This window comes from Bos mutus, chromosome 2 (genome assembly GCF_027580195.1).
Source record: "Bos mutus isolate GX-2022 chromosome 2, NWIPB_WYAK_1.1, whole genome shotgun sequence".
Lineage (NCBI taxonomy): Eukaryota > Metazoa > Chordata > Mammalia > Artiodactyla > Bovidae > Bos > Bos mutus.
This window is the reverse complement of record NC_091618.1, coordinates 56905067-57049245: the sequence shown is the minus strand read 5'-3', so window position 1 is coordinate 57049245 and position 144179 is coordinate 56905067. Positions and strand designations below refer to the sequence as shown.

Sequence of the window (144179 nt, the reverse complement as noted above, 5' to 3'; positions counted from 1 at the left end):
TCCAGTGGTCATGTATGGATGTGAGAGTTGGACTGTGAAGAAAGCTGAGCACTGAAGAATTGATGCTTCTGAACTGTGGTGTTGGAAAAGGCTCTTGAGAGTCCCTTGGACTGCAAGGAGATCCAACCAGTCCATTCTAAAGGAGATCTGTCCTGGGTGTTCTTTGGAAGGAATGATACTAAAGCTGAAACTCCAGTACTTTGGCCACCTCATGCGAAGAGTTGACTCATTGGAAAAGACTCTGATGCTGGGAGGGATTGGGGGCAGGAGGAGAAGGGGAGGACAGAGGATGAGATGGCTGGATGGCATCACCAACTCGATGGACATGAGTTTGAGTGAACTCAGAAGTTGGTGATAGACAGGGAGGCCTGGTGTGCTGCAATTCATGGGGTCACAGAGAGTCAGACATGACTGAGAGACTGAACTGAACTGAACTGAAAGAGCCTCTTGCTCCATTTCCATTCCAGGTGAAGAGCAACTGATCACACTAGATGTGTTACTGCAAATTACTGTTGCGTTTCCTCATCAGGTTTAGAACACCCTACATCGTTTCTACTGCCAGGGTATCTGCAGGATGAGGGAGCTGCAGAAAGGGGCAGTTGAGGCAGCAGATTGCACTGGGACTCAAACACCTAGGACCTTGCCCCAGACTTGAGGCTGTGCCTGCCCCCAGGAAGAAACCAAGTCAGAATCACAGAGGGCTCAGGAGAAGGAATGCTCTGCAGGGAGCAGGAGCATTGCTGTGTGTGCTCCTCTTCTCCATTAGCCTGTGCTGGGGTTCCTCAGAATCCACAGAACCCCAAGGAGTCCCCAGCCCACCACACTCAGCCTTCTGCCCACCTCTATTTACTTGTAGTTGTTTAGTTGCTATGTCGTGTCTGAATTTTGTGACTCCATGGACTGTGGCCTGCTAGGCTCCTATGTCTTTGGAATTTCCCAGGCAAGAATACTGGAATGAGTTGCCCTTTCCTTCTTCAAGGTATCTTCCCAACCCAAGTATTGAATCCACCTCTCCTTCTGCTGCTGCTGCTAAGTTGCTTCAGTCATGTCCCACCCTGTGCAACCCCATAGACAGCAGCCCACCAGGCTCCCCCGTCCCTGGGATTCTCCAGGCAAGAACACTGGAGTGGGTTGCCATTTCCTTCTCCAATGCATGTAAGTGAAAAGTGAAAGTGAAGTCGCTCAATCATGTCTGACTCTTAGCAACCCCATGGACTGCAGCCCACCAGGCTCCACCATCCATGGGATTTTCCAGGCAAGAGTACTGGAGTGGGGTGCCATTGCCTTCTCTGAAGGAAAAAAGAACTAATTTAAAAAGATATATACATCCCTATGCTTATGGAACTTTATTGACAATAGCCAAGATATGGAAGCTACCCAGATGTGCACCAATAGGCAAATGGATAAAGAAAATTTCATATATGTATATATTTCATATACACATATACAACGGAATATGACTCAGCCACAAAAGAGAATGAACTCTTAAAACAGCATGGATGAACTGAGAGAGCATTATGCTAAGTGACATATGTCAAACAGAGAAAGAGAAATACTTTATGATGTCACTTATATATAGAATCTACAAAACAAAATAAATGAACACAACAAAACAGAAATTGACTCAAGGATTCCAAGAATAAGCTGGTGGTTGCCAAAGGGGAAGGGGAGTAGGGGATGAGATCAATAAGTGAAAAACATTGCTTCCTCAAGTTTCAAATTTACAGTTATAAAACAAATGTCATGGGAATGTAATGAAAGCATAGGGAATGGAGTTCCTAATACTATAATAACTTTGCATGGTGGTGAATGGTAACTAGACTTATATTCGTGATCATTCTATAATATATAAAAATATCAAATCACTATGTGACATAACAGAAAAATAATATAATATTGCCAGTCAATTATATTTCAAATTGAAAGAGTAAAGAGAGTATCTTAAAAAAGAAAGAGTGTAATGAGACTGAACTGAACTGAACTGAATGAGATAGAAAGTGGTTTGCAGATGAAACTTTGAAAGGATGTGTATTGAAAGGACAATGTCCACTGAAGTTTGACTCTCAAGCGGCCCAGACAAGATGAGGACTCAAAGAGGAGTAGCCATGTGATTTTACTGAAAGCTCTGCTTTTTCCTTTGTTTAAACAGGCTTCATAATATATTTTAAAGCAGTTTTGAGTTGACAGCAGAATGGAGCAGAGTAGAGAGAGGTCCCACATGGACCCTGCTCTGTTGTTGCTGTCTTCCTAACCCCTACTCTCAAAACACAGGTAGTCAGTTAAGTTCAGTTCAGCTCAGTCACTCAGTTGTGTCCAGCTTTTTACAACCCCAAGGACTGCAATATGCCAGGATTTCCTGTCGATCATCAACTCCCAGAGCTTACTCAAACTCATGTTCATTGACTTGGTGATGCCATCCAACCATCTCTGTCGTCCCCTTTTCCTCCTGCCTTTAATCTTTCCCAGCATCAGGGTCTTTCCCAATGAGTCAGTTCTTCGAATCAGGTGGCCAAAGTATTGGAGTTTCAGCTTCAACATCAGTCCTTCCAATGAATATTCAGGACTGATTTCCTTTAGGAGGGACTGCTTGGATCTCCTTGCAGTCCAAGTAACTCTCAAGGGTCTTCTCCAACACCACAGCTCAAAAGCATCAATTCTTCAGCACTCAGCTTTCTTTATACTCCAAATCTCACACCCATACATGACAACTGGAAAAACCATAGCTTTGACCAGACGGACCTTTGTTGGCAAAGTAATGTCTCTGCTTTTTAATATGCTGTCTAGGTTGGTCATAGCTTTTCTTCCAAGAAGCAAGCATCTTTTAATTTCATGGCTGCAGTCACCATCTGCAGTAATTTTGGAGCCCCAAAAAATAAAGTCTGTCACTGTTTCCATTGTTTCCCAACTATGTGCCATGAAGTGATGGGAATGGATACCATGACCTTAGTTTTCTGAATGTTGAGCTTTAAGCCAATTTTTTTACTTTCCTCTTTCACTTTCATCAAGAGGCTCTTTAGTTCTTCTTCACTTTATACCATAAGGGTGGTGTCATCTGCATATCTGAGGTTATTGGCATTTCTCCCAGCAATCTTGATTCCAGGTTGTGCTTCATCCAGCCCAGCATTTCCCATGATGTACTCTGGATATAAGTTAAATAAGCAAGTTGACAATATACATCCTTGACATACTCCTTTCCCAATTTGGAACCAGTCTGTTGTTACATGTCCAGTTCTAACTGTTGCTTCTTGACCAGCATACAGATTTCTCAGGAGGCAGGTCAGGTGGTCTGGTATTCCCATCTCTTGAAGAATTTTCCACAGTTTGTAATGATCCACACAGTCAAACGCTTTGGCGTAGCCAATAAAGCGAAAGTAGATGTTTTTCTGGAACTCTCTTGCTTTTTCGACGATCCAAGAGATGTTGAAAATTTGATTTCTGGTTCCTCTGTCTCCTCTAAATCCAACTTGAACATCTGGAAGTTCATTGTTCACGTACTATTGAAGCCTGGCTTGGAGAATTTCGAGTATTACTTTGCTAGCGCGTCAGATGAGTGCAGTTGTGTGGTAGTTTGAGCATTCTTTGGTATTGCCTTTCTTTGGGATTGGAATGAAAACTGACCGTTTCCATGATGAGTCTGGCTAATGGTTTGTCAATTTTATTTATCCTTTCAAAGAACCAGCTTTTGGTTTCCAGTCCTGTGGGCACTGCTGAGTTTTCCAGATTTGTTAGCATATGAATGAAGCACTTTCAGAACATCATCTTTTAGGATTTGAAATAGCTCAACTGGAATTCCATCACCTCCAGTAGATTTGTTCATAGTGATGCTTCCTAAGGCTCACTTGTTCATAGTGATGCTTCCTAAGGCCCATTCCAGAATGTCTGGCTCTAGGTGAGTGATCATGCCATCATGGTTATCTGGGTCATGAAGATCTTTTTTGTATAGTTCTTTTGTGTGTTGTTCCACCTCTTCTTAATATCTTCTGCTTCTGTTAGGTCCATAAAATTTACGTCCTTTATTGTGCTCATCTTTTCATGAAATGTTCCCTTGGTATTTCCAATTTTCTTGAAGAGATGTCTAGTCTTTCCCATTCTATTGCTTTCCTCTATTTCTTTGCATTGATCGCTGAGGAAGGCTTTCTTTTGTCTCCTTGTTACTCTTTGGAACTCTGCATTCAAATGGGTATAACTTTCCTTTACTCCTTTCACTTCTCTTCTTTTCACAGCTATTTGTAAGGCCTTGTCAGACAACCATTTTGCCTTTTTACATTTCTTTTTCTTGGAGATGGTCTTGATCCCTGTCTCCAATACAATGTCACGAACCTTGGTTCCTAGTTCTTCAGGCACTCTGTCTATCAGATCTAATCCCTTGAATCTATTTGTCACTTCCACTGTACAATCATAAGAGATTTGATTTAGGTGATACCCAAAAGGTTTAGTGGTTTTACTTACTTCAATTGAAGTCTGAATTTGGCAATAAGGAGTTCATGATCTGAGCCACAGTCAGCTCCTGGTTTTGTTTTTGTTGACTGTCTAGAGCTTCTCCATTTTCGGCTGCAAAGAATATAATCACTCTGATTTTGGTATTGACCATCTGGTGATGTCCATGTGTAGAGTCATCTCTTATGTTGTTGGAAGAGGGTGTTTGCTATAACCAGTGTGGTGTGTTCTCTTGGCAAAACTCTATTAGCCTTTGCCCTGCTTCATTTTGTACTCCAGGCCAAATTTGCCTGTTTGGCCTGTACTCCAGGTGTTTCTTGACTTCCTACTTTTTCATTCCCATCCCCTATATTGAAAAGGACATCTTTTGAGGGGTGTTAGTTCTAGAAGGTCTATCAGATCTTTAAATCAGACCTAATCCCTTGAACATATTTGCCACTTCCACTGTATCATCATAAGGGATTTGATTTAGGTAATACCTGAATTGTCTAATGTTTTTCCCTTCTTTCTTTAAGTCTGAAATTCATCCTCAGAGCCTCCCAAGTTCCCAACTGTCTTATCATCATTCTGTGTGTTGGTTAATACTGATGAATCTACATGGCCACATTGCTATCACCAGAGTTCAGAGTTTGCACTAGGATTCACTCCTAGTAGCGTACGTTCTATGGGTTTTGACAAATGAATCTCGTGTGTGCATCACACTAAACACTGTCATGGAAATTCATTGACACCAAGGAGTCCATCAATACCAAGGAGTTCTAGGACTGGTGTGTTTCATTTTGAAAGACACAGCCTGTGTTCACAGAGTTTCTGAAGAGTAACTGAGAGCATGTCAGCATACTGAGGAACCAAGCCAAGGAAGGAGGTAAAATTGAAGATGCCTTCAAGAAAGACGTTGCCAAGACAAAAGGTTAACTCTACCCTTTTAGGTTGTTGGCTGGTCATGAGAATTAAATGGACATGAGACAGATTCACAGGAGAGAAGCATGCACATTTATTTTCCCTGTTTTACATGACATGGAGAACCATCCTAAGAAATGAAGAAAGACCCAGAGAAGTGGCAAAATCTAAATGTTTTTCTATTGGGTTGAACAAAGAGAGGCAGTTGTGGAAAAGTAACTGCACTATGTGGGGAGGCGAAGAAGGATGAGAATTCTGTTGAAGAAGGTCTGTTCCTCCTCTCATTCTCCACTCTCTGCCCATGACAATAACAATGTCATTCTCCTTCCAGGAGAGGGAAGACATCTTTCATTGGGGGATGGAGAGGGGGCAGTTAGGGGGAGAGGGGACTGGGAGGAGGGGCTACGGGGTGGGGAACAGTGGTAGGGGGATGGATACGCCATCACCTGCTTCCAGGAAGAAAAAAGGGAAGAGTCAGCATGCTCTTCTTGCACCTACTGTTTTGCTGTTTGGTGGGGGGGGGGGTATTTGTTTTTGCTACTAGGGTTTTTTTGGTTTTGTTTTGTTTTTTAATGTATGTAGCTCAAAACAATATTCTGGTTTACTTTACATCTAAATCTTACCTGGTGTTTGGTTTCTGACGGGAGGAAAGTCACATTTTTTTGATATGATGGGGCTGGTCATGTGGAGAAGGATAAGATGGGTGTGGGCCCATGCCTGTTCTTTTCTTGTGTGTAGGGAAGATGATTTCTGTTCCTGCTGGATGGGATCTGCACTCAGGCCTCCCCACTGGTTTCATTGCACATGGACATGGGGTGGCAGCATGAGCAGTCAGCAGACCAGAGGGGTCCTTGGGGAGCTTTGTGAGAGGAGGAAGCCAGATAAAGGGACTCCAGGAAGCAACCTCATTTTCCTGGCAATAGAGGCCAACAGAACTTGGAACCCAGGAAACCAGGTACCACATTCTAGAGAAGATCCCTACCCCAGCTCACTTGGTAGGAGACACTCAAATGGACATGGTCTTCTCTGTCCTGATATCCCAAAACCCTGACCTCAGAAACCCTCCCACAGTGACCACCTTTTCTGACACTGCAGATATTTGGTCAGGTCTCATTCCTGATGCCGGAGAAGGCAATGACACCCCATTCCAGTATTCTTGCCTGGAAAATCCCATGGACGGAGAAGCCTGGTGGGCTGCAATCCATGGAGTCACGAAGAGTCAGACACAACTGAGCGACTTCACTTTCACTTTTCACTTTCATGCATTGGAGAAGGAAATGGCAACCCACTCCAGTGTTCTTGCCTGGAGAATCCCAGGGATGGGGGCCTGGTGGGTTGCCGTCTATGGGGTCGCACAGAATTGGACATGACTGAGGTGACTTAGCAGCAGCAGCAGCATTCCTGATGCCTTTGGCCATTTGCCTGGAGGGACCTAAAAGTAACACAGGGAGACCCAGGACAGCCAGTCCAGGCTGAGCCACCACTCTGATCCCACCTGAGTAGCCCCATATCCTCTCCCTATGTGTGTGGAAAGAGCAGGGGTCATGTGGAGTGGGTCTGCTTCCAGCAAGAGTAGGCTGATGAGGGGTCAGAGCATGGAAGGCTGGTCTTAGCCATGAGTCAGTGTTCTGCAGGCCCTGTTTCTTCCCCTTCCTCTGCATAAAAGGAGCCCAAAATCAGACCAGGACAAGATGGGTTTTTTGAGATACTAGTCTACCATTTTCTCAGTCTGCTAACATTTCAATTGAAGTCATTATTTCTTGCCCCCACAACTTGCCTCCTGATTTATTGGCCTGTCTTGTAGCTGACAGAGGCAGCCTGGGCTCAGTAACAGTCAAAGTTGGTTGGGTGGGATGTGGAGAGTCATCCTACATCCCAAGGTTTATCCCAAGCCCTCTATGTATGTCTCCTTCCCCCAAGGAGGATATCTGAGCAGGCACAGGTCTGTGCCGTCTGAGAGCAGAAGGTAGGGTAGGAAGAATAGGCAGCAATAATGGCCAGGCAGCGCTTTGATATCTCTGGGCCGGGCTGGCTGCTGGTCACTGTCATTGAAAAGCAGATCGGCAAGGAGCTCAGTGATGAGAACACAAAACCCATTTTGCTGAGTGAAGAATGGAGACACCACACTGCCAATGAGGGCCAGCACAGGCTGGTGAGTGTGGCCAAGGAAAGCTACCTCAGAATCAGGATCCAGAGATGAACAGGAAAATCTTCCTGCCAGACACCTCCCAGAGAACTCCCCAGGGTCCCATCCAGGGTTTATGTGCAGCTCAGCACACCTGGTTCTGACTTAGAGGCCCTGTGTCAACTTTCTCCTGAATTAGCTAGAGAACCTCAACCTACTAGAAAGAATTTAGCACTTTCAATTGGTTATATTTTTAAGTTTGAGATTTTCAAATATTATGAAGCTGAGAAATAAATTAGATGCTGAAGTTGATGTAAACCTTATTAAAAAAAAGGTTTAATTTTTTAAATGTTTGTGATTGTCAAGATACCTTAATTGTTCTCACTGATTAACTTTACTAGTAAAGGTTATAATACAGATTTATAAAATGAGTACATACTATGGTTACTTTTATCTGGTTTTTTACATATTGATGGTCTGGAACAAATTTAGCACATTTAAACAAATTGTGCTTTACTTTGCAGAATTGAGTGAAATCTAAGCCTTGTCACTTTCTGAGTTGGGGGATACCAGAAAAAGAAATACACTTGGACACTTTGGACAGCTTTTTCACTTCTGCAAGCATCACTGTAAAAGTGAAACAGTAAATCAGCTTCCACATTAGTCCTTCCAATGAACACTCAGGAGTGATCTCATTTAGGATGGACTGGTTGGATCTCCTTACAGTCCAAGGGTCTCTCAAGAGTCTTCTCCAACACCACACTTCAAAAGTATCAGTTCTTCGACACTCAGCTTCCTTTATAGTCCAACTCTCACATCCATACATGACCACTGGAAAGACCATAACCTTGACTAGAGGGACTTTTGTTGGCAAAGTAATGTCTTTGCATTTTAATATGCTCTCTAGGTTGGACATAAGTTTCCTTTCAAGGAGTAAGCATATTTTAATTTCATGGCTGCAGTCACCATCTGCAGTGATCTTGGAGCCGAAAAAATTAAAGTCTGACACTGTTTCCACTGTTTCCTCATCTACTTGCCATGAAGTGATGGGACTTGATGCCATGATCCTAGTTTTCTGAATGTTGAGCTTTAAGCCAACTTTTTCACTCTCCTTTTTCACTTTTATCAAGAGGCTCTTTTGTTCTTCACTTTCTGCATGTCTGGGTGGTGTCATCTGCATGTCTGAGGTTATTGATATTTCTTCCGCCAATCTTGATTCCAGCTTGTGCTTAATCCAGTCCAGCATTTCTCATGATGTACTCTGCATAGAAGTTAAATAAGCAAGATAACAATATACAGCCTTGACATACTCCTTTCCCCAACTGGAACCAGTCTGTTGTTCCATGTCCAGTTCTAACTGTTGCTTTCTGATCTGCATACATTGAAGCTGTAACTCCAATACCTTGGCCACCTCATTCAAAGAGCTGACTCATTTGAAAAGACCCTGATGCTGGGAACGATTGAAGGTGGGAGGAGAACGGGACGACAGCGGATAAGATGGTTAGATGGCATCACTGATTCAATAGACATGAATTTTGGTAAACTCCAGGAGTAGGTGATGGACAGGGAAGCCTGGCGTGCCGCATTCCATGGAGTTGCAAAGAGTAGGACATGACTGAGCGACTGAACTGAACTGAAAGCTTTCTTGTGTGGTGTTGTGAGCCTTGCCTGAAAAGACTGAGAGAGACCTGGCTCCCAGGGCAGCTCAGCCACATACTCTCTGCCTGATCCTGGACCCCTGAACTCACCCATGGAGTCTCACTCCTACTGGATCCACAACTGCACCACAGCCTCTCAGCATCGCATGATAAAAGGACACAGGACCCAGAACATGTGGTCCACGGCCTTATTCTTAGTGAAAGTGTTAGTTGCTCAGTTGTGTCTGACTCTTTGCAACCCCACATTCTGTAACCCATCAGGCTCCACTGTCCATGGGATTCTCCAGGCAAGAACACTGCAGTGGGTTGCCATTCCCTTCTCCAGGGGATCTTCTACACCCAGGGATGGAACCCAGGTCTCCTGCACTGCAAGCAGATTCTTTACCATCTGAGCTACCAGGGAAGTTCTGATATTCTTAGTCAGTACACAATAAATGATGCTCTGTGTTACCCTGTATGAGGAAATCTGCTTTCCTTTATTTCCTGCTCAATGTGTCCCCATGAAAAGACAATCCAGATCTCAATTATCCCTGTAGTGTGAACACACCTTGCCTCCATGAGCATCTGAAATCACAATGTGCAGATTCCATCTCTTCCATCCAGGTGCAAAATGGAGCCAGAAACATCAGGTTTCAGTTTGTCCATCTACCTCTTGGCACATCTTATGCAACAAGATCAGAGGGACAGAATATTGTTATCGCTATGATGATTATTATTCACCCTCAAGCAATAATGATTAATGAAACACAAACAAACCTCACTGATCAAATAGCAATACACAGAGCACCAAAAGTGTACCTTCAACTTTGTTCAGCAGAAAACTTTTTCTGATCCTTACTGAGAAATTACAGCCTTTCCAAGACATATTTGACAACCACAAAAAAATAGAACTCCATATTTTAAAAACCAGATGAACAATATGTAATTTAAGGCACACTTCTGTCAAGAAAGTCTTCCAACTCACTCATTATATAATCCACTTTTGGGTCCCAGCCCCTTGATATATATGAGTGATATATATGAGTGACAGATTAAAAGGAGTTGGGAATTCACACACTTGCTTTATTTCCAAATAGAATAAAAAATTTACATGACCCCACTGAATAAAAAGGCCTTTATTATTTTTTGAATCTCTTTAGTCCAAGGAGTTTTGCTGGCTTCTCTCAATAAACTTTTTAAAAATATATAAGGTCCTCAAGATCTTTAATCAATCTCACTCTTATACAAAGGTGCTCATGAAAGCTTTCTGCTTTCTATTTCCTGTTCCCTGGCCACACCAGAATTACCACTTTGTGTTGTAAGCAACCACAATTTGTTACATCTTGTGCAGGCATGTGGAAGGCAGGTCACTGGGGTTGCTAGTTGGCTTACCTGGGTGAAGGGTTGTCAGGGGGAGATGGGAGACACGGCTAGGTCTCTGGCATACAGTTGTGCCTGGGAGGTCAACCTGAATTCACCAAGCAAGCAACAGCAAATACCCACCATAGGGTCAGTGACCAAAGCAGGAAGGAACAGTTAGCACAAAGAGAAGTGTGCAAGAGCTCTAAGGAACTGCAAGCTGCCTCCCACCACCAGGAGCTCACAGTAAGCTCTTCCCACACAAAGAATCCCCCTCTCCAGGTAGAAAAAGGGCAGAGTGAATATTGGAGGTCTTAGCATTGACCTAAAGGGATACATTTAAACCAAAGGACACTCACCAAAAGAAATTTGGGTAACTTTTAAAGTGGCAAATTTAAGATTTCTTACCAGTAGGACAGGTTTAGAGCTCAAGGAGGAAAATTAGCTAGATTGTGGGTCAGAAGGGACATTTGTATTGTCCATCTAGGCAGTGGCATGTGTGAACATACAACCTCATTAAATTCACTTAGTATATATGTTAGTTAGTTAGTTCAGTCTCTCAGTATGTCCGACTCTTTGCAACCCCATTGACTGCAGCACACCAGGCTTCCCTGTCCATCACCAACTCCCGGAGCCTACTCAAACTAACGTTCATCCTGTCAGTGATGCCATCCAACCATCTCATCCTCTGTCGTACCCTTCTCCTCCTGCCTTCAATCTTTCCCAGCAGCAGTGTCTTTTTAAATGAGTCAGTTCTTCACATCAGGTGGCCAAAGTATTGGAGTTTCAGCTTCAGCATCAGTCCTTCCAATGAATATTCAGGACTGATTTCCTTTAGGATGGTCTGCTTGGATTGCCTTGCAGTCCAATGGACTCTAAAGAGTCTTCTCCAAAACCACAGTTCAAAAGCATCAATTTTTCAGCACTCAGCTTCTCTTATTTTTTTTTCTAATTTTATTTTATTTTTAAACTTAACATAATTGTATTAGTTTTGCCAAATTAATCCAACCCTCATATCTATAAAAGACTACTAGATAGCTTTGACTAGATGGACCTTTGTTGGTAAAGTAACGTCTCTGCTTTTTAATATGCTGTCTAGTTTGGTCATAGCTTTTCTTCCAAGGAGCAAACGTCTTTTAATTTCATGTATGCAGTCACCATCTGCGGTGATTTTGGAGCGCCCCCAAAAAAGGTCTCTCACTGTTTCCATTGTTTCCCCATCTTTTTGCCATGAAGTGATGGGACTGGATGCCATAAGCTTAGTTTTCTGAATATTGAGCTTTAAGGCAACTTTTAAACTCTCCTCTTTCACTTTCATCAAGAGGCTCTTTAGTTCTTTGCTTTTTGCCATCAGTGTGGCGTCATATGCGTATCTCAGTTTATTGATATTTCTCCTGCCAATCTTGATTCCAACTTGTGCTTCATCCAGTCCAGCATTTCTCATGATGTACTCTGCACATAATTTAAATAAGCAGGGTGACAATATACAGATTTGTCATACGTACTCCTTTCCCGATTTGGAACCAGTCTGTTGTTCCACGTCCAGTTCTAACTGTTCCTTACCGACCTGCATACAGATTTCTCAAGAGGCAGGTCAGGTGATCTGGTATTCCCATCTCTTGAAGAATTTCCCAGTTTGTAATAATCCACAAACGTTTCAGCATCCATAAATGATCCACAAACGCTTTGGCATAGTCAATAAAGCAAAAATAAATTTTTTCTGGAACTCTCTTGCTTTTTTGATGATCCAACAGATGTTGGCAATTTGATCTCTGGTTCCTCTGGCTTTTCTAAAACCAGCTTGAACATCTGGAAGTTCATAGTTCACATACTGCTGAAGCCTGGCTTGGAGAATTTTGAGTATTACTTTGCTAGTGTGTGAGATGAGTGCAGTTGTGTGGTAGTTTGAGCATTCTTTGGCATTGCCTTTCTTTGGGATTGGAATGAAAACTGACTTTTTCCAGTCCTGTGGCCACTGCTGACTTTTCTAAATTTGCTGGCATATTGAATGAAGCACTTTCACAGCATCATCTTTTAAGATTTGAAATAGCTCAACTGAAATTCCATCACCTCCACTAGCTTTGATTGTTGTGATGCTTCCTAAGACCCACTTTACTTCACATTCCAGGATGTCTGACTCTAGGTGAGCGATCACACCGTCATGGTTATCTGGATCACGAAGATCTTTTTTGTATAGTTCTTCTGTGTATTGTTCCACCTCCTCTTAATATCTTCTGGTTCTGTTAGGTCCATACCATTTCTGTCCTTTATTGTCCCCATCTTTGCATGAAATATTCTGTTGGTACCTCTAATTTTCTTGACGAGATCTCTAGTCTTTCCCATTCTACTGCTTTCTTCTATTTCTTTGCATTGATTGCTGAGAAAGGCTTTCTTATCTTTCCTTGCTATTCTTTGGAACTCTACATTCAAATGGGTATATCTTTCCTTTTCTCCTTTGCCTTTAGCTTCTCTTCTTTACACAGCTATTTGTAAGGACTGCTCAGGCAACCATTTTAACTTTTTGTATTTTTTTTTCTTGGGGATGGTCTTGATCACTGCCTCATGTACAAAGTCATGAACCTCCATCCACAGTTCTTCAGGCACTCTGTCTATCAGATCAAATCCCTTGAATCTATTTGTCACTCCTACTGCACTATCATAAGGGATTTGATTTAGGTCATACCTGAATGGTCCCGTGGTTTTCCCTACTTTCTTCAATTTAAATCTGAATTTGGCAGTAAGAGTTCATGATCTGAGCCATAGTCAGCTCCTGGTCTTGTTTTTGCTGACTGTATAGAGCTTCTCCATCTTTGGCTGCAAAAAATACAATCAGTCTGATTTCCGTATTGACCATCTGCTGAAGTCCATGTGTAGAGTCTTCCCTTGTGTTGTTGAAAGAAGGTGTTTGCTATGACCAGTGCATTCTCTTGGCAAAACTCTATTAGCCTTTGACTTTCTTCGTTTTGTATTCCAAGGCCATATTTGCCTGTTAGTCCAGGTGTCTCTTTACTTCCTACTTTTACATTCCAGTCCCCTGTAATGAAGAGGACATCTTTTGGGGTGTTAGTTCTAGAAGGTCTTGTATGTTTTCATAGAACTGTTCAGCTTCAGCTTCTTCAGCGTTACTGTTCAGGGCATAGACTTGGATTACTGTGATATTTAATGGTTTGCCTTTGTATCCATTTACATGTATATGTGAATGTATCTTTTCTGCATAGTAAATCATCGATAACAGTGGACTAAAAGACCTCCATTTCTACATTTTTGAACTAGCCACTTACACCAGAGACTCTGCACTGCCTTTAAGGAGATGTGACTCCCCATTTTTATGGATGCAGGGACTGAGACTGGAGAATTGAAATGATACGTACAAGGTCATACACCTGTTAAGTGACAAATTCGAAGACCCAACCCAAATCTGTCTGATCCCAAAGCATGTCTGTCCTCTTTTCCTGTGCTGTGCAGAATTTAAATGCAAAGCCACATAGTGGGAAGGAAATGGGACAATGGCAATGACAGAAAGAGAGAGAGTTGTACTTGAAGATAAACAAAACCAGGGTACCATGGCTGGAACTGGGGATGAAATTAGTGACAGGAGGAGGAAGGACCTGATAGTCCCAGCATAACAAAGCATGAAGCATGAAGGCACACGTTGGCAAGTTGCAGGGAATGAGGATACTCAGAAGTTGAACCCATGGGCAGTGGGGAGTGTAGGAGGCCCAACCCCTTCAGGTTAGGAAAATTGCCAGCTGCTCCCACAACACAATTCCCCTGCCTTGAACCTATGAAATATGTACTCCCCTAAGCATAGGGGTCTCTGGCTATGAAAATGACCACTGAGGGTTTCAGTCCAGCCTCCCCTCCCCTCTTAGGCAAACACCTATACATGCCAAGCTTGCAGGGCTGGCCCATCTCCCATGCTAACCATAAGGTACCCATGAATAAAAAGGAAGAAAGTGGAGTTCAATAACTAATGTGTACCTGGTTGGAAAAGTATATTTTTTGTGTTATCTTATTTTAAAAATAATTTAAGTATAGTTGGTTTATAATACAATGTTCATTTACGCTCTACAGCAAAATGTTCTATTATACATATATGAGTGTGTTCTAACTCACGTCAGTCATTGTCCAACTCTTTGCAACCCTATGGACTGTAGCTCACCAGACTCCTCTGTCCATGGGATTCTCCAGGCAAGAATACTGGAGTGGGTTGCCATTCCCTTCTCCAGGGGATCTTCCCAAATCAAGGATCAAACCCACTACTTCTATGGCTCCTGCCTTCTAGGTAGGTCCTTTACAAGTGAGCCACTGGGGAAGCTATATATACATTCTTTTTTGATATATTCATAAGGTATAACAGGGGCTTCTCAGGTGGCACTAATGGTAAAGAACCTGCCTGTCAATTCAGGAGATGTAAAAAACACAAGTTTGATCCCTGGATCAGGAAGATTCCTTGGAGGAGGGCAGAGCAACCCACTCCAGTATTCTTGCCTGGGAAATCCCATGGACAGAGAAGCATGGCAGGTTACAGTCCACGCAGTCAGACATGAGTTGGACAAACAGTCAGACAGGACTGAGTAACTGAGCATGCATGTAGTATTTCATTGTTTATACATACCACATCTCTCATCTGTTTTTCTGTCAATTGACATTAAGGTTGTTTCCACGTCTTGGTGGAAAACACATTTTGAATGAATTATCTGAGATTGTGTGGTAAGGTCAGGGTCATTTACCCAGTCTCAAATCCCTGCTCCACTTTCCCTGGTTAGGTGGCTTTGAAGGAAGTCTCCCCTCTCCAGCTCTCAATCCTCACTCTAAAATGGGAAAAGGCACATCTGCTCCACAGTGCCTTTTATATAGGGCTGTTTTCAAGTAAGCTAAATCCTGTAAGACATCAGTGCATGTTAGCTATTGTTAGTTAAGTTACTCCTTCCAATAAAACTTGACATTCTCAGGAGATGACAATGATTCCTTCATAAGCAAGAATGGACTTCCGGTGACAGAAGACATAATGTTTTGGGAGACCAGGGCTCTGACGCCAGGCAGACTAGAGCTCCCCCAAGCATTACTTATCTTGAGAACCCTGAGGCCCTTGGCAAGTACCCAGCTTCCCTTACTACTCATTTATAAATGAGTGGTCATAACAGACCTCTGGATTCACAGCCCAGCGTCAGCTTTTTCTTTAGCCTCGAGATGCCTCTGTTTCTCCTCTGGAAAATGGAAGGGGAACAATACCTATCTCACTTTCAGGGCAGAACACTTCAGAGGTGACAATGTACAATTTGCATTCCCTACCACAGCTTCCATAAAAGTGGGACCTTCTAGCAAAATAATGACTACAACCAGAAAGACATCAGTAAGCAAAAACCCCTGCTGTTATATTTTGGATCTGCAACACAAGCAAGAAACAGACCTTAGTTATAGACAGTAATGAAATTTCAACTTTTGTCTTGATACTGCAGAATCTAGGCTATCCTGATTGATTTGGCTTACCAAGTGTGGGGGTGATATTTAAAGCCATGGGCTTTGATTAGATTACCCAGGACATAAGTAGAAAGAGAAGAAAAATAAAGAAAATGGAAGGAAAAGAAGAGGGTAAAAGAGAAGGAAGAAAAGAGTAAGGATGGTGAGATGGGAAAGAGAAAATACAAAGGGAGAGGGTCAGAGAAGTGCTCTGGGAACATCTCAACATTAAGTTCAAAAGAGAAGAAGCTCAAAAAACAAGAGTGAGCAAACATATATGTGTGTGTGTGTCAAGGATGGTGTCATGGAAGGCAAAAGAAGAAAGAGTTCAGAGGAGGAGGACTGACTGCGGGATTCTGTTGGAAGTTAGATAAATTGAATGGAAAAAAAAGTATTCTTTAAGCTTATGAAATAGAATATGAGATCATTCTTATTCTTGGCAGGTAAGTCTCCACTGAAGTATAGACACAGAAGTCCCACTGGCATAACCTGAAAGAAAATCTGGTAGATGATGAAGGGCAGGACACTCCCCAGGTGATTGTCATATGTGGCCAGGATGCAGAGCCACCAGCTTAGATGGAGACTTCTCTGATGAACTCTTCATGTCTGCCTTCATCTTTGATGCATTTTCTTGGGTTTCCAGGCTTCTAGTCTGGTTTTCTGGTCCCTGCTTGCCCTCCTGGATTGTAACCCTCACCTATCTCATCTTCCTAGGTTTACAGATCGAGCTTCTTTCCTCTGCCATCACCACATTGTTCCTTTTAACTTGAAACTCTTCCCTTCCAGCCCCAGTTGGTCTTGATGCATCCTGGTCAAATCAGAACCAGGGCCATCCAAGTCTCAAAGGCAAGCTGGTGGGTCCATGGTGATCACCAGGGCTTTCATAGACCATTTCTACTTTCACTTTTTAGCTCCTAAAAACCAAAATCAATCAAATAACATTTGTAAATCAGAATTCATTTCTTTAAAATAAGTATGGCAAGAGCATGTAAATATTAGATTAGAATAATAACTCACTTTTTCTAATAATGTTTCTTTCTTACAAAGGTTTTCAAAAGCCAAATGCTATAATCAATAGAGCTCTCAAAGTGGGTTTTCCTGGGACCATATTTGTACATAAATCCTCCACTATTGTTAGAATGTGGACACTGTTGGCTCCAAAGTCACCATGATTTTAACTTCTGAGAATTGCCACCCATTACTACTCTTACTTTTAGGTTCTACGGTGTCTCTTCTGGGTTTGATTTTTTAGCTAGCAGGGATCTGAGGAGTACCCCACAGTAAGAATACTCAGTCTCTCCTATGACCATGCCCATCATCAATTCGGGCCAAGGTTTCAGCTTTCTGGACCATTTTCTTCTGACTTTTGGACTTCTTCAAACTCCTTTTAGTTCTCCTGCCCCTGAGAGGGCTAAGACTTCAAAACACACTTTTTAATGAGAAGCTCTGGTGCAATTCTCTTGATAACAGGAGCAAAATGTGAAGTCAAACCTTCCACTGAAGCCAATGGGCCCTGAATCTGATGACACTGTATAGACCGCACCATGACATCCATATTGCTCCCAATAGTCACTTTGGGCCCAGAAAGGGAGATTCTTCTCCTAGCCAGTGGAGAAAGAACAATAGAAGGTAGGGAGAAAACACACTGCACTCAGAGTGAAGAGAACTATTTGACAATAGTACCCACAAATTTTAAAAAAACCCTCTTCTAAGAGATGCAATTTGTGTTAAACACTTTCCAAGTGTACTGGCTGGTGTAAAACATATATATGTACACATAAACACACACACACACATATATATAAATAAATTATGAGATGAACATTGAGCAATTACAGACACAATCTAAGAAAATTTGCTACTGATTATTCCATGAAGACAGATCAGGGAAAAAAACAGAGCAGGAACATCAGAAGACATCAGACCCACATAGAATACAGGATGGGCTTTCAACTTTGAAAGAGTTGGATTCAATTCTCAATCCCTAGACTACTTGATTATTGCAGTAAAGATTCCAGTCCAGAATGGTCCATGATGACATGTGTTTTTTACTGTTTTGCTCTGTTTTAAAAGTAATCCTTAAATACCCAGAAACCAAGATTCTTTGCCCCCGGTCCTGGCTCTAGATAAAAGATCTTCATTCTTAATATATGTATTACATTGTTTCCTTCCACTGACATCTGACCGGTGCCAGAAACTCCTATTCTCAGCTTGGGACACTGAATAATGCTCACCACTTGCTTCTGGTAACTTTGGGATCAAAGGGTCTCTAGGCTTTGTCATTCTACTTTCTGTAGAAGTGTTAGTGTGGAGGGTGTGGGAAAGAAAGGAGTGCAGTCTGGATGGAATAATTTGCTATCCTCACTGCCTTCCATGTCTGCTCTGTAATCCACACTCCTTGTGAAGAGACTGGAATGTTTGGGGCTAGAATATTTGACTTTAGGAGCTCCCCTCAAACACATATGCTGGGAGTCTTTGGTTTTGATTTTAACCTGACTCCTTCTGAATGAGAATGTGCGGAGGAATGCAGCAGCATCATTCAACCCCAACTCTCCTCTAGCTTTAGCAATGGGTGGTTCTTTGGCCATTAGACCCTCTCACATCTGTTTAGGATTGGTAAGCACTTAGTGTCACTACTGTTGCCTCACCCCACTGCTTCCAAGAAAGTTAGTTCCCTTACATGGACTACAGAAAATCTACTTCATTAGTGTTTTTGTCTCTAGTCTTCTCCTTTCTATTCATTCTCCATTCAGCAGCCAGAATGATGAACAGACAACTTGGATAGGATCCTCTCAATCATCTGTTTAAAACTTTCCAAATTTCCACATTGAGGTTCTCAGGTGGCTCAGGAGATGCGAGTTTGATCCCTGGGTCAAGAAGATTGGCTGGAGGAGGAAATGGCAACCCACTCCAGTATTCTTGCCTGGGAAAGCCTATGGACAGAAGAGCCTGATGTGCTGTAGTTCACAAGGTCACAGAGAGTCAGACATGACTGAGTGACTAAGCATGCACGTGTCTGTGTCTAAGGAAGACCACTTTTGCCACTTTTGCTCATTATAGTATTAAAAGTTTTAGACAGAGCAAATAAGCAACAGAAAGAAATTTAAAGACATCCAAATTGGAAAGGAAAGAGTCAAACTATCAGTTTTAACAGACCTCATGATCTTATATGTAGAAAATTCTACAGATTACACACACACACACACACTGTTAGAACTCATGAAAGAATTCAGCAAAGTTCCTGAATACAAAATGAACAGACTTGTTTTCTATATACTAACAATAAATAATCCAAAAGAGATATTAAGAAAAACTTCCACTTAAAAAAGCATCAAAAAGAATAAAATATGTAGCAATAAACTTAAGGAGGCAAGAAATTTGTACAGTGAAAACTATAAATCACTGCCAGAAAAAAAAATTGAATAAGGCATTAGCAAATGAAAAGATATCCTATGTTTATGGATTAGAAGACTTAATATTGTTAAAATGTCAGTACTACCCAAACCTATCTACAAATTCAATGCAATCCTACAAAATCCCATTTTTTGCAGAAATAGAAAATTTCATCTTAAAATTTATATAGAATTTCAAGATCTGAAATCGTCAAAACAATCTCAAAAAAAGAATAATGTAAGATCTCAGATTTGCTGACTTCAAAACTTATTACAAACCTACAGTAATCAATGGAATACAACAGAGAGCCTAGAAATAAACCCTCACATACATAGTCAAATATATTTTGACAAGGGTACTGAGATCATCCTATGGGAAAAAGGACAATTCAATGAGGAAAGAGACCAGTCAATGGGGAAAGGACAGTCTTTTCAACAAATGATGTTGGAAAAACTGGTTATCCACATGAAAAAGAATGAAATTGAATGCTTATCTTAGCACAATATACAAAACTTAACTCAAAATGGATCCAATATCTACAGTAACACCTAAAATGATAAAACTCTTAGAAGAAAATGGGAAAAGCCTCATGACATTGACTTTGTCAATGATCCATTGGATATGACACCAAAAGCACAGGCAACCAAACAAAAAATAGACACATTTTATTCAAATGTTAAGCTGTCATACAGCAAAGAATACTACCAGCAGAGTGAAAAGACAACCCACAGAATGAGAGAAAATATTTGAAAATCATATATGTGATTAAGGATTAATATCCAGAATAAATAAAGGACTCCTACAACTTAACATCACAAAAGCAACCAATCTGACTTCAAAATTATCAAAAAACGTGAACAGACATTTCTTGAGAGGAGATATACAAATGGTTAATGAATGCATGAAAATATGTTTAACATCACTGATCATTAGAGAAATGCAAATCAAAACCAAAGTGGGATATACTACGTTCTACATATTAGGATGGCTGCTATACAAAAATTTAAATTAAGATTATTTAAAAGAGAAAATAACAAATTTTGGCAAGGATGTGAAAAGCCTAGAACTTAGCTGATGAGAATGTAAGTTGATGTGGCTACTGTCAAAAATGGTATTCCTTAAAAAATTAGAATTACCATCAGTTCAGTTCAGTTCATTTCAGTTTAGTTGCTCAGTTATGTCCGACTCTTTGCAACCCCATAAATCACAACACGCCAGGCCTCCCTGTCCATCACCAACTCCCGGAGTTCACTCAGACTCACGTCCATCGAGTCAGTGATGCCATCCAGCCATCTCATCCTCTGTCGTCCCCTTCTCCTCCTGCCCCCAATCCCTCCCAGCATCAGGGTCTTTTCCAATGAGTCAACTCTTCGATGAGGTGGCCAAAGTATTGGAGTTTCATCCTCAGCATCAGTCCTTCCAATGAACACCCAGGACTAGTCTCCTTTAGGATGGACTGGTTGGATCTCCTTGCAGTCCAAGGGACTCTCAAGAGTCTTCTCCAACACCACAGTGCAAAAGCATCAATTCTTCAGTGCTCATTTCTTCACAGTCCAACTTTCACATCCATACACGACCACTGGAAAAACCATAGCCTTGACTAGAAGGACTTTTGTTGGCAAAGTAATGTCTCTGCTTTTCAATATGCTATCTAGGTTGGTCATAACTTTTCTTCCAAGGACTAAGCGTCTTTTAATTTCATGGCTGCAGTCACCATGCAGTGATTTTGGAGCCCCAAAAAATAAAGTCTGACACTGTTTCCACTGTTTCCCCATCTATTTCCCATGAAGTGATGGGACCAGATGCCATGATCTTCATTTTCTGAATGCTGAGCTTTAAGCCAACTTTTTCACTCTCCACTTTCACTTTCATCAAGAGGCTTTTGAGTTTCTCTTCACTGTCTGCCATAAGGGTGGTATCATCTCATATCTGAGGTTATTGATATTTCTCCCGGCAATCTTGATTCCAGCTTGTGCTTCTTCCAGCCAGTGTTTCTCATGATATACTCTGCATATAAGTTAAATAAGCCGGGTGAGAATATATAGCCTTGACATACTCCTTTTCCTATTTGGAACCAGTCTGTTGTTCCATGTCCAGTTCTAACTCTTGCTTCCTGACCTGCATATAGGTTTCTCAAGAGGCAGGTCAGGTGGTCTGGTATTCCCATCTCTTTCAGAATTTTCCACAGTTTATTGTGATCCACACAGTCAAAGGCTTTGGTATAGTCAATAAAGCAAAGTAGATGTTTTTCTGGAACTCCCTTGTTTTTTCCATGATCCAGCGGATGTTGGCAATTTGATCTCTGGTTCCTCTGCCTTTTCTAAAACCAGCTTGAACATCTGGGAGTTCACAGTTCACATATTGCTGAAGCCTGGCTTGGAGAATTTTGAGTATTACTTTACTAGCATGTGAGATGAGTGCAATTGTGCAGTAGTTTGAGCATTCTTTGGCATTGCCTTTCTTTGGGATTGGAATGAAAACTGACCTTTTCCAGTCCTGTGACCACTGCTGAGTTTTCCAAATTTGCTGGCAATTTGCTGGAAGAAGCACATTTTCACAGCATCATCTTTCAGGATTTGAAATAGCTCAACTGGAATTCCATCACCTCCACTAGCTTTGTTTGTAGTGATGATTTCTAAGGCCCACTTGACTTCACATTCCAGGATGTCTGGTTCTAGGTGAGTGATCACACCATTGTGATTATCTGGATCGTGAAGATCTTTTTTGTACAGTTCTTCTGTGTATTCTTGCCACCTCTTCTTAATATCTTCTGCTTCTGTTAGGTCCATACCATTTCTGTCCTTTATCGAGCCCATCTTTGCATGAAATGTTCCCTTGGTATCTCTAATTTTCTTGAAGAGATCTCTAGTCTTTCCCATTCTGTTGTTTTCCTCTATTTCTTTGCATTGATTGCTGAGGAAGGCTTTCTTATCTCTCCTTGCTATTCTTTGGAACTCTGCATTCAGATGTTTATATCTTTCTTTTTCTCCTTTGCTTTTTGCTTTTCTTCTTTTCACAGCTATTTGTAAGGCCTCCTCAGACAGCCATTTTGCTTTTTTGCATTTCTTTTCCATGGGGATGGTCTTGATCCCTGTCTCCTGTACAATGTCGTGAACCTCAGTCCATAGTTCATCAGGCACTCTATCTATCAGATCTAGTCCCTTAAATCTATTTCTCACTTCTACTGCATAATCATAAGGGATTTGATTTAGGTCATACCTGAATGGTCTAGGTGTTTTCCCTACTTTCTTCAATTTCAGTCTGAATTTGGCAATAAGGAGTTCATGATCTGAGCCACAGTCAGCTCCTGGTCTTGTTTTTGCTGACTGTATAGAGCTTCTCCATCTTTGACTGCAATGAATATAATCAATCTGATTTCGGTGTTGACCATCTGGTGATGTCCATGTGTAGAGTCTTCTCTTCTGTTGTTGGAAGAGAGTGTTTGCTATGACCAGTGCATTTTTTTGGCAAAACTCTATTAGTCTTTGCCCTGCTTCATTCTGTACTCCAAGGCCAAATTTGCCTGTTACTCCAGATGTTTCTTGACTTCCTACTTTTGCATTCCAGTCCCCTATAATGAGAAGGACATCTTTTTTGGGGTGTTAGTTCTAAAAGGTCTTGTAGGTCTTCATAGAACTGTTCAACTTCATCTTCTTCAGCATTACTGGTTGGGGCATAAACTTGGATTACTGTGATATTGAATGGTTTGCCTTGGAAACGAACAGAGATCATTCTGTCGTTTTTGAGATTGCATCCAAGTACTGCATTTAAGACTGTTTTGTTGACCATGATGGCTACTCCATTTCTTCTAAGGGATTCCTGCCCACAGTAGTAGACATAATGGACATCTGAGTTAAATTCACCCATTCCAGTCCATTTTAGTTCGCTGATTCCTAGAATGTTGACATTCACTCTTGCCATCTCTTGTTTGACCACTTCCAATTTGCCTTGATTCATGGACCTGACATTCCAGGTTCCTATGCAATATTGCTCTTTACAGCATCAGACCTTGCTTCTATCACCAGTCACATCCACAGCTGGGTATTCTTTTTGCTATGGCTCCGTCCCTTCATTCTTTCCAGAATTATATCTCCACTGATCTCCAGTAGCATATTGGGTACCTACCAACCTGGGGAGTTCCTCTATCAGTATCCTATCATTTTGCCTTTTCAATACTGTTCATGGGGTTCTCAAGGCAAGAATACTTAAGTGGTTTGCCATTCCCTTCTCCAGTCGACCACATTCTGTCAGACCTCTCCACCATGACCCGCCCGTTTTGGGTTGCCCCACAGGCATGGCTTAGTTTCATTGAGTTAGACAAGGCTGTGGTCCTAGTGTGATTAGATTGACTAGTTTTCTGTGATTATGATTTCACTGTGTCTGCCCTGAATTACCATAGAATCCAGCAATTCCACTTCCAGTTATATACCCAAAACAGTTGAAAGCATGAACTCTAACACAGCATTTGTGCACCCATGTTCATAACAACATTAGTCACAGTTGTCAAAAGGTGAAAGCAACTCAATATTTATCAACCTATGAATGGATAAACAACATGTGATATACATTCAGTGGAATAAAAATGTGATTTAAAAGGAGGGAAATTCTGACACCTGCTACAACCTGGAAAAATCTTGAAGACATTATGCTAAGTGAAACAAATCAATCACAAAAAGACAAATAGTGTGTGAATCCAATTACATGAGATACTTAGAATTCATAGAACCAGAAGCTAGCCTTAAGGTTGCTGGGGGCTGAGGGTTGGGAGGAATGGGGAGTCATCGTTTACAATGGTTACCATGGTTACAGAGTTTCAGTTAGGAAGGTTAAAATTTTCTGAAGATAGATGTTGGTGATGGTTGCACAACAATGTAAATGTACTCAATGCTTCTGAACTGTATACTTGAAAGTGGTTAAGCTACTGCACTTTATGGTTAATATATTTTATCACAATTTTTAAAGATTTCCAAAGCATTGCTATGCAGATAAATCTCAAGTTCTTCAGCCAAGCACAGGTCCCACCACATGCTGGCTCCACGTACTAGTCTACTGTTTCCCCTCTCCACTCTGTCCATAATTCAGCCACAGGGAACTCCCTGAGATTCCTTTCACGTATCCATTTCTCATTTCTGTGCTTTGGCATATGTGCTTTATCCACAGGAACTTCCTTTGCCTCCGTTCCCCAGTCTTGCCAATACTTACTTTTAGTCAGTAACTGAGTTGAGGTGTTTTTGTTAATCTGGAAAATCTTGAGCTTCCTGATGAGCAGTCTGCATTCCCCTTGTGTTTCCACTGCTCTTTGATTAATAGATCACTGATAACACTGCAATTTAATCTTCCTGTAAAAGTACAGTGGGGGACAGCAAATAAACAGATTTCATGTTCATGGACTATTGAGGGGCATGGAATTCCCAAAATAGACCCAGAAGTGGCACAAATTATGTAATTAGTAGACAAGGATATTAAATTGTTGATTATAACTTTACTGTATATGATTTTTAGAAGAAAGAGAGAAAGGGTGAATGTTAAGCAAAGAACATGTATAATGACCCAAATCAAACTAGATATGAAAAATAAAAAATGTTGGTGAAGAAAAATATTATGAATGGAATTAAAAACAGAGTACACACTACAGAAAAAAGATTGATGAGCTTTAAAAAAAGCATAAATATAGAAACTATAAAAAAATTTTAAAACAGAGGAAAAGGGCTGAAAATGAAATCAAATGTGCATCAGTGAGCTGTGAAACAATTTAAAGCAGCCTAAGTGATGTTGCTCAGTCATGTCCGACTCTTTGTGACCCCATGGACTGTAGCCTACCAGGCTTCTCCATCCATGGGATTTTCCAGGCAAGAGTACTGGAGTGGGTTGCCATTTCCTTCTCCAGGGGATCTTCCTGAGCCTGGGGTCGAACCCTGGGGTCTCCTGCATTGTAGGCAGATGCTTTACCCTTTGAGCTACATGCCTTCTGCTAAAGCAGCCTGATATATGCTTAATTCTATCTTTGAATAAAAGGGGAGAGAACAGAGATAAAAAATATATTTGAAGAAATAATTGCTCTCAAATATCCAAATTCCCACAGATCTTAGAAGTTCAAGGAGCCACAGCATAAGAAATATGAAATGAAAACTGCAGTAGAGTAACCATAATTGAATTTTTAAAAGCCAGTGGTAGAAGGGAAATCTTAGCATCCAGAGGAAAAACGTTTCTTTAAATACAGAAGAACAAAGGCAAAAACGACAGAAGTCTCCTCATTGGTAAAGAGGAACACCAGTAGACAGTGGAGCAGTATCTTTAAAGTATAGAAAAAACAAAAAATCAACCACTATACTAAACTCAGCAGAAATATCTTTAAACAACAAAAGTTATATAAAGACTTTTTAAAGCATACAAAAACTAAAAGAATTCATCATTAGCTAACCTGTATTACAAAAAATATTCAAGGAAATCCTTCAGGCAGAAGGAAATTAATACCAGATGTAATACTTACAGAAAGCAATAAAAAGCTTCAGAGATAATAAACATGTAGGTTTTTAAAAAGCGAGATCACTTTTCTCTTTTAAAAAAATCTATTTAAAGCATAATTAATTGCTTAAAGAAAAGTGTTAGTTGCTCAGCTGTGTCTGACTCTTTGAGATCCCATGGACTTTAGCCTATCAGGCTCCTTTGTCCATGGGATTGCCCAGGCAAGAATACTGGAGTGGGTAGCCATTTCCTTCTCCAGGGTATCTTCCCAACCCAAGGATCAAGCCAGGGTCTCCTGAATTGCAGGCAGATTCTTTAGTGTCTGAGTCAGTTTAAAGAATTGCAAAGTATTGAGGGATTTATAAAATATGTAAAAATAAAATTTATGACAGCAATGGCACAAAAGCTGAAGAGGAACACAGAACTATACTGTTATAAGTTTCTTATACTATATTTGAAATAATATATTACTTGTAGGTAGATTGTTATAAGTAAAAAATGCTAACTATAATCCCCAAAGCAACTGCAGCTGCTACAGCAGAAATGCTCATAAAATAAACTTCTGTTCCTATCTCCTATTATTCATATCTTTGTGGGATACAGTAGTTTTCTCTTGAGTGTGGACGGAATCTATGACTTTCTTATAACCAATAAAATATTTCAACAATAATAGGATGTATATGATTATACGACATTATATTATAGCACTCATCTTACTGGAATCTCGATCTTCCTTACTGGCATTGAAGAAACAAAAAATAGTGAAATGAATGCTTTTCAGGTAATATCATGAACAAGGTAACAATATCTGCCTATAACTTCTAATCAGCACAATAACTGATACTTATGAAGTAACTTATGACAAGAAAATAAACAGCATAAGTTGTAAACAAATAAATAAAACATTTATAAATTATTGTCACATAAAAAATGGCAAAGAATTTTCTAAATAATACTAGAAGTAATAAGAGAATTTAGATAAGTTTCTGTATACAAGATCAATATGCAAAAAATGTATTTCTAAGTCCTATCAATGAAAAATTGGAAATATAATTTTTAAGATTTAAATTATTTAATCTTGATAAGATTAAGATATATATATATAGTACTTCCAAGAATAACCAATTATTTATAACACTGCCAAAAGTAGTGAATACTTGAAATAGAAATACTTGAAATAGAACATGCTTATAGATATGAAAAAGTGCAATATCTTTGTAGTAAAAACTGCAAAATTCTAATAAAACAAATCAGTTACCTTAATTAAATGGTGATATAGATCTTGCTTATGGATTAGAAGACTGAATATTGTTACAAAGACAAATATCTTCAAACTGAGCTACATATACAATTCAACTCCAATCAAAATTCTAGCATTCTATTTTAGAAATTTTTAGAAAGTGATTCTATAATGTATATGAAAAAGTAAAGGAACTAGAGTGGTCAAAACAATTTGTAAAAAGAAGAACCAATTTGGAGCACTTTCAGTACTTGATTCAAGACTGTACATGAAGCTGCATTAAGGCAGTGGGATGGAAACTCCCTGGTGAGCCAATGTTAGGGCTCTGCACTTCCACTGCAGAGCACACCAGTTCAGTCCCCGAGGGAACTAAGATCCTGTATGCCATGTGGCACAGCCAGAAAAGTTAAAAACAAAAAGCATTGAGATATTGCAAACAAGACAGAGTTATAGTTCAACTGAACAGAATAAAGAGTCTATTATTAGACCCACACATATGATATCAATTGATTTTTTACAAAGATACAAAACTGTTTCTTTGAAAAAAAAGTATTCTATGTTTTTATAAATAGTGCTGAATCAATGAAGTATCTATAGGCAGAAAAAAATAACAATATTAATCCTTTCTTCAAACCACACACAAAATTGACAAATTGGACTTTATCTTCACTTTGAAAAATAACATAAGCCAAAGAGTGCTAGAAAATATTTGCAAATCATATATCTAATAAAGTACTTATATACAGAATATATAACAGATCTCAAACTCAAAAAAATGAAAACAAATAATCTAATTTTTCAAACTGTCATTAGATGTGAGTAGAAACTACACCCCCCCAAAAAAAGTATGACTGCCAAAATACTTATGTGAAAAGATGTTCAACATTATTAGTTATCAGAGAAAAACAAATTAAAACTGTAATAAGATACAACTATGTATCATTAAGGGAGAAGGCAATGGCACCCCACTCCAGTACTCTTGCCTGGAAAATCCCATGGATGGAGGAGCCTGGTGGGCTGCAGTCCATGGGGTCACTAAGAGTCAGACATGACTGAGCGACTTCACTTTTCACTTTCAAGCACTGGAGAAGGAAATGGCAACCCACTCCAGTGTTCTTGCCTGGAGAATTCCAGGGATGGGGGAGCCTGGTGGGCTGCCGTCTGTGGGGTCGCACAGAGTCGGATACGACTGAAGTGACTTAGTTTTTAGTTTAGTTTATATATCATTAAAATAGACAAAATAATTGAAAGTTTTTTTCAAAATAATTATAACTAAAAATCTGACAATTTCATGTTCTGGTAATTATGTAGTATCACTGTAACGCTTATACTTTGTTGGTAGGAATGCAAAATGGTAGACACATTTTGGAAAATAACTTGGCAGTATTTTACAAAGTTAAACATAAGTTTGCCATATGGCCTAGCAATTCTGCTCTTTTGCATTTATCTTATTAAAATGGAAACTTATGTTTGTATGAAAACTTGTACAATCATGTTTATAGGCTTTATTTGTAATCTCCTCAAACAGGCAAAACCCAAATTTCCTCTAACTAGAGAACTAACAAATAAACTTTGATACCATGTAATGAAATACTACTCATCAATTAAATGCTAAACACAAAACATAGATGAATTACATATATATCATATAAAGTGAAAGAAGCCAGATTGAAAAGCAAAACATCATATGATTTCACTTATATGACCTTCTGGTAAAAGCAAAAATATGTAATGAGAAAAATAGATCAATGGCTGCCAGAAGTAGGTATTGAGACTAAGAATGTTTACAAAAAAGCATAGGAAAATTTGGAAACAGTTGAGCTATTTTACATTATTATTGTCATGATGTCTATGTAGCTGCATGCTTTTGACAATCTTAGAATTATGCACATTTAAACAAGCATAATTTTACTTTGTATAAAATCCACATTAAGAAAAAATACTGGGGAAAAGCAATATAATCTAGACTATATAGTGCATAATGTACAATTTTCATCATGCAATAAAGAAATACTACACATTTAAATAATAGGAAAATACGAGCCAAGTTAAATGTAATAAAGTGTAATTAATAAAAACTGAAATGAAGATAAAGACATTGAAATTAGCAGAAATTTTATTTAAATCAGCCAATATAAATTTGTTTAAAGATTTAAGGAAAGAACAATAATCAACAATAATAATATTGTAATAATAAATAATAATAAACAACAATAAAAGATATAGAACTTCATTGGAGAAATGTAAACTACAAAACAAAACCAAGTGAAAATTCTAAAACCAAAACGAACAATATGTGAAGGAAAAAAACTCACTGGTTGTGTTTAACATCATCTCCCATGATAGCAAAGTAATGCTCAAAATTCTCCAAGCCAGGCTTCAGTAGTACATGAACCATGAACTTCCAGATGTTCAAACTGGATTTAGAAAAGTCAGAGGAATGAAAAATCAAATTGACAACATCTGCTGGATCATCAAAAAATTCAAGAGAGTTCCAGAAAAACATCTACTTCTGCTTTATTGACTATGCCAAAGCCTTTGACTGTATGCATCACAACAAACTGTGGAAAATTCTTCAAGAGATGGGAATACCAGGCCATCTGACCTGCCTCCTGAGAAATCTGTATTCCAGTCAAGAAGCAACAGCTACAACTGAACATGGAAAAACAGACTGATTCCAAATCAGGAAAGGAGTACGTCAAGGCTGGATATTGTCACCCTGCTTATTTAACTTGTATGCAGAGTACATCATGAGAAATGTTGGGCTGGATGAAGCACAAACTGGAATCAAGATTTCTGGGAGAAATATCAACAACCTCAGATATGCAGATGACACCACCCTTATGGCAGAAAGTGAAGAAGAACAAAAGAGCCTCTTGATGAAAGTGAAAGAGGAGAGTGAAAAAGTTGGCTCAAAACTCAATATTCAGAAAACTAAGACCATGAATCCAGTCCCATCAATTCAGTTCAGTTGAGTCGCTCAGTGGTGTCCGACTCTTTGCGACCCCATGAATCGCAGCACACCAGGCCTCCCTGTCCGTCACCAACTCCCAGAGTTCACCCAAACTCATGTGCATCGAGTTGGTGATGGCATCCAGCCATCTCATCCTCTGTTGTCCCCTTCTCCTCCTGCCCCCAATCCCTCCCAGCATCAGGGTCTTTTCCAATGGGTCAACTCTTCGCATGAGGTGGCCAAAGTATTGGAGTTTCATCCTCAGCATCAGTCCTTCCAATGAACACCCTGGACTAGTCTCCTCTAGAATGGACTGGTTGGATCTCCTTGCAGTCCAAGAGACTCTGAAGAGTCTTCTCCAACACCACAGTTCAAAAGCATCAATTCTTCGGCACTCAGCCTTCTTCACAGTCCAACTCTCACATTCATATATGACCACTGCAAAAACCATAGCTTTGACTAGATGGACCTTTGTTGGCAAAGTAATGTCTCTGCTTTTCAATATGCTATCTAGGTTGGTCATAACTTTTCTTCCAAGGAGTAAGCATCTTTTAATTTCATGGCTCCAGTCACCATCTGCAGTGATTTTTACACTATGTCAAACTAGCTAAGTTGGTTAGAGTGGCCACAAGAGAATTCTGATACTTTGAAGATGGAAGTGAAAGAGTATCCCTTTTACAGACTGAAATATAACATAGGGCAGGGGTTCTTACAGCTCACACATTGCTATTTATTTGCTGGCTTTTCTCACTGCAAGGAGCAGCAGCTGGGTGTGCAACTCCTCCTGCTCTTGCCCAGTACCTTTATTAAAATTCTACACATCTTAGGCCAATTGGGTGAGCAGCTGCATGGTAAAGGACAACAGTTTATCCAGCAAGTCACTTGCATCATGAAGATTGGAGGTTGTCCTGGAATGCTGGCAATGCCATAACAAAATACCATAGACTGGGTGGCTTCACCAACAGAAATTTATTTCTCACAGTTTCAAAGCCTAAGAAGTTTAGTGTCAGGGTGCCAGAAAGATCAGTTCCTGGTAAGGACTCTCTGGTTGTTGTAAACAGCTGCCTTCTCATTGTGTTCTTACATGATAGAGAGAAAGACATCTCTCTTCCTGTTTTTATAAGGCCACCAATCATATCAAATTAGAACCCCCACACTTTATGACCTCACTTAACCTTGATTGTCCTGTGAAAGCCCTATCTTCAAATACAGTCACATTGGGAGTGAGGGCTTTAATGTATGAATTTGAGGTGAAGATGCAATTCGGTTCATAGCAGAAGTGACGAGACAGACCCTGCTCCATTTTGTTATTACAGGTTCTGGTTTATCCTAAGTTTCCCTCATTTATGTTCATCTTCCTTTCACAACCGCCTTGCCCATACCTGAAGCCCTGAATCAGACATAGCAGTAGCAGTTCAACAGACTGCTTCACAACTACCACAACTGCATAAGATCTAATAACTTTAGCTAATATCTCTTTCTACACTACTTTCTTTTTAAAGATTTTTTTACATGGACCATTTTAAAGTCTTTATTGAATTTGTTAGAATATTATTTCTGCTATTTATGTTTTATTTTTTTGTCTGTGAGACATGGGGGATCTTAGCTCCCTGACCAGGTATTGAACCCACACCCCCTTCATTGGAAGGTCAAGTCTCAAACACTGGACTGCCAGGGAAGTCTGCACACTACTTCTTAGACTGAACTGGCTGCTCTATATTTTTACATGATGGAAAATAAAACTTTAAGATATGGCATTTACACTGGCATCAAAAACACAAACTATTTATGAATAAATTTAGTAAAACAAGTATAAGAGCTCTACACTGCAAAAACAACTACAACAACAACAAAAAAAAACCATAGCATTGATGAGAAATGTTAAAGATCTAAATAAATGAAAGGCATGGAATGGTCATGGGTTAGAAGACTGAATATTGTGAAGATGTTGATTCTCCACAAGATTTGGTGGAATCCCAACTGAAATCCCTATATGCTAAAAGGCCTATAAGATAAACAATTTTGAAAAAACAACAAAGTAGGAGAAAACACACTTCGTGAATTCAAAACTCTCTTTAAAACGCTTCCCTGGTGGCTCAGATGGTAAAGAATCTGCCTGCAATGTGGGAGTCCTGGGTTTGATCCCTGGGTTGGGAAGAATCCCTGGAGAAGGGAACAGCTACCCACTTCAGTATTCTTGCCTGGAGAATTCCATGGACAGAGGAGCCGGGCAGTCTACATACTGTCCGTGGGATTGCAAACGGTGGGACACAACTAAATGACTTTCACTGATACAAGGATAGCCAAAAATATCAATGGAATAAAAAAGAGCATGAAACACACACATATATGATTAATCAGTGTTCAACAAAGGCGCCAAAATACTGGAACAACTATATATGCATATACAGAAAATTAATCTTAACCCCAACCTCATACTATCCACAAACATTTATTCAAGAAGTATCATAGGCCAAAATGCAAATATTAAAACTCAAAAGCATCTAAAAAACACAGGAAAATACCTTCTTGGAGCAAACAAGAAATTTTTAGAGATAACACTAAGACAAAAGCACAAAAGAAAAAAATTGATATATTGAACTTCATCAAAGCTAAAAAAAAAATTGTTATTCAGAAGATATAGTTAAGGAAAGTAAAAGGCAGGTCACAAATTCACAGGGAGTATTTGTAAAACACATAATTGACAATGGGCTTGAATACAGAATATATGAAAATGCTTAACAATAATAGAAAGAGAAACAACCTAACAAAAATGAGCAAAAGACTTGAACAGATGCTTAAGAAAATAAAATACTCTAATATCCAGTAAGCACATATCATTAGTCATCAGGGAAATGTAAATTAAAGCCACAGGAAGATTCTTTCAAAAGCTTTAGACTTTGAACAAAATTATTGTAGAGATGAAAAGAAATGAACTTTGTATAGAGCTCTGGGCAGTGATCTGCACTCAGTAGGTGATCAACAGTGTAAATTTCCTTCCTCCTCCTGTTCCTTGCCAGCTAAGGTTGAGAGTGTTTCCTTAGCTCTGGTAAAGGTGAAGATAGCCAGTCCCAGTAGTCACAGGAAGTGCCGGATTTTCCAGTTCTACCTGAGAACGTGGAATAAAGAGTGTGACATTAGAAACTGAATAAACAGGAGACATTTTAGTTGCACTTGTCTTATGAGCCTCTGGAAGAATTCATCTTCCTTTGGGATTCACCTCTCATTCCACAAAATAAATAAACCAGCACAGAGGTGGAGATCTCATTTCTTTGGATTTCCTAAGCTGTCACTAGGAAAGAGCATGGTTATTGCAAACAGCTAATTATTAACTTCTTTGACATTCATATACACAGTTAAAGACATTTGTTCTTTGTGAAACGAATCCCACAAGCTTGCAGTAACTCCGTCATAAGGTTTTTCCTGGTCTCCTGAATAACACAGTTATAAATCAGAAGAGTCTCCAAATAAAAAAGGCCAGTGACAGTGGTGAGTTCTCCATCAAAAATAGCTTGTTTTCAGTCATGCCTTTCACTCCCTCTCTCCTTGCCTCCAATATTCTAAAAGGTAGACATCCATATTTCAAAGTGTGCCCACACAGCTCCAAGAAAAACTGCATTTGGGAAATGAACCAAAAAAGCAATTCTTTAGTTTGAGCAGTTCTTCCACATTTAAAAATATTCACTCAATTGTGCCTCATTGCAGCAAGCCAAAATGTCTAATGATTTTTCAAACTCTGAGCTTGGTCCACAGATCCTTTGGCTTGCAGGGTGGGGAAGGGGAAAGAGGAAGGGTTAGTGGTCAGAGAGGTCCTGTCTAGATGGGCTGTGCACGCTGAGTCCTGTTGGGTTCTCAGATCCCTTGTCTGTCCGATGGGTGTCTGTCCAATTGGATGACAGCAGTAGCCACCCCAAGGGCTAGGCACAGATTAAATGCAAGATGTGGGGTTTGAGGAACAATGGGCACCGCCTTCCTCTCCTCTCCTTTTGAAGCACCTTTCTCTTGTGGAGGGCAGTCATTGCTACCATTCCTGCTGGGATTAAGGGAAGACTCTCTGTGAATGCTATCTCACACCAAGTTTGCGAAGTGGAGAGAAAACTTTACCCCAACTCCAAGTTCCTAATAAGAATCCTATATCTTGCCTTGAGTCATCTTCCGGAGATGTTCAATAGCGACTGTGTATTCTTTTACCTTTTAGGGGAATCATTCACACAACAGTTCCCAGAATTCCCCCAGGCTCCCCTCCCCCAAAAGCCTTTCTTCTAATCAGCTGTCCTGAGAAGTCCAGTGCTATAAGGAGGAAGGAGGCTTGGAACTTGATGGCAGGGTCCTGGGGAGCCCCCAATCCCTCTGGTCTGCTGGCTTACCTGGAGGTGAGGACCCTCTGAGATACGGATCCCCACAGGACAGTTTCACCCCATCTGCTGGGGTGTCATTGTATATGTTCACCAGTCACTTCTGTCTGGTCCTCAAGGGTGGACATCACTCTTCCATGGATTGGCAGGCCACTGCTGAAGGACCAACAGCCCTTCAGCCCATCTTTCCAGGCCCTCACATTCTTACTCAGGAGGAGCCAGTGCTCCAAGAAAAGTACATGTAACAAGTCACATAGATTTCTCCCCAGAACCATATTGAAAATGAAGTCTTTAGACCTAGACACTTATGTGTGTATTAAATGAATAGGAATTGTCTTCACTTGGGCAAGAAAACATCATCTCTCCCATTTTTTCCAAAACGCTTGAGCCTCTCAGTCTGCTGTTCATCTTTACCTCATAGAAATAGGCATATAAGAAATATTTACAATTCCAAATCTATGTTAAGAACAAGAGTCAAGGAAAGCTAACACTTGCCCGATAATCAGGAGGGTAGGGATCAGAGAGACTGCAGGAACACCTGCCCCATTCAAAGAGGCAGGTACTGTTCTACCCACCCATGTGCTGCCCACAAAACTGCAAGCCTTGAGTCCAACTATTCTAGAAAATATAGTAACTGGGTTTTTAAAGAGAAGCCTGCTGATTGGACAAACAGTCCAATGCTTCAAGCAGCATATGGTTCAACATTTGCAGGATACTTGCTGACTAAATTTGACCCATGGGCGAGCAGAGTGTGCTCTCAGCTCTGATCCATCCATCTTGTGGCTTTCCTACCAATGGCCTGCAAAACAACCCCAAGACTCTTCTGCCTGGACTTCAGCTGTATCCATAGTCCCACTCTGGTCTTATAGTCACGCTTACATCTAACAGCAACTTAGATCCAGCACCTACCACTGAGCAACGACTACCAAAGCCAGGCTGTATCATGAATTTTCCATCCTAATGACTTCCATAGTGCTTTTGCTCATACAAAGAATTCTGTCTATGGAGATCTTCCACTTGCTTCAAGCTCATCTCCTCCAGCTTAGTCTCTGGAAGAGATTCCCGCCTCTCCTCCAAACCCTCATAGTGATTACATTCACTTGTAGAGACTCAGAAAGTAATTTCATCCCATCTTATAACATTCCCTAACTGCTTCAGGTATGTTTCCCATTATTATCAGCTAGTATATAAGCTTCCCGGGATCCAGGTATTAGGTATTCTTTTGATTCACTCATAATTTTCATGATGTCTTGCACGTTAGATCCTGTGACAGAACAGAAGCACTGGCAATCCCTCCAAATGGGGAGAAAAAGACACTAAAAATGCTGGAGGAAACATTCAAAGTTCATTTTTAAACATGTTGACTACCTGGAACAGACGTAAGAGTATTTTAAATTAAAGCCAAATTAAATCTGGACTCTAGAGAGTTAGGTCAAGCATTGAAACCGCTCCTCTCCTTGAGGATGTTGGATGTTCATTTCTGACAATACAAGACTTGGGGATCAAGATGCAAAGCTCTGGGTCTGCCCAGGTGAGAGATCTAATTCCCTGAAGCTGGAACCAGAGATGCATTGAGTGTGCGTTAGCAAACCTAACTAAACACACAAAGCTAGCACATTAGCACAATCAGCAGAGGAAACAAATCTTTCTTGGGCATAAATGTAACTTATGAAACTCAATCATTCTTCAGTGTAAGAGTGAATAAAGAATCAACCTACATTCTACACTCATTCCCACTCACACACTTCTACACCCACTGAGGGAAAAATAGCAAAACCTGCCTGTCATGCATTATAACACTGAGTAAAGGAGGAAATATCTATCCCGGGAATTATTAAGAAAATCCTAGTTTCTCTCAAATTGCAGCATAAATTCACACTAGCTGGAAAGTCTGAGAAAAACTCAAGCTAAAAGTTGAGTTTCAAATATCAACTCCAAATAACCAACAGAAGCAAATGTTCCACACAATCTTCATAGAATCCCCCACAGATGAATTTCCAAGGATTCTAATTTCACAGGCAAATTAAAAATAATAATAATAATAAGGAAAACAGACATCCTAAGTGAGAATTAAGAGTAATAACAGGAAACAATCCACTCTCATCAATTTCATATTCACAATTATCAGAAAGAATATAAAATATGTATGTTTAATGGATTTAAGTAAAAAAGAAAAAAGCAGGGTATTGATAAGATGAACAAATAATAAAAGACTAAAATGTTGAAACCATTTAGACAGAAATAGGGTGCCAAAAATATATAACAAGCTAAATAAAGAGCTCAGTGGATGATTTTAACAGAAAATTTTCCAAATCTGAAGAGATACTTAATAAAACAAAAGCTAGACCTAAAGACATCCAATAATACAATATAGAAACACAAAGAGTCAAGAAATAACACAGGAGGCTTAGAAGACATGAAGAATATAATGAAGTATAATATGTGTAATGCAAGCCCAGAAAGAGTAAAGTGAGACATGGGGACAGATGATATTTGAAGAAATAATGAGTGAAGAACTTTGAAACTAATAAAGTACATTATTACTTATAAAAATAAATGTATCTCAAGCAGGATAAAATTAAAATTAAAATCAACACTTAGAAACATCATTGTAAAACTGCACAATACCAAAGGGAAAGAGACTATTCTAGAAAACTTCACAAAGATGAATAATTAATAAAGGAATGATAAGCAGCAAATGAAGTCAGGATACAGTGGAATGATATCTTAAATGTAACAGACAAAATAACAGTTGAACTAATGAAAATATCTTTCTGAAGGAAATGAATTTAAGGTAGAAAAAAGAAAAACATACAGACAAAAACTGAGCACTGTATCTGAAAGACCTTCACTTGTGGTACTGTAAAGTTTATCCTAAAGGCAAAATAAAAGCAATCAGTTGGAAGCTCTGAGATGTAAGAATAAATAAAGAGCAAAGAAAATGGTAAATACAGAGGAGCATCTGTCCAAATTTTGACTATTTAAGACAACAATAATATTGTTTATCAACACTTGTGGGAAAATAGATCTAAAACACACAATAATATATTAGAAAGAAGGAGTAAGATTGAAGTTAGCTTATTATGCAGATCATATATCACTCAGGAGAAGGGTAAATATTTAAAATTTTCTAAAGTAACCATTAGCAGAACAAAAGTAGAATTATTCAGTTCCAAATAGTGATGATGAACAGGAGCCATGAGAAAATATGCTCAAACAATCAAAATGAAGGGGAAAAAGAAAAGGGAAAAAAAGAAGCATAAGAAATGTATAATCCACAAAATGTATGAATACATAAAATGATGATAGAAATAAATGTAGTTAGAATAAATGTACAAGATCTAACTTCAAGAATTGAAAGACAAAGATTGTCAGACAAGATTAATAAACGCTAGCCTTATGCTATTTGTAAGAAACATTTCTAAGTCATAAATATCAGAATCAGTCCAGTTCAATTTAGTTCAGTCGCTCAGTCGTGTCCAACTCTTTGAGACCCCATGAATTGCAGCACGCCAGGCCTCCCTGTCCATCACCAACTCCCGGACTTCACTCAAATTCACGTCCATCGAGTCAGTGATGCCATCCAGCCATCTCATCCTCTGTTGTCCCCTTCTCCTGTCCCCAGTCCCTCCCAGCATTAGAGTCTTTTCCAATGAGTCAACTCTTCACAGGAGGTGGCCAAAGTACTGGAGTTTCAGCTTTAGCATCATTCCTTCCAAATAACACCCAGGACTGATCTCCTTTAGATTGGACTGGTTGAACCTCCTTGCAGTCCAAGGGACTCTCAAGAGTCTTCTCCAACACCACAGCTCAAAAGCATCAATTCTTCGGCACTCAGCTTTCTTCACAGTCCAACTCTCACATCCATACATGACCACTGGAAAAACCATAGCCTTGACTAGACAGACCTTTGTTGGCAAAGTAATGTCTCTGCTTTTGAATATGCTATCTAGGTTGGTCATAACTTTCCTCTCAAGGAGTAAGTGTCTTTTAATTTTATGGCTGCAATCACCATGTGCAGTGATTTTGGAGCCCCAAAAAGTTAAGTGTGACACTGTTTCCACTGTTTCCCCATCTTTTTGCCATGAAGTGATGGGACCAGATGCCATGATCTTAGTTTTCTGAATGTTGAGCTTTAAGCCAACTTTTTCACTCTCCTCTTTCACTTTCATCAAGAGGCTTTTTAGTTCCTCTTCACTTTCTGCCATAAGGGTGGTGTCAGAATTCGATTCGGTTCAGTCACTCAGTTGTGTCCGACTCTTTGCAACCCCATGAATCACAGCACACCAGTCCTCCCTGTCCATCACCAACTCCCAGAGTTCACTCAAACTCATGTCCATCAAGTCGGTGATGCCATCCAACCATCTCATCTTCTGTCGTCCCCTTCTCCTCCTGCCCCCAATCCCTCCCAGGATCAGGGTCTTTTCCAATGAGTCGACTCTTCGCATGAGGTGGCCAAAGTATTGGCGTCAGAATAATAGTAAACAAATCCAGGAAATTACCAGGTAAGTACTAACACAAGTATGTAGCTATTGTAATAACAGACAAAATAGACTTTAAAGCATAAAGCTTTAACAGAGAATCACTATTAAACAATTAAAGGTATAATTCTCAAGAAAGGCATAAAAATATTAAAGTTGTTGCACACAACAACATAGCGTAAAACATAATGAGCAGAAATTAAAAGGACTAGAAGGAAGAAATCATCATCATTATCAACACAATAATATCATAGTGGGAGATTTTTAACTCAAAATTTTCATAGCTAATGATAGATATATTAAGAAAACTCATCAGGATTCATATATAAAATTTCAGCAATGCTACTAGCAAATTTAATTTAACACACATAGCTGGAACATTAACACAACCAACAGAGAATACAAATATTTCTTAGGCACATATGTGGCACTTTAAAAAATTGATCAATAGGACCATATTTCAAACATAAAAAAATTAATGTAATTGGTTAGATAGCATAAACAAAAGATAAATTTAAAAGTTACTATTCTTAGAAATGAGAATTTCTCATATTATTATAAATTAGAAATGAACAACAGAAATATAGACAAAAATTATTTTTAAATAGCTTATATTTGAAAACAAAAATTCCATTTTAATAACCTTTGAACTTATCACCAGATATACACTTCAGAAATTAATCAAGGAAACAAAAATTTGTCTTATAAGCTAAAGAAAGATATTCAAAGAATGGATTCCTTTTTTTCTCCACACTGTCTCCAGATTTATTGTTTGTAGGGTTTTTGATGACAGCTATTTTGACTGATGTAAGGTGATATCATAGTTTAAATAATTTAAGAATCAATAAATCATAATTATTTTAGAAATACATAAAGTTGAGCTATAATTAAACTACAGTTTAACAAAAGTACAGAATTCAGCAGTTTTTAGAGAAAAATTGTACTTAGAGCCTAATAATTTACATTAGAAAACTAAAAGGACTAAATGCAATGAGCAAAAAATATAATTTGAGAGGTGACAACAAGAATATAGGAAGGAAATATAGTGCAGAAGATAGTCTAATAAAAATTGAAAAATCCTTTGGAAGATTAATGGAAAGAAATTATCAGTATTAGCTGGTAAAGAATCCTCTTGCAATGTGGGAGACCTGGATTCGATCTCTGGATTGGGAAGATCCCCTGGAGAAGAGAAAGGCTACCCACTTCAGTATTCTGGCCTGGAGAATTCCATAAACTGTATAGACCACGGGGTCACAAAGAGTCAGACACGACTGAGCGAATTTCACTTCACTTCAAACATATGTAACTTCAGATGCTACACAAAGTAAAAATATTTCACGAATAATGTTAAACCAATACATTTGAAAACTTACATCATATGGACAAATTTTAAATTTAATGTAAAAATAAATAAAGGAAGAAATATAAAATGTAATTAATCTTACTACTATTAAAAGAATTAAGTCAACAGTTAGAAATCTTTCTACAAGAAAAATTATACATCTCAAGTGGTTTTCCCTAAAAGTTCTAACTCCCAGTCAGTCAATTCAGTCACTCAATCATGTCCGACTCTTTGCAACCCCATTGACGGCAGCACACCAGGTTTCCCTGTCCATCACCAACTCCTGGAGCTTGCGCAAACTCAGGTCCATTGAGTCGGTGATGCCATCCAACCATCTCATCGCCTGTCGTCCCCTTCTCCTCCTGCATTCAATCTTTTCCAGAATCAGGGTCTTTTCAAATGAATCAGTTCTTCACATCATGTGGCCAAAGAATTGGAGTTTCAGCTTCAGCATCAGTCCTTCCGATGAATATTCAGGACTGAAACTCATCAGGACTGAAATTTCCTTTATGTTTGACTGGTTGGATCTCTTTGTAGTCCAAGGGATTCTCAAAAGTCTTCTCCAACACCACAGTTCAAAAGCATCAATTCTTCGGCGCTCAACTTTCTTTATACTCCAACTCTCACATCCATACGTGACTACTGGAAAGACCATAGCCTTGACTAGATGGACCTTTGTTGACAAAGTGTCTCTGCTTTTTATTATGCTGTCTAGGTTGGTCATAGCTTTTCTTCCAAGGAGCAAGCGTCTTTTAATTTCAAGGCTGCAGTCACCATCAGTAGTGATTTTGGAGTCCAAAAAAATAAAGTCTCACTGTTTCATTTCCCCATCTATTTGCCTTGAAGTGATGGGACCAGATACCATGATCTTAGTTTTCTGAATGTTGAAGTTTAAGCCAGTTTTTTCACTCTCCTCTTTCACTTTCATCAAGACGCTCTTTAGTCCTTCTTCACTTTCTGCCATAAGGGTGATATCATCTGCATATCTGAGGCTATTGAATACTTCTCCCAGCAATCTTGATTCCAGCTTGTGCTTCACCCAGCCAAGCATTTAGCATGATGTACTCTGCATTTAAGTTAAATAAGCAGCTAAGGGACAAATAATTCCAATCCTAAAAAAGTATTACAGGGGATAAAACAGTGGAAATACTCTACAATTCATTTAATGAGGAAGCAAAACTATAGGGACATCTCCTGAACTTAAATGCAAAAAAAGATTCAAATAAATGCTAGCAAACTGAATTTAGAATATATGAAAAGATAATACACTATGTCAATAGGGATGTAGAGTAATTTACTATTAGAAATCACTTTAAATAAGCTTTATATTAACAATTTAAAAGAGAATAATTGATGAATTTTTGCTTGATGCAAAGAAAATTTCATTCATATTTTCAAAATTCTTAGCAAATTAAAAGTAGAGGTGAGGGATGGTATGGAGAGGGAGGAGGGAGGAGGGTTCAGGATGGGGAACACATTTATACCTGTGGCAGATTCATTTCGATATTTGGCAAAACCAATACAATATTGTAAAGTTTAAAAATAAAATAAAATTTAAAAAATAAAAGTAGAGGTGAAAATTTTAAGCTGGTAAAAAAAAAATCTACCAACACTTTAAAACAGGTATCATAATATATAGGAAATGCTGAAAGCATTTCTTTTATGAATAAGAAAAGGAAGGATGCTGGTTATGACCATTTATATTTAACATCTACTAATGAGTTACCAGGCAATAATAAAAAATATAGAATAAAAATAATAAGAACAAGAAAAAAAAAGAAGGAAAGAAGGAGGGAAGGAATGAAGGCAGGAAGGAAAGGAGAGAGGGATAGAGGGAGGGAGGGAACAAATAAATAATGTGATTGTTAAAATAGACATATAAGTTATTGGAATTAAAAATATATTGAGCAAAGTAGTCTGATTTCAAAATTATCTATATACAACAGCAGCAAACATTTTAAAATTATAGTTAAAGATACTATTTAAATCCTCTGAGACTGCAAAATACCTAGGGATAATGTAGCATAAGATTTTCCACTTTTTGTATAGAAAACTATAAAACTATACTTTAAAAAATAAAGAAAGATGCAAATAAATGAAGGAATATATCATTTTTATAGATCAGAAGACTAGACAGCTTAAAGAGGTCAGTTATTTTAAAAATTATATACACTTCAGTGCAAATTCAACCCAAATAAAAGTTATCTTGTGATACCTGACAAGCAATTCCTGAAATGAATATGGAAGTGTTAAGGGACAAAGAGAGCCAAGATACTCCTGAAGAAGAAACCAGGTGGGGAATCCTTCTCAGCAAAGAAAGACAGACATTATATGTTACTCTTAATATGTGGAATCTAAAAAATGAAACTAACCAATGTAACAAAATAGAAACAGACTGATAGATGCAAAGAGCAAACTCATGGTTACCAGTGGGGAAAGGGAAGGGGGGAGGGTCTAGGGAGGGGTAGGAGATTAAGAAGTACAAATACTGGATATAAAACACAAAAATAAAATGTATTGTGCAGCACAGGGAATAGAGCCAATATTTTATAATAACTCTAAATGGAGTGTAATCTATAAAAATATTGAATCATTACATTATATACCTGAAATAATATAACATTGCAAATCAACTATGTTTCTATAAATACTTCAATTAAAATAGATTTTTTTAAGTCATAGCAACCAAGAGAGTGTGGCATTGATACAAGCATGCATTGGAGAACTGACAGGGCAGAATAGAGAGCCCACACACAGGCTTCTGCATATGAGAAATGGGCTGTATAATAAGGGAGAAAGTGTGAGCTTTGCAATAATCTGTCCTGAAGACAGTTACACAGGAGGAGAAAAAAAGAAAGAAATTGGAGTATTAACTTCAAATGCTTTAAAGATTTAAATGTGTAATGTGAAACTATAAAAAATTTTAGAATATCATGTGGAAGAATATCTTTCTGACTGAAAGATAGGGATGAATTTCTTAAGATTGAAAAAGGCAAATCATAGGGAAAACAATAGAGACATATTAAAACTATTAACTTCTCTTTGTCATAAGAAATCATTGCAAAAATGAACATAAACCACAAATTGGGAAAGCATATTTGCACCATATATATAACTGATAAAGAATTACAATACGAACTACTTAAAGAACTACTATAAATTAATAGGAAAAAATAAGATAATCCAAAGAGATATGTGCAAAAGACTTGTGGGAATACTTTCACACACACACACACACACACAAATGGCTAATAAAAAAATGAAAAGATGCTGAACCCATTATTAATGAGGAAATTCAAATTAAAGCCATAATGAGATATCATTTTAGACTCAACAGAATGGCCAAATTTTTTAAGTCTAACAAAATCAAGTTTTGTCATAGATGTTCAGGAAAATCCATCTACTGCTGTGGGGTAACAAACTGGCTAATAATTTATCTAATTATTATCTAATAAAATTGAAGTTGCACATTCCCAAGATAAAGGCATTCCTTTCATAGTATTTCTTGGAAACACTTGTGCATATGTGCTCCAGAGAATATCTACAAAATGTTCCTAGCAACACTCTATCTTAGCAAAACTTCAGAAACGAGCCAAATGCCTCAAGGTAGGCGGTGCGTAGAGACTGGTGCATTAGTCCCACACAATCCTGTTCAGCAATGAAAACGAATGAACTATAGCCAGGAGCATATGGTGACTCACTCTCAAGAGAGTGTGTTGAGCAGCGTAAAGCAAGTTGCAGATGAGTGCATATGGTATAATTCCACTTAAATAAAGTTTAAAATTTGCAACGCTAAGCACTATATTCTTCTTCAGCATCAGAGCGATGCTGACCTGCACTGCGCCATTTCAGTAGATACACTGTGGAAGGGTATGTGGATACTCTCTGAAGCATTATATAGTGCCCTGTGGCAGATCCAGCCACAGTTGTTAAAACTGAGAAGAAATGCAAGAAAATAATAACCATAAATTCTGTATAGAGGTTACCTCTGTGGAAGAAAGGATAAGGGAAAGGTACTTACTGAGCTTCAAAGATTGTGGTGATGTTCTGTTTCTTATAGTGTGTTGGATTTACTGGCATTTGTTGTATTATTATTTTTATTTATTAAACATATTTCATAGTATTTTGTATCTAATATTTAATAAAAGAAAAAAGACTTGTCTGGTTGTGGCCATCTATCTTGCTGATCCTGTTCAGGATGCCAATTGTCTGGCTGTATCTCACTGTTCGCTGAACATAGGGTAGGCAAGGCATGAGTTCAGAGGCTGGAAGGAGACTCGAGGAGCCATAGGAATTGCAGACACGTTTACTCTCTCCTGGCACAGCCATAGCAGCAGACACTCTGTTTTATCTTCTCTCATGACTGACCCAATGGACACAGCCATGATGCCACAGCTTTTTTAGGTGAAACTTGTATATGCCTACATCACAAAGTAGCTGGTGACCAAGCGAGTAGCTGAGGTAAAACAGAACCTCATCTGTTACATAAACCTTGCAAAGTCATTGTTTACAGAACATGGGGCTGAGAGAGCCTGACTGGCGCCATCTTATTAATTTCCCCACACCATCCCCGTACCCCATGATGTTGCTCTTCTAATCCTAATGTGTTTTTTGCAGAATCTCTGCTGCCTCCCTTTCTCCATCATGAATGAACCCTTCCTTCCATGGGTCATGAAAGCTGATGGACCCAAAGAGAAGCCAGGAGGGTGTGGACAGTGAAACAAACACAAGCTGATCTCTGCCAAATCTGTGTTAGGCTATTTAACAATAATTCACTGGGAAACTGACTTACCCTCTCTGACCTCAGCTTCTCATCTTTAAAATGGACACAGTAATATATAACTTGCTACACTATGGGAGAATTAAGTAAGTGGAGGAAGTATAAATTAGATACAGCATTTTGGGTGAGCAGTTTGTAGAAACTATTAAAATGCTAAATGTTCGTACCACTTGACTGGCAATTCAATGATTTCAAATCTATTCCAGAAAAATTCTCTCTAAACTTCACCTAAATTTATAGACAGGGCTAGTTTATCACAGAATTGTTTTGAACAGGAAAAAATGGGAAACAATTATCAATATGAGAATTGTTAAGTACATTATGGTACATCAATAATTGAAAATATAGTACATAGTCATTAAAATGAATAAGATAATGTATTGATACAGGAAAATCTCTGTGATGTGTGGCTGAGTGGAAAATATTCTCATTCATATATGTGGAGTGTGAAGCCCAGAAAAGTTCTAAAATGTCTATTTTTCTCATAATAGTAGGAAGCAGAACAGAGACTGCCATTCACATAACTCCCAGATAAGAATTAGCCCTGCTCCAAAACACAACTGTCCTTAAGAGAAAGGCTATGATTCTCTCTTTCTCCCCCAAAAGTTTTTTTAAAGTTATTCATAGTCATAACCGCAGCAATGAAAAACTTGTGATTTTAGGGGCTTTCTGAAATCTAAAAAAGACCCTTGTAAAGACGAGTTCTGTGAGACTAGGGCACCTATGTTATGTGAGCCTTTGAGTCTAAGCAGCTGCTCTATTTGGGGCATGTAGTTTATCCTCACTCACATGGTCACCACCTGTCTGTGGAACTATTTTTTGCCTGAAAAACTGGGTCAGAATGTCACAGAAAGGCATCTTCAAGGTGCCCAAATGAATAATTTAGTAATTCTGTAGTTGTTTCAATGGTGTTGAGTTTGTCTCTAAAGTATAGTCACAGAAGGAAAGAGAGGAGGTGACCCCGCCATGCCCTCTTCTGTCTCAGCTCATATCACACTTGTCTGTCTCCCTCTTAACACCATAAAACCCTGGACGGCAGTCTCAAAGAGTGATTTGAAGGCAGCAAAGGAGGAAGCGGACAGATGAACATGAAAGCAACTTCCTAAAGGCAGAAGAGAGGTAGATGAGGGAACGAGAAAATTTATCTCAGTTCAACAACAAAGGTGCCCTCAAAATTAGGATGATTAGGTTTTCTGTTTGGAGTTTTGGTTTTCTATTTCCTGCAATGGAAGGGCCTAACCATTTTCCAAACCAACTGTGCCATGCCTGAAAATTTCCCCCTTGTTAACCAGTGCCTTTTTACTGAGAAAGACGAGAGGTGTTGGCTGGTGTCCGTGTGTCTGGACAGCCGGGAGCACCTGTCGAGTCAGATGCCTCCCTCCAGCATGGAGGAGACACCCTATCCAGTGCTGTCACTCGGAGCTCGGGATCAGAGCCCACTGAGACCTCTGAGAGAAGCCCTAGCATGAGGCTGGGCTTCCGGAGGATCCCCGCTTAGCCAGCCGCAGATGGTTAAACGGGCAAGGACGTTACAAGCCAGGTCAGAATGTACTCAGCCAGCACCAGCTTTCCGTAGACATTATATGAGGACACAGGAAGTGTCATTAATGTGGCCATTAGTATTAGGAGCCACGCACATAGTGATTTTATATAATCCTCACAATGATTGTAACAGTCCATGTTTATATCCTAAATTTGTAGAGGAGGGGTCTGAGACTCAAAGATTAAGGAATCACTGAGACATCTCTGTCTCTGTGTGATGAGGTTAGAATTAGCATCCAATCCCCCTACAGTTACAAAACTCATTCCCACTCCCATAGCTTGTCCTTCCACAAACAGGGCTGTGATCAGAGCTATTCAGGGCCCCATAAATTCCGTCTCAAGGACAGCATTTTCTGCAAACTCCAGCTAAGTTTGAGAGCTCTTAGGATTAAAGGCTCACCTGGCAGCCCCCGAAGGCAGAAAGCTCAATGGGATTCATGGCACCTGGTCCCACAGCAAGATTTCATTGCCCCAAAGGAGGGCAGAGGTTGCCTTCCCACCTTCTCTGCCATGAACACCAACAGGAAAACCCCAAAAGTATAGCTCCCACTATGCTGCTCCTACTATTTAAGGCAGCCTGTCAGGATGGCACCGGATGTGCTGTCTCTGGAAAGAAAAATAAAAACATTGTTTCAACAACCCTGTTAGGAACTCTGGGGCTGAGTTCACTCACTAAGAGAATACCTGCTGTCATTAGATGAAGTTAGCTTGCAACAGCGCCTGGGGCAAAACGAGGACCAAAATCACTAGCTTCTCTGTGTCAAGAACTTGCCTGGCAGCTTCATATAACTTAAGTCCCAGTGACCCTCAAGGAGGATGTGGTCATCCCTGTTTAACACATGATGAGACTCAAGCTCAGATCCATGTTCCAGCAACGATGTACAATTGATTTATCCATTTTGTGCGCCTTAAGTGTGTATGGACCTGTGTTGTACACTGATGGAGACTCAAAGCTGTACAAGGAAAAGTCTTGTCCTACTCCTCGAGATGCTGGCAGTCACACCAAGGATAGAAGCAACATACCATGAAAGAAAAGCCGCAGTTCAAGGTCATGAGTTGTCCATGTCACACCACGCTGGAACACTCTGCTTCTCAGGCCACACCTCTTCTAGGAAGCCTCCCTGTCTTGCTGCTCCTGTTCATGAGGTCAATTGTCTCGCTGTTCACACTCTTCACTGAACCCAGGGTAGGCAAGGTGCACACTAAGAGGCTGGAATGAGACGTGGTGAGCGGTAGGATCTGCAGACACATTTATTCTCTCCTTGCAGCAGCCATAACATAGCATAACCTAACCAAAGCCTCAACATAGCATACCCTGGTGGAGCTCACATAAGCATACCGTACAAAGTACCCCATGACCAAGCGAGTACCTCCTGACGCACATGTGCAGTGCTATAAGTGATCTCAGCTATTACATAACCATTGTTTACAAAACCTGGGGCAAGAAGGAGAGGCTGTGGGGTGGTAGAGCCTGACCATACCATCTTGGCTAATTTGGTCTTTCCCTACACTCCCCAGTCTCCACAGATAATAGCCACTCTTGTGAGCATTTCTGTCCCCCCGTTGTTCCTATGCACATTTCTATCTGCATACAGCATTCGTTTGGGAGGTCATTTGCTTACTTGTTTGTTTCCAAATAAACTCTGGACTCACTGAGGGTAAGAACTATGACTCACCACTTTCCACGTTCTCCTAAGATATAACAAAAGTTGGCGCCCATAAAACAGCATTTATTGATATGGGATTTGAATCATGAGAGCAGGTTGACCACATCTGGCTCAGGCTGGGAGCTCCCTGCAGAGGGAAGGAGTGTGACACAATAAAAAACAAACAAAGCTCATTTCATTTGAGTTCTGTTCTTTCCTGGTCTCTCATGCCTGTCACCTAACTGTGTTTAAATACTAATTCACAGTGGTATATGGATACAATTTTTTAATATCAAAAATTGCTCCAAGATGATAGGAAAGGGAACACCAGGCTATGAGCCAAGGGATCTGAGTCTGAATATTGATTCCATCACGAACACATTGTGAGGCCCTGACACCTCTCTGAACCTCAACTTCCTCACCCATAAAATGAGAAAGTTTACTGAGCTGAACCTGAGACCTTTCCGATGTTCCAATTCTGTTAATCTGAGAATAGCGTGGAGGCCAGTGAGCCCTTCCAAGCTGCCAAGGATGATGTGAAGCCTGGACATCAGGGCAAACAAGAGCCTTTTGAATAATGACTTTGCAGGTAGGCATGGGGGTGTCATAAACCTCCCCTTGCCATCTTCCCAGTTATAATTCCACAAATACTGTAGTTTCTGTGGTAATTTCATTTAATTTTATGGCCTGGCTCCTCCAGCCTTCCGAGTCTGATAAGCAAGTTTGGAAATGATTTGCAAGGTGGGAAGCAATGTATAAACCAGCCAGTTCAACAGCGTAGGTGGGTGGAGGCAATCAATCTTAAGCAAGGCACCAGACCACCTTCCAAGTAAAGCAAGCAGGCCAGTGTGGTTGAGGTTGGCCGGACGAGAGCAGATGTCTTGCTCATACACACATGGATGGCCTCCAGGTTATCACCGGGCACAGAGAAGGATAGGTAGGGATCTGTCCAGGGACTAGTTCCTCCCTGGGAGGGCACCATTATTCCCAAACATAAGAGCCAGAAAGGGTAGGGCAGTGAGGTCACTGACTAATGTCACATGTGGAAGAGACAGGCTCTCCTGGGTCCCTCTTCCTTGGGCAAGTGACTAGACCTCCCTGAGCCACAGTTTCCCAGCGGGAAAACTCAGAACAGTAGTAACCAGCAGCAGGTTGTTGTGAGTGTGACATTTGTGTGGAAGGGCGGTGCTCTGCCCATACAGTAGCAGTGCCTCTGAGACAGCATCCCCCTGCCGAGCCAGACCTTCAGCCCCCGAATTTCAGGCCCAGATTCTAGACATTTGACCAACTGAGGAGGCCTCCTGTTTGAGCTATGTGTTCATCTTGTCTGAGAGTTTCCTGTGGGCAAACATCAGGTGTCTTATTTTGCCTTCTGTCTCCAGGGTACGTTGCTAAAATTTGGCTATGTTCACTGGCATTGTATTAAATTTCAGAGACAGAATTTTGGGTGAAGTAAAAAGAAAGAGGGGGCTTCCCTGGTGGTCAGTGGTAAAGAATTCGCCTGCCAATGCAGGAGATGCAGGTTTGATCCCTGGGTCAGGAAGATCCTCTGGAGAAGGAAAGATGGCAACCCACTCCAGTATTCTTGCCTGGAAAATTCCACGGAGAGAGTAGCCTGGCAGGTTGCAGTCCATGGAGTTACAAAAGAGTCAACACGACTTAGTGACTAAACAACAACAATAAAAAGAAATAGCTTTATTGCTTTGTCAGACAAAGAGGGCCTCAGCAGGCTAATGCCCTCAAGACTGTGTGTCCCCACCTGGAGCAGGGAGTGAGGAGTTTCATAGCAATGGTTCAAAGAGGAGGGTGTGATCAACTCATGGACAGTCTTCTGATTGGTTGGTGGTGATGTAATCAGGAGTCAGCATCATCATCCTTCTGGTTCCAACTGGCTTGGGGTCTACCTGCTTATAGGCAGTGTAGTTAACTTTGTCCATCCACCTGGTAGGATTTTTAATAGCTACAGAACAGCTCAAAGGACATGGCTCAGAATATTATCTATAGTCTTTGAGGAAGAATTAAGATCTTTGACTTTGTTTAATGGCTAAAGTATTATTATTTTGTCTTCCTTGACTGTTTTCTTTCTGCATTTTCTCACTTCTCTGATTAAATTTATTCTTTGACTAAAGTTTTTCTACAGACAAAAGGCAGGCAGAGGGCCAGGGTGGGGTCTGTTCTGGGAAGGCCTTGTAGAGTTGTGTCTGGTTACAGGTATGGAAAGGGGGCCGAGCAGGGAGGCTTCGGGAGGCTTCGGGTCACCCATAGCACCCAGAAGGTCACAGAAACATAGCCTTCAAGCAGGCCTGGGTGGGGAAGAAGCACCCAGATCGCCTAAATAATCCACTGAAGCTCTGAAGTGATAGAGCGCCAGCCTGCCTCACTCCCATGGCGCAGGTTTTATAGAGGGGACCTAACCAGGGGGTCAAGGTTAAACCTTCAGGAGGCCAACGCCATCCGGCCCGGTGGATCTGAAATGTAAATTGTGGGGCCAAGGAAAGAGAATCCTTGGTGAGTGGTGCAGAGCCAGGCAGCAAGACTGGAGTCCAGCAGACTGGATGCTGAGTGGACTGTGGTCAGAGGAACTTGAAAGCCCTAAACTCCACCTGAGGCCAGCACGGTGGGTCTAGCAAACTGTCACTGACCCCCTGCCTGCCAGGCATTGTTCTAAGTACTTTGCATATATTAACTCATGTCCTTCCCACTGCTTATGAGGTCAGTGCTCTCTAAGAAGCCATGTCACAGAAGAAGCCAGCCAAAGAGAAGGTAAGAAACATGCTTGGGGTGCACAGCTAGTGAACAGAGAAAAGAGAGCTGACCACAGAGCTTCTCCACCGAAGCATCACTGGCATTTGGGTCCAGATCATTCTCTGTTGAGGGGCTGTTCTGAGTATTACAGGAAGCACAGCAGCATCCCTGGCCTTCACTGACTGGATGCCACCTTTCCTGGTTGTGACAACCAAGTGTCTCCAAACACTGTCAAATATATCATGAAGGGTAGAATCACCCCAGTAAAGAACCACTGTCCTAGAAAGTAGCAGAGATCAACACAGCAACAGATGATTTCAATGTCCAGTTCATCACCTGCTGGGGTGGAAATTGGGATTTGAGGTGGGGGCCACTGAGGGATTACAAGGCAAAGACATTGAGCTCAATCTGGTGAGTCAGGTGGAGGAATGAGCTGACCTGAGGTTGAGAAGCAGTCAGTTGGGGTAAGGGAGTGATGGAGGAGTCCTGTAGCAAGTGGGAGCTGGTGGTATACCTGAGCTATCAGAGAGCGTCTCCTAAATAAAGTTGTCTAGAGGTACCCTGCCTTCATGCCCAGGGTAGGATCCCAGACATTTCAACAAACAGCCCAGGTAGCCTGTGTGCAGCCTGACAGAGCTGAGGTTTGAAGTCGCTGGAATTTGTTATGCCTTATACTTATTGTGAGCAGGAGCTTTAGGGATTCTCAGAGGACCCTCTGAGAGGACTCAGCAGAATCAGAATGAAGAGGCACAGGCACTGGGGGAGTGGGTGTGTCTGTGTCCTATTTCTGTTACCCCTATGAAACAGACAACTTCCTACCTGAAATCTAGTTACACCTGTGCTTACTCACCAGACTAGACAGCCTGATCACAGCCTTTGCATGCTGCAGAAAAAAGAAACATAGATTTTGGAGTCAAACAGAGCTGAGTTTGAATCCACTTATGGACCACTGTGGTCCATAGCTTATGACCATTGGCCTTTTTTTGTGTGTGTGTGTGTGTTTTGTTTTTTTTTTTTTTTTTTTTTTTTTTTAATTAATTTTATTTTATTTTTAAACCTTACATAATTGTATTAGTTTTGCCAAATGACCATTGGCCTTTTTGAGACTCAGTTTCCTTATCTGTAATATGAGTACATAAACATCTACCTCTTAGGCATTTTAAGGCTGGAATTGCAAAACAAAAATAGACCCACAAACAGAAAACAAACATGTTACCAAAGGGGAAAGAAGTGGTGGGGGGGGGGATAAATTAAGAGGTTGGGATTAACATGTACACACTACTATATATGAAATAGATAACCAACAAGGACCTACGGTATAGCACAGAGAATATACTCAATATCTTGTAATAATCTATAAGGGAAAAGAATCTGAAAAAGAATATATGTGTATACATGTGCGTGTAAGTGAATCACTGTGCTGTACACCTGAAACTAATATAATATGACACTGTAAATCAGCTATGTTTCAATAAAATAAAAAACAATACATGTTCATCTTTTAAAAAAGAGGCTGGGATTACATATTTGAAGCATGATGATGTCGTTGCCTTCACAGGTTTCTGCTGGATGAATCTTGCGCCCAGAAGTTGTTCAGTACACAGACTCCAAGTCAATGATGCTCCTGAGATTCACATGCAGCCAAAGAGACCATCCATAAGAGTATCCAGGAAAGCTTAAGAAAAACACAGCTCTCCACGTTGAAACCGTGCACCCGCTTTTCCTCCCAAATGGCTTCCAGTTTTAACCATATGGCCATGGTTTTCTAAATTACACTTTGAATCTGCCTTTGCCTAGGTGGAAGGTGCTAGACAAGCCCAGAGCCATCCCTCTGCTTTGATGACCAGAACGAGATGCCTACCCAGGCCTGGGACCCATTTTTCCAGGCAGGCTGGCCCAGCATTTCCAAGTGCGAAGAGCTTCCCACTAAACCACGTTATCTCTGACCACAAGCACCACTCACTTCTCCCAACACGCCAACCTTCAGTCACTCCTGTAGATGAGTCTTTCTCCCACCACCACTATTAAACCAAAACCAGTGCCTATACATGGACATTTATCTTTCATTATCCTCATTTTTGGGGAACTGAACTGTTATCAGGGGCTCCAAAATCCGTCCATACTCAACAATCAGTGGCCATATACTGGTCTGGTTTGCTCTGCAGTATATCCCAAATCTGCTGGTTGCACCCAAAGCCACATTTTAACATATATTTGCTTCTGGGTTAAAAAAAGTAAAGGTCAGTGCCTTCCCCACAAATAAAATCACAGCTAAAAAGCATAATACATGTCATTTTTATCTGAGCCTGCAATTTGAGAGTAAGTTCATTGAAAATGTGAAAGAAAAGGCAGAAAATGTGTGTGAGACAGCTTCAAAAATGATATCACCAGGTTTACTTCCCAATTTAAACCAATCTGGGTGACTCAGAAGCATAATCAGCAAGCTGGGCCATTGTCTGATCCAAACCCAGCAAATCTCTCCTTCCACAAACGTGAGCACAGAGGTTTTCCTCAAAATGAAGAGTGATGAAGGTGAAAGTCACTCAGTTGTATCCGACTCTTTGCGACCCCATGGACTAAACAGTCCATGGAAATCTCCAGGCCAGAATTGCCTTTCCCTCCTCCAGGGGATCTTCCCAACCCAGGGATCGCGGGTACATTCTTTACTAGCTGAGCCACAAGGCAAGCCTGGGAAGAGTGATGGTAGATGGAACTGGTCCTGAAGCTGACAGGTGTGGTGGTCAGGAGGTAGCAATGTTGACACTGTTGAACAGTTGTCCTGAGCCAGGCACTGTGTGAAGACTAACATGTGTTAGTTGAAGCTTGCTGCAGTCTTTATCAACTGAGATGACTTTATACTGAAGCTGGCAACGCTTGGCAATATTTTGGTTGTCACAGTTTTGGGTGAGGGGGAATGCTACCAGCATTTAATGGGTAGAGATCAGGGAGGCTGCCAAACATTCTACACCAGACAGCCCCTGCCCTTCACCCACAACAATTTTCCATTCCAAAAGGTCAGTAATGTCAAGATTCAGGCAACATGGCTGAATACAAAGTATCCCTGTTTTCCAGATAGGGAAACAAGCTCAGAGAAACGAAATCATTTCCAAAGATCAGTAAGTGAAGGAACCATACTTAAACTTGAGGATATCTATCTGACCTCATAGCTTCAAAAGCAAACTTTAAGAAGTCACTGCCTCTTAAAGTCACAGGGAATTCCCTGCATCCAACAAAAAGATGTTTACATGGTCTGTTTTCAGTACTTTCTCAAGCTGGTGAAATTAACCACACACCTAAAGGAAAACACAAATGAAAGAATATGCACAGTGTTTAAAGTTAAAAAGCACTGATTGCACAGCTCTGTTATCAAATTGCCAAGTGGCATTAGTCAAATCACTTAACTTCTCTAAACTGCACTTCCTTCATTTAAAGAAAATGAATCACACTGAGGTAATAATAACTAAGAATTACTTAATATTACCGTGCTTGTCTGCAGTTCCTCTAGCTAATTAATCAATGTGAAAATGTGTTAGTCTGATGTAAACTTTGATTTGCATGTTAAGAAGCCACTCCTTAATCCAAAGGAATAAAAGCTGAAAGCTGGCACTTCAGGAAACATAGTACAATAGCAAAAGAAATATTGTTGACTGGAAGGTATTTTATGTATTTGTTGTGGAACTCCTACATCCATCAGAGGATCCAGTGGAAACCAGTCAGAAGACAAAACTGATCTGACAGAAGAAGGTAGAACTTCCCAATACAGGGGTAAGCTTCAGGAATTAGACCCTGAGATTTAGTAGGTCAGTAGTCAGAGAAGACTCTTGAGAGTCCCTTGGACTGCAAGGAGATCCAACCAGTCCATTCTGAAGGAGATCAGCCCTGGGATTCCTTTGGAAGGAATGATGCTGAAGCTGAAACTCCAGTACTTTGGCCACCTCATGCGAAGAGTTGACTCATTGGAAAAGACTCTGATGCTGGGAGGGATTGGGGGCAATAGGAGAAGGGGACGACAGAGGATGAGATGGCTGGATGGCATCACTGACTCGATGGACGTGAGTCTGAGTGAACTCCGGGAGTTTGTGATGGACAGGGAGGCCTGGCGTGCTGCGATTCATGGGGTCGCAAAGAGTCGGACACGACTGAGCAACTGAACTGAACTGAACTGAACTGAACTGAGTCAAGGTCACTGCTGCCCTTGTTCTTGGGATGACACAATGTCAGTGTATTTTGCTCTGTAGATTTGTCTCTTTTTGATATGGTGACCACAGACACAAGGCCAAAGAGTTTAGGCTAACATGGTACCCCACTCCAGTACTCTTGCCTGGAAAATCCCATGGACGCAGGAGCCTGGTGGGCCACAGTCCATGGGATCGCCAGGAGTTGGACATGACTGAGCGACTTCCCTTTCACTTTTCATTTTCATGCATTGGAGAAGGAAATGGCAACCCACTCCAGTGTTCTTGCCTGGAGAATCCCAGGGACGGGGGGGAGTTGCACAGAGTTGGACATGACTGAAGCGACTTAGCAACAGCAGCCACAAGCAATAGAAGGCTCCTGAGGTTTTGTGAGTGAAGGACTGACATTATTAATAGTTTTCTTTTACTTTAGTTTTAATTGGAGGATAACTGCTTTACAATATGTGTTTCTGCCATACATCAACAAGAATCAGCCATAGGCATACATATGTCCCCTCCCTCTTGAGGAGCTCCCATCTCCCACCTCTCTAGGTTGTCACAGAGCACTGGGTTTGAGCTCCCTGCATCATACAGCAAATTCCTGCCGGAAAGCTCAGAGACAAATCAACATACCAATGGGCACCTTATCTTTGACAAAGGAGGCAGGAATACACAATGGAAAAAACACAGTCTCTTCGATAAGTGGTGCTGGGAAAATGGGACAGTAACATGTTAAAGAAGGAAACTAAAACGCCTCCTAACATAAAAATAAATTCAAAATGGATTAAAGACTTAGAGATAAGGCCAGAAACTATAAAGCTCCTAGAGGATAACATAGGCAGCACACTCCTTGACATAAATCACAGTAAGACATTCTATGACCCACCTCCTAGAATAATGGAAATAAAAACAAAAATAAACAAGTGTAACCTAATTAAACTTAAAAGCTTTTGCTCAGTGAAGGAAACTATAAATAAGGTGAAAAGACAACCCTTAGAATGGGAGAAAATAATAGCCAATGAATCAACTGACAAAAGGATTAATCTCCAAAATATACAAGCAGCTCATACAGCTCAATACCAGAAAAACAAACAGCCAGATCAAAAACTGGGCAGAAGACCTAAACAAATGTATCTCCAAAGAAACATACAGAAGGCTAATAAACATATGAAAAGATACTCAACATCACTCATTATTAGAGAAATGCAAATCAAAACCACAATGATGTATCAGGTCACATGGGTCAGAATGGCCATCATTAAAAAATCTACGAACAATAAATGCTGGAGAGGGTGTGGAGAAAAGGGAACTCTCTCGCACTGTTGGTGGGAATGTGATCCCAACCATATGACATTCTGGAAAAGGTAAAACTACCAAGACAAAAAGCATGAGTAGCTGTCAGGAGTTCATGGATGATGAATAGGTGGACAACAAGAAATTTTTAGGTTAAAGAAAATTTTCAGTATGATAATATAATGGTGGATAAGTAACATTATTCATTTATCAAAATCCATAAAACTGTATAACACAGAGAGTAAAACTTTATGTAAATTATGAACTTATTTATTACAAATGTATTGATACTGGTTTATCGATTTTAACAAATGTACAACACCAATACAAGAAGTGAATAATAGAGGAAACTGTTTGTAGAGAGAAGTGCTTATAGAGCTCTCTATACTATTTTTCCATAAATGTATAACTGCTCTAAAAATAGTCTATTAACTTTTTAGTAAATTTTCTCATCTACTATTGTTATATATATATATCCAAATAAATGATTTCTTTTTCCTTCAAAGTAGTTGCCTTTGAAACTCAAACTCATTTTACTTGTGTCCTCATGAGCTGCTGTCAGACTTATCTTTCACTCCTCCTGGAAGAGAAGCCACCATTTCTTGTTAATCAAAACTAAAATGGCTGATTAGATATATTTGCTTTCTGAAAAAGAAAAAGAGGTCTGATTGTTGTTTTTGTTTTTTTTCTTCTTCTTCTTTTTTTTTTTTTTGCAGTTTTGAATGTTCCTATTCAATTTAACATCTTGGAACTCATTTTGAATTTTTTAAATTTCAGTTCAGTTCAGTTCATTTCAGTCGTTCAGTCGTGTCCGACTCTCTGCGACCCCATGAATTGCAGCACCGCAGGCCTCCCTGTCCATCACCAACTCCCAGAGTTCACTCAGACTCACGTCCATTGAGTCGGTGATGCCATCCAGCCATCTCATCCTCTGTCGTCCCCTCATCCTCTGCCTCCTCCTCCCTCCCAACATCAGAGTCTTTTCCAATGAGTCAAGTCTTCACATGAGGTGACCAAAGTATTGGAGTTTCAACTTTAGCATCAGTCCTTCCAAAGAACACCCAGGGCTGATCTCCTTTAAAATGGACTGGTTGAATCTCCTTGCAGTCCAAGGAACTCTCAAGAGTCTTCTCCAACACCACAGTTCAAAAGCATCAATTCTTCAGCGCTCAGCTTTCTTCACAGTCCAACTTTCACATCCATACATGACCACTGGAAAAACCAGAGCCTTGACTAGACGGACCTTTATTGGCAAAGTAATGTCTCTGCTTTTCAATATGCTATCTAGGTTGGGTCATAACTTTTCTTCCAAGGAGTAAGCGTCTTTTAATTTCATGGCTGCAGTCACCATCTGCAGTGATTTTGGAGCCCAAAAAGATAAAGTCTGACACTGTTTCCACTGTTTCCCCATCTATCTCCCATAAAGTGATGGGACCAGATGCCATGATCTTCGTTTTCTGAATGTTGAGCTTTAAACCAACTTTTTCACTCTCCTCTTTCACTTTCATCAAGAGGCTTTTTAGTTCCTCTTCACTTTCTGCCATAAGGGTGGTATCATCTGCATATCTGAGGTTATTTATATTTCTCCCAGCAATCTTTATTAAAGTATAGTTGATTTATAATGTGTTGATTTCTGTTGCACAGAAAAGTGATCTAGTTATACTTATATATATATTTTTCATATTCTTTTCCATTCTGGTTTATCCCAGAATATTGAATATAGTTCTCTGTGTTACACAGTAGGTTCTTGTAATTTATCCCTGATATAAAAAATAGTTTGTATCTGCTAACCCCAAACTACCAATTCATCTCTCCACCACCCCACCCCCACTGGCAATCACAAGTCTGTTCTGTATGTCTGTGAGTCTGTTTCTGTTTTGTAGATATGTTCATTTGTGTTATGTTTTAGATTCCACATATAAGTGACTTTGTATAGTATTTAACTTTCTCTTTCTTACCTGCTTCACTTAGTGTAATAATCTCTAGGTCCACCCATGGGGCAGCAAATTGCATCATTTCATTCTTTTCTATGCCTGAATAGTATTGTATATGTGTACCATATCTTTTTTATCCATTCATCTGTCAATGGACATTTAAGTTGTTTCAACACCTAGGCCATTGTGAATAGTGCTGCTATGAATGAACGGGTGCATGTATTTTTTTGAATTCTAGTTTTATCCTGATATAGGCCCAGGATTGGGATTGCTGGATCATATGGTTGTACTATTTTTAGTTTTTTGAGGAAATTCCATACTGTTTTCAATACTGGCTGCACCAATTTACATTCCCACCAACAGTATAGAAGAGTTCCCTTTTCTCTGTATCCCTTCCAGCATTTGTTATTTTTAGACTTTATATAAATTGAATCTACAATCTGCAAAGTTGGGATAATGTGGAAAATTATTTCAAAGAAAAGCCATATCACTGGAATATGGTTCTAGCCACTATACCTGAATTTTCCCCTAAATAGTAGCTTTATATTAGTTTCTGCTGAGTATGCAAAGCATACACAGACAAAAAGAAAATCCAGTTTAACCCCACTACCAAAAGCAAAGAAAGTCAGTTTTCAGTCTAATCATTGCTCCTTGGAAGGCAGCATGTCCTTTTTCTTTAACTACCTTTAGAATTCTCTGTCTTTTGTTCTTACCCATTTTCCTCTGATGGCCTTAGATATAGGTTTATTTCTAGCACTTATTTTGCTTAAGGTTTATAACATTTTTTGGAAACTGTAACTTAATGTCTTTTGTCATTTGGAGAAACTTATCAACCATGATTTTTCAAGTATATCTTCTATACCATTTAATTCTCTTCTCCCTCTGGGACTCCAATTACAGTTCTTGGTTATATATTTTCATCAGGTTCCATATGGCTCAAATTCTTTTTCTGTATTTTGCACTTTTTTTTTTCTCCATGCTCTTCATTTTCTACTGACCTGATTTCCAGCCTATTAATGCTGCTGTAAGCTTGTCCAAATTTGCTGTGAAACTCATCTGTTGAGTTCTTTAATATAGGTTATTTTATTTCTGTAATGTTCTTTTGTTCGTATAGTCTATCTTATAGTTTCTTGATCAAAAAATAAGTCTCCACTTTCACTAATTTCTTGAGTCTATAATTGTAGAGTTCATGTCTGATAAACCCAACCTTTGAATTTTCTATGAGTCTGTCTCTATTGCCTGATTTTCTATACTTAAAATGTTTGACTGGATTATAACTAACGTAAAGTTTTTCTATGGATGTTTGCATATGTATACGCTCATGCAACCCCATCATACCAAAATATAGTGCATGTTCAGTCACTCAGTCATGTCCAACCATATGCACAATAGCCTGTTAGGCTCCTCTGTCCATGGGACTTTCCCGACAAGAATACTGAGTAGGTTGCCATGCCCTCCTCCAGGGGATCTTCCCAATCCAGGGATGGAATCCACATCTTCTGCATTGCCAGGCAGTTTCTTTACCATTGAAACACCTGGGAAGCCCAAGATATGGTAGTTATTAACAATATAGAGAGAGTTTTAACAAATCAATAAGAATAAAGAGAATCACCACAAAGGAAAAAATGGACAAAAGACCTAAAAGGAAATTCACAACGATAATACAAATACAAGAATAGATCTGAAAGATGTGTAGGCTTACTTTTAGTCAAGGAAGTGCAAAAAGTAAAATAGTAATAAGATAGTATTTTTCACACATTGCATTGTTACAAATTAATGCATCATTGATCTATGATGGTAAAAATGGGACTTTCATATGTGAAAGACTTGACAATGAAAATTATTAATTGGAAGGTCTCTCTCTGTGTTTCAAATTTATTTATTCTTTGATTCAGCAATTCCATGGTTAAGACTCTGTCATTCAGAAATTTTCATAAAAGCACACAAAGATATATTAGCTAAGATTCTTTTCTTAATGATTTACATGTATTAACTGATATAATTCTCAAAACAGTTTAGAGGTAATAAATATATTCCAGTCTGGATGATAGTTGAAATAGAAAACTAAAGCTTAAAAAAGGAGTATAGTACTTGTTGTTCCTCAAACACTATATAGAAGAGACAAATTTTTTTTAAAAGAAAGACTGAATGGAGTAGACGAGGCATAGACCAGAAAGTGTTGCCCAGGTAAGTCAAGGGTCATAACATGGAACCAGCTGGGTAAAGACACAGGGCTGTGCTAGTCACCTAAAATTTGATACTGATGGGAGAAGATTCCACTAAGCCCACACCAAGTATTTTCAATCACCTGCCATCTCTGTGTGCTCCACAGTGCCAACTGCTGTGGGGCTTGGGAAGGACTACAAGACTTAGTCTCAAAGGGTCTGAACATCATGTGAAAACACTGTCCACTCTGCTCCAGCGTCCCAAAGAAGAAGCCTTGCCCAGACATCTAGGTAGAATTTAGAGCAACGTGTGGGAATTTCTGGTCAAGTGTTTCCACTGTTTGTCTCTGTTTTTTCTCATGGCTGCTCTGTATTTGATTCATCTCTGTCTCCTCCATACTTTGTGTCTGGCACACAGTGGACAATCAGTGAATGGCTGTCAAATACATGGATAGACCAATAGGTGAGTAGATGGGAGGATAGCAAGTTCTAATATTAACCCTTTCCTTATATATAGATGACAGGGTGGCACTAGATGATATCCAAAGATTACTCTTCTGCAAATATTTCTGCATTCTTTTCTAGCTTATTTCTTCCCCTAAGATTCCACTTCTGTAAACTACAACTAAAAGGGTGCCATTTGCTTTAGCTGCTTTTCCTCTTTTCAAAGCAGATAGATCTTTTGTATCTATTGTTATGTGTTTCTGAGAAAACAAGTACTAACAGCCTCCAGGATAAATATCAGAGTATATGTCCACTGTCATATTAATTTCTATCTGTAAGGGAAATCTATTCTGTTTATTATTTTTATTATTTCCATGGACACTGAAATCCTGATATATCTCAGACTGCCATCATTGCCAGCAATTCTCAGCAATCATGCACAGCTGAAGCAAGGCATCAAGACGGCATAGGAAGAGCCAGTGAGGGTTCCAGAAGCACAGCTCAGGCGAAGGAAACAGCAGCTGCCTGGGGCATGCTCATCCCATGGTGGAGGACTGGAGGACCAGAGGCCAAGTCAAACTATGCAGACACATTCCAAGCCTCTGCTGGGATACAGCTGAGGTCATGTTCACTCACATTCCATTGGCCTAAACAAACCTCATGGCCCACAGGGCAGGGCGTTACACTGGGTTCATGCTGGGGAAGACGAGAAGAAATATTTGTTGGATAATATTACAAGCTATCACAGGGGAGGGTGGGGGTGTTCATTCCAAATTTAACTCTCAAGGTCCCTGCTGCCTCCTCACAGTTTCCTGGAGTTCTGCCTGCTTTGTATGTTTTGGTGATTTCTACCACCCAGAGCAAAGATAATAATAAAAAGGGCCATCATTAATTGAGTATCCAGTATGTCTTTGCCATATATGTATATATGTGTGTGTGTGTATTATTTTTAATTCTCACCACAGATCTTTCAGGTAGGACTTGCTATGCTCACACTATATATGAGAAAGCTACAGATCAAAGAGAGAAAGTATCTAGTTCAATGTCACTAAGTCCATGCCATAGATAGATGGCAAGCCTAGTTCTAGCAATCTATCTAATTGCCCATGAAAACATTCCACCTTCTTCAGGTGCTCAGTTCTACTGACCATCTTCACTGATTGATTGATTGATGAAAAAGTCCTACACATCAAAAAGAAAAAAAAAAAAAAAGCTAAATTTAAAAGATTCAAAATACCAAGCATTTAGAAGAACTAGTGTCTCTATACACTGCTAGTGGCAATGGAAAGCAATCTTCCCAAGTATAGATGTAAGATATAGAGGGTGGCTCAGACAGTAAAGAATCAGTGCGCAATGCAGGAGACCCATGTTCAACCCTGGGTCAGGAAGATCCCCTGGAGAAGGAAATGGCTACCCCTTCCAGTATTCTTGCCTGGAGAATCCCATAGACAGAGGAGCCAGGTGGACTACAGTCCATGGGGTCGCAAAGAGTCAGACACAACTGAGTGACAAATTCTTTGAACTTTGAGATGTAGTTGATACAGATACAGATATAGGCATAGACATACATATGGATATATAAGTAAAGAATGATTTTCTAAAGTCTTTTTTATTGGAGTATAGTTGCTTTACAATGTTGTGTTAGTTTCTACTGTACAACAACATGAATCAGCTATATGTGTATATATATGTATACATATATACATTTATCCCCTCCCTCTTGGACCTCCCTCCCAACCACTCCCATCCCATTCATCTAGGTCATCACAGAGCACCAAGTTGAGCTCCCTGTGCTATATAGCAGCTTCCCATTAGTTATCTATTTTACACATGATAGTGTACGTTAATCCTGATTTCTTAATTCACCCCATCCTCCCTACCTCCACTGTGTCCATATATCCTTTCTCTACATCTGGATCTCTATTCCTGCCCTGCAAATAGGTTTATCTAACCTGGATTGTTAGGTCCATGAATCAAGGCAAATTGGAGTGGTAAAACAGGAGATGGCAAGAGTGAACATTGACATTTTAGGAATCAGCGAACTAAAATGGACTGGAGTGGGTGAATTTAACTAAGATGACCATTATATCTACTACTGTGTGCAGAAATCCCTTAGAAGAAATGGAGTAGCCATCATGGTTAATAAAAGAATCCGAAATGCAGTACTTGGATGCAGTCTCAAAAATGACAGAATGATCTCTGTTTGTTTCCAAGGCAAACCATTCAATACCACAGGAATCCAAGCCTATGCTCCAACCAGTAATGCTGAAGAAGCTGAAGTTGAATGGTTCTATGAAGATCTATAAGACCTTTTAGAACTAACACCCAAAAAAGATGTCCTTTTCATTATAGGGGACTGGAATGCAAAAGTAGGAAGTCAAGAAACACCTGGAGTAACAGGCAAATTTGGCCTTGGAGTACGGAATGAAGCAGGGCAAAGGCTAACAGAGTTTTGCCAAGAGAAAACACTTGTCATAGCAAACACCCTCTTCCAGCAACACGAGAAGACTCTACACATGGACATCACCAGATGGTCAACACTGAAATCAGATTGATTATATTCATTGCAGCCAAAGATGGAGAAGCTCTATACAGTCAGCAAAACCAAGACCAGGAGCTGACTGTGGCTCAGATCATGAGCTCCTTATTGCCAAATTCAGAGTTAAATTGAAGAAAGTAGGGAAAACCACTAGACCATTCAGGTATGACCTAAATCAAATCGCTTATGATTATACAGTGGAAGTAAGAAATAGATTTAAGGGACTAGATCTGATAGACAGATTGACTGATGAACATTGGACGGAAGTTCATGACATCGTAGAGTGGACAGGGATCAAGACCATTCCCATGGAAAAGAAATGCATAAAAGCAAAATGGCTGTCTAAGGAGGCCTTACAAATAGCTGTGAAAAGAAGAGAAGGGAAAAGCAAAGGAGAAAAGGAACGATATTCCCATTTGAATGCAGACTTCCAAAGAATAGCAAGGAGAGATAAGAAAGCCTTCCTCAGCAATCAATGCAAAGAAACAGAGGAAAACAACAGAATGGGAAAGATTAGAGATCTCTTTAAGAAAATTAGAGATACCAAGGGAACATTTCATGCAAAGATGGGCTCGATAAAGGACATAAATGGTATGGACCTAATAGAAGCAGAAGATATTAAGAAGAGGTGGCAAAAATACACAAAAGAACTGTACAAAAAAGAGCTTCAAGACCCAGATAATTATGATGGTGTGATCACTCACCTAGAACCAGACATCCTGGAATGTGAAGTCAAGTGGGCCTTGGAAAGCAGCACTACGAACAAAGCTAGTGGAGGTGATAGAATTCCAGTTGAGCTATTTCAAATCCTGAAAGATGATGCTGTGAGAGTGATGCACTCAATATGCCAGCACATTTGGAAAACTCAGCAGTGGCCACAGGACTGGAAAAGGTCAGTTTTTCATTCCAATCCCAAAGAAAGGCAATGCCAAAGAATACTAAAACTACCGCACAATTGCGCTCATCTCACACGCTAGTAAAATAATGCTCAAAATTTACCAAGCCAGGCTTCAGCAATACATGAACCATGAACTTCCAGATGTTGAAGCTGGTTTTAGAAAAGGCAGAGGAATCAGAGATCAAATTGCCAACATCCACTGGATCATTGAAAAAGCAAGCAGGTTCCAGAAAAATATCTATTGCTGCTTTATTGACTATGCCAAAGCCTTTGACTGTGTGGATCACAATAAACTGTGGAAAATTCTGAAAGAGATGGGAATACCAAATCACCTGACCTGCCTCTTGAGAAACCTGTATGCAAGTCAGGAATCAACAGTTAGAACTGGACATGGGACAACAGACTGGTTCCAAATAGGAAAAGGAGCACGTCAGGGCTGTATATTGTCACCCTGCTTATTTAACTTATATGCAGAGTATATCATGAGAAACACTGGGCTGGAAGCCGCACAAGCGGGAATCAAGATTGCCGGGAGAAATATCAATAACCTCAGATATGACGATGACACCACCCTTATGGCAGAAAGTGAAGAGGAACTAAAAAGCCTCTTGATGAAAGTGAAAGTGGAGAGTGAAAAAGTTGGCTTAAAGCTCAACATTCAGAAAACGAAGATCATGGCATCTGGTCCCATCACTTCATGGGAAATAGATGGAGAAACAGTGGAAACAGTGTCAGACTTTATTTTGGGGGGCTCCAAAATCACTGCAGATGGCGACTGCAGCCATGAAATTAAAAGACGCTTACTCCTTGGAAGGAAAGTTATGACCAACCTAGACAGCATATTCAAAAGCAGAGATATTGCTTTGCCAACAAAGGTCCGTCTAGTCAAGGCTATGGTTTTTCTAGTGGTCATGTATGGATGTGAGAGTTGGACTATGAAGAAAGCTGAGTGCTGAAGAATTGATGCTTTTGAACTGTGGTGTTGGAGAAGACTCTTGAGAGTCCCTTGAACTGCAAGGAGATCCAACCAGTCCATCCTAAAGGAGATCAGTCCTGGGTTTTCATTGGAAAGACTGATGCTAAAGCTGAAACTCCAGTACTTTGGCCACCTCATGCAAAGAGTTGACTCATTGGAAAAGACTCTGATGCTGGGAGGAATTGGGGGCAGGAGGAGAAGGGGACAACAGAGGATGAGATGGCTGGATGGCATCACCGACTTGATGGACATGAGTTTGAGTAAACTCTGGGAGTTGGTGATGGACAGGGAGGCCTGGTGTGCTGCAATTCATGGGATTGCAAAGAGTCTGACATGACTGAGAGACTGAACTTACAATTTTTTTAGATTCCATATATTTGCATTAACATACAATATTTGTTTTTTCTCTTTTGGGCTTATTTCAATCTGTATGACAGACTCTAGGTCCATCCACAACTTTATAAATGACCCAGTATTGTTCTTTTTTATGGCTGACTAATATTCCATTGTATATTGACTTGAGAGGATTAAAGAGGGGTAAATGCCCTTAAAAAAGCCAGGATCCTAAAGGTAACATTTAACAAAAAGTTACAAAATACAGGGAAATAGGCCAGTAGGACTGCAAGTTTTGGAGCACTGGTGTGAAAGGGTTGGAGAATCAGAAGGGATGTGCAATAAACTCAAGTTAAGGATTTAGAGCAGGGTGGGATGAAGACATTAGGAAGTTTGAAATTTGGGTGATGATTCAAGCAAGCAAGGGCTTCCCGTGTGGCGCTTCCCATGTGGTAAAGAACCCATCTGCCAAAGCAAGAGACTTAAGAGATGTGGGTTTCATCCCTGGGTCAGGAAGATCCCCTGGAGGAGGGTATGGCAACCCACTTGCCTGAAGAATCCTATGGGCAGAGGAGCCTGGTGGGCTATAGTCCATGGGGTTACAAAGAGTAGGACAGGACTTAAGCAACTTAGCGTGCAAGCAAGCAGGAATGCACAGTGTATCCACCTGGATATTCCTTTGGGACAAGGTGGGTAACCATTTCAATTTAAAGCTTCATCTGGGATTGCTTGGGGGCTGGGGAGACTCATGACCAGTCCTTCAAAGAGATAAAAGAATTGAAAGCTCCCTTCCTTGACACACACCCCTTAAATCATGTAGAGTTTAGCCTGGGATAACAAGCTAAGTTACACCTCCTTGGTATCTCCGTGCATTTTACTGAAACAAATTCAGAGACTCAAGCTAGTTGCTGCTAAGTTTCATCTTGCTAAATCAAGCCCATTTTCTCAGCCAGCTGAACGTGTTTTTTTTTGTTGTTGTTGTTTTGATATTTTAGGTTTTCCCAAGTGTTCTTCAATAATTTAAAAAAAAAAAAAACATGATTCAAATTCTACTGCATAGGGCTTTTGTTTTAAAAGCAACCCTCTTCCACCACACACTTCCCTACCCATAAGCGGGCTCTCCAAAGACTCTTCTACCATCACTAATAGGAGGTCTCCAGTGGGTTAATTCATTTTTCTAGGTAATATATTAATACTAATTATCTTAGTTTTTAAGTTACCAACTTCAGACTTTTCACGGCAGTTATTCTTCATCTACCCCATCCCAGATCCATTCTCCTACTACTCATGCCCAGGAGAAGGACACTGCTGGTAAGGACTGATCAGTGGAGGTTGCATTTAGGTTCAGCCAAAGAAAGCCCTCACATGAGGCAGGTGGAGTGAGACCAGACCTTTAACCCAGTCCACCCTCAAACTTCTCTGTAAGTCCATATGTTTTATCATTGTCACTCCAGGGTCCCGAGAACAATGGCAGGTTAGCACTCTGGCACCACCCCCACTTCCTTTCCCCCTTTTCTCCAAAAATCGAATAGTTGCATCATCATGTTTGGTCTTCTCTTGGTTGGTTATTTTTGCAACTTTTAATGAGATATGTAGGGAGCACATCTGCCTTCAAATGCCATCCACACCTCTACGCTCTCTCTGTCAGTCAAGAATAAAAGCATCCTTCCCCTCCATCTCCATCACTGATGGACCTGGACTTGCAAAATATTATAAAAATTTGCGGTCTGTACCCTGATCCCAACTGTCTTCCATGATGTTTGTTTTTTCCACTACAGGTTTATTTTGAATCTGAATACCAATTAACAGTGCCTGTGTGTGGTAGCCACAGAATGATTTCCACTGAAGAGCCTGACAGTATGAGAGGTTTGTATCTCCTGTTCTTGGGGTCTGACATCTTTTTGCCAGCATTTCCCAAAAGAGAGTCTCCCCAGACTTGTGGCAAAATGAGTGATCTTTTCTCACTCTCCACAAATGGCCCCAAGTGATGCCATATTTTAGTTGGCTTCATATTTGGGCCATGACTTATTTGTGAAGATTTTTGTTTGTTTTCCTAGGGTTATAGCCAACAATGTTTTTTAACATGTGGAGAAGCTATGTATGCACTCTCACCATATTTTCAGGTGTATCCAGACAATCAGGCATCTTGTCGTCTATAGAATCACCCCTTCTGAGGTTCACCGACCCCCAGAAGGAAAGAAACACCCCTGAACTTCCCTGCCTTCCAGCCACACCAACTGTTGCCTGGATCCCAGGGCTCCTCTGCATTGGTATCCTCCCTTGCTCCGGCAAATTTTATCCTCCAAGAGCTTTCTTCTGTGTTTTAAGAGCTAAATGTTTTGAGTCTGTGTGTATCCATAGATATGTTTATTCTTCTCTCACAGTCCAATTGCTCTTTCAGTCAGTAGCAGGATGAAAGGTTCAAAGGCATCTCCACTCCCTGAACTTGGAAAGCACTGCCTTACAGTCTTCTAGCGTCCTGTACTAGTGATGTGAGTTCTGATGCCAGTCTGATTTTATTCTTCTATAGAATGTGCCCCTGCTGCCCACCCTCCACCCCCTGGGCTCTGAAAGCTGTTAAAAATTCCTCTTCAGCATTGTTGCTCTGAAGCTATATAACAGAGATATATGCATTTTTAAAATTCATCCCTTCCAGTCTGAAGACCCACATTCTTGATTGAGCTCCGAACTATTTCCTCCTCCCTTCTTTGTGTCCTTGTAATTTACATGTATTTTCCCCACTTCCATCTTCTCTGTTCCCTCTTCTAGAAATTAATTCTAGTTGGACCTCTTTGGTCATCTCTCATGTTTTTTTCTTTTGTTTTGCCCCAAGTATAGATTTAACTTTCTTTAACTTTAGTTTTAACTTTCAACTCTTTCATTGAATTTTTCACTTCAGCCAGCATATTGTTAATTTCCAAGAATTCTTTCTGGTTATTTGCTTTTCCTTTTTCATAGCACATTATTCTTATTTTATAGTTTTAATATTTTCCCAAATCTTTGAGCATATTATAATTCTGCTTTTTTTTCTTCACTTTAAGTTACTTTCTTATTTTTTTCTGTTTCTTTAACTGACATTAGTTTCTGTCTTTTCTTTATTTTTCTTTTCGACTTGGCCTTTTTCTCCCATGTTTTGGTTCTTGTATGTGACTTGATTGTCATATACTGTTGTCTATCAACATTTAAAAATGAAAGACCAGGCTGACTATTCTAAAGAGTTGTTAAGAACTTCCTCTTTTATTGTCTGAATCCATCTGTTTCCTAATCAGCCTTTCTTTGGGAGGAAAAATCTGACTGGAAGATCCATGTTTCTGAATTACACCATCTCTGCTTTAGAGTATGTGGAAGAGGAATTTTCTGACAGGCTCTGTGCTCCCAAATCCCAGAAAGAGGAGAGTTTTGCTGAAAAAAGCTCCTTCCCACACTAGCAGCCTTGGTTCACTTAAAAGTTTTCTTAATTTTCCTAAGTACATCCACTTGTTTTTGTCTGGGGGTGGGGGGTGGGGGGCTGGCATTTTGTTCCCAAAAGATGGGAGAGGGGAGTTTCCTCCACCCCAAATCTTCAACACATCTCCTTGCCATCACCCCCACTTCTAACTCCCACTGTTCAACTGCTGACACTGAGCCTAAACCTCTGTGTCTCCGAAAGACTTAGTCGACCCTCCCCACCCCACGCACTCCCCATGGCTAACCCACCGGCCTCCCCCAGAGCTGGAGCCTTTGTTTCCCTATTTCCTCTACTTAGCAGGCTTCACACCCTATCCATTTTTCCCACAGTTATTGAAATCTCTTACGTGCTGAAGGATCCCCTTAAAGCATCTTCCCTTTGGAAGTTAATTTTTTTTATTTTTATTGAAGTACAGTTGGTTTATAATGTTGTATTCATTTCTAGTGTACAGAAAAGAGATTCGGTTATATATGTGTGTGTGTGTGTGTGTGTGTGTGTGTGTTCAGTTGTGCGTGACTCTTTGTAACCCCATGGACTGTAACCCATCATGTTCCTCTGATCATGGGATTTCCCAGGCAAAAATACTGGAGTGGGCTGCCATTTCCTTATCCAGGGGATATTCCTGATCCAGGGATTGAACCTGTGTCTCCTGCTGTGGCAGGTGGATGCTTTACCACTGAGCCACCAGGGAAGCCATATAATATACATTCTTTACATATTCTTTTCCATTAAGATTATATGTATATATATATTTGTATATATATTATTTTCATATTATTTTCCATTAAAATTTTCCATTATGTATATATATATATATATATATATACATGTGTGTGTGTGTGTATATATATATATATACATATATATATACACGTATGCATGCATGCTAAATCTCTTCAGTCATATCCGACTCTTTGTGTCTCTATGGATTGTAGCCTGCCAGACTTGCCAAGTGCCTCTGTTCATGGGATTCTCCAGGCAAGAATACTTGAGTGGGTTGCCATGCCCTCCTCTAGGGGATCTTCCCAACCCAGGGATCAAACTTGCATCACTTGCAGTTCCTGCGTTGCAGGCAGATTCTTTACCACTGAGCCATCAGGGGAAGCCCTATGTATATACATACATTATTTTCATGTTCTTTTCCATTAAGATTTACTACAGGATACTGAATATAGTTCCATATGCTATATAATAGGACCTTGTTATTTATTCATTCTGTTTATAATAGTTTGTTGTTACTGTTGTCCAGTCGCTAAGTCATGTCTGACTTTTTGCAAAATGGAAACCAATTTCTTTTATTGTTCCTTTCATATAATTGTAATGGGCTATCGAAAGTGAGAGTATGAAATACACTAATTTTATTGTGTAGAGCCACCCCCCTGCAGAAACTTATAAAGGAAAGAAATAGTCACTCACATCCACATGGCCTTGCCATGACCATTATCATCTGGAGGTGGACCAATTATATCTGGTGGAGATCATGACACACATTTATGTCTGTGTGTGTTTATTTCACATGATATTCTAAACTTTTTCTACAGTGCTGTGAAGCCTGTACCTTATCATCTTAATGAATGTGTGAGGTTCCAAGGGGGTCCTGCAACAGCTCCCTAGAAGCACACCAGATGGAGGCATCATTAACCCCACTTAGCACATGAGAAAACCTTGGAGTCAAAGACACTTGGCAAAGGGGCAAGTGGTGACCCACGAATGAGAAGTCATTATCACCACATTCCCAATCCTGGTCCTTCCTTGCTAGTGACATTGCTCTGGCATGAAATAAGTGGGGCTCACAGCAAATAGAATCACCACTCCGTCTTGCCAGTCACAGACCCCAAGCCCAGAATCCCTCCCTCGTCTTGGGCCCAAGACAGTAAAAGAGGAGCAAGCTGACTCTTCCTTTGTTGGGCCAAGAGTTCAGCTGGGAGCAGCTGGAGAAGCCATTTTTTAGTTCAGTTATATCCAGACTTCCCTGGTGGCTCAGACGGTAAAGCATCAGTCTACAATGCAGGAGACCCAGGTTCCATCCCTGGATTGGGAAGATCCCCTGGAGAAGGAAACGGCAATCCACTCCAGGACTATTGCCTGGAAAATCCCATGGACAGAGGAGCCTGGTAGGCTACAGTCCATGGGGTCACAAAGAGTCGGACACAACTGAGCGACTTCACTAAGACTTCACTAAGATATCCAGACTTAAATCCAGAGGAAAGGTCTGTAACCCAAAAAGGGCTCCCTGGAACTTTGTAATTCACTAAATGCTGGAAAATTCTATTTCCCTGTGTTCTGAGGGGACCCAGTGGAAATTCGTCCAGCAACTTTTTGCCTCTTGCCTCAGGTATGAATAACCCTATCAAGCTGAGCAGGAAACCAGTGAATCGCCAAGGAACACAGGCTGAGCGGGAAGGGTCCTAAGGAGAGTGAACTGACAGCCCTTCCCCCACAGCAGAGCCTGCACTGAGTAGTTGTGTGAACCTCAGCAGTTACTTCACCTCTCTGGTGCCCAGTTTCCCCTCTTGTAAAATGAAGAAGATGGAAAGGAAAAACAAACAAAAATAAAGCATCTCCTGCCTTGTAAGGACACTGTGACATTCGCAATAATCACATATGAGAGTCCTCAAAGTAGCATCAGGTCTGGCACATCCTTTGCCTTCAGGAAATTGTCTCCATCTACATAATCCTATGCCTTCCGGGGATGTGTTTCCCTGAAAATTCACAGATTCCCCACTGTGTGGGAACCACCCAGGCTGAGCTCCAGGCTGTGCCCTTTACCCAGGCTCTTCTAAGATTCAAGCCAGCTCCACCCCCACATTTCTCTGTGCTCTTCCTGTTTGTTTGGTTTCTTTGGTTGGTTGGTTTCGGGTTTGTTTATTTATTTTGCTTCTGTTTGGTTTTTGTTTGTTTGTTTTTCTTCCCAGCATGAAGCTTCCTGGCTCATTTCAATCCTAGCTCCTAATAGATTAACATTAGAGCTGTACCCCGCTGCATGAGATTTTTGCCTATGGTAGCCTCAAACTATCTCAGACTACCTGATGTTTCTGCTGGGTTTCTATGCAGTCCATTTCCCCTAGGTTCAGTTTACAAACTGTCAGAGACAGACCATTATGGGTGCTTCAAGATCTGCCCTTGGATGAGGTGCCCTGTAAGTCAGGGGCATGGACTGTGGTTCGAGGTCTCACAGTCTCACTAACTTTGAACTTGGGGTACCCTCCTCTGCCTGGCAAGCTGAGGGCCAGCCTTCAGCAAAGTCTAGATCAAAGTGGGCTAGCAGCTCAGCATCAGCAACCAACATCAGGTTCCCTCCCCCTCAGACTTCATACCTCCTCACCAAAACTCCTCCTTGGAAAGTCCTGTGTGCTACTGGAGAAGGAGTGGGTTTACTGGGGAAGTGTGTGTGGTGGGGGGTGTACTGCCCTAGGTCTGTCTGTACCTCCCTGTGCACTGCCTTTTCCACCCTGCTCTCCACGCTCCTCAATACTCACAACTTGTGGCAGCATTACTGAACCAAATCCCTTCTCTCCACTACTCTTAAAATATACAGAGCCACAGTCTGCTTTCCTGATAAGTTGCCAACTTATCCATCAGCTAAGTCAAACTATTTCTATGCCGATGAGGAAGAACCAGAAAAAAACCCAGGAAGACAATATTTGCTATATACATGAAAAAGTAATGCTGCCTTTTGTGTGTTAAGAGTTCAGATAATCAATAAGAAAAACATTAGCTCCCTCTCTGAATTTGGAAATAGCATGAAAAATATACTCACCTAAAAGAACACATAATTTGTAAATGTGCCTATGACAGCATATTCAACCTCACAAGTCATCAAGAAAATGCAAACGCAGATAAATACATGTTTCTCATCTACAGAATCTACAGAATGATTTAAAATCTAGTGCTTAATTCTTAATGAGATGAGCACTGGCACTCTTGACTGGGGAGAATACAAATTGTTATAGGCACAGCTCATGAATATATCAAAAGCCTTAAATACACTCTGACTCTTTGATTCAGTAATTCCACTTGTGGAATACTAGCTAAGAGAGAAAAATACATGAAATGAAGATATTTATGTTCACAGGGCTTATGACAGCAGTGGTTAACAAAGAAAGGGAAATAACTTAGTAATTAAAATGAATTAAAATTCTTTCATATTTCTAAATGGAAAAATGGTTGTGACATAATGTTTGGGAGTGAAAACTCAGCACTCAAAATTACACGTGTGCTGTGTGCTAAGTCACTGGCAGTGTCTGACTCTTTGTCACCCTATGGCCTGTAAGCCCTCCAGGTTCCTCTGCCCATGGGATTCTCCAGGTAAGAATACTGGAGTGGGTTGCCATGCTCTCCTCCAGGGGATCTTCCCAATCCCGGATCAAACCTGCACCTCTTACATCTCCTGCATTGGCAGTCAGGTTCTGCACCACGAGTGCCACCTGGGAAATTTTAGTCAGGAAAATCTCAGTAGTACAAAACAAAGGTCCACAGATGCCCCCCACCTCAAAAAGAGGCTAGAAATAAAAATACCTTCACGTCCAGAAATTAGGGCTTCTCTGATGTCTCAACAGGTAAAGAATTTGCCTGCAATGCAGGAGACACAGGAGACACCTGCTCAATTCCTGGGTTGGAAAGATCCCCTGGAGGAGGAAAATGGCAACCCACTCCAATATTCTTGCCTGAAAAATCCAATGGACAGAGGAGCCTGGCAGGCTACAGCCTGTGGGGTCACAAAGAGTCGGACATGACTGAGTAACTGATACATGACAGATACCAGAGCTTACGAGCAGTTGTTCGAATTGGGTTTGATTGTTTTTTCCTTTCCATTTAGCTTTTTTACACAAAGAGCATCCATTCCTTTGATGAAGGATAAACCTTTTATTAGAATTTTTAAAATTTTATTAGAAATTCATTTAAATTAAAAAATTAAAGGCCTCAAGTAAAATCTGTCCACGTCTGCCTCTAAGAACTCATAGCCCTCTCCTAAGAACGGGACCAGCAGCAAGTGCATGTTAGTCTGGGGTGGGGATAAAGCAGGCAGGGGTACACCTCCTGTGGGCAACTCCTACCTTGTATGGTGCTTGGAAGGAAGAGGAAATCCCCAACATGGCCTCCATTGCACCCTCTTATCCCTTGGAGGGTTGTAGTAGGGTTAAACCAACCCTGTCCTACATGCATTAGAGTCTTCCAGGGCTGAGACTCAATCCTGGTTCTACTGCCGTGATCAAATTTTTGTCACTGTTCCCAACCTCAGTTTTCTTACCTTTAAAATGTGTCCTTCAGGAGGGAAAGGGGCTAGGGATGAACTGGGAGATTGAGATTGACATATATGTACTATTAATACTTTGGATAAAATAGATAACTAGTAAGAACCTACTGTACAGCACAGGGAACTCTACCCACTGCCCTGTGGTGCCCTAAATGGGAAGGAAATCCAAAAAATAGGGGATATATGTATGTGTATAGCTGATTCACTGTGCTGTACAGTAGAAACCTACACAACAATGTAAAGCAACCATACATCAATAAAAAACTAATTTAAAAATAAAATAAAATGGGCCCTTGACAATACCCTGTTTGAAGGTATTCATGGGGATTAAGTGAGATGAGAACTGCTTTATTGTTTCAAGACAGAGCTGAGCTTTTTACCTCATTAATAAATATCTAACACATTAAGACACACTAGTAATGCATTTCTGTGATTTAATGTCAGACTCTTGCCATATTATCTAATGTCTCATATAATTATTTTATCTTTTTAAAATAGTCCTCATTTCTTTAATAGTAGGTACTTTCATGGTTAAATCTTCTAAAATATCAAATATGTCCCTGTTAGCTGAACCACTGACTATTAAATACTGTGCTGTGTGCTTAGTCACTCAGTCATGTCCCACTCTTTGAGATCCCATGGACTATTAAATACTATTTACCTTCTTTTCAGATTTGCCTGGGGTCCTTACCATAAACCAAGTGTTCCAGTGAAGGAGAAGGAAACAGGTAACTTTAACTCCTATGTGCTGAGTAAGACATCATATTGTCTGTTTCATGATTAACTAGCTAATGTATCACTCATAACAACCAAGCTTTGCAGATCTCCACAATTTCAGAGATGAGAAATATGAGGCTCAGAGAAGTCAAGTAAAATGCTAAGTGTTACCCAGCTAGAAGGCAGTAAAGGCACAAAACCAGATGGAGTCCCAAAGCCTCAGCTCCTTGGTAGCCCAGGGTGCAGTGACATTCTCTCCTTAAGGATGGAGCCGAGATATTTTAGTTGTTTGTTTTAATTTAAATTTTTTAATTTTAATTCGAGGCTAATTACTTTACAATATTGTATTGGTTTTTCCATACATCAACATGAATCCAACCACAGGTATACCGTATTCCCCATCCTGAAACCCCCCTCCCACCATCACCTTAATACCAAAACCTGACAAAGATGCCACAAAAAAAGAAAACTACAGGCCAATATTACTGATGAACATAGATGCAAAAATCCTTAACAAAATTCTAGCAATCAGAATACAACAACATATTAAAAAGATCATACACCATGACCAAGTGGGCTTTATCCCAGGGATGCAAGGCTTCCTCAATATCCACAAATCAATGTAATACACCACATTAACAAATTGAAAAATAAAAGCCATATGATTATCTCAATAGATGCAGAGAAAGCCTTTGACAAAATTCAACATCCATTTATGATTAAAAACTCTCCAGAAAGCAGGAATAGAAGGAACACACCTCAACATAATAAAAGCTATATATGAAAAACCCACAGCAAACATTATCCTCAATGGTGAAAAATTGAAAGCATTTCCTCTAAAGTCAGGAACAAGACAAGGGTGCCCACTTTCACCACTACTATTCAACATAGTTTTGGGAGTTTTGGCCACAGCAATCTGAGCAGAAAAAGAAATAAAAGGAATCCAGATTGGAAAAGAAGAAGTAAAACTCTCACTGTTTGCAGATGACATGATCCTCTACATAGAAAACCCTAAAGAGCCAAGATGTTTTAGAACGCTACTTTGTTCTTGTATCTCATCTGAATAGTTTGTTCAGTTTTCTACTCTAGTTGTTCAGTTGTTTAGTTACTTAGTTTTGGGCTTCCTGTCCATAAGGAATTTGTGGCATTTTTTGGTGTTTTTAACGTTTCCTACCTGGCAACCCACTCAGTACTCTTGCCTGGAAAATCCCATGGACGGAGGAGCTAGGTAGGTTACAGTACATGGAGTCGCAGAGTCAGAAACAACAGAGCAACTTCACTTTCATTAAGACATTAATTAAGCAAATTTTAGTCTTATGTCCAAAGACTGCTGCTGCTAAGTCGCTTCAGTCGTGTCTGACTCTGTGCGACGCCATGGACTGCAGCCTACCAGACTTCTCCATCCATGGGATTCTCCAAGCAAGAACACTGGAGTGGGTTGCCATATCCTTCTCCAATGCATGAAAGTAGAAAGTGAAAGTGAAGTCGCTCAGTCGTGTCTGACTCTTAGTGACCCATGTACTGCAGCCTACCAGGCTCCTCCATCCATGGGATTTTCCGGGCAACAGTACTGGAGTGGGGTGCCATGCCTTCTGTAAGTGAGGTTCTGGGACGTCTTCCCATTCAGTTCACTTCAGTTCAGTCTCTCAGTCAGGTCCGACTCTTTGTGACCCCATGAATCATAGCATGCCAGGCCTCCCTGTCCATCACCAACTCCCAGAGTTCACTCAGACTCACATCCATCGAGTCAGTGATGCCATCCAGCCATCTCATCCTCTGTCGTCCCCTTCTCCTCCTGCCCCCAATCCTTCCCAGCAGCAGAGTCTTTTCCAATGAGTCAACTCTTCGCATGAGGTGGCCAAAGTACTGGAGTTTCAGCTTTAGCATCATTCCTTCCAAAGAAATCCCAGGGCTGATCTCCTTCAGAATGGACTGGTTGGATCTCCTTGCAGTCCAAGGGACTCTCAAGAGTCTTCTCCAACACCACAGTTCAAAAGCATCAATTCTTCGGTGCTCAGTTTTCTTCACAGTCCAACTCTCACATCCATACATGACCACTGGAAAAACCATAGCCTTGACTAGACGGACATTTGTTGGCAAAGCAATGTCTCTGCTTTTGAATATGCTATCTAGGTTGGTCTTAACTTTCCTTCCAAGGAGTAAGCGTCTTTTAATTTCATGGCTGCAGTCACCATCTACAGTGATTTTGGAGCCCAAAAAATAAAGTCTGACACTGTTTCCACTGTTTCCCCATCTATTTCCCATGAAATGATGGGATCAGATGCCATGATCTTCGTTTTCTGAATGTTGAGCTTTAAGCCAACTTTTTCACTCTCCACTTTCACTTTCATCAAGAGGCTTTTTAGTTCCTCTTCACTTTCTGCCATAAGGGTGGTGTCATCTGCATATCTGAGGTTATTGATATTTCTCCTGGCCATCTTGATTCCCGCTTGTGCGGCTTCCAGCCCAGTGTTTCTCATGATATACTCTGCATATAAGTTAAATAAGCAGGGTGACAATATACAGCCTTGACGTACTCCTTTTCCTATTTGGAACAAGTCTGTTGTTCCATGTCCAGTTCTAACTGTTGCTTCCTGACCTGCATACAGGTTTCTCAAGAGGCAGGTCAGGTAGTCTGGTATTCCCATCTCTTTCAGAATTTTCCACAGTTTATTGTGATCCACACAGTCAAAGCCTTTGTCATAGTCAATAAAGCAGACATAGATGTTTTTCTGGAATTCTCTTGCTTTTTCGATGATCCAGTGGATGTTGGCAATTTGATCTCTGGTTCCTCTGCCTATTCTAAAACCAGCTTGAACATCTGGGAGTTCATAGTTCACGTATTGCTGAAGCCTGGCTTGGAGAATTTTGAGCATTAGTTTACTAGCGTGTGAGATGAGTGCAATTGTGCAGTAGTTTGAGCATTCTTTGGCATTGCCTTTCTTTGGGATTGGAATGAAAACTGACCTTTTCCAGTCCTGTGGCCACTGCTGAGTTTTCCAAATTTTCAGGCATATTGAGTGTAGCACTTTCACAGCATCATCTTTCAGGATTTGAAATAGCTCCCCTGGAATTCTACCACCTCCACTAGCTTTGTTCATAGCGATGCTTTCTAAGGCCCACTTGACTTCACATTCCAGGATGTCTGGCTCTAGGTCAGTTATCACACCATCGTGATTATCTTGGTCTTGAAGATCTTTTTTGTATAGTTCTTCTGTGTATTCTTGCCACCTCTTCTTGATATCTTCTGCTTCTGTTAGGTCTATACCATTTATGTCCTTTATCGAGCCCATCTTTGCATGACATGTTCCCTTGGTGTCTCTAATTTTCTTGAAGAGATCCCTAGTCTTTCCCATTTTGTTATTTTCCTCTATTTCTTTGCATTGATTGCTGAAGAAGGCTTTCTTATCTCTTCTTGCTATTCTTTGGAACTCTGTATTCATATGCTTATATCTTTCCTTTTCTCCTTTGCTTTTCACTTCTCTTCTTTTTACAGCTATTTGTAAGGCCTCACCAGACAGCCATTTTGCTTTTTTGCATTTCTTTTCCATGGGGATGTTCTTGATCCCTGTCTCCTGTACAATGTCACGAACCTCAATCCATAGTTAATCAGGGACTCTATTTATCAGATCTAGTCCCTTAAATCTATTTTTCACTTCCATTGTATAATCACAAGGGATTTGATTTAGGTCATAGCTGAATGGTCTAGTGGTTTTCCCTACTTTCTTCAATTTCATATGGAGTTCATGATCTGAGCCACAGTCAGCTCCTGGTTTTGTTTTTGCTGACTGTATAGAGCTTCTCCATCTTTGGCTGCAAAGAATATAATCAATCTGATTTCGGTGTTGACCATCTGGTGATGTCCTCCCATTAGCAAGGTGCAAAGACCTCGGGATTCAGTCTTTGCTTACCTGGCTGGTCTTTGGCTTCAATTCCCCAGCTGCCATTCAAATAACTACAGTTGCTTTATTTATGAATACTCATGGACGAAGGAGCCTGGCAGGCTCCAGTCCTTGGGGTCGCTAAGAGTCGGACATGACTGAGCGACTTCACTTTCACTTTTCACTTTCACGCATTGGAGAAGGAAATGGCAACCCACTCCAGTATTCTTGCCTGGAGAATCCCAGGGACAGAGGAGTCTGGTGGGCTGCCGTCTATGGGGTCACACAGAGTCGGACGACTGAAGCGACTTAGCACACTTAGCACACGCATCACTTCATAGTGGAAACAGTGTCAGACTTTATTTTTTGGGGCTCCAAAATCACTGCAGATGGTGACTGCAGCCATGAAATTAAAAGATGCTTACTCCTTGGAAGGAAAGTTATGACCAACCTAGATAGCATATTCAAAAGCAGAGACATTACTTTGCCAACAAAGGTCTGTCTAGTCAAGGCTATGGTTTTTCCAGTGGTCATGTATGGATGTGAGAGTTGGACTGTGAAGAAGGCTGAGTGCTGAAGAATTGATGCTTTTGAGCTGTGGTGTTGGAGAAGACTCTTGAGAGTCCCTTGGACTGCAAGGAGATTGAACCAGTCCCTTCTGAAGGAGATCAGCCCTGGGATTTCTTTGGAAGGAATGATGCTAAAGCTGAAACTCCAGTACTTTGGCCACCTCATGCGAAGAGTTGACTCATTGGAAAAGACTCCGCTGCTGGGAGGGATTGGGGGCAGGAGGAGAAGGGGACGACAGAGGATGAGATGGCTGGATGGCATCACTGACTCGATGGATGTGAGTCTGAGTGAACTCTGGGAGTTGGTGATGGACAGGGAGGCCTGGCGTGCTGTGATTCATGGGGTTGCAAAGAGTCGGACACGACTAAGCGACTGAACTGAACTGACTGAACTGAACACAGGCGATGCTATTATCCAACATGAACCTACATGCATTACAAAATAAAATGTTAAACTGTTACAGTAATCACTGCCAGCTTCTATTAAATGCCTTTTTTGTCCCACTGTCATTAAGTAGACATTGCCTCTTTAAAACCTGGAATGTAATTGTTCTTGTATCCATTTTACAGATAGGGAAACTGAGACTAAAATTTTCCACACCTGGCCAAAGACATTCTGTGAAGAGTTCACTTCTCGTCACCATAAGACATGTTGAGTGTGGAATTTTGATTAAAGCTCTATAACCTATGAGCAACCCACTCCAGTACTCTTGCCTGAAAAATCCCATGGACAGAGGAACCTGGTGGGCTGCAGTCCATGGGGTTGCGAAGAGTCTGACGTGACTGAGCGACTTCACTTTCACTTTTCACTTTCCTGAATTGGAGAAGGAAATGGCAACCCACTCCAGTGTTCTTGCCTGGAGAATCCCAGGGACAGGGGAGCCTGGTGGGCTGCCATCTATGGGGTCGCACAGAGTTGGACACGACTGAAGTAACTTAGTAGCAGGTATAAACACTATCTAACTAAAGAGAATTAGAAATACTTTCCACTGTGTCAAACAGGCAGCTCTAGTAAGGACACCTGGAGTGGTTTAGGCTGGGAGAAACGGGGCAGAGCATCTGCATTGCACACCTCCAGGGGGCAGTCTTGAGTTGTGTTCAATCTGGATGGTAATCCCAACTGCACACACATTGCACAGACTGCTGGAAAGGTGCCCTGAAATTGCAGCAGAGATGAGGACTGTCAGGTAAACAGCAGTGAAAACCCCACAGAAAAGACAGGAGAAGGCCAGGGTGTTTCCTTGGACAGGGATTTAAAATACAGGTGACGTGTTCTGAAGCTCCCTACCTTTCTCTCTGCGAGGTGAAGAGAATATAATGCTATATATTACACAACATTCTTTTTGGTTGAGATGGGTAGAGTTCATTTAACCAGAGTGTCAAAATCCCTGTAGAGTTTTTAATTGCCTAATAAAGTGAATTCTCCAAACACTCCACTCTGTCTGAAAGCCTCAGACAAAGGTGATTCAAACAAGTCACAGGGTCTTAGCACCCTTTTTTCTAGGAATCTTTCCCAAACATAAGCCCATGGATTGGGGCAGTTGCCCTAAGGCACGAGGAGGCCAGGAACTCTCCCCAGGCCACAAAGGCTCCGCGGCTCTGAGAGGCCTCATAGGATCCGCCAAGACTCCAACGTAAGTCTGGTTCTATTTGGTCACCGTCCCGGACCGTGGCGGCGGGGAAGGCCATCCGGGAAGCCCATCTTGTCACGTCTGGGCGCTTTTCAGCCCACACACAGGGTAATTCTCAAACACAACCTCTATCTGTTAGCTGCAGATAGAAACAGAAACTAGTTAGAAAAATGTGATTCTCGCGCAGGAAAGTCAGAGCACAGAAGAGTTCAGAAGTGGGCGGGTGTATGTGTTTAAAAAAAAAAAAAAAAGGGTGGGAACCCCATCAGCCAAGTCTGCAGAAAAAACTAAATGAAGTCTGCCTATCTCTGGCCGGAGCCCCTCCCCTCGGTCCGCGCCGAGGAGTGTGACACAGGTGCCGCTTCCTCCGGCTGCTGAGGGTCAGGAGCGGTCGATCGCGACCCTTGCCACGGTCCCCCTGGCCGTGCCCCGCACCGGTCAGCGATGAGCACTCCGCTGCCGCTGACCACGACCCAGCAAGGTGAGTACCCGCCGGAGGAGGGGCGAGGGGGGGACGGGTACCGAGGGGGGGGGGGGTGGGGGCAAGCCCGAACTGTGGCCAAGGAACCCAGGGACTCTGGCTGCCGCCCGGCCTCCTAGTGGGCGAGGGACCCACACGACCGCGTCACCGAACATCGCGGGAACCCGGGCGTCGCAGCGCCCTGCGCATCGCGGGGTCGTTGTCCCCCGAGCCTGGTGCGCGGGCTCTGCGCGCCCCGGGCCTAGAGAGGCCACCTCCGTACCCGCGGCCACCCGCTGGCTTTCTGTTTCTTTGTGTGGTGGTGGGGAAGTGCCTGTGGCCAGAACTTTTCCCCTGAGAGAATGAAGAGGGAGAGACAGATCGGTAAGCAGCGCAGAGAAAGCACAAGTTGTTTTCGGGACTGCGCCGGCAGGAAGGTGGAGGCGAGTTCTGAGAAACTCGGAGTTAACTCTGCTAACTCCCGACTCCTCTCTTCTCCCAGGCGGGCGGGAACCAGCCACACGCAGATGTTGCAGGGATCGGCTCGGCTCGCCTTGACCGTTTGGGCGGTTGCAATTCTTCAGAGCCTGTTTTCTTTCTTTTTAAAACCGGCACATGCTTTCTTAAGGACAGGAAATCCCGCAGGGATTCTTTGTGATTTTCAAAAGCAATGTTCTGAAATGTTACTGGGCCTCCCCCAACATCACCCCCTCCCCCGCCATTGGGCTTTTGCAATAAACATTAAATTTTCATTTAAAAAATAAACAAGCAAACAGACCAAAAAAAAAAAACAACAGTGTTGATCACTCCTCCCTACCCTGGCTAGGTCTGATTCTTAGAAACTGTCAGAGAGGAGACTGAGTCTATAATGTAATACATTTAGTAGTTAACAGGGTCATGATTATGGGTACTGGAGACACACTCCATTTGTTTCTTTCTTGAGCCTGGGCGAGAGCCACTGGGTCTGTCTTTGTCCACCATGTGCCTCTCTGTGTACATGGCCATGTGTGTGCCCATGAGGTGCTCTCAGTTCCTCCCTGCCTGCTTTTGGACCATGTGTGCAACTTATTACAGGAACCTGAGGCCAGCCAACCTCCCTTAGCTGCAGTTTCATCATTCTTTGTGGGAATAATAGGATAGTATGCCTGTTTGGATTGTGAGAGTTCAGTGGCTCAGCATAGAGATGAACACATGTTAAGCGCTTAATGAATGTCCAGCATCTGTATCATACTGAGGATCCATGAGCTCCTGTGAGTTAGTGTTTACCTTTGTGTATGTGTCTGTGAGTGTGAGTCAGACACTAGTGAGTGTGTGTTTGTGTGAATCAGATACTATTTAGTGTGTATGTGTGTCTCGGGGCCAGTGTTGAGGGGACAGGGCACTGTGATTTTTCTAATTCAGGTACCAAGGAAGTGCGGGCCTACAATCCTTCCAGTCTAGAGAAGATGGGCATGCTCAGGGAGCCTTGCCCTCCCCCAACCCATCCACTCACCCTGCCCCTCTACAGTGGTTCTCCAGGATTCAGGTTTCAGACCTTGACCCTTGACCAATGACTGCAAACACTTCTCTTCCAGAACTGATGGAGATGCAGCCCTTACTTGCATACCATTCCAGATTACCCTTAGGATTTACTTTCTGGCAGGATCTCTGCCGTGGGAGAACCGTGGAGCTCTATTTCTCACCACCGCTGCTAGCTCAGGCAGGATGTGTCTATATCCTTCCTGTCTCAGTTTACGTCACTACCCCACCCCCAGAACCAGATATTACAATGGAGAGGACCTGCTGCTCCCTCCCAGCCAGGCCCCCGCTATCCAACTGGGTGCATAAACCCAAAGGCCACAATTATTGCGGAGGAGTTACGTGCAGAAATCAATCGCCTTGCCCTTGATGGGGAGGATCAGGCTCAGTGAGGAGATGGCCAGGTCTGGCAGCTTTATATAGAATGCGCTACCTTTGGCAAAAGCAGGGAGGATTGTGTTCAGTGCCAAATGACATTCCATCAGAGCTGTTGCTCAACCCCTCCAGATATCCGTGGCTTTTGGGAGTCACATGGCTTTGGCACAGCCAGCAACTGGACCTTCCAAGGGTGCCCAGAGTAGGCCAGTTATTTCTGGGGACTTGCAGTGCCTCCAGGGAAATAGGAATGTGGGGTAAGAGGTGTCTTGTGCTTGCAGTGGGAGCTCACCAGCCCATCTACTATGGGGAGAGAGAGGCCCTTCACCAGCAAGGAGAAGCTGGCAACTCAAGTCAGTTTGCCTCTTTGAGTGGCAGGTATATAGTCCATCAAATGCCCTTCTGAGACCCCAACCTAAACACCTTCCAAAGGGTGAGCAAACACAACACCTAAGCACAAGCCCTTAGGCACTCTTAAGCACAAGCTACAAACAAAACAAGAAAATTTAAACAATGTTTGAAGAGTTTATAATAGAATTTCTTCCCACCTCCAGAGCAGGGACTTTATAGATTTATGAGAAACTTTCTAGAAGTATTGTATATCTCTACAATTGCTTTTTCATTTACAAATGAAACATGTATTCTACTTCATCTTTTTTTTTTCTTCATAAGACCATATTTTACAGAGTATACTTTATCACCATATACAGATCCATCCTTCTTGGGGCTGCATAGTATGAATATGAATGGGTTATTTAACCAATTCCTCCAAAAATGGACATTTGGGTTGTGTACAGTCTTGATTTCTTTTTTTAACCAGACACAGTGCTGCCATGACAACCCTTGTAAGTAGGGTTTCATTTGCATATGTTTATGTACATTTAGGATACTTTCCCTCAGAATTTAATTTGGACAAAAAGTATATACATGTGAAATGTTTTTAGATACTGAAAAATGCCCTTCAAAAGGTCACATGAATTTCTAACACTTTCTGACAGCCAATGAAAATGGTGTTTCCCCGCATCCTCACTCACACTGTGTGGTTTTTATCTTGCCCAATCTGATGTGTGACCCATGTTCTCACTTTTGAATGTGCCTCTGTAATTACACGTGCTTTTGCACTTCTGTTAGGTACTGTGTTTCTTTTGCTGAGAAGTACCTTGTATGGCCTTTGCCCACTTCCTAGCAGGTTCCCTACCCCCAGTGAGGAAATATGCCCCAGAAGTTAAATGAAGTGTGCTGTCTCTCATGGTGAGTGAGAGGGTGGACCTAAGCCCCACAAGTGCTGTGCTGGGGAGTCAGACTTGATTGGATACCATCCCCAACACTTACTGACTTTGAGGAGATATAGGAGACCTCGGAGCTTCAGTTTTCTCATCTGTCAACAGCTACTTCTTGGGAATAGTGTGATGAACAAGAGAATAAGGGTCTGGCGCTGTGCCCAGTGATGTGGTATTGGCAGATGTTGTTGTTAACAGAATTTAGCAAACCTGGCCTGCAGGTGCTAATCATCTCCAGTCTCCCTAGCAGAGAGCAGCTGAGTTTGCTTTTGATAATGTAACAGAAGCAATGTCGGTACCTATATGCCTAGGCCCATGGTCCAGCCTTGCCTGGGTCATTCCTCCACTGCCTGGCCTCACAGGCATATTCTTCCCTGTTTTGCAGATGAAACACTGGAGGCTGGGGAATGATGATCCTCAGGGCTTCCTGGTCCCCAGGATACAGCCAGGCTGTGGACACAGGCTATGAGACCCCAGAGCCAACAGAGGCTAACCTGAGTGCGGCATTAGGGTACATGTGGGCCTGCTGCCCATGTGTGCCAGGCAGGGCCTTTTGCCTCCCACAGGCAATGAGAACTGTGCCCAGGAAACCAGGGCTGTGCCTTTGCACAGATGCTTAAACCTGCCAACCACACCATAGCTTTTCATGCAGGCCTGTGGTCCAACCTCAGTCTACCACTGCTTGCCATCACCCCTTCTGTGTGGTCAGGCCTGACCCACACTGGGCCAGCTGCTGCCCTCCACAGCCAGCGTGGGACATTCCCTAGGGTCCTTCCTCCTGCCTGGACTGCCCTGTCCCTCCAGCTACACCCTCACACCTGCCTGCTTCAGGCCTCCAGGCTCTCTGGGTACTGCCCCCTATACACACACCTATACCTGCTGGTCAGTTAAGGCCTCCCTGGGAACCTCCTGACATTAGAAAACCACTCACTGGGGCCCTGAGGACACTTTGCAGCCTGAGGAATTTCTGGGTCTGTCACATTTTCAGGAATTCTGACTTCTAAGAAGCTCTGTGACCCCAACTGCCCCCTACCACTTGGTGCCTAGCTCAGGAAAGTGCTCAGCCAGCAACTCAGACACGAACAGGTGACTACACAGACCACCCAGGGGCCAACACTCCTGAGCCCATGTCCATTCAAGGTCCAAAAACACCTTTTAAAATCATCTGCTCAATGGGTCCTAATCTAGAACTTGGGCATCTGTAAATAATACATTGCAGCGGACAGAAAGTCAAACCCAAACCAATTCTAAGAACATGCTAATGGGCCCCGGGCATCACCACCAAACTCTTCTACTCTGCATTCACTGATTGGTATTTCATTTTCGCCTCCTCTGCTCCCCCACCTGCCCTCCCCACCTTTGCTCAGGGTTTCCTTCAGAGCATTACATAAGCTGAACTTCTGTGGGAACACCACTTCCTGCCCTTAGTCGTTATAAACTTTAATTTGGGTACATCCTTCCAGAACAAATGTTAGTGTGCAAAATCTTAGCTGAAGGCAGATATTGTCAAGCGTCGGTTCTTTCTCTCAGGCCAGCGGGAGCATGAGCTCAAGACGCTGGGCTCCTTCACAGGCTGAACCTCGCACAACTCCCCTCACACTCCCTCCGGCCACTGGAGAGCCTTTGTGCTGGTTCCCTGTGGTCAAAGACAGCCACTGGCCTGTCTCGCCCTGTGATCTGTATCAGAGCATCACTGGCTGCCCACCTTCCTGCTCTGAAGTCTGCCCATCCTCTTGGCCCAACATCTTTTCCAGCTCTCATTCATGACTCTTTAGGATTGATAAATTGCTCAAGACTCAAATGTGGAGAAGGAAATGGCAGCCTACTCCAATATTCTTGCCTGGAGAATCCCACGGACAGAGGAGCCTGACAGGCTACAGTCCATGGGGTCACAAGAGTCAGACATGACTTAGCAGCTAAACCAGTGTGGATAACTCTGTGAGTTAAAAACCCTAAAGGTAGAGGCCCAGTCATTGAGAGCCCCACCCCACCCCTGCACACACAATATGGTGATATCCACTATCTGGAGTTTGACCAGGTGAGCGAAGTAAATATCAGAGAAAAGTCATCTTGAGTTTCCAGCAGGAAGGAGGGGATAAGTGCACCTGTTCTTAACAAGGTCTGGCCTCAGGGAAATTAACCAGAGCCTGATCTGATATGATACTGTCAGAGCCTAATTTACCTGCTGCTGCTGCTAAGTCGCTTCAGTCGTGTCCGACTCTGTGCGACCCCATAGACGGCAGCCTACCAGGCTCCTCCATCCCTGAGGTTCTCCAGGCAAGAACACTGGAGTGGGTTGCCATTTCCTTCTCCAATGCATGAAAATGAAAAGTGAAAGTGAAGTCCCTCAGTCGTGTCCGACTCCTAGAGACCCCATGGAGTGCAGCCTACCAGGCTTCTCCACCCGTGGGATTTTCCAGGCAAGAGTACTGGAGTGGGTTGCCATCGTCTTCTCCCGAACTGACCTGCTGCTGCTCAGTCGCTTCAGTCATGTCCAACTCTGTGCGACCCCATAGACGGCAGCCCACCAGGCTCCCCGGTCCCTGGGATTCTCCAGGCAAGAACACTGGAGTGGGTTGCCACTTCCTTCTCCATTGCATTAAAATGAAAAGTGAAAGTGAAGTCGCTCAGTCGTGTCCGACTCTTAGTGACCCCATGGAGTGCAGCCTACCAGGCTCCTCCTCCCGTGGGATTTTCCAGGCAAGAGTACTGGAGTGGGGTGCCATTGCCTTCTCCCTAACTGACCTAGAGGAAGGGAAATTCCCGCCTCTAGCCCAGGCTAGCCTTCTGTGCCCACCTGCAAGGAGAGAAAAACACTGAGGGACACTTATGAAGTTCACAGTCCAGAGAGACAGGCTCACTAAAGGATAGACCTCTTTAGACCATAGGGTGCTCCCCTTTCCCTACCCTTCACCACCCAATCCCAATAGGTCATTTTACCCAATATATCACATCTGGCTGCCAAGAAAAATTACAAGACATATAAGAAGACAAAACACACAATTTGAAGATATAGAGCCAGCACCAGAACCAGACGTGAGAGATATGGGAATTACCACACTGGAAATTTAAAATGACTGTGATAAGTAACTCTTTATGACACTTTTATTATAGTTTGTCTTGTATCTGCCACACCTCCCTTCTCTTATTGCCAAAGCATTGTGGCTGGTATACTCTCTGCTGCTTAGTGGACACACCTGTGACCCTTGCTGGGTCTCTGAGGAAAGGAGCCTTGAATTAGAGGCCTTTGGGAGGAACATCAGAGAAGGCAATGGCACCCCACTCCAGTACTTTTGCCTAGACAATCCCACGGACAGAGGAGCCTGGTGGACTGCAGTCCATGGGGTCGAGAAGAGTCGGACATGACTGAGCGACTTCACTTTCACTTTTAACTTTTCTGCATTGGAAAAGGAAATGGCAACCCACTCCAGTGTTCTTGCCTGGAGAATCCCAGGGACGGGGAAGCCTGGTGGGCTGCTGTCTATGGGGTTGCACAGAGTCGGACACGACTGAAGTGACTTAGCAGCAGCAGCAGCAGCAGCAGGGAGGAACATGCTCTGGACAAGGATGCCCCATCATCTCACTGCACACATAATGTAGGTATTTTATCTCCACTGTAATGGACTGATTGGCACGTCACTTGCAGGGAACACAGGCTGGGACCCCCAACCCCCTTCTCCTTCATACAATGCACACTTTTATGAGAGTTCAAGTATGCACCTACCAGCTGACCCTGGGCCCGGGCACATCCCCCTTGAACCCTGGAATGGAGAGTCTTCTTGTTTTATATGTAGCTGTGGACACGTATTTCAGCCATGTCTTACAGTGAAGGGGATTGTGGTTTGCCATATCAAAACTAGATAAATTGTCCTGCTTATCTGCCTTTTGTGCTGGGTTCCTATCTGTGACCTCTGTGTTCACTGGACAGCAAAGTCCCCAGCTGTGAAAGGTCCTTTCTCTTGGGATGCTCACCATACACACAGCCTTTAGCAAGTAGGGAGTTCAAGCTCAGGTCCCTCTGCTATACCTTGTGAAGCCATTTAGTGCAAATACACTTGGCTTCAATTGTCTAGTGACAAGGAGGTTAGAAGACCAGCTTTAGAGTTCAGGCTTTGGGTTTGAATGTGGATCGGCTCTGACTTGACCTTGACCTTGAACATAGTGCTGGCCCCTTTGTTCTCAGCTCGTGGGTAAAACTCCTGATATAAAGCCTGGTCTGCATTTATCACTGTCTCTGCCTGAGTGCTTTACGGTGTCCTCAGTGAGTTCTGGCTCACTTTCCACTGTACGGCTCCTCTCCCTGTTTGCTCATTGGCCACTGAAAATAATACCAAAGACAGGAGGCAAAGTCTGCCCTGGTCCTAGGGCTCCAGATGAAGCCCTCAGACCTAGCATAGAAGTCAATTTTGCAATAGCTCTGGGATACTGTGCCCTTCTGTGCTAGGACAGCTTCCTCCAAGGGGTCTGTTCTTTCAGTATTTATCACAGAGTGGGCGAGGTGGGGCAGACAGCATGTGTTCTCTCCCACCAGCTGTGTGACTTTGAACCAACCTTTTACCCTCTGCAGCTTAGTCTTCTTAGCTAGCATCCGAGGAGAACAACCCTTGCTCCCTCAGCTTCACTGCCTGCTTAACAATAAGAGTCTTGGCTGTCTTGAGGAAGAGTAGGCTCCTTAAAATCATACATGAACGAATGGATGGAGGGATGGATGGAAGAGATGGGTGGGTGGATGGAGGGAGAGGGATGGATGGATGGGTGGGTGGAGGGATGGGGAGATGTGAAGGGCCAACCAGTGTAAACAAGTCTGATCTGCACAGAGAGTGCTGTTGGTCCCATATTCACCTGCATCTTCCCTGTCCTGTGTTAGCCCTGCCCCTCACTGGCCCACAATGGCCTCTAGCTCAGCCCGATGCCTTGCCCCTCCCAGCCTTCCTTGTGCACCCCAACCTGCGTGCACATGGGGCTCCTTCCCTCCCACCTGGCCTGCAGCTGCTCCACCTCTCAGTGTCTTTCCCTTGATGTTTGCACTGGGTGGGTGCAGAGCTGGTGTCCCCTCTCTCCTGGGTGGGCCCCCTTCTCACCACTTCCGGCCTCCAACCCACACTTGAACTCCTGCGAGGAAGCTGAGCCTTCTCTCCTTTGGTTGTGCCCTGGGACTGACTTGTCATTTGAATAACTTTCCTTCAGCTTCTGCCAAAGTTCTCAATTTAGTGAATTCAGTTCTGCTTTGGCTGAAAATCCCGAATTGTCTTTTTTTTTTTTTTTTAATTTTTACAGTCTCTTTTTTCCCTCTTTTCCACAAATTCTATAAACTGTCCTGACCAACTGTCTCCCTGACTCAGAGCATAAAAAATTTGCTGCACTCTGCTTAAGTTATCTCATTTCACCCTCTAGCAGCCCTACGGTGATTATTTTATCTCCATTTTGCATGTGATGATATAGAAACTCAAGAGGCAATGTGAGTTGCCGAGAGCCACCAACCCCTCGCTCATGCACAGCAGGTGTTTCTACGAGGGACTCAGCCAGGGCCGCCTCACACATTAGGCACAGCACTTAGAGCTTTTAGAGAACCACAGAAAAAGGTGTTTCTTTTGCAATCAAAAGGGGAAAATGAACTTTTAAGACTAAACCTTGTATTTGTCTTTATATCAATGTCCCCTCTAAAATGATTGTTAATATGGGGGGTGGGGAGAAAGGACCCAGGAAGACAGAGCGCCTAGGCCCACAAAGGCCCCCTGGTTCAGCCCATCCGGGCCCCAGGGCCTGGTGCCCACTGGTCCCTGCCCAGTGCCCACAGCCCTGACCCTCCTCTGCAGGGCTTCCATGTCAAATCCTCCCACTCTCCCACTCCCCAGCAGTCTTTGCCCACCCAACAAAGGCAGAGCTCCTGGGCTGCTGCCGTGGCTCCCCCATGCCTGCTCTTTGCCTCTACCCTGGGAGATTGCCAGAATCAAAAGGAAATGCTTGAGGATACCCAGAATACTCCCTTTAAAAAAAAAAACAAAACTTTGACGGCGCAAAAAAATTTATTTCCTCAATCACGGATCGAACCCGTGCCACTGGACTGTCAGGGAAGTCCTATCTCTGTATCTCCATCTCTGTATTTCTCTTATCCTCTTGCCTTTTTCAGCCATGAAATTAGGCTGTTGTTCTTCACGTCAAAGTTTAAAAGTTTTGTCCTGTTTCACTGTGAAAGAAGCAATTCGTGGTCATTGTAAAATTATACATAAAAAATCAAGAAGGGTGTGGGAAGAGTCTCTCTAAGCAGAGGTGACTTTCAGATACCTACGGGATAGCCAGGTGACAGGAGGAAGGCAGTTCATAAAGAGACTGGGCAGAGATACAGATGGAGGACCTCAATGTAAGGAGTCCACCCAGTGAGGGGCCAAGGTGGGCAGCCATGAAAAGCCTGCTGGACTCATACTGATCACTGTGGATGGTGGATCTCAGCACAGGTGCAGAGGCAGGGTGGGGAGTGCAGTTGGTCACGCCCAGGGGGGATACACAGGGTATCCTGTTCAACCGGAAGATGTTACCCAGATGTTGTTTTTCAGTCTCTCAGTCGTGTCCGACTCTTTGTGACCCCATGGACTGCAGCACGTCAGGCTTCCCTGTCCTTCACCATCTCCCCAGATGTAGATTTTATTAATTCAAGCTTAGAAACATGGAAACTGAGGTTCAAACAGGGCCTCACAGGGCATCACTGGCGCTGTCTGGCTGCCAGCCTGGTGTATCCGTCTGCCTCTGGGATGTGGCAGATGGCATGCTGGGAGGGGTTGCCCATGACCCTGGCAGTCCAGTGGTCTGCTCGTCTCCATGTGTCCCTGAGTTTACTCTCCTGCCTTGGAAGGAAAGGCCTTTCTTTATCCACCCCACATGGGGCCAGTTGTGCTGGCTTTGCCCTCCTCAATGAGCCCCCACCTGGCAGCCGAGCAGCTGCTGATGAAATGTTCCCTGTGGCCTGTGAGGGCTGGGCTGTGACGATTGTACCAGCTGAGGCCAACCCACACACAGGTCCTACTCTTCCTCAGGGAGGCAGTGGGCAGCTGCCTCTCAGGGTCACTGCAAGGGCACCCAGAGAGAATAATGCCCCCACCAATTCCTGGCCAATTCCTGGAATGCCTCCACCACAGACCCACCCCTGCGTTGGCAGAGTTGTCTTTTGTTGAAATATCACCAGCCGTGGGACCATTCCAGCACTACGTGTTCTTCTTTGCTGCTGCTGCTCTAGGCACTCTCAAATCTATTTCCTTTCTTCATTCAGGAGTCACTACTTTTTGTTTATCCATTCTGTATATAGAAGCCTACATATGCTTACCTCAACTTCCCACTCCAACTCCCCTCCATCCTTCTCGCCCTTGCATCCAGCAGTCTGTTCTCCTATTGTATAGCACAGAGAACTATATTCAATATCTTATGGTAAACTAGAATGAAAAAGAATATTTTAAAAGGTATGCATATATAACTGAATTACTTTGCTATACCAGTTGTAATTAACACAATATTGTAATCAACTATACTTCAATTTTAAAAAATAAAGAAAAAAAGGAGGCACTACTTGCCTTCTCTGGTAGGTGAATAAAGTGAAGCTCAGAAATGTTCGGAGGGTTACACAACCAGATGTAGTATGTGGAGCAAAGTGGGGTGCATGTCTCTGATTCCCTTGGGAACGTACTGTTTTTGCCACAGAAATTCACTCATCAGGTTCTTAAGTGGGGACAGGATGATGTAATGACTTTGAGGAGCTGATGCTGGGACTATAGAGTCACCAAAAAGAATGAAGGCCATCCATCCCTGAATCTCCAAAAGCAATGGCTCCCCACCTGGGGTCCCCACCCCCCAAAAACACACACATTAAAAAATAATGTCACAGCTACAAATCTCCATTGCAATTATTTTCAGGAGAAATGACATTTCTATAAAATGAATTGTGAGATGAAGTCCGGAAATATGAAAGAGATAAAAAGCCCATCTGTATAGTGGAGCTGGGCGGCCTGGCAACTCCACTGCAGTCCCCCCTTGTGATTGTCACTCTCAAGTCATGGCTGGACACCGGGGGCTTCAGTAACCCAGTTTTCAGTCTCCTGGCTGGTGCGTCAGAATGGCCACCTGAGGTCTCATTACTATTTGTCGTCAGTGATGATGTTTTGGGGCTTTTGGAGGGTCCTTCCATATTAGACATTTTCATCACATAAAATACTCTCACTGTGGTTAAATTGAGGAGGGCATGGCAACTCACTCCAGTAAACTTGCCTGGAGAATCCCATGGACAGAAGAGCCTAGCAGGCTGCAGTCTGGGGTCACAAAGAATCGGACACAACTGAAGCGACTTGGCATGCATGAACATACGTGGTTAAATTATTTGCCTACAGCCAGACTGCAGCATACACCCAGCTGTCCATCACTTTACCAATTAATCTACAAGAAAGGTTCTTATCAAACTTCGAGTCTCTGTGAAGAAATCTCAATAGTTAGAAACTATTGGGTCAGCCAAAAATTTCTTTCAGGTTTTTAAACCCAAATGAACTTTTTGGCCAATCCAATAGATAGATGGTTCCATTAGGGAAGCAATTTATCCACAAATGTTTACTAACGACCATGTACACCCCTGGTTCATCAACAGAAACTTGAAGACTTCTATGTATCCGCCCTGCCCTAGGGATGCAGGAGAAGATAATAAAAAGTCTAGACAAGATCCCTGTCCTCAGAGCATCATTGGACTTCTTGGTGCAGCAGAACACACATCATGACAGGAATAAAAAGCATCCAAACCCCTTACTGAGAAATTTCTTAGCAACTGAATTCAGGTTCCAGATTGAATTGCCTGTGTCTTCTTCTGATTCTTCATAGCTAAATAGATATCTAGCAATTTAAAGACTAACTTAACTTCTCAAATATAAATTGCTATCTAAAATTACTTAACACTGATAGCTAATATTAAATTATGGTGTATTTCTCCTTAACTTAATCTTGTTGAATTAAGACTTTGTCCTTGAAGAACTTGTCAACTCACAGCCTAAAAGTTGAGAATTATGTTTTATTTGGTGGATAAATCTGAGGACTTAAACCCAAGATGCAGCCTCTTAGATAGCTCTGAAAGACTGCTCCAAAGAGGCAAAGGGAAAGCCAGGATATATAGAAGTTTTTGCAACAAAAGACCGAGTAGTTGGAACATCAAGTAATCAAAAGATTACTGTTTATCAAAGAAAACTAGACATCTTAAGTTCATGAATTCAGTACTTTTCTGTGTCTGGGAAGATGCAATAATCTAGGTTCACTGAATTAATTTCTTTGATATGCACCTTAGCTATGTGGGGCCAGTAGCCTGTGCTTTCTCATCTGGGTCTCAGAGGGGTAGCTGCACAGCAGAGTGCTGGATGGCAGATATCCTGCCTCCATCCTAAGTTCCCTCGGGGCTTACTATCTGAGCGACTCTGATGAGATGGCTTGATGGCTGCAACATCCTTTGCTTACTGATGTGGCAGGCAATATTTTAGTTCACAGACCAACGTTCATTGTTGAGAATGTTCTAACTCAGGGAATGACTGAAGTTTAGACAAGTTGAAAGAATGTTAAAATACAGAAAACAGTGCAAGTGTGTGGGGTACCTGCTGTGAGCGTAGATGATCTGATGTGTCACACGTGCTGAGCAAATGTTGGTTCAAAGTATTCTTTCCTTGTCACCGTCCTTCTCTGTGAGATGGGTCTGTGGGTGGTGCCTCCTTCCTCTGGATGAAGGACAGGCTGGGAGCAGCCGGGCTGTGATTTGAACCCAGGTGCTCCAACCCCAAGGCCATCTTTTCAGCCCTGCTCAGTATCACCATTTGTATGTGTAGACAGTGGAGGGTTTCAAAAGAGAACAAAATTCTCTTTCACAGGAGTGAAAGAAGGTTGGTTCCAATGGGCTTTTTAACTGCGCTCATTTATATCAGGCATTGGTCGCTACTCCTAGGTCATTTCCTATTTAAGATTCTTGGAGCTTCTGAAAAGATCTTCTGGAACATGCTATTTTTAAAGAACTCATTCGAGTGAAATGACATTTGTCACTCACTGAAAAGGCACATAATGCTATAGAAAGTCAGAATACAGCTTTGAAGACATTGCAGTCGGAGACAGATGAAATCTATGGTTTTCCTCCAAAGTTCAGACACCCTGTGAGACTGTGTTTCTGGGCTGTTTATTTCCTGAGGCTTTGGTCTCTGGCCAACTGTTCACTGTCCTCTGTTCCTTTGGTAAAAGCCATAGGATCACACCACCCAGAGGCACAATTATCTGGGTTCCTGCCCTCATTGCCCTGGGGCTCTAGAAACAGAGGCCTGACTGTCTATGCAGATAAACGCAGATAAAAGGTTGACCGCTCACTGCCCTGCTTTCTGCCTGGGGTCTCCAAGGTCCTCCTTTGAGCTCCCTTGAGTGGGGCCCTCCTCTAAGAAGAAATGAACAGAGGACGGTCATTCTCCTCGGCCTTGGTTCCAAACATCTCCTGAGCCAAGCAGCTCCACTCAGGAACCCTTGTACAAATGCTTCCCAGACTTCCTCAGGCCTCCCTGGAGCAAGCCCTTAGTGTAGCCAGGCTGTGACCACTTGAATAAGCAATTTGTTCTGGTCTGGAACCTGACATCTCAGGACTCAAGATTCCCTGGAAGGTCCCTCTGTGATGAGGCCTCTCTAATCAGTGCAATTGGCCAGGGGAGCTGCACAGACTCCAGTCAGAGAGGGCAGGCCATAGCCTTCACTGCAGAGATGGCCTTGAACCTGTGCAAGATTTAAATCAGAGGTGGGACCTGCCACTCTCATACCATGTCATCAGCCCCTGTTTTAACCCCACCAATAACCAGTGTAGGTGAACTTGAGTTGGTGACTCACCCTCTCTGGCCTCCATGGCCCCGGTGCCTGCATCCTGTCATACTTATGGAGTGTTCAGGGCACAGTGAGCCATGGGTGCAGCCAGACTCTGTAATCTGTGCAAAGTGGCCATAGCAGTGGATGGTGTCCTGTGTTCTTACAGCTAATGATCTTTCAGCTTGCACCTCTCACTGCCCTGCTTTCTGCCTGTGGCCTCTCTATGGTTCTCCTTGCTCCTTTGAGCAGGGCCCTCCCCAAGAAAAAATGAGCAGAGGGTGGCCATTTGAAAGGCTGCAAACATGTCAGACCTGGGTTCAAGATGCAGCTTAGCCACTCAAGGCTCCATCCTCATGGGCACTTTAAATGAGATGTAGGAAAGGCCCAGGCCTAGCACTGAGCTACCACAATGCAAATATTAGCATGAGGGGGAAGAGAGAGGCTCAGTGACACAGAGACTTAAGCCAAGGGTTTGCAGACTAAGGCCCATAGGATGCCTGTTTTTACAAATAAAGTTTTATTGGAATGGGCTTCTTTGGTAGCTCAGCTGGTAAAGAATCTGCCTGCAATGCAGGAGACCCCGTTTCGATTCCTGGATTGGGAAGATCCCCCGGAGAAGGGAAAGGCTACCCACTCCAGTATTCTGTCCTGGAGAATTCCATGGACTGTATAGTTCATGGGTCGCAAAGAGCTGGACACAACTGAGCGACTTTCACTTTCACTTTATTGGAACACAGCTGCACCCATTCGTTTGTATAAACAAACTTCCTTCAAGGGACAACAGCAGAGTTGTAGCAGAGACCACATGGTGTACAGACTATTTAGTGTGTGGCCCTTCCTCAAAAAAAGTTTCCCAACTGCTGTCTTAAACCAACAGGAGCATCTCCAGTGGCTTGAATTCTAGCCCTGGAGCCCACCTGGCCCCACTGCACTTCTCTCTGGGGGAAGCCATAGCCTCATGGATGGATGAGAAGCCACAGAAGAAAGACCTGCAGCTGAGGCTAGGGACCAGGTAGCAGCCAGGGAGGCCCATCAGGCCAGGCCTGGCTTACCTGGGTGAAGATGGAATGACGCATTCCTGTGACCTGATCCACCCAAGCTGCCAAGGGAAGCTTGTCCCTCTTGTGGCTTTTACCTTCTTTTGCCTTCTTGTCACCTGTCTACCCCCGGCCCCATAAACATAGGCAGCTGGGGCTCTCCTACTGCCTTGCAGAAAATCCTCACCCCAACTGGGCAGGTATAGGAAAAAGAGCCAAACATCAGACAGGCTGTGCCTGGACCAGACAGCTCTCCCATCTCGTTCAGAAAACAGGGCTTCTCAGAAGGGCCCAAGCAGGCATTGGGCTAGGAGCATTGTCCTGAACCTGGTTTTGTTTTTCTTTTTTTAATTTTTTATTTTATATTGGCATATGGTTAATTAGCAATGATATGTTAGTTTCAGGTGTACAGCAGAGTGATTCAGTTATACACTTACCTGTTCTTTTTCCAATTCTTTTCCCATTTAGATTGTTATATAATATTGAGCAGAGTTCCTGTGCTATATAGTAGGTCCTTGTTGGTTGTCCATTTTAAATGAAACAATGTGTACATGTCAACTCCACACTTCTAGTCTATCCCTCCTGCTAACCATTCCCCTCTGATAACCATAAGTTGGTTCTCAAAGTCTGTGAATCTGTTTCTGCTTTGTAAATAAGTTCCTTTGTATCATTTTTTTTAATTCCACATTTAAGCAATATCATACGCTAGTTCTCTTTCTCTTACTTCCGTATGCTGCTCTCTAGATCCATCCACGTTGCTACAAATGGCATCATTTCATTCTTTTAATGGCTGAGTAATATTCCATTGTATATAAGTACCACATTTTCTTTACCCAACTTAATGACATCTTTCCCCATCTCAGGAGGTTATTATCCCTCTTTTCAGATTGGATATGTTGACTCAGAGGAAAAGTATGTCCACATTTCACCAGTTATGAGATAGTGGACCCTGAGTTCAACAACAGATTCCCTGAGTCTACACTCCTACTCTGCCTCTGCCACCGGCATCAGCAAGCTTTTTAGCCCAGCCCATGAGTGTGTTTTGAGCACCCACTGTGCGTCAGGCCCTGGGGATTTGACAGTGCACAAACCAACAGTCATCCAAAAAGAGAGCTTACATTTCAGTGGTGACGGACACAAGACCTGCAGGTAGAGTGCTCAATAAGTCAGACGACGCTAAGTGTGGGGAGGAAGATCAAGCCAGGAAAGGAGAGAGGCCCAAGGGACAAGAGGTGGTGCCATTCTAAAGAGAGTGGGCAGAGAATCTTCACTGGGGAAGTTGATATTTGAGAAAGACCTAAAGGAAGCCAGGGAGTCAAACATGGGATTGAATATCTGAGAGGAGGCACAAGAGGCAGAGCACAGCACATGCAGAGGTCCTGCAGTAGGACCAGGCTTGGCCTGATCGAGGAACTGATAGGAGGCAGTGCAACGGGGAGAGGAGTGGGAAGTGGTGACTAGGAGATGAAGTCAGACAGGTAAGGCAGCACAGGGCCAATGGGACTGTCTCCCAGCACCCCTTGTAGCAGCTGGAATTCTACCACCTTCCTGAATTTTCCCTGCCAGAAGGTTTCTCATCCCGAGTGAGGAGCCCCTCAGCATCTCTGCTAAGGCTCTAGCAAGGTTCTGAGTCAGCTGTTACACGTACTGGGGGCTGAGAAGGAGAGAAGAGGATGGCAGAGAACTCCTAAGTGATGCCTGAGGTGCAGTGGTGACGGAGGCCTTCACCAGGCACCCCATTTGTGTTTATGTGTGTGTGCTCAGTCATGTCTGATTTTTTTGAGACCCCACGGACTATACCCCACCGGGCTCCTCTGTCCATGGGATTTCCCAGGCAAGAGTACTGGAGTGCGTTGCCATTTGTTCTCCAATGTCCTGAAAGATGCCTTAGTTGCAGGCCCACATGTGCGTGTGCGTACGCACGCGCACGTACACACACATACACACACCCACAGAGGCTGGCTTTCAGAGCCTCTCTGAAATTACTGGTTGCATCTTCTGGGTGGAGTTTTTCTGCAGGGCCATGATGAGCTCTACAGGAAATGAATATGGGTATGAGGTTCCTGGCACCTGCCCTCACAGGCACTCAGGACTCTCGGGGACCAGCTAGGAGTGTTACAATGTGGGACAGAACCCCATGCAGGGCCAGAGAGGGGGACATTGCCATCTCCCTCCCAGCTCTGGGTCCACGTAAGCCCTGGGGAAACAGTCCAGCAGAAGGCACAGAGCAGTCCCCAGGGCTGCAGGGTCTGGCGCAGCAGGGGTGGAGAAGAGAATCAGGAAAGGATGTGGACAAGGGTGCTCTCAGGCCCAAGACTCCTGGGGTCCAAGCTGCCACCTGCCTGGGAAAGGTGGTCCCCACAACACCCTCAGCCTAACCCGGAAGCTTCACACAGAAGACGCAACCATCAATTCCAGCGAGGCTTCTGAAACCTGACCTCTGCCTGTGTGCACATGTGTGCTTGAGTCCCTGGTGGAGTGAAAGAGCAGCCTAGAAACACAGGCTCCATCTCCCTGATATCAGAAGGGTGATGAGACCAGTGTGGGCTCCTGCAGCTCAGCTTAGAAGCCAGGATTCTACCACTTGAGTCTCTCTGCACCCCCATATAAGAGGCACAAATTAATGCAACTGCTCACGGAGGCAAGTCCCACTAGCAGCCAGGTTCATTAGGCGGGGACAGAGGTTGAGGTTTCGTCTGCTTTTTGTTTACACACTGTTGTGTTTAATCTGCTGAGCTGCCCCGGAAACCATCCGGTTAAGTGATGGGGGCCAATTAAATATGGCTCAGGAGCTCATCCTGGCTGCCTCCTGCCCTCAGATAATATCATCCCTGCACGTGAATCCAGGTGCTCTTCAAGTGACTGGCTTTTCATCTCCACGGGGACAGGCATGCTAGGCTTCGGGTCACCCGAGCACCCTTTGTACTTGGAACCTCTCGCATATACCAATGCATGGACATGTTTCTCATCTTGCCTGGTTCTCCCTGCAGCCTGGGACAGGCCAGAGGGTGTGAAGGGAGGGTCAGCCTCCCCTGAGATCTCTCTAAGCCAAGGGGCCAGGCAGGCTGTCCATGCCCACCAGGGAGGGGAGTGCTCTTAGACACCACTTAAATGAAGGGTCTGGGGTCCTCACAAAACTCAGTACCCTAAGTGTTCCTGTAAAAGGGACAAATGACTGTACCAAGGCCACACCAATAGCAAATAGAAGAGCCAACCCCACAGTCCAGCTGTCACTCAATTCCATAATGTCTGCACACCACAGGCTCACCTACTGGCAGGCAGTATCCTCCTCCATGATGCTGAGTGCTTTTTGTGCTATGAACCTAGGGGACATTTTTTACTCAGCCATTAACAGTATAAAATAATACCATTTGCAGCAGCATGGATGGACCGAGAGATTATCACACTAACTGAAGTAAGACAAAGACTATTACCATATGATATTGCTTATATGTGGAATCTAAAAACAAAGATATAAATGAATTTATTTACAAAACAAAAATCGACCCACAGACAGAAAACAAATGTATGGTTACCAAATGGGAAAGGAAGGAGGGATAAATTAGAAGTTGGGGATTAATATAAGATTAATATATACACACTGCTTACGTGTATGCTAAGTCACTTCAGTCATGTCTGATTCTTTGCGACTGTTCCCCACAGGCTCCTCTGTCCATGGAATTCTCCAGGCACGAATACTGGAGTGGGTTGCCATGCCCTCCTCCAGGGGATCTTCCCAAACCACGGAACGAACCGATGTGTCTTATGTCGCCTGCATTGGCAGGCAAGTTCTTTACCGCTAGTGCCACCTAGGAAGCTCGTATATGCGTGTGTGTGTGTGTGTGTGTACACACACACACACATTTATATATGTAACTGAATCACTGTTCTATATACCTGAAACTAACACAGCATTGTAAATCAACTAGTCTTCAATAAAAAATTAAAATCTAAGAGGATAAATGCTTCACACTTGAACCTGGTTTGCATCCCCAACACTTGGAGAAGGAAATGGCAACCCACTCCCGTATTCTTGCCTGGAGAATCCCATGGACAGAGGAGCCTAGCAGGTTACAGTCCATGCGGTCACAAGGGTTGGACATGACTTAGTGACTAAGCCACCAAACCACCACCACCGAGACACACACACACACACACACCACAGGAGACATGGCGGCAGCACTATCAGGGAGCCATCCTCTTTGCTTTCAGCTTAGGTCCCGCTGGCTTCTGAGTGGGGTTGCCTGTGCCTGTGAATCTGCCTTGCACCAGCATCTGGCGTATAGCCTGACTGTGTCTGCTTGCAAAGGTGTTCTATTTCTCCCGGGTTTTTTTTCTTCCCTTCCTTTATTCACGCGAATCTGCCTTGCACCAGCATCAGACATATAGCCTGACTGTGTCTGCATGCAAAGGCGTTCAATTTCTCCCGGGTTTTTTTTCTTCCCTTCCTTTATTCATGTGAATCTGCCTTGCACCAGCATCAGGCGTATAGCCTGACTGTGTCTGCATGCAAAGGCATTCTATTTCTCCCGGGTTTTTTTTCTTCCCTTCCTTTATTCACGCTGATGGAAATGGCTCCTTCACCCAGGTCTGCCTCTGATAAGCTCCAGATGGTTTCAAGAAAGCAGAGCGGAGCCTCTTATCAGACAGCAGCAGTGGATCTGGTGCCAGCACTGGGCGGGCCTGGTGCTGATAAAATGGGCCTGGGCCCAGCTCACCAGCTGCTTTCTCAACCTGCCCTCAGGGCCTGACCCATCAGAAGTGGGGGTTGCCAGACCCAGGAAGCTTCTTTACTTTCTTAGGCACTAGAGCTGACTCCCGGTGACCACAGGCAAGAGGACCTGATAGGAAGCCACTGGGGACAGAGGTTTGGCCATGAGGCTGATGGGACAAAGGACCCTAGGAGGCTCTGACAGGACAGTGGGAGCTGGCTCCTCCCAGGCACATATCGGGATCAAGTGTGTGGTTTGAGCCCTTCCCTGTGAGGCCCTACTGTTCCTAGTCCTGGATAAGACACCCCAAGGCTGGGGAAGGGGAGGTGTTAAGGCATTTGGTCTAATGTGGCGTGATCACGTTTGAAGTAGGTTTGCCAGACCCAAAAGCTCAGGCTGTCTGCCCCCTTCCTGGGAGCTCTGGTTTGAAGGAGATCAAAGAGCTCATCCCCCCACCCCACCGCCCCCCACACACCCCATTTGAAGACAGAAATTCTACCTTCAAACATTAACTTCTTTTCCTTTAAGCTTGGGTCAATGTTAAATTTCCTGTCCTTGAGGTAGGACAGACTGGGTAGCTGACTGTTTTGTGAAAAGTGACTTGGCCATATGGAATCTAGAAGAATAGTGCCGATGAACCTATTTGCAGGGAAGGAATGGAGACACAGACATAGAGAATGGACTTGACACAGCGAGGAAGAGAGAGAGTGGGACGAATTGGGAGGGTAGCATTGACATACGCTATCATGTGTAAAGCAGACAGCTCGTGGGAAGCTGCTGTATAACACAGGGAGCCCAGCCTGGAGCTCTGTGATGACCTAGAGGGGTGGCATGGGAGTGGGGAGGGAGGCTCACGTGGGAGGGCATACATATATATAATTATGACTGGTTTGCATTGTTATATGACAGAAGTCAACACAACATTGTAAAGCAAATATCCTCCAACTAAAAAAAAAAATTTCTTTAAGAAAAATACCTTTCCTGTAATAAGCATATATGTAAAAAGAAAAGTGACTTGGCCTTTCTGACCTTATTTGTCCCATTTTTAAAATGGGTTGGTCATCCCTATGTCCAGTGCCCTGCTGGGAGCACCCAGGATTTCACAGGTGGAGGGCATCTTGCCTCCACTGGTCACCAGGGTTCCACCACCAGGCTTTGCCCTACACTGCGAGACAGGGCCAGGGCCTAGCAGCAAGGTCAACCGTAGAGCCTCAGTCTGGGTTTGAATCCTGGCTCTGTCCTTGGACACTGTCTCTAAGCTCCAGTCTTTTTATATTTAAAGGAGGGATGGAAACTCCAGTCTGGCAAGGTTGTTTGCAGGAGTTCAGTTCATGAGAGCTACTCGTGATTTGTGGCTGTCCCATGAGAAAGGTTTTGAATGAGAAGCATCTTGAGTGTGAAATAATGTGAGTGAATCCCCAGCACAGAGCAGACTCATAAAAAGCAGTAGCAGGAGCCCAGCTGATCTGCTGGCTGCCCCCTGCTCCAGGTGTTTAGGTACATGGATACATATGAGGTTGAAGATCCCTCCAAGACAAGCAGAGACAGCAGGCTTCCATGCAGGCAGGTTCTACAGGGTCACTTGGCATCCTGGGCCAGTGACTGGATGTGCAGCTACCGAAGAGGCCTGCAGGGTGGGTGCAGAGGGGTACAGCCTGTTCTCAGATGACCTGCAAGAATGCTGTCAAAGCAAACCTCATGGGGATTTCACTGGTGGTCCAGTGGTTAAGAATCCACCTTGTAACACAGGGGACATGGGTTCATTCCCTAGTCGATGAGCTAAAATTCCACATGTCTCAGAGCAACTAAGCCTGTGTGCCACAGCTACTGAGCCCACACACTCTGGAGCCTGGGGGTCACAGCTTGAGAGTCCATATGCCACAACTAAGACCTGATACAGCCAAATAAATAATACATTTTTTAAAAGGGTTGACAGCACAGCCAAGAGGAGCAGCAGCTCCTGACTCTTAGTCCCTAAAACAGGACCACACAGGTGGTCTGCCCTGAGATGGACACCAAGCTGGAGAACTGAGACTAGAGGAACTAGAGGAACCTGATATATCAAGAAACTATCTTTCCCAGACTGAGGCTGACAACTACTCAAGGCCAGAGAAAAGGCAGGCTGAGGGGCAGAGCAATAGGACCAGCCAGGGTGGCTGCTCTCATGAGCTGTGTCTACGGAAGAAACAGCAGGACTCCTCAAATCTCTCCCCTGGAATCAGTCAAAGCCTCATGTGTAATCCTGAGAGCCAGAGGACCAGCATGTATAAATGTTCTCTGTAGTGATAAAGGCAAGAGAGATGGTCTTCACACCTAGCAGCTAGTAGATGCTTGATACATTGTGTTTTGCGATCACTGCCAACTCCTGCTTTTGTAACTACATATCTGGATAAATTTCCTGCTGTGTTTCACTGCACTGCTGGGAGGAGCTTTCACTCAGTAAGCTTTTGATGATCACATAGATGGTCATCTACCATGTGTAGGTCACCTGGCAAAATATCAGACACCAAAGGGAAGATGCCAGAGCCCTCACTGTGCCCCAGAGTTCTTTGATGTGTTTGATGAGTCTGTCCATGGAAACAGAAGGTCACTTCCTTCCAGAAGGTCAGAACAGATACCCTCTACAGGTGGCATTGGACCAGTGTGGATTGATGTGTGGACATTCACCAGATAAGCCAGGTGGAGTGGACATTCCAGGCAGAGGGCACAGCAAGAGCCAGAGCCTGGGGGTGCAAAATATAATTGGAGTTCATGTGACCTACAAGGGGCTGACATGGGACAGGAACGATGTGAATGTGTGAGATGGCAATGTGGGAATTTGGACTGGCTTGTGGCTGTCACTCTGCATTTAGGCCTGGGATCTCCCAGTGGTCTCCTCTGGGTGGATCCCTATTAGGGAACTCACAGTGGATCTGTTAAGTTGACAAAAGAACTGAACAGTCCGTGGAGCTGGCATGTATTATTTGGGACATACTAAAAATTGTGTTGCTATTTATCTAGAAGTCGAATTTAACTAGCATCCTGCATTTTATCAGAACATGAGTGCTTTTCAAAGGCTCTCATGAGATGCTACTGTCCAGTCAGAGTTGAGGACCATGAGCCAGAGGCTCCTGCTGCTCTGAGCAAGCCCACTGTCTCAAGCCCCAGGCCAGGTCCCTAACTGCAAAGACTGAGTATATGAAGCATTCCCACTCTTAAAAACATTTTTAGGGAAGCTTTTGAGATTTCCTTCTTATTCATCCTTTCCATCTAGTTCATGGATGCCTCCCACAGCAGGTCAAAAACCTATTTTTATATAAATTTGAAAATCTGAAGCTAATTAATTTTTAATATTTTAAGTGATGCAATTGTGGAAGTTATTCAATGACTGGATATACTTAAATACAAAACAATAAATCCTTATTCATACTGCTTATAGCACTCCCAACACACATGTCTTCTTAACTACTAACCACACTCCTTCCAGAACCTCAGACTCTCTAACCTTCAAGACTCCCAGCACTGTCAAGTGTGCCTTCCTGGAACCCCCGCCTCACAACTATACCTCCTTCCCCACATCCATTACTCTCAGTCCTGTTGGTCTCTTTCCTCTTTCTCAGTCCTGCTGATCCTTTCTTGGTAGCTCCAAAGGGCTCTTCTAAACTGAGAAGAGAGAAGACTTTCCTCTCCACTGCTGTACTACAAACTTTCTAGAAATTTTCTATAATCTCTCATCTGCTCATTGCCTACAGGAGAAGACTCAGTTTATCTAACCTCACCTTTAAGACTCTTCATTACTCATTACTCACCAAGCAGATGAGTGATAAAGTTTATTAATGATATCAAATGGGATAGTGATGGTGGAAGATGTAATAAGACAAGGAAAAGGAAGAGAGGAAAATAAACTAAAAACATGTACTGAATTTAGTCATTGATATTTTTCCCTTCCTTTTCCTATTCCAAATAGGAGGTATAAAATTAAACATTGCATTTGTTTTAATGTAAAGTCATTCATACTAAAAAGGATAAAAGTATTCAAATCTACATTGTCTTAGACCATCTGGCTTATCCGGCAGTCCCTCCCTAATCCTGATTACTCGAATAGATCCAACTCTGTAGATAGCTAATGCCTATTTTGCTAACTCTGTTTTTGCTCTCTCTACTTGGTTTGCTTAAGAAATCGGTACACCTGTCCAAAGAATAGTAAATTGTGTTTATACTTTCCCTTAACCCCCTAATATGTGTTAGATTTCAAACCCAATTTTGAGGTGCTGAGATCCCTGATTAGGCTATATGGACAATCCTTTCTGTTTATATTAGCTGCATTAAAATAACAGGAGAGTGAAATTCACCCTTCCTGTTGGTCATTAGACATTAACCAGTTGTGGGACTTTAAATAAACCACCTACAAAATTCTGAAGTGAAACAAAGTTTAAGTTTGTTGGCTTTATTTGATTAGGTTTCCAGGGCATTTATCACTTTCTGTGAAAGAAACATTTAATTTAGATGGCAGTTGATTTGTGTCATGGGATTTCAACTGACAGGAGGAAGAGTTATGTGTGTGTTTATGACTTCTTTGCTTTTAAAAGATTAATGTGAGTGAAACATAAATCACAAGACCTTTAAGGGAGAGAGATGCTGGAAAGACAGAGCAGGAGTGTGTCAGGGTGATGGATTGTAAAGTGTCTTCATCAGGGAGGAAACCAGAGGGAGGGTGGGACACAGGGGTGGTGGGGTGGGAGCAGTGAAGAAAAATGGCTTTTCCTTCCCAAGCACAAAGACTGTGCAGGGGCTTGAACTAGAGCCAGGCAACTTCTTAGCTCCATTGCCTGATGCAAACTGAAGAGATGAGCTGATGACTTCCTGAAGCCCCTTTCCTGCCCTGATAGCCAGAGGACAAAAAGAGTACTAACAGCACAGTGGACATGCTCAGGAAGCCCAAGTATTCCAGGAGACAAACAAACACTCCCTGCCCCCCAAGTCACAAGAACTGGTCCCCTGTTCTGCTCCCAGAGACACCCTACATCCAGAAGCCAAGTATGTGTGTGTGTGTGTGTGAGAGAGAGAGAGAGAGAGAGAGACAGGAGAAGGAGCTATTCTCAAAAAGGTGGGAATGATAGGAAGAGCTGTCATATGTTGGATACAATTCTCCTGGGAACCATACAGGTGCATCCTTCTCTACAGATCAGTGAGTTGAGGGTTGGAGATAGTTAAAGTGGAGGAGCCAGGATTCATGACCGTCTATTGCAATCCACCCTCCCTTCACCTACAAGGTGCTCCCTTGAAACACTTTCAGACAGTTTTTGTAAAGAGCAGTTTTCTGATGTGCATTCTCCTTTCTCTTTACCACCACTTCGAGCAACACATTCCCAGTATTTAGATCAGAATGCACCCTCTCTTTCCTAGCACGCTTTTCAAACACTATTCCAGTAGGGAAAAAAATCTACAGTGTTATTACTCACAGTATCAGCTAACATGTATTGTGCCCAGACTCATCTGTGAGTGTGTGCAGATACCATCATATGCATCATCTCATGTCATCCTCACAAATACCCTCAGACCCCATTGCACACGTAGCAATAATGAGCCCAGCATGCCTCCACCCAGGGTAAGGAGAAGGCAGAGTCCCTTGATGCAGCCCCCTCCCTGGCTTGGGAGGAAGAGAAGAATTCCAGGGAGTGGAGGGGGAACATGCTTTCCTTCCTCAAGGATCATTCCCTCCATCTTCACCTTTTGAGTTCATGAATTCAAAGTCCTGTATCTCTGTTTCACTCTGGATCCCCTTAGTACATCCTGGAGGAAGTACTAGTGTCTGTCTGTAGAATGCAAGCACCCCACTCCTTCATCTGACAGGCTCTCCCTGAGGCTTTGACCAGATCCTAGGGCAGCACACCCTACCACCTCTTGCCACCATCCTTTTCACTTTCCAGGCCTGACATGGGTCTCTGTGGATCCTGCCTGTCAAAGCTCACAAAGGGAAGAGAAAAGCATTTTCTGTCTCCTGTTCTCCAACTTATGGAACCCAATAACAAAGCGTGGCTAACTACATCATCATCATTTACACATGCAGTCTGATCGAGGACATTTAGCCATGTAATTAGGTACCTAATTGTGCTGAAAATGCAATTATATGATTTCTTAAGTGAATTAAGTCCTTGGAGAAGTGGTAAGGCTTAGCACACGTGATCTAGCTGGAGAGCAGGGACCATGAAAGGCATGTCAGCATGACTATGGCCCGCACAGAGGCCAAGTGGCCAGTACTTGAACCACATGGGTGACCACGTGAACGTATGCACGTATGTACAGATGAACAGGCATACGTGCATGCACTGCACACACACACAAGATGTCAGCTTCACCTTACAATGATCTACTACAAACCAGGAACTTAATAAATGAGAGCCATTAATATCGCTGGGAGCTTTGTGTACCTCTGTGAAGTGACGACTGTTTAATGGCTCACTTGGAGACTCTCAGAGAGATTATTTATTTAACATGTGAGAGGCAGGTGTGTGGAAAAAATAATGATAAAAAAGTCAGTTGGGACATGTCAGAGGATATTTTATGCAACATCACTTATTCATCCAACAACCCAACATTGTGTCAGATAGTGAGGGGTCAAATACAATCCTCCCTCATTATAGCTCAAAAATGAGTGTAGAGATGGATGACCACAAAGCATTTTAGTAATGATTTGAACAAGTTGTTCAGCAAACTACAGCCTTCAGACTAAACCCAGCCTGTGGCCTGTTTAGCTAAGAAGGGTTTACATGTTTTTAAAGGATTGTTTGAAAAAGCAGGAAAACCGATAAAACAAAGAAGAATATGCAACAGAGACCATATATGGGCTGCACAGCCTAAAATATTTATGAGAAAGGTTGCAGCTCCTGAAGGAATAAAGGAAGCAGCAGATGAGCCCGATGCAGAAATCAGGGAAGGCTTCTCAGAGGAGGTGACATGACCTGAACTTCATAGCTAAGCAGGAGTACTACAGCATCTCCATCCCCAGGAACTTCCTTCCAGCCAACCAGTCCACCACACACGAGAAACCATAAAGGATAAATTTAGAGGATTTGTTCCTGAAAGGAGGCCTGGGAGAGTCCAGAGGTTCTGAAATGTCAGGCAGTGGGGTGTGGACCTGTCCCACTGTACAACAAAAGGACCAGATGTGGCTTGCTGATCCCCAACACCGAGACAATGGGGAGGGACAGACCACTCAGCTTCTCATGCCCCTGTGGTCTTGATGCCAGGGATGTTAGCCCTTGAATCACCAGTAGGTCCAACCTGGGGACTGAACGATGTGACAGAGAAAAGCAGCTGCAGGGAAAGAAGGCACACAAATGCCTGGACGCCCAGGCCTTCCAGTTATCCCTGCCCCCAGATCCCTTCATCTCCCTGACAGCTCAGAACACAGGGACCAAAGGCTGCACCACCCAGCCTCCTACCCCAACCCGGCTGAATACGCCTCCCCTCCCTTGCAGCAGACACCTGGCTTTACAACTGGGCACAGTGTGGAAACAGGAGACGCTGTTGTTCCTTCCTTCCTGAACATACACATCATGCTCTCCTCCTCCAAGCAGACATCTGCTGTCTCTCTCAGAATCTCAGCTGTCTCACCAGCATCATTCTGTGAGCTGTCCACACACACACACACACACCCCATTAACCTCAATTCCCGCCTTTTGGCATCAGCTCCTGCAGTCATAACCAGAATAAAACATTCACAGGGCACTTCCAAAGTCTTCATTTCAAGCGGCCTGATCTCCAACAGCTCAGGCCTCTGCTGATTCCACATCTTCACTCCAGCAATTCCTCAGACAAGTGGGCATCTTGAATCCAGTACCTGACCACTTCCCCTGCCCATCACCTTCCATCTACTCACTTCCCCGCCGAGCATCTTAGGCTCCACAGCCCATAATCAGACCTCCTAGAAAATACGTTCTGAACCCATCACCTCTCATCTCTCCCACTGAAGTTCAAGCCAGCATCCTTGGTTCTCTGAACTGTACCATGGCCCCTGCCTGGTCCCGTTCCTCTGAACAGTGGCCAGAGCCATCCTGACAGCATGACAATCAGTTCACAGTACTCTTCTGCTCCAAATCCTTCTATGGCCCTGTATACCTCAGAGTAAGAACTGAAGCTCGTCCAGGGCTCTCTAGCCCCTCCATTATCCTCTGCTGTTATTTCTCTGACTGCATCTCCTACAGCTCATCCCAGGCTCACTCCACTCCAGCCACATTGGCCTTCTGGCTTGTCCTTAAATACACTGGAGCTGCTCCCACCCCGGGCCTTTGCGCCTGCTGTTCCTGCTGTCTGAGATACTCTTCTCCAGATCTCCACTGGATATCTTTTCCCATACCCCCTTCAGGTCGTAGTCAAATGCCACCTCTCCCTGGCCACACTTACTCAAATTTGTAACTCCTACTCATGGTCCTTGTCCTTTTTTTTTGTCTTCACACTGTCTAGTATACTCCATAGCTTGTGTTTTTCTCCTTTGTATTATTTGTATCCTTTCCCTTGAATGTAAACTCCAGAAAAAGAATTTCAGCTGTTTTTCTTCGTTTTTGCTGCTGTGTCCCCAGATGAATTTTGTTGAATGAACATGTGAACTCTCTTAACCTTTTCTCCTTTACTCCTACTGGCCCATGTTTAGATCAGTAAATATAGCTCTTCCCCCTCCTGTGCAGCTGAACTCAAGCCAGGCTAAGAGCACCCCCTATTCACACACACACACACACACACCAGATTGACTGGTCCCCCCTACTCAGTGCTGTGATCCCCAATCCAAATTCTCTGTTCAACAAGCCCCCACCTCTCTCTGTCCATTTCCACCCTCCACTTGTTTTCCCCCCAAGCACCAATTATGAGGGAGGCTTATCTCACTGAAAAAGAAACCTCTGAAACATCAAAAGAAGGTATAGAAATCCTTTTGAGGAGTTTTGCTATAAGGGGGAGCAGAGGAAGGGCCCAGGAGTGGGAGGGAGACAAGGTGTGAAGAAGGGAGCTTTATCTTTTCTTCAGTTTGCAGAACAGTGTGCTGTCAGGGGTGACCTGCTGGCAGGGGCCAATTTTGTGATGCAGGTGAGAGAGGGGAGGTCTCAGTGGTGACATTTATCGTGTGTGGGGATGTGGAGTCTCATACACACTCAGGCCCTGGGGAGCACAGGGCAGCCATAGACTGAGCAGGAGGAAAGTCGTGACAGGGCTGCCCAGCCACTGCAGGGGAGCCTGGCCCAGTCTCCCAGGTATGGCTCGCCCCTCACCCCGGGCTTCTCCTGGCTCACTGCCTGCTTCGTCCTGGGCTCCAGTGCTGCCACATGAGTCCAAGGCCCAGGGCTCAGTTCTGGCTCCTCTCCTTAATCTACATTTGCTGGGATGTGGCCCCAGCCCATGTCTGTGAGCACCGTCATGATGCTGGAGCAACCCCCTACCTCCAGCTACACCTTCAGCCCTCACCTTTCCCCGAGCTCCAGACTCCTCTCTCCGATGGCCTGCCCTGCACCTGTGCTTCACATCTAATACATCCCCGAGCTTAACACATCCTCATCTAGCGCTGATTTCTGCCCCCCTCCCTGCCCCACACCACACGCCCCTTGTAGTAAACTCCATCCTCCCTGCTCAGGCCAAAAGTCTGACTCTTTTTTCTTTCTTTCTTTCTTTCTTTGCACACTCCACATCTAATCCATTGGCAAGTTTTATTTGCCCCACATTCCAGATACACCCCAAATGTCTCTATCCCTCATCACCTGTGGCACCATGGTTCTTATCCAGGCGCTTGCCTAAACCATGGCCGCAGCCTCTCCCATCTTTACTCAGGGTCTGTCCTCAGCACAGCAGTTGAAATGATAATTCTCTCTCATACACAGTTCATATGGCTCCTGCTGGACCCCTGCTCTGGCCTCCCACCCCTCACCGAGTGCTGCGGGGTCCAACCTGTCCTGTCATCACTGCACCTCCTAGCACTCTGGCCCTCACTCACTCTGCAGTGGCCACATGGTCCCTGGCTCACCTGGGAACACATCGCCTGGCGAGTGTCTCCTTGAGATATTCCTCATTCCAATGTCTGTAGGGCTCACAGGCTCCAGTATTTCGGCCTGCATTAGTCCTTTGTGGCTACTATAATGAAGGCCACAGTTGTTGTTGTTCAGTTGCTACCACATATCTGGGCTAAAGCAACAGATATGTATTTCTGACAGTTCTGGGCACTGAGAAGTAAGTTCAAGATCAAAGTGCCAGCAGGTCTGATGTCTGGTGGGGGCCACCTCCTGGTTCATAGCCAGGCATTTTCTCTCTGTGTCCTCAAGTGGCAGAAGGACTGAGGGAGCCCTCTGGGGTCTGTTTTATAATGGCACTAATCCCATTCACGAGGACTCCACCTTCATGACCTAGTCACCTTCCAATGGCCTCCTAATTCCACCACACTGGAGGTTAGGTTTCAACATATGAAATTGGGTAGGGGTGGGGAGGGTGGCAATGGCATCCCACTCTAGTACTCCTGCCTGGAAAATCCCATGGAATGAGGAGCCTGATAGGCTGCAGTCCATGGGGTCGCTGAGGGTCGGACACGACTGAGCGACTTCACTTTGACTTTTCACTTTCATGCATTGGAGAAGGAAATGGCAACCCACTCCAGTGTTCTTGCCTGGAGAATCCCAGGGACGAGGGAGCCTGGTGGGCTGCCGTCTATGGGGTCACACAGAGTCGGACAGGACTGAAGTGACTTAGCAGCAGTAGCAGCAGCAGGGGAGGGTGGGGGGTGGAGGGGACAAAAGCATTTAGTCTAGCACAGCCCAAAAGTTGCCTCCTCTGGGTGACCTCCCTGATCACCTCCTCAGTTATTCTTTTTCCCTTTCCCCCTTTTTTGTGTCTTCAGGATTTATCACCTCCCTGGCCGTAAATCTTGAATCCCTATTTTTAACTCCCTATTGTCTCTCCCTACCCTAGAATGGAAAAGAAAACCCCAAGGGAGGGTCTTAGCGCAGTTCACTGTTAGACCTTCAGCCTCTAATAAAGGGAATGTGATGGGCCCTCAGTGAACCTTCTCTGAAGGGATGGTTCTGGCAGAAGCTTTGGAATCAGACCCCTTTCCCACCCCCCATGTTGCTGTTGTGTGACCTCAGGCGGGTTGTAGTTTGCCCCACTGAAAAGTGATGGGCATTGTTGCATCCAATTCAGTGGTTCTCCTGAGAAATTGCACCAATATACGAACTTATAAAGTGAGCCCCTAAGTGGTGGTGATTATATCATTATACATATCTAGAAAGGAGGGCTTTCGAGTGGGAAGAGAGACAATAGTCACTGGGGGGAGTGGAGCTAGAGTATAGCGGGAACCTGAAGGAACTTTTTAGCCAACCAAATACCTTGCCTTTGCTGCTGGTGGTGGTGATGTCGGGGTAGGAGAGAGGCATTCTGAGTGCCGCTGGGGCAGGGGGAGAGCCAGGGCCTAGCTGGGCTGGGGTCTTGGCCCTGCTGCTCTCTAGCTGCGAGGCCTTGGATAAGATCCAGGAGCTCCCTGGGCTCACTCTCCACATTTCTAAAATAAGGATGCCCACACCTGTCTCATGCCATTGTTTCTACAGGGACAGAGACGGCAGCAGTGATGGAGATTCCCCTTTGGTCCCCAGGTGAGTGCTCCCTCTACATCTGGGTCTTTAGGTCCTCACACGCCCAAGGTGGTCCATGGATGCCCCTGATCCTCCCCATGGGGCCACACTGTCTTCAGAAAGGGGGAGGAAAGGAGAAGTGAGGATACGGAAGTTCTTCCACCTACTGCCTGACTTTCCTGTGATAAGAAAGTCTATGACCAAATCTAACTCACAGGCCAGGCAGACACATAATAGCAGCAACCTCAGGGTGTGAATGGGAGAACAAACACTGGCCACACAGAGCCACGGGGTGGGGGTGGGGGGCAGGGGGGCCTGGTTCTGCTTTTGCCGGATCTGCGGGAGGAGATAAATCTTCAGATAAATCTTCAGAGCAGCCAGATGTTTCTCCCCCACCCCCCAGCAAAGAGAGGCTTTATAACCCTGGCCTCTGCTCTTTTCTAAGCTGGAGAGGTCAGGTCCTTGGTCCCCACATTGGTCCCCCAGCCTGAAATCAGGGCTGGGAGGAGCATCGCTGGCCCATTCCCTGGGCCTCCACAGTTCAGCTGCTCCTTATAGAGCTGTCTTCCCCATCATAACTGGATCCACTCACTATCCATGTGCTTGGCCCTGGCTGGGGCATAACCGTCACCACCAGTGAAGGCTGGGGACCGTGACTTAGAGAAGCACTTGCATCAGCCCAGGGAGCTCAGTGATACAGCTGCAGGTGCATGCATGAACATATATGTGGATAAGGTTGTGTGTGAAATCTATATATTAGGAGAAAACGATACCCCCAAAACCTACCCCCTAACCTATAACGCCCCAAAAGCTACCATCTCAAGAAAGTGTATTTCCTTTCTTTCCTTTTACTGACTCTTTTCTAGAATGTTTAACATAGTTTATATTTAGAGTCTTGTTCCTCTCCATTAAATCATACTATGAGCGTTTCCCCCTGTCACTAAGAATTCCCATGTGTCCCTCAGTAAGTGAGGCAGAACTGTCTGTCCTGTGGATGTATCATAATTTACAGGACCAATTTCTTGACGCAAAACATTTAGCTAGTCCTCTCTTATTTTCCATCTTAAACCCAATGGCAATATACTTTGCCAAACATGAATTTTTGTTGCTGTTTCAGGTGATTTCTCCAGGATCAATGACTAGAAATGGAGTTTGATATTTGGGGTGATATATTTACCAAAGAAGGTGTGAGAGAAGGAAAGGTACCCATTTTTGAGAATCCCACATTTTTTGAGCAATCTAGACAGCATATATTTTAGATAATAGCGTGTAAATACATGAAATATAATGAAAATTTTTGTAGCGCTTTATGTTTTATAAAGTACATTCTTAATTTTTCTTCACAACAAGTTTAAAATAGTGCATTATTCTATATACTGGTATCTAGAACAAAAGTAGTTCAGCCCCTGGTTTTCTGAGTTGGCAACCCACTTCTTCCATTGCGTGAAGTTGTTCTGTTCTTGAAAAGAAGCAGATTCAGTTTCAAGTGGTTAAGAGCTCAAGCTTCAGCAGGAGATCAAGCGCTGCCATGTAAATCTGGTCTTGTTAGTCTCTCTCAGCCATAGTAAAAGAGGCTGATGGAGCAAGGGTGGGGATGGTGTGTTTGGAGTTAAACAGCGGAAGTTGTAAAAGGAAGATCATCTGGTTAAGAGCCGTCATCATGGAGGCAGCAAAGAAAACATAACCATCCCTCTCTGTCCTCCAAAACTGCAGTTTCCTGCTGCCATCTCCCAACTTAAATGGAAAGCAGCTGCCTGGAAGCTCGGGAGATGCAGAGTAGGGTCAGCCTCCCCAGGGTAAAGAGGAAGACAAGGAAGGGATCAACAGCCAGTGAAGAGATTCACAGGGCAAGTTCCCAAACAAAGGAACTTCAGTCCTCTGTGCGTTTGGAACCCAGCATGGCGGCACATGGAGGCATTCTGCTTCACCAACCTGGAAGCTCTCTGAAATCTCTCCTTTTAAGATTTTTATGGAGACTTCATTGCACAGGCATGATTCATTAAATCCTGAGGCACTGTGAGAACCCCACTTTGACTGAATCTGTGTCAACACTGTGGACAAGGATAATAAGTGATACTCAAATAGCTAGTCTAACTCATAAGAGGTCTATGGATGGTGACTACAGAGCAGCACCATTGCAACCAACACCAAGGAAATGGGTTGGAGAGGCTGCGGCACTCCCCAAGGTGGTCTAGGTGGTGAGTGGGGGCTCACGTCACCCTGTGGGACCACCCTTCATGTTGTCCCCTGTCCACTCCATGCCAGGTCATCATGCTCAGCTCACAGGTACCCAGGGGGCTCCCATCTAGCAGGTGGGGCTTTCTTGCACCCTCATCATCCCCATGGCTAGATGTAGCTAGGGCTGGAAAAAGTAGGTCCAGAGCCTTTCGGGCTCCAGCTGGCTCTGGGGGAGTGGGGAGTTGGGAAGCCAGGCCATGCTAATTGAGACACACAGTCACTTTCTGGCTCCTCAGAGCATCTCCAAGAACCCACTTGCTTTGACATTTTGGTGCCCCTGACAACTTTCTCTGGAGAAGCCCTTGCCCGCTACATCATCGGGGCCCGGGTGTACTTAGCTGAATCAGCCTTGGCTCTCATTCCTTCCCTGGGTGTCACCACGCTCACTCAGGGCACACATGGGCATCCAGGGCCAGCTGAGGACCTTCCAGAATTTCCAGAGAACAACGCTGCAGCCTCCTCCCTGGTCATTGGTCAGAGGGTATGCGTAGCGACCAGACCTCGGTACATTGTCCCCTGTCCCCTTGCCCAGACAGGCAGGGGAGCCAGCAGAGGTGACAAATGCTCAGACTGTGTCACTGTGCCAGGTCTCCAGCTCCATCAGCTGGTCCTGAAAGAAAGGGCGCTGAGGCTGTAGCCCAGGCAGCTGTGGCTGTAGCTGCTTGTTTGCATTGCTGAGAGGGTCCCAGCCCCCCACCCCCCGTCCCCCTGTCAAAGGACTGTAACAGTGTTTGAACAGAGCCTCGGCGCTGTCAGTAGCACTTACGGTCATGAGTTCAGTGGTTTGCAGAGGGAAGCCCCTGGACTAGAGCAGCATCACCTGCACAGGTGAGAAATGCGGGCTTTCAGGTCCAACCCGGCCCTGCTGATCAGAATCTGGGTGGTGGGGGCAGTGACCCACGGAGTTGGGGTGTGACAAATCCCCTGCCCCAGGCACTTCCCATGGACACTCAACTGTGAGAACCAGGGCCTCAGCTGTCAGTCTTTTAGGCTGGGGATTTACTATCTCTGTGTTACAGATAAGTAAAGGGGGCTATGAGACATGGAGGGGCTTGCCTCCAAAATTCTTTCCTACACCACAGGTGTCATCATCCCTCGAGATGAGAAGGGTGGAGTACCATACCATTTGAGGAGACTAGTACAATTCCTAAGGGTATTTACTGCCTCCCCTCTTTAGGGCCTTGTTTCTTGTACTCAGTGTATGGTGAGTACATTTATCTGTTCCCTCTTTATCCACAACTCGGCAAATTCCTTCCAATTGCTGCTGGGCTCTGGAGCCTGATCCTGACCTTGGTCAGAGCAGGGACCCTGTCTCTCTGTCAGACAGAATCCACCTTCTCTTCTTTCAACATGAAGATCACTGGGCTTGATGAAGGGACTTGTGCAAATCAGAACTTAAATAGTATATACATACATACATATGTATATGTATGTATAAGTGTGTGTATATATGTATGTATATGTGTATGTATGTATATGTGTGTGTGTGTATACATATATGTATGTATGTATGGTAGTGCTTTAGTCGCCAAGTTGCGTCTGACTCTTGTGACCCCGTGGACTGTAGTCCACTAGGCTCTTCTGTCCATGGGATTTCCCAGGCAAAAATACTGAAGGGGGTTGCCATGCCCTTCTCCAGGGTATCTTCCCAACCCAGGGATGGAACCCGCATCTCTTGTGTCTCCTGCATTGGCAGGCAGATTCTTTACCACTAGCGCTACCTGGGAAGCCTATAAATATTATGAAAATGAAGTCACTCAGTCGTGTCCGACTCTTTGCAACCCCATAGACTGTAGCCTACCAGGCTCCTCTGTCCATGGGATTTTCCAGGCAATAGTACTGGAGTGGAATTCCATTTCCTTCTCCAGGGGATCTTCCCAACCCAGGGCTCGAACCCAGGTCTCCAACATTGTAGACAGACGCTTTACCGTCTGAGCCACCAGGGAAGTCCTAACAATAAATAAATATTATAGTTGAGGACCAAAAAAAAGGACTTCCATGGTGATCTGTTAGTTAAAAATCTGGCTTCTACTGCAGTGGGGCTGGGAGTGGGTGGGGAATCCATCCTTGGCTGGAGAACTAAGATTCCATCATGCGGATGAGGTGCAGCCAATATATTGTGGTGTTGGAGAAGACTCTTGAGAGTCCCTTGGACTGCAAGGTGATCAAACCAGTCAATCCTAAAGGAAAGCAATCCTAAATATTCATTGGAAGGACTGATGCTGATGCTGAAACTCCAATACTTTGGCCACCTGCTGTGACGAGCCAACTCATTGGAAAAGACCCTGATACTGGAAAAGATTAAAGGCAGGAGAAGGGAACGACAGAGAATGAGATGGTTGGATGGCATCACTGCCTCAATGGGCGTGAGTTTGAGCAAGCTCCAGAAGATGGTGAAGGACTGGGAAGCCTGGTGTGTGGCAGTCCATGGGGTCGCAAAGAGTCAGACACAACTGAACAACAATATGCATATATTAATAATATGGTTGGTTCTCCTCTCTCCTTTTCCAGTGTGCTAAAGCCACACCAGCTGTTTCAACACCAGCTGCTCTGCCACAAAGAGCAAACCTTCTGAGCTCTTTTTGGTGGTATTAGTGTTGTCTTATCTGAGATTCTAGACCAGACACTTCTCTGGCCCTGCCCCCGCCCAAGCAGCAGATGGAGACCAAGTTCCAGGCTCCTCCCCAGGACCACACACAGCAGCCAGACTGGGATCTTTTCCTCCCCTTCTTCCGGTCTCTTTTGAATTCCATTTTCTTAGAAATCCTCAGATCTTCAGGAGGAAGAAGGGTAGGGTGTGGAGAGGAAAGAGTGGTTCCTTGAGTGTGCCTTGAGGCTATTTACTGCCCTCTTAATAAATCCCAAACTCCACACAACCCAAAGCTGACGAGGCCCCTCTTTCAGAGGAACATCCACGTATGGACAGTGGTGACTTCTGTATTGGAATAAGACTGTATTAAAAAAAAAAAAAAACCTCAGGAATAATAGCAGGGAAATATAGCTGGAGGAAAGCAGATACTCTGGGCTGTGAGTTACAGCATCCTCAACTTTCAGTTCCCCTCTATTGAGCACATCCCTCAAATAGCAATGCCTGGATATGAAAACTCCCTGAGTAAGGATCCAGAGGCACGAAGACCCCCTTTCCAGCTCCCTTATCTGCCAGTTTATCAATGTCAGGAATGGCTCTATTCTCCAGAGTAGGGAGCCCACCTCTCTTCTCCCCATCCCAAGTCCCAGTGCTTCACCCATGTGTAGTGATATGGCTGGTGTGTTGCAGCATGCAAGGCTTCGGTACCCACCAGACACCTGTCCCTGTTTTTATACAGTATAAGCAGGCACCGGGGCAACAGGGAAAGCTGGATCACAGCCAGGAGGAGGCAAATAAGGCTGAATCTTTGGATGGGGTTTCAGAGCAATGTGATGACATTGCACGGCGATTTGGCTGCCCTGGGATTGGGGAGATTATTTATAAGGCGACACACAAGGGACTGCAGATGGTGACTGCAGCCATGAAATTAAAAGACACTTGCTCCTTGGAAGAAAAGCTATGACCAACCTAGGCAGCATATTAAAAAGCAGAGACATTACTTTACCAACAAAGGTCTGTCTAGTCAAAGCTATGGTTTTTCCAGTAGTCATGTATGGATGTGAGAGTTGGACTATAAAGAAAACTGAGCACTGAAGAATTGATGCTTTTGAACTGTGGTGTTGGAGAAGACTCTTGAGAGTTCCTTGGACTGCAAGGAGATCCAATCAGTCCATCCTCAAGGAAATCAGTCCTGAATAGTCATTGGAAGGACTGATGCTGAAGCTGAAACTCCAATACTTGGCCACTTGATTTGAAGAACCGACTCATTAGGAAAGACCCTGATGCTGAGAAAGATTGAAGGTGGGAGGAGAAGGGGATGATAGAGAATGAGATGGTTGAGTCTGAGTAGATTCCGGTAGTTGGTAACGGACAGGGAAGTCTGGTGTTCTGCAGTCATGGGTCGCAAAGAGTTGGACACGACTGAGAGACTGAACTGACCTGAACACAAGGGACCATGAGGGCAATCATTTTGACCTTGAGACTAGCAGACACATTCTCACCAAGGCACATCAGATTCACGTGGGCCTTACCTGCCCAGGTACTTTGTCCTTAGAATTTGATCTGGGGGGTAAGTGGACACAGGCTCTCTGCACAGATAGGAAGGGTGACCTGCTGGCAGTTGCAGGCAGATAACTCCCCTCCTCCAGCATACAACCAGCAGCTCCTGGGAGCCCAGACCCTGACCCATGACGACCAGGTATCCCAACAGGTAGACCCACCTGGAGATCCTCCTGTGTCACCTCCCATCACAACCTTTCCATTTGCATCCTTCTCTTACCACCGCTGCTGGCATTGCCCACTCAGCGTCTCAGAAGGCCAGTCTTGGGGACCACCTCCTCTATAAAGCCTTCATGAGAACCCAGAGAATTACCCTTTCTGAAGTTTCCCATAGACATCCTTGTCTCTACTGTAAGATCTGTTCCTTGAAGGCAGGGACCTTGCCCTAACTCTCTGCCACATTGCTGGGATGTAGTAGGTGCTAAAGAGAGTTTGCCAAAGGAAAGAACGAATAAACAAAATCCTGAGTTTCCTCACTGTCCTAGAACCTGGGCATCCTGGGGCTGAGTCTGATGGTTGAGTTCCCTCTAGAGCAGCCCCAGGCACATCTTTTATTTTATTATTAATTTTTATTGGAGTATCATTGATTTACAGTGTGGTATTAGTTTCAGGTATACAACAAAGTGAATCAGTTATGCATATACAAATATTCACTCTTTTTCAGATTCCTTTCCCTTACAGTCATTACAGAATGTTGAGTCAAGTTGCCTGTGCTATGCAGTAGATTCTTATCAGTTATCAGTTTTATATATAATAATGTGTGTGTGTCAATCCTAATTGGAGAAGGCAACGGCACCCCACTCCAGTCAATCCTAATCTCCCAATGTTTCCTTCTCCCCATTTCCCCTCCCCCATCTTCCCCCTTGGCAACCATAAGTTTTTTCTCTGCATCTGTGACTCTGTTTCCGAGGCACGTCTTTATTGCTCATATTGACACTCGAAGACACAGGGTCTAACTTTCACATAAATGTATCTGGTCTCAACCATGTCATAAGTGTCTTGGGGACAGATCTCATCCTTTCCACATACCATGAAGCCTGGGGCTGGGCAAATGCTGGTTTGCAAGAAACAGAAATTGTATAACAAGCTATCCATTTCTTTCCTTGGAGTGCTTTAGCTTGAGACTACACCCTTTCAGAGCAAGATTAACAACAGACCAAAGAAAAATAAATGTCTTTGACCTTTTTATTACCCCAAAGGAAAGTCAGTTAGTAAACATCAGTTGTCAGCTAATTTCTACTTTACTTGCATCAGGCCTTTGAGGCCAGAATGTAGAAAAGGAAGGAGAAACTCCAGTGCAAGCAAAGGAGAATTATCTATAGCCACAAAGGTTCCTGTCCCTCCCCTGGACCCAAGTCAGACTCACACAAAGCCATTGCCCCCTTCCCCTGGATTCGCTGGGTAAAGTGACTTTTCTGACCCAATACCATCAAGCAACAGACGTGGCTGCCACTGCATTTCTGACATCCACACCGTTGTCATGGCTTGAATTCACCCAAGACTTCGTGACACACCGAGTTTCCCTTCAGGATTCTAAGACTAAAATAATCTTCCTTTTCCCAGAGTCCTCCGCCCTGTGTGCGAATTCTTTTCTTGGCTGGACCAGGTGGGCAATGGGAAACAGGAATGGGGTGCTTCTTCCAGGACCTCTGAAGCAGGAGGAAAAATCATTAGAAGTGGGTGGGGAGGTAGGAAGACCGAGCCTTGCAGGAAAAAGAACTTCCCAGCACAGCTTTATCGGAAAATACAAGAAAAGTGAGGCCCTTGCTGGTGACAGGAGGGTCAACTTGTGTCTCTGGGGCCAGTGCCTAAGCATTGCGACATCTGAGAAACACTACTAGACCCCTGAGAATCCAGCTGCTGCTTAAGGCTGTGTCCTGTTAGTTGTGTCCAAGCTGCCAGGTGGAACGGAGAATGTCGCCTACGTGGAGGAGCAGCACCTCTACACCCTGCTGCCCCCCAGGGCTGCTGCCTTCGACCAGGGGACAGGCGACTGACCACCCTGCAGACCTGGGAAATCAGCAGGGAGTTGGCTGCAGCCAAATGACATATAGTGCAGGAGCAAGGCCATTTCCAACTTCAGCAGCTGGCGCTGAGGAGAGAACACATTTTAGAGCTGTGGCATCCCAGGTTACAACACAGGCGCTGCTCCTTCCATCTGTGAGACTTTGACCTCTTACTTGAGCTCTCTGGGCATGCATTTTATTATCTGTAATTCACAAAAAGGGGCAAAGGCTTCCTTTTTGCTGGCTTGCTGTTCAGAGCTAAGAGGCAACTTCACCCAGTGCCTTCTGCCTACTAAGACCTCCTCCCCCTGATCCCCACCCCCCACCCCAAGGCTGAACCCCCAGGACCTGTGTCAGCACTTCTCTAGTCCTAGAATATTGTGCCCACCCCTGAAAATTCCCAAGATTCACTGGAGCATCAGCCTCCCCTGGCACCTACCCCCATACCCCACCTCCATGGGAGGTGGTGACATCCCCACATGAGAGCTGGGGCAGGAGCAGCCCTTCCCTTCCTCTCTGGATCCACAGCTACAGGAAACACCTGATGTCCCCACCCTTGACCTGGCCCCCCTCTGGCAAGTTCTGCAGCTGGGTGACCACACAGAGGGTTCAGAAGCCCAGAGGTATCAGACTGCTTGGCCATTCCTCAGCCATCACCCACCCACAAGAGCTTTCACAGGTATGATGCAAGTGAAGTAGAAATCAGCCGTACTTTGTTCTCCTTCTGTCAGCTTCTCGCTTGATCTCTTGATCAGGCTGCCCTTGAACCCGACACTATAGAAAAAAGGGTTTAGTTTATTCTTTTCTGTCATTGTTGTTTAGTTGCTAAGTCGTGTCTAACTCTTTGTGACTCCATGTACTGCAGCACTCCAGGCTTCCCTGTCCTTCACTATCTCTCGAAGTTTGCTCAAATTCATGTTCATTGGGTCAGTAATGCCATCCAACCATCTCATCCTCAGTCACCCCCTTCTCCTCCTCCCCTCAGTCGTTTCCAGCATCTGGGTCTTTTCCAGTGAGTCACCTCTTTGATTTAGGTGGCCAAAGTACTGGAGCTTCAGCTTCAGCATAAGTCCATCCAATGAACATTCAGGGTTGATGTCCTTTAGAATTGATTGATTTGATCTCCTTTAGGATTGGTTGGCTTGATCTCCTTGCACTTCAAGGGACTCTCAAGAATCTTCTCCAGTACCACAATTCAAAAGCATCAATTCTCTGGCACTCAGCCTTCTTTATGGTCTAGCTCTCACATCCATACACGACTACTGGAAAAATCATAGCTTTGACTATATGCACCTTTTGTTGGCAAAGTGATAGCTCTGCTTTTTAATACATTGTTTAGGTTTGTCATAGCTTTCATTCCAAGGAGCAAACATCTTTTAATTCCATGGCTGTAGTCACCATCTGCAGTGATTTTCAAGTCCAAGAAAATAAAATCTGTCACTCTTTCCACTTTTTCCCCATCTATTTGCCATGAAGTGATGGGATCAGATGCCATGATCTTAGTTTTTTATATGTTGAATTTTAAGCCAGCTTTTTCACTCTCCTCTTTCATCCTCATCAAGAGACTCTTTAGTTGTCTAAATCACGGTCTGTAAACATCATGGTGAATGATACCCTCAGTAAGAAACCCACTTTACACTGTGACTCAGATCAATATGCTCACGGTGTGTGTGTGCACAAGAAGTCAGAGCTCCCTAAACAGTATCCCAGCTGAAGGTGATGGACCCAGAGTAATATCAACAATAAGACTCAGAATCAAGCCAGTGGCTACAACTGATAAATACCTATTCTGAGCTAGGTACCACATACGTGTGTTAGTTGGTCAGTCGTCTGACTCTTTGCGACCCTATGGACTGTAGTCCTCAGGCTCCTCTGTTCTTGGAATTTCCCAGGCATGAATACTGGAGCAGGTTGCCATTTCCTTCTCCAGGGGATCTTCCCAACTCAGAGATTGAATCCACATCTCCTGCACTGGCAGGAGTATTCTTTACTGCTCAGCCACCAGGGAAGCCCCTCATCTCTGGTGAGGGTGTTGCAGTCTCAAGGAGAGCTAGGAAGGAAAAACACAGGGTACTTTGGGTCTCTACAGAAAGCGGGGAGGCCACTCATACTTGTCCAGTCTCAGGACTAGACTGTTGTCTGCTTCCGATCTCAGACCCACATCTGACCATAAATAACATTTTGCTTTGCCATAAACACCCCACCCTGCTACCTTAAGTTACCCATCAACCCCCATCCCAGATCCTGAGCTCACAGTGACCGTAATTCCAAGCTCATATGTACCCTTGAACCTCAGCAATGTGTGACCTTTCATTCCAGGCTCTTAATCCAGTTGCATACTAACCTGTCAACTTCCTGCACAGGGTCTGAGCTTATTCCAACTAGCCTTCTGCAGATATCCCATGTCCTTGCTGCCAGCTGAAACAGCACAGGGTGGTGTAGCCAGTGACTCTCACTGAAGCATCTCCAGAGGCAAGAGATCAAAGCCCAGGTTTTAGGACCCTTGGTGCCATGGATGGCAAGCAGTTATTTGGGGAGAAAACTGAGAACTAGAGAGAAGTGAGCATTGTTATAGGGGCTAAGCTCTCTGCCTGGAATGCTTATACTCTTGTCTGTGCAGCAAACTCCTATTCATCCTTCATAAACCCATCTTGATAAACCCTTTCTGGAAACCCTTCTCTTACACCAGCAGTTCTCAACCCTGAATGTGCGTCAGAATCACCTGGGCCCCAACTCCAGCATTTCTGGTACAAAAATGTAGAGCCCAGGAATGTGCATTTCTAACAGGCTACCAGGAAATCCTGTTGTTTTAGGGACCACACTTTGAGAACCACCATCTTACACCATCCGCACCTTCCCAGACATGCCCAGGCATCTTCTTCTATGCCTGTTCTGACCTATGTGGCAGGTCTGGCCAGGCTGAAGTGTCACTACCATGGAGTCAGTCACATGGTGTGACTTGAACAAATTAATATCTGGTCTCTACACATAAGCCAAGAAATTCACCCTCAAGTGATCCAAGCCCTTACCTCTGGTCCTCACCCAGCTCACCTAGGCTCATCATTGGGCAGGACCTGCAGGGTTAAGTGTGCCGACCCGAGGCTGCTCAGGCACACACAGGAGAGACTCCAACCCAGGGAAATCAGTTACACTTTTCTGGAGCTTAGCTTCCAAATCTGTGATAAGGGAATAATAGTAACTAGTACTGAATGGGATTGTCGCTGGGACTATTTGAATTAAAATACCTTAAGTGTTAAGAATGGTACCTGGCAAATGGCAAGCAATTGCCAATTGTTTTTAAAAGAGAAATAACAGTCCTTTCTAATCCTGGCTGCATTGGACAAATTTGACTTAAGAAAGGCTTGCCTTCACCTGGAAAATTCCTCACAGCAATCTTGGGTATTTGAGCTTCTATACCCATCCATGCTGACTTAAGGAAGGTTCTGTCCTTTCTTACTTAACTCTGAGGGGCTCAGTAATCTAGGAAGTTCTAGAATGCTGGCCTCTAAATGCATTCATTTGTATGCATGCTTTTATCCTAGGAATCATGCATTCAGTAAATGTTTATTAAATGCCTACTATGAACTAGACATGGAACAACAGACTGGTTCCAAATAGGAAAAGGAGTACATCAAGGCTGTATATTGTCACCCTGCTTATTTAACTTATATGCAGAGTACATCACGAGACGCTGGACTGGAGGAAACACAAGCTGGAATCAAGATTGCTGGGAGAAATATCAATAACCTCAGATATGCAGATGACACCACGCTTATAGCAGAAAGTGAAGAGGAACTAAAAAGCCTCTTGATGAAAATGAAAGTAGACAGTGAAAAAGTTGGCTTAAAGCTCAACATTCAGAAAATGAAGATTATGGCATCCAGTCCCATCACTTCATGGGAAATGGATGGGGAAACAATGGAAACAGTGTCAGACTTTATTTTTGGGAGCTCCAAAATCACTGCAGATGGTGACTGCAGCCATGAAATTAAAAGACGCTTACTCCTTGGAAGGAAAGTTATGACCAACCTAGATAGCATATTCAAAAGCAGACATTACTTTGCCAACAAAGGTCCATCTAGTCAAGGCTATGGTTTTTCCTGTGGTCACGTATGGATGTGAGAGTTGGACTGTGAAGAAGGCTGAGCACCGAAGAATTGATGCCTTTGAACTGTGGTGTTGGAGAAGACTCTTGAGAGTCCCTTGGACTGCAACGAGATCCAACCAGTCCATTCTGAAGGAGATCAGCCCTGGGATTTCTTTGGAGGGAATGATGCTGAAGCTGAAATTCCAGTACTTTGGCCACCTCATGCAAAGAGTTGACTCATTGGAAAAGACTCTGATGCTGGGAGGGATTGGGGGCAGGAGGAGAAGGGGACGACAGAGGATGAGATGGCTGGATGGCATCACTGACTCGATGGACATGAGTCTGGATGAACTCCAGGAGCTGGTGATGGACAGGGAGGCCTGGCGTGCTGTGAATCATGGGGTCGCAAAGAGTCGGACACAACTGAGTGACTGAACTGAACTGAACTGATGTGCTAGATACTAAGTCCCAAGCTTCATTTGATCACCCTGGATTGAGGTGTCCAGCATCCACTTGACCTTCCCTTGTCTGTGCCTACCTCCCCCGTCCTGACACCTGCTCTGTCTTTTTGCTGAGTTGAGGCTTTGTTTTCTCCTCTCCCCCACCTCCAGGCTCTATGCTGGCCCCAGAGCCCTCAGCCTGACCCTCCCTCCTCTGGGGGCCTCAAACCTGGAACCCCCACTTCCTCCTACCACCAGCCAGCTTCTTATCAGAAAGAGGCATCTGGCAGCTTCGCTGGGGAGAATGACCTCATCACACTATAATTAAAGTGACTCTCTGAATGGAAATGACTATTATGAAGCATCCTTCTCTGTTTTAATAGGAGGCACCCTTGTAATGGGAAAATGGGATTTCCGTGTGAACACTGAAGTTTCCATGCTCTAATAAATCCTTCCTCTCACCCATCTCCCAGAGGGGAGGTTCCTGCTCTCCTGCACATCCTAGCCTTCTGTCTAGATCACTGAACTTTGGAAAAACACACTCAGTAACTTAGATAGTCCCACAGAGTGCCTCTCCCATAGAAGAAGAATGCAGAGGCCTGTGTAGGGTCTCAGACAGGGATCTCTGGGAGGGGCATCTTCAAGAGAGATGAGACACAGGGCCCCTCAGAGAAGGCAGACTAAGTCCCGGTCTCAAGCCTGACCACCGACAAGCTATGTGATGGTGGGCACATCACTCTCTGAGCCTCAGTGGCCCACCTGTGAAATGGGATAATAAAAGCGGTGGTGCTGTCGCTCAGTCATGTCCTATGCTTTGCAACCCCATGACTGTAGCCCTCCAGGCTCCTATCCATGGCATTCTCCAGGCAAGAATACTGGACTGGGTTGCCATTTCCTCCTGCAGGGGATCTTCCCAACCCAGGGATCAAATCTCCTGTTCATCTCCTGTTCATCCTCCTCATCTCCTGTTCATCTCCTGCATTAGCAGGCAGACTCTTTCCCACTGCACCACTTGGGAAGCCCCCAGTACACCATGCACCTGGTATACTAGATGGACAGCAGCTAAACCAACAACTGACATATGCGGACACCCCACACGTGGTCTGTTTTTACCATCATCACGAGAAAAGCTAAGGCCTGCAGGGGCAGGTGATGCTGCACTAAACACAACTGGACCTGTCATCACACCCTGCACAGGTGTCTGGTGAGCAGGTACAGGGAGAGCTCTGGGTCAGAGGGGCGATAGGGATGCAGCAGGGGTCCCTCACGTCCTGGAGATGCCATAATGGTGTCTGACAGCCCTAGGGTTCACACAGCGCTCTCCAGCAATGGTCAGCAGCCAAGCAGAGCCTGGGCCCTGCTCTGTGCTCCCAGCCAGAGGCCTGTCCATGTACCATACAGTTTCCTGTGCACCCTGGGCCAGTGCACCTGCGAGCAGGGGGTACAAGCTCGTTGGAGACACTGCAGGGTGTGGGTAGCCATCCTTTCTCATCTCAGGCTCTTCTGTTCTGTCTACAGAGCCCAACCCGGGGATGGCCTCGAGTGAGATCAACATCGCTGTCATTGCAGGTATGCGGTCCTGGGGCCCTGCAAGTAGGCAGGAGAGTCAGAGGAAAGACTCACGGGAGGGCCTGCCATGGCCTCAACTTCCTTCCCTCAAAGGTGGTTAGAAGGTGGGCCAGGGACTCGGTCTCTGTAAGAATGTCCAACACAGCATCCTGGTGGACGAGGGGCCAATACAGCCGAATCAGGGCCTGTCAGGCCCTAGATCCACAGGGTTGGAGTCTGGAGGGACAGCCACTCCAGTGAGGAATGTGCAGGGCTGGGTGGGCTTGAGGGGCTGACCAAGGCTCCTGACTTCTTCCCCAGCTCCCTCCAGCCACACTCTTCCTTCCGATGTCTTACACTCCTGTCCCTCCATTCTAAGCCTGCCCCAGCCTTGCTTTGAACCCCATACTGGCCCTTGTTGGTCATGGCTATGACCCCAAACTGTTTCAGGACCCACTAAGTCTGTGAGATACAGCTTTTGGTGTCCTGAGATTCACACATCTCCCATAGTTCATTCATAGCTCAGGGAACTTCATGATTAAATATAAATAGATAAAAGCAGACAATCACTCTGGTGTTCTCCTACTCACTGGACAGCTGAACCTTCTTTTTTTTAGATAATATCATTCACATCATGCAGACAGGAATGCCTAACGGCAACGGGAAGTTGAGGAAATTGTACCACAAAGCTGAGACTGGCTTCAGCTATAGCCTATACGTATTCTCCACCAGCCCCTCCCTCAGTAAACCTACCTTCTAAGTCAAGGCAGAGAGTTTCTTCTGCACTTTAAAGCAAACACCTGAGCTTGAACCCCTTCCCAAGTTGTGAGAGTGCCACCCATTAATCCTACCCTAACTCTTCCATCCTTCCCACTCATCCTCTCTCTCCAAGACCCTGAGTGACCTGGTCCTTCTGACCAGCCCAGGCACTGCACCACCAGACCCCTGCCGCAGAACCTGCCTCCCAGGAGCATAGGGGAACTGGACTGGGCTGAGGAGCACAGACCACATTTCACCCAACCTGCCCCCAACCCTGTGGACAGCCCTCGCCTCCTCTCCTTCCTCCTACCCAGAGGACAGCCAGTTCAACTGGTCTTCCCAACACCATGCACTTTAAGTCCCATGCCCGGTTGGGACTGTCCAGCTTTTAAAACTGAGAAAGCTCAGATTGGTAAAGTATAAGAGAAATACTGAGGGATGGAGTGATGCACTCTGCAGGGAAAGGATAATCTTAGAGGAAGTGGTAGAGACTCATGATTCAGAAGGGAGCATCCAAGTTTACCAGGAAGATAAGAGGGGAAAATATTTTCAGCAGACAGAACATTTGCAAAGACATGGAAAAACGGTCAAATAAAAAGTGTTTGGAGAATTACAAATCAGCCAGATGGACTCCGGTAAGAAGAGTTTGAAAATGATTGCAAGTTCTTAATACCAAAGTGTCACAGAGTTTTAGAGGGGGCCATTCATATGAGGTACTAGTGGTAAAGAACCCGCCTGCCAATGCAGGAGATAGACGCAGGTTCAATCCCTGAGTCGGGAGGATCCTCTGGAGAAGGGCATGGCAACCCACTCCAGTGTTATTGCCTGGAGAATCCCACGGACAGAGGAGCCTGGCAGGCTATGGTCCATTGAGTTACATAGAGTCAGACACGACTAAAGTGACAGCACGCATGCATTCATCTGAAGATTGAAGGAGAACTTTGATTAAACATGAATGCTTTTTGGAAGGGGAAAACATCAGGTTGTTAACTGGTGATTTCTGAGTAGAAGGATTAAGGACATTTTCATTTCCATTTATATTTCTCTATATTTGCCAGGTTTTACAAAACGAGCGTGACTTTATAAAATAAAATTTTTCACTCTTTTAATATCTATATGTAAAATACCTAATTCTTTGGAATTAAACTTATTTAAAATTAAAAGTTTCAAGTCCCATGAACTTCTCAGTTTTAGGCAAAAGCATGAGTTGAATTCTGTGGATGATGCTTGGAGGTCTGCCTTCCTCAGTGGACCAGGAGGGCCTCAGAACAGGGTCAGTTCTGAGATGATTCCAGCCTCAGTCTGAGGGTGCTGAGTGGAGGGAGTGGGGAAGTCAGGGGTCACTTAGACGGGCATGGGGAGGGGCAAGTGCACTTGGCAGGGCAACAGTAAGGCAGGAAGGAGTCAGCCTGTCTAGGCTTGGTGTTTGTCCAGCAGCATGTCTGTCCTGGCACACCCCTGTGGGCATGCCTGCCCCGCCCGCACCCCAGTCCAGCCCCTGCCCCCCACACTGAGTTGTGTGCTTCCCCTCCTTCAGGCGTGATCGCGGCTATGGCCTTCGTGCTGGTCGGCCTCCTCCTGCTCATGCTGCACTACATGTACCGGCACAAGGGCACATACCACACCAACGAGGCCAAGGGCACGGAGTTCGCCGAGAGCGCGGACGTGGCCCTGCAGGACGACCCGTCCTTCCAGGACAACGGTGGCAACAGCAAAAAGGAGTACTTTATCTGAAGGACTTTACCAGGACTCAGCTCCCCCCATGCCTCCCAGTCCAGGAAAGAGAGCCCCACCACCTGCCCCATCACCTGCAGCACTGGGCAGCCCTCGAGCGCCCCCTACAGCCCAAGACACGCACCTCACCTGGGACACCGTGTGCCACCCGGCGTGGGGGCAAGGATCGAAGGAGGAATCCAGCTGGAGAGTCCTCTCCCAGGACCCAAGGGTGCTCAGCCGGACGGAGGAGGTCTGAGTCCTCCTGGGCTGTACAGGTTACCACCTGCGTGGGGGTGGAAGTCCTCGCTGGGTGTGAGTGGGGTGGTGGCCTGGGGGAGCAAGGAGTGAGTTGTCATCATGCTGACTGGGGACAATGGTATCAAACGTCAGCCCTTGACATTTGGGGGGAACAGCAGGTGCCAGAGCTCCAAGGCACCTTTGTCTCCCGTAGATGCAGCTCTGATTGGAAATAAATTTGAAATGTAACAGAGCATTCAGAGTCAAAAGACATGACTGTGATTGTTGTATTCTCTGATGAACTCCATGAGCTGATGCTGGGACACAGCTCTGGGCTCCACCGGGCAGGCGTCAGAGAACAGTCTATAGAGGTGGCTTCTGGGCCCCATGAGGGAGGGAGGGACCAGTGACCAGCAGGCATCTTCCCCACATGAGCACAGCTTCAGGAAACAAATATAGGGGTGCAGTGTCCCTCTAGAAATACCCCATGGCACTGGCTGAAGTGTTGGTTCCCAAATTCCTAGTATTACAAAGAATGGACCTACTAAAAATATGAGTGAAACTCATCAGAAAAGCATTCCCAAGCCCAATTCCAACATGTGTGGGAAAGGCTTCCCCACAGCAACAGGCAACTCAACTCAATTTTGACACTGTCTACCCAGAGATGGAATCAGACTTCACAGGTAAAGGACTCAGTCCTACAGGATCACCCTCATCTCAGATGTCACCTGTGCTTCCCACCAGCCGGCTACAAACTGGAGGTGCCAACCACTCCCTCCCTGGGTTCCATTAATGTGCTAGAAGGGCTCACAGAACTTGGGAAAATCAGTTTACCCATGATTTACTCAGATTACTGATTTATTATAAAAGGTTACTGAACCCACATTGCAAACTATTATATAGGATGGATAAGTAACAAGATCCTCATAATAGCACAGGAAACTATATTCACTATCCTATGATAAACCATAATGGAAAAGAATATGAAAAAGAATGTATATATATATATATAAAACTGAATCATTTTACTGTACAGCAGAAATTAACAAAACATTGTAAATCAACTAAACTTCAATTTTAAAAAGTCCATTGACCATAGATTTTAAAAAATCCATCAGTGGTGACTGACCATCAACCTTGAGACACATTCCCATTCCAGAAATCAAGGGGGTGATACTAAAAGTTACAAACCTCTAATTGTATGGTTGGTTCCCCTGGCAACCAGCCTACAACCTTAGGGGCTTCCAAAAGTCACCTTATTCAACCAACAAAAGACACCTTTATCACTCTCAACACTTAAGAAATTCTGAGGGTTTGGGGAGCTCTAAGCCGGGAACAGTGGACAAAGACCAAAATATATGAGAAATACATTTTGGTTATCTGAATGACCAAATATATATTTATTATAAATCACAGTATCACATCATCCTTCCCATGATAACAATTGATGATGATGGCTTCCAGTGGCTGGAGTGCAGGTGGCAGAGTGTCCGTTCCCTGGGTTTGGGACCTGGCTACTCTTTTCCTGGTCCTGGGTTCTTGAGCAACTCACTTGACCTCCCTGGTGGACTCTCGGGGTCAATGGCAGGAACAAATGTGTTGGGTGCTCAAAAGTAATTTTATATAATTGGTGTGTATCAGTCAATGAAAGTTCCTCAGTGCATCACTTCTCAATGGTTCCTCATGAGCATTGTTGTTATTCAGTCGCTCAGTCATTTCTGACTCTTAGCGACCCCACAGACTGCGGCACACCAGGCTTCCCTGTCTTTCACCATCTCCTGGAGCTTGCTCAAACTCATGTCCATCGAGTCGGTGATGCCATCCAACCATCTCGTCCTCTGTTGTCCCCTTCTCCTCACGCCCTTAATCTTTCCCAGCATTAGGGTCTTTTCTACTGAGTAGCCTCTTCGAATCTGGTGACCAAAGTATTGGAGCTTCAGCTTCAGCATCAGTCCTTCCAATGAATATTCAGGATTGATTTCCTTTAGGATTGACTGGTTGGATCTCCTTGCAGTCCAAGGAACTCTCAAGAGTCTTCTCCAACACCATGGTTCAAAAGCATCAATTCTTTGTTACTCAGCTTTCTTTATGGTCCAACTCTCACATCCATACATGACTACTGTAAATACCATAACTTTGACTAGATGGACATTTTTTTGCAAAGTAATGCTCTGCTTTTTAATATGCTGTCTAGGTTGGTCATAAGTTTTCTTCCAAGGAGCAAGCATCTTTTAATTTCATGGCTGCAGTCGCCATCTGCAGTGATTTTGGAGCCCAAGAAGGTAAAGTCGGTCACTGTTTCCACTGTTTCCCCATCTATTTGCCATGAAGTGATGGGATCAGATGCCATGATCTTAGTTTTATGAATGTTGAGTTTTAAGCCAGCTTTTTCATTTGCCCCTTTCACCTTCATCAAGAGGCTGTTTAGTTCCTCTTCACTTTCTGCCATAAGGGTGATGTCATCTGCGTATCTGAGGTCATTGATATTTCTCCCAGCAATCTGATTCCAGCTTGTGCTTCATCTAGCCCGGCATTTCGCATGATGTACTCAGCATAGAAGTTAAATAAGCAGGGTGACAATATACAGCCTTGATGTACTCCTTTCCCAATTTTGAATCAGTCAGTTGTCCCATGTCTGGTTCTAATTACTGCTTCTTGACCTGCATACAGATTCCTCAGGAGACAGGTAAAGGTGGTCTGGTATTCCCATCTCTTTAAGAATTTTCCATAGTTTTGTGAGCCACACAGTCAAAGGCTTTAGGGTAGTCAATGAAGCAGAAGTAGATGTGGCTCCTCAGAATAACCATGAGTTAAAGTGAACTTACTAACCATCCTCTTGCATGAGGGTCTTTCTAAGAGTCCCAGCAGCTCAGCAATCACTCATTTAGAGACTAGAAGCTCCAAGATAAAAGATTGCAGCCCAGGCAACCAGGAACTCCCCAGAGCTCAAGTTTCTTAAGGCTGAGTCATCTGTACAGGGAGTCAGCAAAAAGATCTTGCAGGATTCTCCCTAGGGAAATAATGGGACCCAAGCTCAGGCAGGAATGGCCACCATCTAAGGAAGCTGGAAGTCACAACAGAAAGAAGCAGAGATGGGAGAGACTTGATCCGAAATTGAGGCCTTTCCCTGGGTGACCCAAGCTCACTGGCCCTCCACATCTCTTCTGTATAATAAAGGGTTTGGCTGTATCCATGTCCCAAACACCACCTTGGCAAAGTGGCTATAAATAGCCCAAACCAAAAAGCTGTTCTGTGCACAGATAGGTTTGGAAAATAGTCTATTTAAAGAAAGCTAAACCAGTGCAAGTCCTCTTGTCATCTCCAGTATTCCAGCCTATGCATGACAGGCGGGGAGAGTCAGGCAGCACTGCCCAAATATATTTGGCCAGAAACCCCATTTCTTCCCAGAATACCTCTTGCAAACTGTGGACCAAGAATTCCTTAGAACACTTTTAGGAAACACTAAATGACTTCTTATATCCCTTCCTGTTGTGTCATCACTTTAGGATTTTGAGAATATGTGGGCACATGGCCTCATCTTTAAAGAATGTGAACATAGATCACCATTCAGTGGGCACAGAAAAAGCACCCAGAGCCCACACATACAAGTGATGCCAAAAACCTGGGCCCTGTGCACCAGTGCCAGATTGAATCTCAGAGACAAAATTTGGGTGAAGTAGAAAAGGCGATGGCGCCCCACTCCAGTACTCTTGCCTGGAAAATCCCATGGACGGAGGAGCCTGGTAGGCTGTAGTCCATGGGGTCGCTAGGAGTCGGACACGACTGAGCGACTTCACTTTATTTTTTCACTTTCATGCATTGGAGAAGGAAATGGCAACCCACTCCAGTGTTCTTGCCTGGAGAATCCCAGGGAAGGGGGAGCCTGGTGGGCTGCCGTCTCTGGGGTCGCACAGAGTCGGACACAACTGAGTGACTTAGCAGCAGCAGCAGAAAAGAATAGTTTTATTATTTTGCCAGGCAAAGGGGGACACAGCAGGCTTGTGCCCTCGAAAACTGTGTGTCCCAATCCAGAGGGATTTAGTGAGGAGTTTTATAGAAATGATTCAAGACAGTTGCTGCTGCTGCTCAACAAAATATTGCTGCTCAAAAATATTGTTGTGTGTATCCCTTGAGGTGCACCAGGACCCTGCCCCAAGGCTGCACTATTGTCTCTTGGCTGCTCTTTCTTTGTCGCCACATTTCTTCCCTCCCCTGATCAGTAACTATTTGAACCTGCTTTTTGGAACTCAGGAAATGTCATGGAGCCTGGAGTGTGTTCCCTATAAACAAGAAATGGGGGACACATAAAGGCATCTGTGCTCAGGAACCCCACAGGGTCCTGCTCAGTTTCAGAAGTGCCTTCCTTTAAAAAGGCTCCAGGGAAAAAATGAGCCCTTGGGTCTCCATGAGGGCTGATGCCTGTGGAAGAGGAATGCTCATCACCCCTCATTCCACAGCCCCAGGAAGCCTATACTGACTGCAACTTCGTGAACTGGCCCATCGGACCTGGGTTCCTATCCCCTCATTTCCTCAATCCCCTCCCCTCAGCCTCATCCTCCTGGCCTACCTAGTGTCCTGGAAAACTTTATGGAAGAACATCTTGCTCCCCAGCCCAATGGTCTCAGAACTTAATGAAGCTTAGGTTCTTAATGTCTCATCACAGAAAGAATTCAGTGAGAGACAACATGGTAGGCAAGAAGTGGATTTATTTAGAGAAATACACATCCCATAGACAGAATATGGTCCATCTCAAAAGGTGAGAGCAGCCTTGGGAGAAATACACTCCACAGAGTATGGGCCACCTTAAAAGGTGTGTGTGTGCTAAGTTCCTTCAGCATTTCTGACTTTTTGTGACCCTGTGGACTCAGGTGGTCCATAGCCCACCAGGCTCCTCTGTCTATGGGATTCTCCAGGCAAGAATACTGGATTGGGTTGCCACGCCCTCTTCCAGGGGATCCTCCCAACCCAGAGGTCAAACCCGTGTCTCTTATGTCTCCTGAATTGGCAGGCAGGTTCTCTACCACTAGCCCCACCTGGGAAGCCCCTCCTTAGAAGGTGGGAGGCCCATAAATAGAGGAGTTAGTTTTTATGGGCTGGGTAATTTCATAGGTTAATGAATAGGAGGGTTGTTCCAACTGTTTTGGGAAAGAGGCAAAGATTTCCAGGAATTGGGCCAACACCCACCTTTTGGCCTTTTATGGTCAGCCTCAGACCTGTCATGATGCCTGTGGCTGTGTCATTTAGCTAATGTATTACAATGAGCATATAATGAGGTTCACAGTCAACTAGAAGTCAAATCTGCCACCATCTTGGAGCTACCTGGCTCTAACCAGTTTATGTCGTGTCCTTAAGGGTTATGTCATTCTTTTAGAGATTGTTCCCAGTCCTCCTATGTCAGTGACATGGAAGCTGCAAGGCTGGGTTAGCCAACGAGGCTCTGTGTAGATGCCATCTGGGAGGGAGCAGTCACAGGTTGACTGCAGAGGTGAAGCAACCACACAAGGACAGAGCAATTTAGGGAGAGAAAGGTCACATGCACGGGCAGGTGACATCCAATACATATGGGTGTGCAAATGAATAGTGTTCCCACTGGGCAGGGAGCGTGCTTGCTTTATCTTTGATTCCTTCTCCTATGAGGGACTGGAGCATCCTTGCACTGGGCCTGCAATAGATGTTATCATGGCAAATAAGAGAAAGTATGCACACCCCAAGTCTCCAAGGGCTGTTCAGTCAGAAGGAGGAAGAGAAGGGTGTTGGAAGGGTGGAGGAGAGAGCTAGAAGAGCTAGGGTTCATACTCCGTGTGAACCCTAGCTTCATTGCACATAGTCCTCCTTCATCCTCACAATAACACCACGGGAGTATGGCCTCATCCTCTCTCTCCACCTGTGGAGACTGAGGAAGGGCTTGCTGCAGGTCACACAGCTTCTAACAGCCAAGGAAGCATCTGAATACAGGCCTGTCTCACCAGCAGGCTGGGAAAGGGAGGTCCTGCCCTCCACAGGCTGAGGCGAATCAGCAGGTGCTCTTCCTGGGAGCAAAGCAGGCAGCAGCAGGATTCAGGAATGCCAGGGAGTTGGGGCACTCAGGCCAGCTCTCTGCCACCCAACGGGCATGGCCAGCCATGGCCTGGGCTCCTGTGTCAACATCTTCATTCTTCCTGAGGACTGGCTGAGGCCAGAAGCAGCTCTGAGCCACGGGAGCTGGTCCTGGGTGGGATAATTAACAAGATAGAGACAGTCAGTGTTTTCAGGCCCATCACACCTCACCTACACCTCAACCACCCCAGAAGCTTGAACCCAAGTCACTCTTATCAAGAGGAAAATGGTCAGCTAGATGACATCATGTTATTCATACCCTCCCTGCTTGGATGATTTGTGCTTTTAAAAAGTATTCAATTCTGAAATCAGCATATTTAATGATAATGTTTCAGACCCAGAGACAGATGGATCATATGTGTATGTGTAAGTCTGAGAGTATAGCTGCAACCTACAAGCATGCACGAGGTACCTATCAAAGTGCGGGGGAGACATAGCTGGATATAATAGGTCCTGCCTCAAGGGCTACATGGCTTGGTGGAGGAGGTAAGCACCTACGTGTACATGGAAAAGTGTTAGTGATGCTGTAAGAGAAGTGATACAGACAGTGTGGACACCAGGTAGGGAGGGGCCGGTTCCACCTGGGGGATAGCATGGCTTCAAAGGGGAAGCGGGGCTTAGGTCAATCATACAGCAGACCAAGAATGGATCAGCAAGGGCCTTCGGACCCAGGCTAAGCAATCTGGCCTTTGTCCCATGGGCAATAGAGAACCATGAAGGAATAGGTCAGTCTCCATCATAGCGATGTGGCAATGAGCAGATTCAACAGGACACAAGTACAGTGCACTGTGGAAATGTACAAGGGTTCTAAGCTCATATCAAGGTCTGGACACGGCCCAAGGGCCGAGACATTCCGCACCCTGAGCACACCCATCGAGCCAGCTACACTGGTGTTTAGTCTGGATTTCACATGACTCAACCCATCCTGTCGGTGGGAAATGGATCTCATCCGCTCCCTAGAAGAAAGGGCAGTAGGTCAAGGCTTGGAGCCAATTGTGTAAATATTAGAGAACTTCTTCTGCAGTGGGAGGAACTGATGTTTTATCTTGTTTATGTCCCTTTGGAGGAGAGGCTGCTCAATTCTTTGCCTTCTTGCTGCATATATTTTATCATCATGGCAACAGGGGTGATTTAAAGGGCCAACAGGATTTTAACTGGCCTAGGGCCACAGTGAAACTACAGGCAATTCAATGTTTGCTGTGTATTAGCTCCACACATTGCAGAGAGAATATGGTTCTGGAATCAGACAGAGTTGAACAAAAATCTCCCCTGTGATATGAACTAGCTCTGTGACCCAGGAAGAGTTACTTAACTTCTCTGTTTTTGTTCAATGAATTAAATGAAGATAAAGACAGTTGAATTTTATGGTGTTTTGAATATAAAATTCAATAAGGAAATAAACTTCTTGGCAACCACGAAGGCACTGAAATTTTACCTCTTTTGAGTTAAGAGGCAGCCTATAAAAACTCTGCAGGTGCAGACAGAAGGCATAGGAGTCCTTGGTCAGAGACAAAGAGCTTCATCACTTAGAACACAGCTAGGACATGAACATCCATTCTCTTTGTCCCCAAGTCCTGACTGGCGATGTGGGTAGTCCCAAACAGCTGTGTGTCCACACGAGTGAATTAAGTTCTGAATGTAAATACTGGGCTAAATCCCTTAAAATGGACAATATGCATACCCACCCTCTACTCTGGAGGGAGGCACTATCTCCATCCTCTGAAGCTGTTTGCTCTATAAACGTCCTTGCAAAGATTGTCCAGAACAAATGGCAGCCTGTGCCTCACTCACAAGATGTGACAAATGAGAGAGGCCCACTAAGAACTATCTCCTAGTTAGGTAGGCACTGCCTAACCCCATGCCTGGGACAGAGGGTTTCAGTAAATGCTATCTGTTGAGTAAACGTGCATATCCACAATCCCCTAACAATGAACTAAATAACTAGACCTTCACCTGTGTTGTTGTTGTTCAGTCACCAAGTCATGTCCAACTCTTTGCAACCCTATGGACTGCAGCATGCCAGGTTTCACTGTCCTTTACCATCTCCCAGAGTTTGCCCAAGTTCATGTCCATTGAGTCAGTGGTGCGTTCCAACCATCTCATCCTCTGCCATACCCTTTTCCTTCTGTCTTCAAGCTTTCCTAGCATCAGGGTTTTTCCCCAATGAGTTGGCTGTTCGCATCAGGTGGCCAAAGTATTGGTGCTTCAGACCTCCCCCTTCTCACCAGCAAATCAGAAAGCAGCTTCCACTTCTTCTTTTTGACTGTGTTGCATGGCTGGTAGGATCCTAGTTCCCTGATCAGGGAATCCAGCCAGTGAAAGCACAGAGTCCCAACCACTGGACAGACAGGGAATTCCCAGAGAGCATCTTCTGCTTCTTGAGACACTTAAGGGAGTTTAACGTAGAAGACTTTTCTGCCCCTCTTTGTATGGAGGTGTATATGAGGGAGATGTATATGAGAGAGGTAGCTGCAGGTGTGGTATATTTGCTGCTTTGCTATCACAAACAGAGGAGACACTGTGGGGAGTCTCAAGTTCATGGGTGAATTCATAAATCCAGAGCCTTGGCAATGAGATTGGATGGAATTTGCCAGCCTCTGTTTCTGAGGTTGTCCTGTGATGAAAGTGACTCTCTTGCCAACATGATAAATCTCCAAGGACAAGGTATGCAGACCTCCCAGTCTCTAACTTCAAACCAAACACTTTCGCCAACTCTTATCTTTCAACTAAATTGACTTCTTTTTCTAAGTCAAAAAAGACTTAGGGAAGAGCTCTACATTCACCTTCTCAAGATAAAGTACCCTGTGGGCCCCTTCTATGGCTAAGAGGCAAACACACTTCCATCCTGGGAAGGGTCATTTAGTCCACAGCCGTTGTTCATCAGATATTGTCTTCTAAGGGTGACAGGTGGAGATGTTAGGACAAAATGATGGTGAGCATCCAGGCCCCAGCGTCCAGGCAGTGAAACACCTTCAATAATTCACAGATGTCCACTGAGTTTATACTAGGTGGCAGGCACAATGCCAGAGACTTAGAGGTGATCAAATTCCTGCCCTTGCTCCAAAGGACACCCAGCACCACAGGAAATGTGTCAAATCGGCTCATGTTATGAAGTGCACACAGTGGAAGGCTGTCAAAAGGAAGAAACTCACAAACATAGAAAACAAATTTATGGTTACCAAAGGGGAAAGGGGGGTGGGATAAATTAACATAAACTAGTATTACTATATATAAAATAGATAAGCAATAAGAACCTATTGTGTAGCACAGGGAACTATGTTCAATATATGATAATAAGCTATGAAGGAAAAGAATCTGAAAAATTGGTATGTATGTAACTGAATCACTGCTGTATACCTGAAACTAACAAAACATTGTAAGCCAACTATACTTTAGTTATTAAAAAGAGGTGTGTGGGAGGTCAGGGGAGGATTCTTGAAGGAGGACTCCTGAACCTTGTTCAGAAGGAGTCAGCCAGATACAGGCACGAGAAAAGCAGAGAAATAGAGGTTCCAGATACTTCAAGTGTACTGTCCCATTTGGGGGAGCATGAGATGTGTGGAAGTGACCAAGGATAAGGCTGGACTGCCAGGTAATGAGGGGCCTGGCTTGTCATACCCTGGAGCCTGGATGTTGTCCCAAAGGTGGTGGCAAGCCCTTGGAGGGGCTTATGGGAGGAAATAGGGTGCAGATATGGTCAGGTTTACTTTGGTGGCCAATGTTGAAGATGAATTAGAGGTGTATTATGGGGAGAAAGATGACCTAGAAACTGTTGGGGCTTGAATAAGGAGAAGCACCTTATAACAAGTCCCTTGGGTTGAAAGCAAAATCCTGTTCAGACACAACTAGACTCCATCTGGCTCTGCATTGCTTGAGGGATTTCACATGCCCAGAACACTATGGCAGCGGGAGCAAAAGTTCAAAATAGATGTGTTGGGTTTGTGCATGAAGATTCTTCCCCCACCTTTGTCACTAAAATCTGCACAGAATGAACCAAGGTCTTCAGATTCCTAGAGACATATTTGCAGCTCCTCTGGGACAAAAGATATCAGGCTAGAACCCCAGAAGGAAAATAAAAACAAAGGGTTTGGAAGAGATACCTCTTAAAGCCTGTGTATATGACATTGGTGATACCCATGGAAAGCATTCTACCTAGACTTTCAACCCCAAGGAAGTCAGGAATGCCATAATTCAAGTTTTGTTCTTTAGGAAGATATATTGCAAATCTCTCTGCCTTCCAGGTGTGGGGGAAAGTAGTGAGGCTGTATACATGCCTCTTCTCTGTCCAGAGGACTCAGGGTGCCAGAGCCTGGAGGCAGGAGTCAGGATTGGAGTGCTAAGGCATATTTGTGTGGTAGAGGGCAGGGTGGAGACAGGAGGGCAGAGGAGGGAGATGTTTCTCATTTCATTAATTTGCAAAGGCTCAGCTCTGACACCCATCTCAGGTCAGAACACCATCTTGCTCACATAGGACTAGGATACAAAAAAGAGACTGTGCTGGATGTTGAATAAAATGACCGGACATGGTCCAGATAAGGTCACAGAAACCAATAGGGATACTTCTGTCTAATCTTCTAATTTCTCAGGCCATCTTTAAATGGCAATGTCTGCCAGGGACGAGTATGGGGTAGGACTTTGCCAAATGCCCAGTAATGCTCCAATATTGGCATTTATAACCTAGGTGGAGCCTGGCCCCTCTGGAGTTAGAGGGGCCAGGCTCAGAGGGGCCAGGCTCCACCTAGGTTATAAATGCCAATATTGGAGCATTACTGGGCATTTGGCAAAGTCCTACCCCATACTCGTCCCTGGCAGACATTGCCATTTAAAGATGGCACTCTCTTACAAAAGCCTGGCTGGATTTCCCCACACCGAGAGACATGGTCTGACAATGGAAGGGACCCATTGGGTCTTTGAGCTTATTGTCACTAAGTGAAAAAGACAAGTTGGTTCCTGGGAGATGACACGGAGCAGTCATGAGGCTCCCCTCTTGAAGTCTGTATCTCCTCATGAGTAGAAAAGGGATGAAGCATCTTACTGGTCCTTTTTCACAGAACTGTTGAAATGAATTAGAGCATCTCTGGGACACAGAGATGCTCAGGATGAAGAGAAGACCTCTGCCATGGTCTTATCACCCCTTTCAACACCCTGTTGAAATGTACCATCACAAAGATTTCTTTGGTTGCTTTTATGGAGGAATTTTCCCCCACAGACATGTTTAATTAAAAAAACAAAAAAACAAAAAACAGCCAAGCTGAGCTGGAATTCTTGGCAGCTAATGGTATCTACCCCAGGGAAGGAGAAGTAAGCTCTCTGACTTGTTTATTCCACCAACCATTAATCCACTTGCCATTAAAAAAATGATTCTAGGAGGAAAAAAATGTGCAATTGTTTTGCTAATCAAAGATATAACACACACACATACACTTACATACATATGTGTATATACATATATATATATATATCACATTTTATCTTATTAATTAAAGCAGAGATTATTGAAAAGAAACTTGTCCAAAGTCATTAAGCTTCCAACGGGCACATGCTGGTGAATGCAGACCTGCCCATCACTTTTCTGGCAGTGCATTTGGCAGTATACCAAGAATCTTGTAAACGTTCACATTCTTTGTCCCAGAAACTCTACCTCTAAAGGCCTGTTCTGAGAAAATATCCTGAAATACAGATCAAGATTTCAGTTTAAAAAGACCTGTAATAGCTCTATTTACAGTAAGGAAAATAGAGAACAGTTTAAGAGTTTCTCATTAGGGGAATGTTAAGAGAATTACAATGCAGACTTGCAATTAAATATTCTGCAGCAATAAAATGATGTTGCAGAAAATTTTTAAGGTTAGGAAATGCTCATGATGCAATGTTATATGGAGAAACATTAAAATAAACAATATATACCCAGGACAAATGCAGGCACACTAGAAAGCCAGAGAAAATATGGGGAAGCTCATCTGCACACTATTAATAACAGTAACTGCTCAGAGTTAAGATCACTGAAAGAAATTTCCAAAGGACTCAAGGAAGCTCTTCTGAGATGCCTCCCGCTTTGGAGGGCGGATCTTCAGTGTGTCTTCTTCCCCGTTTGCCCTCAGGGTGGGCCCCTAACCCTGCTGTCTATCTCCTGTCAGAGTCCACATGCAGCATGGCAAGGCCCACACAGTCCCTGGGAGTCTGCATACCAGGCATCTCACTTCATCCCTATGCTCCAAGGACCTCAGCTCCTGAAGCAGAGCTTCTTCACAGACAGAATAGGTAGGAGCCTCTGTTTTCTGATATTTCCCTCCTATCATGTACTTTTCCAAATTGTCTACCCAAAATATATAATCAGGGTTGAAAAGTAGTATAAATTAACTAAACTTTAGCCAAGAAGTCACATTGTCATAAAAACAGAGTATTCCACAGCCCACCCTGCCCACTGAGCCCTGCCTGTGTAAATTCCCCTAGTGAAGACCATCTGCCCAGGACCAATCTTTAGAGCCAAACAAAGAAACACTACATGAGTATCACTCAAACTATAATCAAGGTGACTCAAAAGTGATTTAGACTATGCCCAGCAGCACTGCTTGAAAACCATACCACCCATTGTTGCACGCTACCTGGATGTGTGCTGATAAGATGGAGACAATCAGGGGCCCCATCTGCTAGAAGGCATGAGAGGTCGCACAGCTCAGCTTCTCACTGAACAGGTGGGGGATACAAAGATAGACAGGGCAATAGCTTGTCTGATACAATATAATGCACTGAATATGGGCAATGGCTATTTCTAAGTTTATGATTACTTACTACTTACCAGGTATCTACCACCTATTCACTCACTGAATGCTCACAATGATCCTTTGACTTAGGTGTTACTATTTTCTCTCCATTTTACAGATGAGGAAACTGAGACAGAGACACAAGAGGAAGATCACCCAGATTGCATAGTGTAATGTGGTGGAGTCAATATTGGAACTCAAGCCTCAGACCATGCACTTAGTCATTACACAGTTTTTTAGAAACTGATGACTCTGATGTGGAAGAGCTCCAGTGGGTTTCTGGAAACCTAGGGTGTGTGGGCTTGCAGGAGGATTGCTCTAAGAGTACCCAAAGACACCTCCTATCTGGCATGAGATGAGTGAGCTAATCTGCAACCCAGACCATCCACATAAGTATCCCTATCTGCTGAACTGGTATTTATTCCAACTGATGTTAAGTGCCTTTCCAAGCAAGTGCATTCTCAGAGATACCCTCTAAGGTATCTTTTCCTCTAGAATTTCCCTGCTTCACCAGGGGTATTTGCATGGGAGGAAGCAAATGGAGGTGAGAAAGGTACTGCCTTTCAGAAACATCCTACCTAAATTCAGACACTCAGTTCTCAGAAAAGCGGGAAATCCTGAGAGATGGTGTTGCCCATGAGACAATTCAGAAAGCTTTGTTCATTGGTTTTGGCAAAGCAGAACCTGTGGGGCTCTGAGAAGGCAGAGTGCCACCCGCACAGCATGGTATGAGCATGTGCCTTCCTTCCAAGTCACAGAGCATGTGCAGAGAATCTCCTATGTGCCTGGCCCTGTGTCTATGCTGCAACTACGGAAATGAAGGTCTGCTCTTAAGCTGGTCACAGAGACAGGGACAGTGATAGAAAGGAATCCAAAAGCAACACACTTGCTAAATATAGAGATAGAAGGGACCATGGGAATTCTCCATACATGTCCAGTGGGATGGGGAAGAGAAAAAGAGAAAGAAAAGCAAAGAAAGGGAGAGTAAAAGGAAAAGAGGGGTTGGTCAAGCAGAGCTTCTTGGAGGAGGAGCTCTGCTTGTCAATCTGAAGAGGTAAGTAAGAATTACTAAGTTACCAGTTAATTGAATTAACAAAGCAATTTCCAGGAGAGACGAATGAGCAGACATAAATGGGTCTGATATTCCCAGAGTCCTGGAAAATGTGAGAAGAAAACTCACTAATAGCCTTGAAGGCCACATTAAGAAGGATGGTT

General features: G+C 43.7%; 1 protein-coding gene across 2 annotated transcripts; it reads left to right on the top strand.

Annotated features, from left to right (window-relative positions):
* The first annotated feature begins 81212 nt into the window (after positions 1-81212).
* On the top strand, positions 81213-130361 carry GYPC (glycophorin C (Gerbich blood group)). 2 transcript variants are annotated; one of them, XM_070389048.1, is made up of 4 exons: positions 81240-81604; positions 112906-112950; positions 127366-127416; positions 129692-130361. In XM_070389048.1, exons 1-4 carry the CDS (start codon positions 81568-81570, stop codon positions 129886-129888), a joined length of 330 nt encoding a protein of 109 aa, XP_070245149.1. In that variant the 5' UTR covers positions 81240-81567; the 3' UTR covers positions 129889-130361. The 2 variants fall into 2 exon arrangements, with proteins under 2 accessions (XP_070245153.1, XP_070245149.1); XM_070389052.1 differs by lacking the exon at positions 112906-112950 and having other exon boundaries at positions 81213-81604.
* Positions 130362-144179: the final 13818 nt, after the last annotated feature.

Coding starts and splice junctions, on each gene's coding strand:
- GYPC (XM_070389048.1), top strand. CDS start 81,568: ATGAGCACTCCGCTGCCGCTGACCACGACCCAGCAAG. Junction 81,605..112,905: donor GCTGACCACGACCCAGCAAG/GTGAGTACCCGC, acceptor TTGTTTCTACAG/GGACAGAGACGGCAGCAGTG. Junction 112,951..127,365: donor GATTCCCCTTTGGTCCCCAG/GTGAGTGCTCCC, acceptor TTCTGTCTACAG/AGCCCAACCCGGGGATGGCC.